The 135570-nt window shown below is 40.3% G+C and overlaps 4 protein-coding genes across 7 annotated transcripts in view; 2 read left to right on the forward strand and 2 right to left on the reverse strand.

Annotated features, from left to right (window-relative positions):
- LOC139748111 (compound eye opsin BCRH1-like) overlaps positions 1 to 2008 on the reverse strand; it is a 4883-nt gene extending 2875 nt beyond the window's left edge. The window contains exons 1-3 of the mRNA XM_071660767.1: positions 1849 to 2008; positions 398 to 608; positions 135 to 288 (exon numbers count right to left, since the gene is read on the reverse strand). Coding sequence (XP_071516868.1) covers positions 135 to 288; positions 398 to 608; positions 1849 to 1886 — 403 coding nt within the window. The 5' untranslated portion in view covers positions 1887 to 2008. The remainder of the gene's footprint in view (positions 1 to 134; positions 289 to 397; positions 609 to 1848) is intronic.
- Positions 2009 to 34114: 32106 nt separating this feature from the next.
- LOC139748114 (compound eye opsin BCRH1-like) lies at positions 34115 to 38181 on the forward strand. The gene is made up of 9 exons (XM_071660781.1): positions 34115 to 34266; positions 34980 to 35190; positions 35300 to 35453; positions 35730 to 35971; positions 36088 to 36246; positions 37123 to 37227; positions 37408 to 37530; positions 37659 to 37769; positions 38007 to 38181. Exons 1-8 carry the CDS (start codon positions 34229 to 34231, stop codon positions 37755 to 37757), a joined length of 1131 nt encoding a protein of 376 aa, XP_071516882.1. The 5' UTR covers positions 34115 to 34228; the 3' UTR covers positions 37758 to 37769; positions 38007 to 38181.
- A 4522-nt stretch (positions 38182 to 42703) lies between these two features.
- On the reverse strand, positions 42704 to 74137 carry LOC139748122 (uncharacterized). Its single transcript, XM_071660792.1, has 2 exons — positions 73105 to 74137; positions 42704 to 46378 (listed from the first exon to the last, which is right to left on the reverse strand). The coding sequence occupies exon 2, from the start codon at positions 46367 to 46369 to the stop codon at positions 45461 to 45463; it is 909 nt and encodes a 302-aa protein (XP_071516893.1). The 5' UTR covers positions 46370 to 46378; positions 73105 to 74137; the 3' UTR covers positions 42704 to 45460.
- Positions 74138 to 78733: 4596 nt separating this feature from the next.
- On the forward strand, positions 78734 to 121578 carry LOC139748128 (protein wntless-like). 4 transcript variants are annotated; one of them, XM_071660804.1, is made up of 10 exons: positions 78734 to 78923; positions 83832 to 84010; positions 84649 to 84730; positions 94363 to 94670; positions 95302 to 95479; positions 104962 to 105089; positions 107451 to 107663; positions 110436 to 110618; positions 113315 to 113471; positions 115571 to 121578. In XM_071660804.1, exons 1-10 carry the CDS (start codon positions 78818 to 78820, stop codon positions 116362 to 116364), a joined length of 2328 nt encoding a protein of 775 aa, XP_071516905.1. In that variant the 5' UTR covers positions 78734 to 78817; the 3' UTR covers positions 116365 to 121578. The 4 variants fall into 4 exon arrangements, with proteins under 4 accessions (XP_071516905.1, XP_071516913.1, XP_071516930.1 ...); XM_071660812.1 differs by lacking the exon at positions 83832 to 84010 and adding an exon at positions 90478 to 90548; XM_071660819.1 differs by lacking the exon at positions 78734 to 78923 and adding an exon at positions 90478 to 90548 and having other exon boundaries at positions 83869 to 84010.
- The last annotated feature ends 13992 nt before the right edge of the window (positions 121579 to 135570 follow it).

The following is a 135570-nucleotide window of genomic DNA, read 5'->3' on the forward strand; positions in this document are numbered from 1 at the left end:
TCCTTAGCCTCAAAAAGTTAGCATTTGTTGACCAAATGAAGCTGCTGATAATTAGAAATAATTACTCTTTCATCAATGTAATATTGATCATTGGAAATTTTAGCGACGTTGGAAAGACACACTCCATCGCTCACCAAGGGCAGCGTACAGCTCGCAGTAGAAGGCGCTGAACATCCATCGTCCTCCGCTGAAGCAGTTGTAAGCGAAAGGAGGGAAGTTGGTGGTCAACATGATGAGGTCGGAGAGCGCCAAGTTCACCACCAGGAGGTTGGCTGGGGTCCTCAGAGCCTGCAGAAGCGTTCCTCAATGAGTATTGTTCCCACCTGACTTAAGATCATCCATATACGACCATCAATATCATGCAGAAGATGGAACAGCGGTGGTGTACGGATCTTACCTTGCTCTTCGTGTACAGGTAGATGACGAGGCCATTACCAACGATGGAGAAGAACCCAAGGAAGATGTAGATGACACCCAGGAGGTAGTGCCACATGGGGTTGACAGGGGGGAAGCTGTACCAGTGCTGGTGGACCATGCTTTTGATGGTGTCTGGTACGAAGTCCACGATGCTGACGCCATCGGGGTAGCCGAAGGATGGTTCGTTTTGGCTGGCGGACGAGAGAAAGACATGTGATGATCATCAGTCGGAGAGTCGATCGATTTTCTGAGCTAACCTATTATCACGTGTGTCAGTAGCACGGAACAAGAAGTCATATATAACATCGTTTCTTAAAGGAATCTGAGCGTGCAACCTCCTCGATATGAATGTTTACATGTATGAGTACGCAAGATGAACGCTGGAAAATGATTGCTTATCTTAACTTCATGAAGGAGGGAAAAAAGGATCAAATTTGGCGGATATAACTCCATACATGACACTTGAGAAATAATTGAAAGTCGTGCTTAATAACGTGAATTGGTTAACATCGCACTGTATGCATCATTTTGACCCGTGCAGGGAGGGAAAGCAGCATCCTTGGTATCCCCTGTGTGTCCTTATTACATGGTTCACACGAGTGTAAATGATCAAGTCTACAGAATATATTTGATGTGATATTTACCCTGAGGGTGCCAAGGTACGACGTTTGGTTGGTGTCCGCCTCGCATTACGAGGTGGTCTGTGACTTCGAAATGGTCACCAGTCATCTCAACGCTGTTTTGAAACGTCCCACACACACTTCGCATCGTAATGTCATTTGAGGCTCGACACTGTAATTCCACTCATGATGTTATCTGTACGAAAGCGAGTTTGTGTGAATCAACATTACGAGCACTGATGAATTGAGACAACCCAACCCCAGCCACCAGCAGCGACCTTGGGTTCCCATACGAGGATGAAAGAAACTGAAGGAACAACCATATACACACTGTCATCACCAAAGGTATTTTTCGCTAAGTGCGCATCCGAGAACATGATTGCTAAATTGCTGTATTTATGTGCACATTCGGAGAATCACCATAGCTATATGATACGTATTGAATACACAGAAAGAATGACATGTTTTAGTTCTTCATGATAGAATCTACATTATCATGAGGTTTGACTTGATATGCCCCAACAGCTTAGCTTAACGATGGACAGATAACTCTCCGCTCAGAAAGGATGGCCTAGAGTTCGGAGCTCACACACGCCCCATTCTGAAGTCGATTCCGACGCAAGTGGTGATCGGAGACGGCACACGGCTGCCTGTACACACACACACACACACACACACACCTATTGTGGTCAGACATCTCGCTACCCACATGAGCTAAGGCGGAAGTTTCCTCCCAGAATTTTGGAGGGGCTTTACCGTATCGCAAAAGATAAAAAGCAGCGAAGACATCTTCGCGAAGGCGTCAACTTACCTGTAGAAAGCCACCTGAGGTCCAGTAACGTTGGCCATAGTGGTGGAGAGGAGGAGGAGGTTGTTGAACACGAGCTAGCCCGACGCTACTTCTGACAACTGAGTTAACAGAGATAGGCTCAAGCTCCTCGGTAAGGTGGCCCGCTGACGCCCGCCCCATATATACCACCCGCCACCCGCTCTACAATATTGGATTAACGGAACAAAGGCGTTGTGGACGGCCACAAGAACTCGAAGTCAACAGTCTTCATGTTATATAATGGTGGCTTGAGAAACAATACAAGAGTTGCACCCGTAATTCTATTAGCTGGTCACCAAATATGTTTTTTTGTTTGCCACGGTGATATATATATATATATATATATATATATATATATATGTTTACCAAATGGCGTCCTAGCTTCGTCTCTTCGATGTATATCAACTGACATATTTTTCTCTTGTCTCCCCTGATGATGTGATTATTACACGAAAGTCCACTTGGGAACTTATCGTGTTTCATTTTCCCCGTGGACTCATAGGAATATATATATATATATATATATATATATATATATATATATATATATATATATATATATATATATCTTTTATACTTGTTCGCCATTTACCGCGGTAGCGCCAGGCCACACCGGCTCACATCTCTAACTGTCATGTGTAAGGCACCGAAACCACAGCCCCCCCCTGTCCACAGCCAGGCCCCACAACCCTGGTTGCTACTGTACTCCGCCTGCTGGAGGTTACACCGCGAGTGAAAAGTCACCGTTGGCGAGGCTGCATCGTTGGAAGTACAGTCCGTGTTGAAGAACTCCTTAACGCTCAGGGCGTCTACATTTCCCCGCTACTTGAAGAAGCGCAGCCGTGGGTGGCAGGAGCCTTTAGAAAGGTCTTGGGGTGGCACCATAGCTCTTTCGTAGAAATTTGCCCAATCATCCACCATTACGATAAGCAGGAACAAGTTCAGTAGACACCAGGTTGCGGATCGACTCCGTTTAGGCTGCTGTACATATCCACTCTAGAGTTTGCCCCTCCTGTTGGTTCTGGACGGACAAGATGGGAGCTCTGTGGTCAGAAATGCTCTCATCCCTATAGCTGTATGACCTCATGAGATCGATGGATATATGGACAACTCCCACTATATGTTATAGATTTGCTGAAGCATTTCGTATAGTTTCATATTTTATTGCAGGTACATGAGAAACATCCGAACATTTTGTCTTCACAAATTGTTCCTTCAGAATGTGATTTGTTTTACAATGCGGTGACAGTTGCCCATTTCCTGGCTCTGCTCTGTGGGATCCTTCCCTGCGCCACATACGTGTTGGCCAGTTTGCCTCGGTGCAATATGGTATGAAGGCGTTTCGTGTGATGTTGATACCCTGAGGCTAATGGAGGTGGCGCCCGCGCGCGCCTCGATTTGCACCCGCATCATTATGGTTAACCAGAGGTATCATGGCATGACACCACCAGCAGGAGCATCCCGGGTTACAGACAGACAGATCTCTTGCCGTGTTGTGAATGAATGTACGCCTCTCTATCGTGGGAAGAATAGCACAGCACCATCGTCCATTGTCTCTTTACAAGAATTCAAAGTTTGCCCCAAAAAGAGATAAAAGAAGGGAGAGGATCGCGCAGTCAGCCAAAACCTACCAATTTGTTGTGATCCCACATGACATATAAACACATTACTGTAAACTCTTAATCCACAGAATCCTGTGGTTGACTTCCAAGAACCGTGTAGAAGTTGAGAGGCTGTGGTCTGTGGTTACCCTAAATATAAAAACGCTTTCTGCACCTCTCGTGTGTCATGTCCGCGTCGGTTGGTAGGGGCACGCTGGCGGAAGAGTGCACGTTGGTCGGGCATAGAAGAATTGAATTCCTTCTCTCTCTCTCTCTCTCTCTCTCTCTCTCTCTCTCTCTCTCTCTCTCTCTCTCTCTCTCTCTCTCTCTCTCTCTCTCTCTCTCTCTCTCTCTCTCTCTCTCCACCGACCATCTTCAGGTATAACTCCGCAGTCGTACCATTTGATTATCAGGAACGGCATCGAATTTCCCCTCGGAGATCTGGTCTTTCCTCCTTGTAACCGGTGGGACAGAACAGCTTTTTTTTACGTCTGAATTTACTCGACGTCGCCTCCGTCTGCCCCTGCTGCTGCTGCAGCAGCAGAGGTCCTCCGCCCCATGCTCTTCACTATTGACCCCCGCCCCTCCCACACCACCACCACCAACCACCATCAGCACAACGACAACAATGCCACCACCGCCCAAGCCACAACCCTTCAACACCCCGCCCTGTCAGCCGCCGTGCCATCCATCGCAAATCACAGGAGAGTTTATGGCCAGAAATGAGCGGGAGCAGCGCCTGACACTCACCCTGAATGGAGCGTAAAAAGAGGGTCTTTGCTTTACACGTATCTTTTTGGCCTGGATTGCCTCCAGCCCTGGCTGGCTCGGGGACACGGGAACTGAAACCGATAGTCCAACTGTGTATATACAGATATCACTTGAATACTTATACATGCATGCGGTGCATACATGCATATGGTGTATACATGCACGCGGTGTATACATGCATACGGAGCCCCATCATCTAATTTGAATCATAAAGATTGTAAAACGTTTACGAGGCTCAAGTGTTAAAAGTCTCTCTCTCTCTCTCTCTCTCTCTCTCTCTCTCTCTCTCTCTCTCTCTCTCTCTCTCTCTCTCTCTCTCTCTCTCTCTCTGTATCTTATCCATTTGTCTCCCCGACTCATCCTCCACAGCATACGTACGCTTAAAGAAGAAGATATTCCCTCGCCGTCCGTTCGTCCATATCCACCTCGGACGCCACGCTCTGCTGCAGCAGCAGGGAGAGTATTCCGGCTAAACTGACCTTAAAATACAGTCCCTTAATCTACTCAAGATTCCTCAACCCAAGAAGACCTTTACGCTCACTTTGCTTACCCATACAACCTTTAGGCTCCAGCGCGCGCGCGTGCGCTTACACCCACACACCCACACACACACACTCGCCTGGTCGGTCCTCCCTCTCTGCCTCACTTGTGGAGCTTCTTAAGGCGTTGTATGTGCCTCTCTCCCTTATACTCGGCTAAGCACATTATTCGTTCTCAAGGAACGACTTCTTTTCTTTCTTTTTTTCTTCCCCCCCAGAAGACGAGGGGGTTGTATACCTGAGGCAGAACTATTATTTTTTTTGGGGATTAAGTGACACTGGATTGGCCGTTAAAGGGAATGTGGAAGGTGGGGGTTGGATGGGTAGTGTCTTGGGGGTTTCAGGGCTGGTTGGCCTGGGTAGTGAGATGGCGTGTTCGCCCAGTGGAATGGAGGTTGGAGATGATGAGGCTAGAATAAGAGTAGAAAGACACACGGTGAACTCCCTGATGGTGAGGAGTTCATCTACCATAGAACAAGACGGGGAGTGCAGGGATTGTACCTGATCGCTTGAGCAGTGATTTATCTCTTGAGCTTTGCCAGAGGAGAGGAGTGACTCACTTAAGTCTGCGTCCTTCCCAACACGGTAGAGAATCGCTTACCAGGTGTTGATCTAGCGAGGAGCCTCCTTGATTTACGACTGGACCCGACCCCCTCCCCGTTGCGAGTGGCTCGTTCATCGGCCTACCCAGAGAAGAAGAGTTCAGTCTTCGGACGAGCCGCTCGGGAGCAGAGGAGTCTCATCATTACCTGCGGTGTAAGTCAACGTGGAGGTATACAGACAATCAAGGGCGAGCTTGCCAGACGGTGGCTACCGGAGGCAGGAAGCGTGTGTGTGTCGTACAGCAAGTTCCTGTCATGAATCTGTCAAAGGGGGGGGGGCCAGGAATCGATCCGTCCTCGCCCGTCTTCCTTGACAAGTGTCTGCAGGACAGACTAGCGGACGGGTGGCAATACTGCATGAGCAGCCTGCAACGCCCAGGGATGGAGCTACAGGGGGGTGGGTTAGTACGGGAGGAGCCTGCAACACCCAGGGATGGAGCTACAGGGGGGGTGGGTTAGTACGGGAGCAGCCTGCAACACCCTGGGATGGAGCTACAGGGGGGTGGGTTAGTACGGGAGCAGCCTGCAACACCCAGGGATGGAGCTACAGGGGGTGGGTTAGTACGGGAGGAGCCTGCAACACCCAGGGATGGAGCTACAGGGGGGTGGGTTAGTACGGGAGCAGCCTGCAACACCCAGGGATGGAGCCACAGGGGGTGGGTTAGTACGGGAGCAGCCTGCAACACCCAGGAATGGAGCCACAGGTATCTAAATCATACCACCGGAGCAAAAAGTATAACTAGAACTGGAGTAGAGAGGCGATAGCTTTCCTCAGTGTTTTAGAGAGAGAGAGAGAGCAGCTCCTGCAGTGGATGTCTTGTTCCGTGTTCCCTTGGCGCTACCAACACTTCGTATCGCAAGCCTGTAGGTCTGAGTGATCGCATATTCTAATGTGTGTATTCTCTCTCTCTCTCTCTCTCTCTCTCTCTCTCTCTCTCTCTCTCTCTCTCTCTCTCTCTCTCTCTCTTTATCTCTCTCTCTCTCTCTCTCTCTCTCTGGGGGAGGCGTTGTGTTGTTGTCGTCCATGCCCTCCGCACCTTGAATTATGCCCCAGCGTCCATGTAATGTAATTAGGTCCGGAACGTAACCAGTAACGTTAATGTGATCCCGGGTTCCGTGATATTCTGGGTTTTCCCGGGGATCAGTTCCGTGATGTCTAGTGCTCGGGAAGAGGAGGAGGTGATAAGGTTCAGAACAGAAGAAGAGTGAAGAGGACAGTGACGTACCGCTCAGTGAGCTCTCGAATGGTGAGGAACTCCAGTTTCATAGGTGATGAGGGTGAAGGCCATGCTGGATGTTATGGACGCACACACACACACACACACACACACATACACACACACACGAGGCCAAAAGTTTGTCCAGGAAGGTGTGGCACGCGCTAGGAAGCCACAGTGACGTAGGGGTGAGAGAGAGAGAGAGAGAGAGAGAGAGAGAGAGAGAGAGAGAGAGAGAGAGAGAGATGTGGGGGGGGGGCAGAACTAACGGAGGTGAAGAGACGCCTTTGGTTTTTGGTGAGATAGAGAGAGAGAGAGAGAGAGAGATGGCTCGAAGCCCAGCAGTTTGTGGTTAGACAGTCCACCACTCCGATAGTGTATAACGCTCAAAGAGAATCAGGACAATACGTTGGGGTACACGAAGGAAACACAGACGATAAGTGAAAGGAACACCACATATTGTTTCACAGACTTTTGATCTGTTTTGATACTGGAGGAGTCAATGAAGTATCATTGTGTTTTTACACCCGAGGTATCATTTTCCACCAGCCAGGGACGGAAGGATATGTGCCTTAGAAAATACTGGATCCAGTGGGTGGGAACTGCTCTTTCTGATTTATCTCACTGATTTACCAGAGTGTGTGGAGATCATGCCTGAACATGCTTGCTGATGGTACCAAAATTGTGAGAGAGGCGAGAAAAAGAGATACGACGATCTATCACAGACAGAGCAGGAAACCATGCAGCGGTGTTCGAACTAACGGTAAATTATATTTCATCGCGGAAAAAGTTTTCAGCAGAGCAGAGGCAGTGTACCACGTCGAAAGCATATTAATATAAATATAATTAATATTAAGTATGTAATAAAGCACTTAATTTTACGAAATGCAGTCTATTGACTCGATATCCTTAATCACCATATAGAATACCACATATTAGAAGATTTTCATGAAAATCTGAACAGGTTGAAAATCTGAGCCAAATATTATCCAAGGATTTTTCTTGATTTTTTTCAAAAAATCAATTTTCCTCAAAATTTCAGCATACATGCTTTTACGTCTGCTGAATAAGAATCTGTGGTCAAAACCTTAAAATTCGTGCAGTTAGTTGAGTGATTAGCATATTAATATAATTATAATTAATCTTAGATATGTAATTAAGCGCTTGATTTTACGAATGCAGCTTTTGACTCGATATCCTTAATCAGTATGTAGAATAACACTTATACGCAGATTTTCATTACAATCTGAACAAGTTGAAAATCTGAGCCAAATATTATCCAATATTACGAATTTTTCTTGATTTTTTTTGAAAAATAGATTTTCCTCAAAATTTCAGCATAGATGCTTTTACGTCTGCTCAATAAGAATCTGTGGTCAAAACCTTAAAATTCGTGCAATTAGTCGAGTAATTGGCATATTGATATAATTACAATTAATATTAAGTATGTAATTAAGCGCTTAATCTTACGAAATGCAGTCTTTTGACTCGATAGCCTTAATCACCATATAGAATACCACATATTCCCAAATTTTCATTAAAATCTGAACAAGTTGAAAATATGATCCAAATATTATCAAAGGCCTTGGATTTTTCTTGATTTTTTTGAAAAAATAGATTTTCCTCAAAATTTCAGCATAGATGCTTTTACGTCTGCTCAACAAGAATCTGTGGTGAAACCCCTAAAATTCGTGCAATTAGTCGAGTGATTAGCATATTAATATGATTATGATTAATATTAAGTATGCAATTAAGCGCTTAATTTTAGAAAATGCAGTCTTTTAACTCGATACCGTTAATCACCATATAGAATACCACATATTCCCAAATTTTCATTAAAATCTGAAAGAGTTTAAAATCTGAGCCAAATATTTTCCAAGGCTAGCCTTGGATTTTTCTTGATTTTTTTGAAAATATAGATTTTCCTCAAATTTTTCGCATAAATGCTTTTACCTCTCCTGAATAAGATCTGTGGTGAAAACCTTAAAGTTCGTGTAATTAGTCCAGAAATTAGCATATTGATATAATTATAATCTTAAGTATGTAATTAAGCGCTTAATTTTACGAAATGCAGTCTTTTTCCTCGATATCCTTAATCACCATATAGAATACCACATATTCCCAAATTTTCATGAAAATCTGAACAAGATGAAAATCTGGATTTTTCTTGATTTTTTTCGAAAATCTAGATTTTTCTTGATTTTTTCGAAAAAAATATTTTCCTTAAATTTCATCGTATATGCTTTTACGTGTGCTGAATAAGAATCTGTGGAGAAAACCTGAAACCGTGCAATTAGTCGAGTGATTAGCATATTAATATAATTATATTTAATACTAAGTATGTAATTAAGCGATTAATTTTACGAAATGTAGTCTTTTTACTCGATATCCTTAATCACCATAGAGAATACCACATATTCCCAAATTTTCACTAAAAGCTGAACAAGTTGAAAATCTGATCCAAATATTATCCAAGGCCTTGGATTTTTCTTGATTTTTTTGAAAAAATAGATTTTCCTCAAAATTTCAGCATAGATGCTTTTACGTCTGATCAATAAGAATCTGTGGTCAAAACCTTAAAATTCGTGCAATTAGTCGAGTGATTGCCATATTAATATAATTATAATTAATCTTAAGTATGTAATTAAGCGCTTAATCTTACGAAATGCAGTCTTTTTACTCGATATCCTTAATCAGCATATAGAATAACACTTATACGCAGATTTTCATTAAAATCTGAACAAGTTGAAAATCTGATCCAAAGATTATCCTAGGCTATAGCCTTGGATTTTTCTTGATTTTTTTGAAAAAATAGATTTTCCTCAAAACTTCAGTGTACATGCTTTTACGTCTGCTCAATAAGAATCTGTTGTCAAAACCTTAAAATTCGTGCAATTAGTCGAGTGATTAGCATATTAATATAATTATAATGAATATTAATGGAGAGAATGAGTGAGGAAAGATTGACCAAGAGGATATATGTGTCGGAGGTGGAGGGAACGAGGAGAAGAGGGAGACCAAATTGGAGGTGGAAAGATGGAGTGAAAAAGATTTTGTGTGATCGGGGCCTGAACATGCAGGAGGGTGAAAGGAGGGCAAGGAATAGAGTGAATTGGAGCGATGTGGTATACCGGGGTTGACGTGCTGTCAGTGGATTGAATCAAGGCATGTGAAGCGTCTGGGGTAAACCATGGAAAGCTGTGTAGGTATGTATATTTGCGTGTGTGGACGTATGCATATACGTGTGTATGGGCGGGTTTGGGCCATTTCTTTCGTCTGTTTCCTTGCGCTACCTCGCAAACGCGGGAGACAGCGACAAAAAAAAGAAAAAAAAATGTAATTAAGCGCTTAATTTTAGGAAATGTAGTATTTTGACTCGATATCCTTAATCACCATATAGAATACCACATATTCCCAAATTTTCATTAACAGCTGAACAAGTTGAAAATCTGATCCAAATATTATCCAAGGCCTTATATTTTTCCTGATTTTTTTGAAAAAATAAATTTTCCTCAAACTTTCAGCATAGATTCTTTTACGTCTGCTCAATAAGAATCTGTGGTCAAAACCTTAAAATTCGTGCAATTAGTCGAGTGATTAGCATATTGATAAAATTATAATTAATATTAAGTATGTAATTAAGCGCTTAATTTTAGGAAATGTAGTCTTTTGACTCAATATCCCTAATCGCCATATAGAATACCACATATTCCCAAATTTTCATTAAAATCTGGACAAGTTGAAAATCTGATCGAAATATTATCCAAGGCCTTGGATTTTTCTTGATTTTTTTTGAAAAAATAGATTTTCCTCAAATTTTCAGCATAGATGCTTTTACGTCTGCTCAATAAGAATCTGTGGTCAAAACCTTAAAATTCGTGCAATTAGTCGAGTGATTAGCATATTGATAAAATTATAATTAATATTAAGTATGTAATTAAGCGCTTAATTTTAGGAAATGTAGTCTTTTCACTCGATATCCTGAATCACCATATAGAATACCACATAATCCCAAATTTTCATTAAAATCTGAACGAGTTGAAAATCTGAGCCAAATATTATCCAAGGATTTTTCTTGATTTTTTTGAAAAAATAGATTTTCCTCAAAAGTTCAGCATAGATGCTTTTACGTCTGCTGAATAAGAATCTGTGGTAAAAACCTTAAAATTCGTGCAATTAGTCGAATGATTACCATATTGATATAATTATAATTAAACTTAAGTATATAAAATCGGATCCAAATATTATCCAAGACTATAACCTAGGATTTTTCTTGATTTTTTTGAAAAAATAGGTTTTCCTCAAAATTTCAGCATAGATGCTTTTACGTCTGCTGAATAAGAATCTTTGGTAAAAACCTTAAAATTCGTGCAATTAGTCGAGTGATTACCATATTAATATAATTGTAATTAAACTTAAGTATGTAATTAATCGCTTAATCTTACGAAATGCAGACTTTTTACTCGATATCCTTAATCAGCATATAGAATAACACTTATAAGGAGATTTTCATTAAAATCTGAACAAGTTGAAAATCTGAGCCAAATTTTTCTTGATTTTTTTGAAAAAATAGATTTTCCTCAAAATTTCAGCATAAATGCTTTTACCTCTCCTGAATACGAATCTGTGGTGAAAAGCTTAAAGTTCGTGTAATTAGTCGAGAAATTAGCATATTAATATAATTATAATTAATACTAAGTATGTAATTAAGCGCTCAATTTTAGGAAATACAGTCTTTTGACTCGATATCCTTAATCACCATATAGAATACCACATATTCCCAAATTTTCATTAGAATCTGAACAAGTTGAAAATCTGAGCCAAATATTATCCAAGGCTATAGCCTGGGATTTTTCTTGATTTTTTTGAAAAAATAGATTTTCCTCAAAATTTCAGCATAGATTCTTTTACGTCTGCTCAATAAGAATTTGTGGTCAAAACCTTAAAATTCGTGCAATTAGTCGAGTGATTAGCATATTGATATGATTATAATTAATATTAAGTAATGTAATTAAGCGCTTAATTTTAGGAAATGTAGTCTTTTTTTTTTTTTTTTTTTTTTTTTTTTTTTTTTTTTTTTTTTTTTTTTTTTTTTTTTTTTTTTTTTTTTTTTTTTTTTTTTTTTTTTTTTTTTTTTTTTTTTTTTTTTTTTTTTTTTTTTTTTTTTTTTTTTTTTTTTTTTTTTTTTTTTTTTTTTTTTTTTTTTTTTTTTTTTTTTTTTTTTTTTTTTTTTTTTTTTTTTTTTTTTTTTTTTTTTTTTTTTTTTTTTTTTTTTTTTTTTTTTTTTTTTTTTTTTTTTTTTTTTTTTTTTTTTTTTTTTTTTTTTTTTTTTTTTTTTTTTTTTTTTTTTTTTTTTTTTTTTTTTTTTTTTTTTTTTTTTTTTTTTTTTTTTTTTTTTTTTTTTTTTTTTTTTTTTTTTTTTTTTTTTTTTTTTTTTTTTTTTTTTTTTTTTTTTTTTTTTTTTTTTTTTTTTTTTTTTTTTTTTTTAAAAAAAAAAAAAAAAAAAAAAAAAAAAAAAAAAAAAAAAAAAAAAAAAAAAAAAAAAAAAAAAAAAAAAAAAAAAAAAAAAAAAAAAAAAAAAAAAAAAAAAAAAAAAAAAAAAAAAAAAAAAAAAAAAAAAAAAAAAAAAAAAAAAAAAAAAAAAAAAAAAAAAAAAAAAAAAAAAAAAAAAAAAAAAAAAAAAAAAAAAAAAAAAAAAAAAAAAAAAAAAAAAAAAAAAAAAAAAAAAAAAAAAAAAAAAAAAAAAAAAAAAAAAAAAAAAAAAAAAAAAAAAAAAAAAAAAAAAAAAAAAAAAAAAAAAAAAAAAAAAAAAAAAAAAAAAAAAAAAAAAAAAAAAAAAAAAAAAAAAAAAAAAAAAAAAAAAAAAAAAAAAAAAAAAAAAAAAAAAAAAAAAAAAAAAAAAAAAAAAAAAAAAAAAAAAAAAAAAAAAAAAAAAAAAAACTGATCCAAATATTATCCAAGGCTAAGCCTTGGATTTTTCTTGATTTTTTTGAAAAAATAGATTTTCCTCAAAATTTCAGCATAGATGCTTTTACGTCTGCTGAATAAGAATCTGTGGTCAAAACCTTAAAATTCGTGCAATTAGTCGAGTGATTAGCATATTAATATAATTATAATTAATACTAAGTATGTAATTAAGCGCTTAATTTTAGGAAATGTAGTCTTTTGACTCGATATCCTTAATCACCATATAGAATACCACATATTCCCAAATTTTCATTAAAATCTGAACAAGTTGAAAATCTGATCCAAATATTATCCAAGGCCTTGGATTTTTCTTGATTTTTTTGAAAAAATAGATTTTCCTCAAAATTTCAGCATAGATGCTTTTACGTCTGCTGAATAAGAATCTGTGGTCAAAACCTTAAAATTCGTGCAATTAGTCGAGTGATTAGCATATTAATATAATTATAATTAATACTTAAGTATGTAATTAAGCGCTTAATTTTACGAAATGTAGTCTTTTGACTCGATATCCTTAATCACCATATAGAATACCACATATTCCCAAATTTTCATTAAAATCTGAACAAGTTGAAAATCTGATCCAAATATTATCCTAGGCCTTGGATTTTTCTTGATTTTTTTGAAAAAATAGATTTTCCTCAAAATTTCAGCATAGATGCTTTTACGTCTGCTGAATAAGAATCTGTGGTCAAAACCTTAAAATTCGTGCAATTAGTCGAGTGATTAGCATATTAATATAATTATAATTAATCTTAAGTATGTAATTAAGCGCTTAATTTTACGAAATGCAGTCTTTTGACTCGATATCCTTAATCACCATATAGAATACCACATATTCCCAAATTTTCATTAAAATCTGAACAAGTTGAAAATCTGAGCCAAATATTATCCAAGGCTATAGCCTTGGATTTTTCTTGATTTTTTTGAAAAAATAGATTTTCCTCAAAATTTCAGCATAGATGCTTTTACGTCTGCTGAATAAGAATCTGTGGTCAAAACCTTAAAATTCGTGCAATTAGTCGAGTGATTAGCATATTAATATAATTATAATTAATATTAAGTATGTAATTAAGCGCTTAATTTTAGGAAATGTAGTCTTTTGACTCGATATCCTTAATCACCATATAGAATACCACATATTCCCAAATTTTCATTAAAATCTGAACAAGTTGAAAATCTGAGCCAAATATTATCCAAGGCTATAGCCTTGGATTTTTCTTGATTTTTTTGAAAAAATAGATTTTCCTCAAAATTTCAGCAGATATGCTTTTACGTCTGCTCAATAAGAATCTGTGGTCAAAACCTTAAAATTCGTGTAATTAGTCGAGTAATTAGCATATCAATATAATTATAATTAATATTAAGTATGTAATTAAGCGCTTAATTTTACGAAATGCAGTCTTTTGACTCGATATCCTTAATCACCATATAGAATACCACATATTCCCAAATTTTCATTAAAATCTGAACAAGTTGAAAATCTGATCCAAATATTATCCAAGGCCTTGGATTTTTCTTGATTTTTTTGAAAAAATAGATTTTCCTCAAAATTTCAGCATAGATGCTTTAACGTCTGCTAAATAAGAATCTGTGGTCAAAACCTTAAAATTCGTGCAATTAGTCGAGTGATTAGCATATTAATATAATTATAATTAATACTAAGTATGTAATTAAGCGCTTAATCTTACGAAAGGCAGTCTTTTGACTCGATATCCTTAATCACCATATAGAATACCACATATTCCCAAATTTTCATTAAAATCTGAACAAGTTAAAAATCTGATCCAAATATTATCCAAGGCTATAGCCTTGGATTTTTCTTGATTTTTTTGAAAAAATAGATTTTCCTCAAACTTTCAGCATAGATGCTTTTACGTCTGCTCAATAAGAATCTGTGGTCAAAACCTTAAAATTCGTGCAATTAGTCGAGTGATTAGCATATTAATATAATTATTAATATTAAGTATGTAATTAAGCGCTTAATTTTAGGAAATGTAGTCTTTTCACTCGATATCCTTAATCACCATATAGAATACCACATATTCCCAAATTTTCATTAAAATCTGAACAAGTTGAAAATCTGAACCAAATATTATCCAAGGCCTTGGATTTTTCTTGATTTTTTTGAAAAAATAGATTTTCCTCAAAATTTCAGCATAGATGCTTTTACGTCTGCTGAATAAGAATCTGTGGTAAAAACCTTAAAATTCGTGCAATTAGTCGAGTGATTACCATAATATAATTATAATTAAACTTAAGTATGTTAATCGCTTAATCTTACGTAATGCAGTCTTTTTACTCGATATCCTTAATCAGCATATAGAATAATACTTATAAGCAGATTTTCATTAAAATCTGAAGAAGTTGAAAATCTGAGCCAAATTTTTCTTGATTTTTTGAAAAAATAGATTTTCCTCAAAATTTCAGCATAGATGCTTTTACGTCTGCTGAATAAGAATCTGTGGTCAAAACCTTAAAATTCGTGCAATTAGTCGAGTGATTAGCATATTAATATAATTGTAATTAAACTTAAGTATGTAATTAATCGCTTAATCTACGAAATGCAGTCTTTTTACTCGATATCCTTAATCAGCATATAGAATAAAACTTGTAAGGAGATTTTTATTAAAATCTGAACAAGTTGAAAATCTGAGCCAAATTGTTCTTGATTTTTTTTGAAAAAATAGATTTACCTCAAAATTTCAGCATAGATGCTTTTACGTCTGCTTAATAAGAATCTGTGGTCAAAACCTTAAAATTCGTGCAATTAGTCGAGTGATTAGCATATTAATATAATTATAATTAATATTAAGTATGTAATTAAGCGCTTAATTTTAGGAAATGTAGTCTTTTGACTCGATATCCTTAATCACCATATAGAATACCACATATTCCCAAATTTTCATTAAAATCTGAACAAGTTGAAAATCTGATCAAAATATTATCCAAGGCCTTGGATTTTTCTTGATTTTTTTGAAAAAATAGATTTTCCTCAAAATTTCAGCATAGATGCTTTTACGTCTGCTCAATAAGAATCTGTGGTCAAAACCTTAAAATTCGTGCAATTAGTCGAGTGATTAGCATATTAATATAATTATAATTAATATTAAGTATGTAATTAAGCGCTTAATTTTAGGAAATGTAGTCTTTTGACTCGATATCCTTAATCACCATATAGAATACCACATATTCCCAAATTTTCATTAAAATCTGACAAGTTGAAAATCTGATCGAAATATTATCCAAGGCCTTGGATTTTTCTTGATTTTTTTGAAAAAATAGATTTTCCTCAAAATTTCAGCATAGATGCTTTTACGTCTGCTCAATAAGAATCTGTGGTCAAAACCTTAAAATTCGTGCAATTAGTCGAGTGATTAGCATATTAATATAATTATAATTAATATTAAGTATGTAATTAAGCGCTTAATTTTAGGAAATGTAGTCTTTTGACTCGATATCCTTAATCACCATAGAGAATACCACATATTCCCAAATTTTCATTAAAATCTGAACAAGTTGAAAATCTGAGCCAAATATTATCCAAGGCTATAGCCTTGGATTTTTCTTGATTTTTTTGAAAAAATAGATTTTCCTCAAAAGTTCAGCATAGATGCTTTTACGTCTGCTGAATAAGAATCTGTGGTCAAAACCTTAAAATTCGTGCAATTAGTCGAGTGATTACCATATTGATATAATTATAAGTAAACTTAAGTATGTAATCGCTTAATCTTACGAAATGCAGTCTTTTTACTCGATATCCTTAATCAGCATATAGAATAACACTTATAAGCAGATTTTCATTAAAATCTGAACAAGTTGAAAATCTGAGCCAAATTTTTCTTGATTTTTTGAAAAAATAGATTATCCTCAAAATTTCAGCATAGATGCTTTAACGTCTGCTGAATAAGAATCTGTGGTCAAAACCTTAAAATTCGTGCAATTAGTCGAGTGATTAGCATATTAATATAATTATAATTAATATTAAGTATGTAATTAAGCGCTTAATCCTACGAAATATTGTCTTTTTACTCGATATTCTTAATCACCATAGTGAATACCACATATTCCCAAATTTTAATTAAAAGCTGAACAAGTTAAAAATCTGATCCAAATATTATCCAAGGCTATAGCCTTGGATTTTTCTTGATTTTTTGAAAAAATAGATTTTCCTCAAAATTTCAGCATAGATACTTTTACGTGTGCTCAATAAGAATCTGTGGTCAAAACCTTAAAATTCGTGTAATTAGTCGAGTGATTAGCATATTCATATAATTATAATTAATATTAAGTATGTAATTAAGCGCTTAATTTTAGGAAATGTAGTCTTTTGACTTGATATCCTTAATCACCATATAGAATACCACATATTCCCAAATTTTCATTAAAATCTGGACAAGTTGAAAATCTGATCGAAATATTATCCAAGGCCTTGGATTTTTCTTGATTTTTTTTGAAAAAATAGATTTTCCTCAAATTTTCAGCATAGATGCTTTTACGTCTGCTCAACAAGAATCTGTGGTCAAAACCTTAAAATTCGTGCAATTAGTCGAGTGATTAGCATATTAATATAATTATAATTAATATTAAGTATGTAATTAAGCGCTTAATTTTAGGAAATGTAGTCTTTTCACTCGATATCCTTAATCACCATATATAATACCTCATAATCCCAAATTTTCATTAAAATCTGAACAAGTTGAAAATCTGAGCCAAATATTATCCAAATATTATCCAAATATTATCCTTGGATTTTTCTTGATTTTTTGAAAAAACAGATTTTCCTCAAAAGTTCAGCATAGATGCTTTTACGTCTGCTGAATAAGAATCTGTGGTAAAAACCTTAAAATTCGTGCAATTAGTCCAGTGATTACCATAATATAATTATAATTAAACTTAAGTATATGTTTAATCGCTTAATCTTACGTAATGCAGTCTTTTTACTCGATATCCTTAATCAGCATATAGAATAATACTTAAAAGCAGATTTTCATTAAAATCTGAAGAAGTTGAAAATCTGAGCCAAATTTTTCTTGATTTTTTTGAAAAAATAGATTTTCCTCAAAATGTCAGCATAGATGCTTTTACGTCTGCTGAATAAGAATCTGTGGTCAAAACCTTAAAATTCGTGCAATTAGTCGAGTGATTACCATATTAATGTAATTATAATTAAACTTAAGTATGTAATTAATCGCTTAATCCTACGAAATGCAGTCTTTTTACTCGATATCCTTAATCAGCATATAGAATAAAACTTGTAAGGAGATTTTCATTAAAATCTGAACAAGTTGAAAATCTGAGCCAAATTGTTCTTGATTTTTTTTGAAAAAATAGATTTTCCTCAAAATTTCAGCATAAATGCTTTTACCTCTCCTGAATACGAATCTGTGGTGAAAACCTTAAAGTTCGTGTAATTAGTCGAGAAATTAGCATATTAATATAATTATAATTAATACTAAGTATGTAATTAAGCGCTCAATTTTAGGAAATGCAGTCTTTTGACTCGATATCCTTAATCACCATATAGAATACCACATATTCCCAAATTTTCATTAAAATCTGAACAAGTTGAAAATCTGAGCCAAATATTATCCAAGGCTATAGCCTTGGATTTTTCTTGATTTTTTTGAAAAAATAGATTTTCCTCAAAATGTCAGCATAGATGGTTTTACGTGTGCTCAATAAGAATCTGTGGTCAAAACCGTAAAATTCTTGCAATTAGTCGAGTGATTAGCATATTAATATAATTATAATTAATATTAGATATGTAATTAAGCGCTTAATTTTAGGAAATGTAGTATTTTGACTCGATATCCTTAATCACCATATAGAATACCACATATTCCCAAATTTTCATTAAAATCTGAACAAGTTGAAAATCTGATCCAAATATTATCCAAGGCCTTGGATTTTTCTTGATTTTTTTGAAAAAATAGATTTTCTTCAAAATTTCAGCATAGATTCTTTTACGTCTGCTCAATAAGAATCTGTGGTCAAAACCTTAAAATTCGTGCAATTAGTCGAGTGATTAGCATATTGATATGATTATAATTAATCTTAAGTATTTAATTAAGCGCTTAATCTTACGAAAGGCAGTCTTTTGACTCGATATCCTTAATCACCATATAGAATACCACATATTCCCAAATTTTCATTAAAATCTGAACAACTTAAAAATCTGATCCAAATATTATCCAAGGCTATAGCCTAGGATTTTTCTTGATTTTTTTGAAAAAATAGGTTTTCCTCAAAATTTCAGCATAGATGCTTTAACGTCTGCTGAATAAGAATCTGTGGTCAAAACCTTAAAATTCGTGCAATTAGTCGAGTGATTAGCATATTAATATAATTATAATTAATACTAAGTATGTAATTAAGCGCTTAATTTTAGGAAATATAGTATTTTGACTCGATATCCTTAATCACCATAGAGAATACCACATATTCCCAAATTTTCATTAAAATCTGAACAAGTTGAAAATCTGAGCCAAATATTATCCAAGGCCTTGGATTTTTCTTGATTTTTTTGAAAAAATAGATTTTCCTCAAACTTTCAGCATAGATTCTTTTACGTCTGCTGAATAAGAATCTGTGGTCAAAACCTTAAAATTCGAGCAATTAGTCGAGTGATTAGCATATTGATAAAATTATAATTAATATTAAGTATGTAATTAAGCGCTTAATTTTAGGAAATGTAGTCTTTTGACTCGATATCCCTAATCGCCATATAGAATACCACATATTCCCAAATTTTCATTAAAATCTGGACAAGTTGAAAATCTGATCGAAATATCCAAGGCCTTGGATTTTTCTTGATTTTTTTTGAAAAAATAGATTTACCTCAAAATTTCAGCATAGATGCTTTTACGTCTGCTTAATAAGAATCTGTGGTCAAAACCTTAAAATTCGTGCAATTAGTCGAGTGATTACCATATTAATATAATTATAATTTATAATAAGTATGTAATTAAGCGCTTACTTTTAGGAAATGTAGTCTTTTGACTCGATATCCTTAATCACCATATAGAATACCACATATTCCCAAATTTTCATTAAAATATGAACACGTTGAAAATCTGATCCAAATATTATCCCAGGCTATAGCCTTGGATTTTTCTTGATTTTTTTGAAAAAATAGATTTTCCTCAAAAGTTCAGCATAGATGCTTTTACGTCTGCTGAATAAGAATCTGTGGTAAAAACCTTAAAATTCGTGCAATTAGTCGAGTGATTACCATATTGATATAATTATAAGTAAACTTAAGTATGTAATCGCTTAATCTTACGAAATGCAGTCTTTTTACTCGATATCCTTAATCAGCATATAGAATAACACTTATAAGCAGATTTTCATTAAAATCTGAACAAGTTGAAAATCTGAGCCAAATTTTTCTTGATTTTTTGAAAAAATAGATTATCCTCAAAATTTCAGCATAGATGCTTTTACGTCTGCTCAATAAGAATGTGGTCAAAACCTTAAAATTCGTGCAATTAGTCGAGTGATTAGCATATTAATATAATTATAATTAATATTAAGTATGTAATTAAGCGCTTAATTTTAGGAAATGTAGTATTTTGACTCGATATCCTTAATCACCATATAGAATACCACATATTCCCAAATTTTCATTAAAAGCTGAACAAGTTGAAAATCTGATCCAAATATCATCCTAGGCCTTGGATTTTTCTTGATTTTTTTGAAAAAATAGAATTTCCTCAAAATTTCAGCATAGATACTTTTACGTCTGCTGAATAAGAATATGTGGTCAAAACCTTAAAATTCGTGCAATTAGTCGAGTGATTAGCATATTAATATAATTATAATTAATACTAAGTATGTAATTAAGCGCTTAATCCTACGAAATATAGTCTTTTTACTCGATATTCTTAATCACCATAGTGAATACCACATATTCCCAAATTTTAATTAAAAGCTGAACAAGTTAAAAATCTGATCCAAATATTATCCAAGGCTATAGCCTTGGATTTTTCTTGATTTTTTGAAAAAATAGATTTTCCTCAAAATTTCAGCATAGATACTTTTACGTGTGCTCAATAAGAATCTGTGGTCAAAACCTTAAAATTCGTGTAATTAGTCGAGTGATTAGCATATTCATATAATTATAATTAATATTAAGTATGTAATTAAGCGCTTAATTTTAGGAAATGTAGTCTTTTGACTTGATATCCTTAATCACCATATAGAATACCACATATTCCCTAATTTTCATTAAAATCTGGACAAGTTGAAAATCTGATCGAAATATTATCCAAGGCCTTGGATTTTTCTTGATTTTTTTGAAAAAATAGATTTTCCTCAAATTTTCAGCATAGATGCTTTTACGTCTGCTCAACAAGAATCTGTGGTCAAAACCTTAAAATTCGTGCAATTAGTCGAGTGATTAGCATATTAATATAATTATAATTAATATTAAGTATGTAATTAAGCGCTTAATTTTAGGAAATGTAGTCTTTTCACTCGATATCCTTAATCACCATATATAATACCTCATAATCCCAAATTTTCATTAAAATCTGAACAAGTTGAAAATCTGAGCCAAATATTATCCAAATATTATCCAAATATTATCCTTGGATTTTTCTTGATTTTTTGAAAAAACAGATTTTCCTCAAAAGTTCAGCATAGATGCTTTTACGTCTGCTGAATAAGAATCTGTGGTAAAAACCTTAAAATTCGTGCAATTAGTCCAGTGATTACCATAATATAATTATAATTAAACTTAAGTATATGTTTAATCGCTTAATCTTACGTAATGCAGTCTTTTTACTCGATATCCTTAATCAGCATATAGAATAATACTTAAAAGCAGATTTTCATTAAAATCTGAAGAAGTTGAAAATCTGAGCCAAATTTTTCTTGATTTTTTTGAAAAAATAGATTTTCCTCAAAATGTCAGCATAGATGCTTTTACGTCTGCTGAATAAGAATCTGTGGTCAAAACCTTAAAATTCGTGCAATTAGTCGAGTGATTACCATATTAATGTAATTATAATTAAACTTAAGTATGTAATTAATCGCTTAATCCTACGAAATGCAGTCTTTTTACTCGATATCCTTAATCAGCATATAGAATAAAACTTGTAAGGAGATTTTCATTAAAATCTGAACAAGTTGAAAATCTGAGCCAAATTGTTCTTGATTTTTTTTGAAAAAATAGATTTTCCTCAAAATTTCAGCATAAATGCTTTTACCTCTCCTGAATACGAATCTGTGGTGAAAACCTTAAAGTTCGTGTAATTAGTCGAGAAATTAGCATATTAATATAATTATAATTAATACTAAGTATGTAATTAAGCGCTCAATTTTAGGAAATGCAGTCTTTTGACTCGATATCCTTAATCACCATATAGAATACCACATATTCCCAAATTTTCATTAAAATCTGAACAAGTTGAAAATCTGAGCCAAATATTATCCAAGGCTATAGCCTTGGATTTTTCTTGATTTTTTTGAAAAAATAGATTTTCCTCAAAATGTCAGCATAGATGGTTTTACGTGTGCTCAATAAGAATCTGTGGTCAAAACCGTAAAATTCTTGCAATTAGTCGAGTGATTAGCATATTAATATAATTATAATTAATATTAGATATGTAATTAAGCGCTTAATTTTAGGAAATGTAGTATTTTGACTCGATATCCTTAATCACCATATAGAATACCACATATTCCCAAATTTTCATTAAAATCTGAACAAGTTGAAAATCTGATCCAAATATTATCCAAGGCCTTGGATTTTTCTTGATTTTTTTGAAAAAATAGATTTTCTTCAAAATTTCAGCATAGATTCTTTTACGTCTGCTCAATAAGAATCTGTGGTCAAAACCTTAAAATTCGTGCAATTAGTCGAGTGATTAGCATATTGATATGATTATAATTAATCTTAAGTATTTAATTAAGCGCTTAATCTTACGAAAGGCAGTCTTTTGACTCGATATCCTTAATCACCATATAGAATACCACATATTCCCAAATTTTCATTAAAATCTGAACAACTTAAAAATCTGATCCAAATATTATCCAAGGCTATAGCCTAGGATTTTTCTTGATTTTTTTGAAAAAATAGGTTTTCCTCAAAATTTCAGCATAGATGCTTTAACGTCTGCTGAATAAGAATCTGTGGTCAAAACCTTAAAATTCGTGCAATTAGTCGAGTGATTAGCATATTAATATAATTATAATTAATACTAAGTATGTAATTAAGCGCTTAATTTTAGGAAATATAGTATTTTGACTCGATATCCTTAATCACCATAGAGAATACCACATATTCCCAAATTTTCATTAAAATCTGAACAAGTTGAAAATCTGAGCCAAATATTATCCAAGGCTATAGCCTTGGATTTTTCTTGATTTTTTTGAAAAAATAGATTTTCCTCAAACTTTCAGCATAGATTCTTTTACGTCTGCTGAATAAGAATCTGTGGTCAAAACCTTAAAATTCGAGCAATTAGTCGAGTGATTAGCATATTGATAAAATTATAATTAATATTAAGTATGTAATTAAGCGCTTAATTTTAGGAAATGTAGTCTTTTGACTCGATATCCCTAATCGCCATATAGAATACCACATATTCCCAAATTTTCATTAAAATCTGGACAAGTTGAAAATCTGATCGAAATATCCAAGGCCTTGGATTTTTCTTGATTTTTTTTGAAAAAATAGATTTACCTCAAAATTTCAGCATAGATGCTTTTACGTCTGCTTAATAAGAATCTGTGGTCAAAACCTTAAAATTCGTGCAATTAGTCGAGTGATTACCATATTAATATAATTATAATTATTAAGTATGTAATTAAGCGCTTACTTTTAGGAAATGTAGTCTTTTGACTCGATATCCTTAATCACCATATAGAATACCACATATTCCCAAATTTTCATTAAAATATGAACACGTTGAAAATCTGATCCAAATATTATCCCAGGCTATAGCCTTGGATTTTTCTTGATTTTTTTGAAAAAATAGATTTTCCTCAAAAGTTCAGCATAGATGCTTTTACGTCTGCTGAATAAGAATCTGTGGTCAAAACCTTAAAATTCGTGCAATTAGTCGAGTGATTACCATATTAATATAATTATAATTAAACTTAAGTATGTAATCGCTTAATCTTACGAAATGCAGTCTTTTTACTCGATATCCTTAATCAGCATATAGAATAACACTTATAAGCAGATTTTCATTAAAATCTGAACAAGTTGAAAATCTGAGCCAAATTGTTCTTGATTTTTTTGAAAAAATAGATTTTCCTCAAAATTTCAGCATAAATGCTTTTACCTCTCCTGAATACGAATCTGTGGTGAAAACCTTAAAGTTCGTGTAATTAGTCGAGAAATTAGCATATTAATATAATTATAATTAATACTAAGTATGTAATTAAGCGCTTAATTTTAGGAAATGCAGTCTTTTGACTCGATATCCTTAATCACCATATAGAATACCACATATTCCCAAATTTTCATTAAAATCTGAACAAGTTGAAAATCTGAGCCAAATATTATCCAGGCTATAGCCTTGGATTTTTCTTGATTTTTTTGAAAAAATAGATTTTCCTCAAAATTTCAGCATAGATGCTTTTACCTCTGCTGAATAAGAATATGTGGTCAAAACCTTAAAATTCGTGCAATTAGTCGAGTGATTAGCATATTAATATAATTATAATTAATACTAAGTATGTAATTAAGCGCTTAATCCTACGAAATATAGTCTTTTTACTCGATATTCTTAATCACCATAGTGAATACCACATATTCCCAAATTTTAATTAAAAGCTGAACAAGTTAAAAATCTGATCCAAATATTATCCAAGGCTATAGCCTTGGATTTTTCTTGATTTTTTGAAAAAATAGATTTTCCTCAAAATTTCAGCATAGATACTTTTACGTGTGCTCAATAAGAATCTGTGGTCAAAACCTTAAAATTCGTGTAATTAGTCGAGTGATTAGCATATTCATATAATTATAATTAATATTAAGTATGTAATTAAGCGCTTAATTTTAGGAAATGTAGTCTTTTGACTCGATATCCTTAATCACCATATAGAATACCACATATTCCCAAATTTTCATTAAAATCTGGACAAGTTGAAAATCTGATCGAAATATTATCCAAGGCCTTGGATTTTTCTTGATTTTTTTGAAAAAATAGATTTTCCTCAAATTTTCAGCATAGATGCTTTTACGTCTGCTCAACAAGAATCTGTGGTCAAAACCTTAAAATTCGTGCAATTAGTCGAGTGATTAGCATATTGATATAATTATAATTAATATTAAGTATGTAATTAAGCGCTTAATTTTAGGAAATGTAGTCTTTTCACTCGATATCCTTAATCACCATATAGAATACCACATAATCCCAAATTTTCATTAAAATCTGAACAAGTTGAAAATCTGAGCCAAATATTATCCAAATATTATCCTTGGATTTTTCTTGATTTTTTTGAAAAAATAGATTTTCCTCAGAATTTCAGCATAGATGCTTTTACGTCTGCTGAATAAGAATCTGTGGTCAAAACCTTAAAATTCGTGCAATTAGTCGAGTGATTAGCATATTATATAATTATAATTATACTAAGTATGTAATTAAGCGCTTAATTTTAGGAAATGTAGTATTTTGACTCGATATCCTTAATCACCATAGAGAATACCACATATTCCCAAATTTTCATTAAAATCTGAACAAGTTGAAAATCTGAGCCAAATATTATCCAAGGCTATAGCCTTGGATTTTTCTTGATTTTTTTGAAAAAATAGATTTTCCTCAAAATTTCAGCATAGATTCTTTTACGTCTGCTGAATAAGAATCTGTGGTCAAAACCTTAAAATTCGTGCAATTAGTCGAGTGATTAGCATATTGATAAAATTATAATTAATATTAAGTATGTAATTAAGCGCTTAATTTTAGGAAATGTAGTCTTTTGACTCGATATCCTAATCGCCATATAGAATACCACATATTCCCAAATTTTCATTAAAATCTGGACAAGTTGAAAATCTGATCGAAATATCCAAGGCCTTGGATTTTTCTTGATTTTTTTGAAAAAATAGATTTTCCTCAAAATTTCAGCATAGATGCTTTTACGTCTGCTGAATAAGAATCTGTGGTCAAAACCTTAAAATTCGTGCAATTAGTCGAGTGATTACCATATTAATATAATTATAATTAATAATAAGTATGTAATTAAGCGCTTACTTTTAGGAAATGAAGTCTTTTGACTCGATATCCTTAATCACCATATAGAATACCACATATTCCCAAATTTTCATTAAAATCTGAACAAGTTGAAAATCTGATCCAAATATTATCCAAGGCTATAGCCTTGGATTTTTCTTGATTTTTTTGAAAAAATAGATTTTCCTCAAAAGTTCAGCATAGATGCTTTTACGTCTGCTGAATAAGAATCTGTGGTAAAAACCTTAAAATTCGTGCAATTAGTCGAGTGATTACCATATTCATATAATTATAATTAAACTTAAGTATGTAATTAATCGCTTAATCTTACGAAATGCAGTCTTTTTACTCGATATCCTTAATCAGCATATAGAATAACACTTATAAGCAGATTTTCATTAAAATCTGAACAAGTTGAAAATCTGAGCCAAATTTTTCTTGATTTTTTTGAAAAAATAGATTTTCCTCAAAATTTCAGCATAAATGCTTTTACCTCTCCTGAATACGAATCTGTGGTGAAAACCTTAAAGTTCGTGTAATTAGTCGAGAATTAGCATATTAATATAATTATAATTAATACTAAGTATGTAATTAAGCGCTCAATTTTAGGAAATGCAGTCTTTTGACTCGATATCCTTAATCACCATATAGAATACCACATATTCCCAAATTTTCATTAAAATCTGAACAAGTTGAAAATCTGAGCCAAATATTATCCAAGGCCTTGGATTTTTCTTGATTTTTTTGAAAAAATAGATTTTCCTCAAAATGTCAGCATAGATGCTTTTACGTCTGCTGAATAAGAATCTGTGGTCAAAACCTTAAAATTCGTGCAATTAGTCGAGTGATTAGCATATTAATATAATTATAATTAATACTAAGTATGTAATTAAGCGCTTAATTTTACGAAATGTAGTCTTTTTACTCGATATTCTTAATCACCATAGAGAATACCACATATTCCCAAATTTTTAATTAAAAGCTGAACAAGTTAAAAATCTGAGCCAAATATTATCCAAGGCCTTGGATTTTTCTTGATTTTTTGAAAAAATAGATTTTCCTCAAAATTTCAGCATAGATACTTTTACGTGTGCTCAATAAGAATCTGTGGTCAAAACCTTAAAATTCGTGCAATTAGTCGAGTGATTAGCATATTGATATAATTATAATTAATATTAAGTATGTAATTAAGCGCTTAATTTTAGGAAATGTAGTCTTTTGACTCGATATCCTTAATCACCATATAGAATACCACATATTCCCAAATTTTCATTAAAATCTGACAAGTTGAAAATCTGATCGAAATATTATCCAAGGCCTTGGATTTTTCTTGATTTTTTTGAAAAAATAGATTTTCCTCAAAATTTCAGCATAGATGCTTTTACGTCTGCTCAATAAGAATCTGTGGTCAAAACCTTAAAATTCGTGCAATTAGTCGAGTGATTAGCATATTATATGATTATAATTAATCTTAAGTATGTAATTAAGCGCTTAATCTTAGAAATGCAGTCTTTTGACTCGATATCCTTAATCACCATATAGAATACCACATATTCCCAAATTTTCATTAAAATCTGAACAACTTAAAAATCTGATCCAAATATTATCCAAGGATTTTTCTTGATTTTTTTGAAAAAATAGGTTTTCCTCAAAATTTCAGCATAGATGCTTTAACGTCTGCTGAATAAGAATCTGTGGTCAAAACCTTAAAATTCGTGCAATTAGTCGAGTGATTAGCATATTAATATAATTATAATACTAAGTATGTAATTAAGCGCTTAATTTTAGGAAATATAGTATTTTGACTCGATATCCTTAATCACCATAGAGAATATCACATATTCCCAAATTTTCATTAAAATCTGAACAAGTTGAAAATCTGAGCCAAATATTATCCAAGGCTATAGCCTTGGATTTTTCTTGATTTTTTTGAAAAAATAGATTTTCCTCAAAATTTCAGCATAAATGCTTTTACCTCTCCTGAATACGAATCTGTGGTGAAAACCTTAAAGTTCGTGTAATTAGTCGAGAAATTAGCATATTAATATAATTATAATTAATACTAAGTATGTAATTAAGCGCTCAATTTTAGGAAATGCAGTCTTTTGACTCGATATCCTTAATCACCATATAGAATACCACATATTCCCAAATTTTCATTAAAATCTGAACAAGTTGAAAATCTGAGCCAAATATTATCCAAGGCTATAGCCTTGGATTTTTCTTGATTTTTTTGAAAAAATAGATTTTCCTCAAAATGTCAGCATAGATGCTTTTACGTCTGCTCAATAAGAATCTGTGGTCAAAACCGTAAAATTCGTGCAATTAGTCGAGTGATTAGCATATTAATATAATTATAATTAATATTAGATATGTAATTAAGCGCTTAATTTTAGGAAATGTAGTCTTTTGACTCGATATCCTTAATCACCATATAGAATACCACATATTCCCAAATTTTCATTAAAATCTGAACAAGTTGAAAATCTTATCCAAATATTATCCTTGGATTTTTCTTGATTTTTTTTTGAAAAAATACATTTTCCTCAAAATTTCAGCATAGATGCTTTTACGTCTGTTCAATAAGAATCTGTGGTCAAAACCTTAAAATTCTTTCAATTAGTCGAGTGATTAGCATATTGATAAAACTATGATTAATATTAAGTATGTAATTAAGCGCTTAGTTTTACGAAATGCAGTCTTTTGACTCGATATCCTTAATCACCATATAGAATACCACATATTCCTAAATTTTCATTAAAATCTAAACAAGTTGAAAATCTGAGCCCAATATTATCCAAGTTGAAAAATCAATTTTTTTTGAAAAAATAGATTCACCTCGAAATTTCAGTATATATGCTTTTACCTCTGCTTAATAAGAATATGTGGTCAAAACCTTAAAGTTCGTGTAATTAGTCCAGAAATTAGCATATTAATATAATTATAATTAATCTTAAGTATGTAATTAAGCGCTTAAATTAACGAAATGCAGTCTTTTGACTCGATATCCTTGAACAGCATATAAATAACGTTTATACGCAGATTTCCATTAAAATCTGAACAAGTTGAAAATCTGTCGCAAATATTATCCAAGCCTTGGATTTTTCTTGATTTTTTTGAAAAAATAGATTTTCCTCAAAATTTCTGCATATATGCTTTTACGTCTGCTGAATAAGAATCAGTGGTCAAAACCTTAAAATTCGTGTAATTTGTCCAAAAGTTAGCATATTAATATAATTATAATTAATCTTAAGTATGGAATTAAGCGCTTAATTTTACGAAATGCAGCCTTTTTACTCGATATTCTTAATCAGCATATAGAATAACACTTATACGCTGATTTTCATTAAAATCTGGACAAGTTGAAAATCTGATCGAAATATTATCCAAGGCCTTGGATTTTTCTTGATTTTTTTGAAAAAATAGATTTTCCTCAAAATTTCAGCATAGATGCTTTTACCTCTGCTGAATAAGAATCTGTGGTCAAAACCTTACAATTCGTGTAATTAGTCGAGTGATTAGGATATTGATATAATTATGATTAATATTAAGTATGTAATTAAGCTCTTAATTCTACGAAATGCAGTCTTTTGAATCGATATCCTTAATCAGCATATAGAATAGCACTGATAACCAGATTTTCATTAAAATATGAATAAAATATGATTTTTTGAAAAAATAGATTTTCCTCAAAATTTCAGCATAGATGCTTTTACGTCTGCTGAATAAGAATCCTTGGTCAAAACCTTAAAATTCGCTTAATTAGTTGAGTGATTAGCATATTAATATAATTATAATTAATATTAAGTATGTAATTAAGCGCTTAATTTTACGAAATACAGTCTTTTGACTCGATATCCTTAATCACCATATAGAGTAGCACTGATAACCAGATTTTCATTAAAATCTGAACAAGTTGAAAATCTGAGGCAAATATTATGCAAGGCCTTGGATTTTTCTTGATTTTTTTGAAAAAATAGATTTTCCTCAAAATTTCAGCATAGATGCTTTTACCTCTGCTGAATAAGAATCTGTGGTCAAAACCTTAAAATTCGTGTAATTACTGAGCTGTTTTCTCGTATCATAAAGTTGGGATGCTATTGCTGCCCGCCCTCACATCACCCGAGTCATAGACCATCACCGCGCCACAGACCATCTCGGTCATCCGCGTTTGCCTTTGTTCAGTCGTGGATCGTGTGCTGTGGTTTACACCCAACCACGGAGCGAGTCCCAGTGGGTTTCAGTATAGTGATAGTAACGACGTGATCTTACTCTCTCTCTCTCTCTCTCTCTCTCTCTCTCTCTCTCAGTAGAGTGCCCATGTCCAGCAAGCCGTCTCATGTGGCAACGTTATGACGACTTTGTTATATGATCATTGATGGGGGTTTTAAAGTGGCACGGAGGTGCTGGAGCAAGAGTGGTTAAGGGAAGAGGAGAGGAACACACACACACACACACACACACATTGATGGGGGTTTTAAAGTGGCACGGAGGTGCTGGAGCCAGAGTGGTTAAGGGAAGAGGAGAGGAACACACACACACACACACATATGCTTAACATCCCCTCCGCCTCCACTTCCTAACCGTGGGGTTCATTCTTGGCCGGGCCTGTGGTGGTGTCCCGTGTGTGTGTAATAACTGGACAGAAGGTTTTACTGGTCACGTGCAGCCATCCCGTTTGATCCCTGGCCATTATATTGGTGTTTGTTGCACTGCTGCATTGTTTAGGTGGGAGGTCTTCAAGACGACCACGGCTGGCCACCTGCGCGCGCGTGCGTGTGTGTGTTTGTGTGTGTGTGTGTGTGTGTGTGTGTGTTCCTCTCCTCTTCCCTTAACCACGCTGGCACCTCCGTGCCACTTTAAAACCCCATCAATGTGTGTGTGTGTGTGTGTGTGTGCGGGTATAATTACCTATTTGTACTGTACAGGGAGGGAGTTTTACTCATTCGTGTGTGTGTTTGTGTATGTGTGAGTTTCTCAGATTTCATATTTAGAGAAGAAAGTTTACTCTCGATTGCACATTTCCGACCGTGAACCAGCTGGTGTTTGAAAATACAGTAGGGGAAAGAGAACCTGAGACAGCCAGTAAGTAAAGTGAACTCTGTGTACGTAACTCTAGAATGGTAAGATGAGCGTCTCTAGAGCAAGCTTCTCTAGAGCAGTATTATTCCAGTTATTATCCTCAGTCCTCATCATCATCTTGGAAGGGACTCGTATTTAGTTTCAGTATTTTACAAGATGCATGATTATCCCCTCGAACGAGGAGTCATAAGGTATGTCACGACTGGACCCCGTCTACATGTAGGTGTAGATGAAGGGAGTTCGAAACGATGATGGTACAGTCGAAGTTCGTCCTCGGCTCGGTCTCGCACCCGGCCAACCAACGAACGGCCTTTGCCATTGCAGAGGTGGTGATGAGCGAGGTTGCAGGAGACGGCCCGGGTACCAAGGTACGTCTGTAAAGATGTTCCTGACGTGCGTGTGTGTGGGTCGGGTGACGACCTCCCCTTACTTGAGTCATCGCTCTCACTTGCTCAGCAAATGGCTCGCTCTCTCTCTCTCTCTCTCTCTCTCTCTCTCTCTCTCTCTCTCTCTCTCTCTCTCTCTCTCTCTCTCTCTCTCTCTCTCTCTCTCTCTCTATCTATCTATCTATCTATTTATCTCTATCTCTTTTCCCATTTCTACGCCCGACACCCCTCCAAGACGCGCTGTTCCGTCCCGCCTCGCTTACCACCCGCCTTCTCCTCTTGTTAAGGCGTCTTTACCACTGCGAGCAGCTCAGCTCTTGTGTGTTTCTGTCACTGGGCTAACGAGGCCTTTTTTTTGTTTTTTCGTCCCCCGTCTGCGCCCACATCGTTTGCATCTTGAGAGTTTGAGCAAGACGCACAACCTTGTTCTCGTGTGTAGTTTTATGATATTTATTAAAGTGTAACAGTATTGCTGACGGGTTGGATTGTGGTGGTATCTGATGCCTGTATCTTTTTCTCTCTCTTTTCCAGGTATGTGGAACACGATCCCAGGCCCCTGCATTAAGGTAAGACCCAGAGGGAGTTGAAGACGGAGACGCAGATTCGGATAGATTTAAAAAAAGGAGTTTAGATTAATCTTGAGTAGAAGGCAGAGTTTGATTGTCTTGTAGCTGTAAATGTAGGGGTGGAGGCCTAAGGATTGAGAAGGGTGAAGGATATGTAGGAGAGAGAGAAAGAGAATATCTGAGGAAAGGGGGGAAAAAAAGGTATTTGAGATTATAAGACACTTTCACAACTTGGAGAAGGATGAGGAGGGAACTGTTATTGAGGGTTTTGGAAAGTAGAAGACACAGGTGCAAGTAAGGTGTGATAGGAAGGTAGAAAACGCAAGGAGGATATTGTAGTAATACGCGAGCTAGGGCAAGGTATCGCAGAATTCACTGGATGAAACTTCGTGTTAGTGGATGGTTGGGCTCACGTCCGACAACTGTGTTCCTCGCTGGTAAGGGTAAGATAGATGTCCAGCGTCGCGAAGGGCGAAGGTGGTAAAGACAAGACTTCGGCTGCGCTGACGCATGAGGGAGACCTGGTGAGGTGAGTGTAGATGACAGGTGTGTGGACGTGGCTGGTGACAGGGTGGGGACGTGTCGAAGTAACCGGAGGTAACTGGTATAACACGGTTGAGGACTTGGCGAGGTGAGGTAAGTGAAGGTGACAGGCGGGAGACGTGGTGAGGTGTGTGGAAGTGACGGTTCAGAGATGTGGTCAGGTGAGCGGAGGCGACAGGTAAGGACGTGGTGAGGTGTCCGGTGGCTTAAGCGTAAGCGTTTGGGGCGACACACCGGCGCGGCGCCGTGCTCTGTGGAGTGTGTGTGTGTGTATGTCATGGGATGTTCTTTGTGGGGCGGTACGCCGCACAGCCAACCCATCTGGTCGTGTCCTCTCAAGGTTTACACTGACAGGTTTTCGCATTCAGTGTCTTAACGCTACGAGAACAGTAGAGGAGGATGAAAGGAAAGACGTGAGCGATGTTCGGGGGGGTTGTGTGAAGCCCCGCCTCAACGCCCTTTGTGTGGCGAGGTCGTCGTCAGTCATTCTGGCGCATCTGTGGCAGGTTTATTTAGCAGTGTTTCTGACCTTGTCTGTTATGGGCCTGAGTTGTACCAAGACAGAGCCCCGCGAGAACCACCTGATCCTGCAGCAGGAGGTGTACTACTTTTGTCTGGTCTTCGTGTCCTGTAGGGGGTTGGCGGCCGTGTCTCTTCCTCACTGGAGGCCCAGCTTTTGGATGTATATATATTTTCGTTCTCTTAACTCATCCAGCTCTTTTGAGGGGCTTCCCTGCAGGGGAATCGAAGGACGACGGCCTTGAACTATCCCGGCGAGATAAAACTTATATGCTCTAGGAAAGGGACACCCTTTGACATCATACCGAACCTGTCACCAGCACGTCATGCCAGAAGGATCATAAGTGTGGCAAAACCAGATGTTGATAACGTCAGAACTGTCTTAAACTACACAGATGTTGAGGTCCTGTGGAAAATAGATTGGCCAGGTCTCTGCCCAGCAGGGAACTTTTGTTTCCCGAACGGTCCTTGCTAAGTTTATCGAGAATAAGATGTTCAGGAACATATACACGACGTACATTGGAAGTAAGCTGGAAAATATGTCGCAGCAGTCTGGCCTCTTCACTTCAGGAGCCAATATAGACCTGTTGGAAAGGATGCAGAGAAAGGCAACAAGAGTGGTTTCCAATGCCGGGTATAGTGAGCTACGAGCAAGGGAGGGAAGCCTAATATCTGCCCACTTTGGTATGAAGAAGGATTAGGGATGACATGATATCTTCATGTAGATTCCCAGAGACCCTTGACGATTTGAACAAAAGAGCAGTCCTCTGAAACTGAAGGAGACTTCAGGAACCCGAGGACACACCAGGAAGTGAGGCAAGAACAGTGTGTAGAGGGACGAGGAAGTTTCTCCTCAGCAGCAGTAGAGCCACGACGGTCACGTGGATCAAGCTATATACAAAGAAGAGTCGATACGAGTACCATTGGAGAATTCGAAACCCAGTGTGATAAAAGTACGAGAATATGACGTGGGACCTCAGAAGTGTAAAGCACTTTCCACACACCTATGCACAGATAGGCAATAGGTTTCTCTATATCATGTGCCGTATGAGAGACTGTGGAGACGGTCTATGACAGTGTGTGACCAACATTCAGGTTCACGTCCATCTGGGAAGGTCTCGGTGTATGTCAGATGCTGCCGACGACGTCAGCGTAAAGCAGAAGGTCTTGGTATTTTGAGAACCTCAACCCCCCACAGCAAACCACACGAAGGCCACCACCTTCTTAACGGTTTAATTTAATTACACCGAGAGCCCCAGTCGTAGAAGGGATATAAGGCTCCAGGTGGAGTCGATCTACGCACTCGAGCAGGCTTCATCCGACTCCTACAGTCTCGCTTTGTTGGAAGTAGCGGACAGAAGCTAGCTTGAGCTCCCACTTGCACCATGGCCAACATGACAGGGCCCCAGGTGGCTTATTACAGGTGAGTGTGATGTGCCGTTGCTCTTCTCACGCTAGTCTGTGCAGGTCTTCATACCATACTAGTCCATCAGTGGTCTGTACACGTCCTCTTGTAGGGACACCACGCAGACCAACATTGGTCTGTCCACCTCCTCTTGTAGGGACATCATACTACTCCATCACTGATCTATACTCACGCATATTGTATATATATATATATATATATATATATATATATATATATATATATATATATATATATATATATATATATATATATATATATATATTGGATAAAATTGGATAACTATATTGTTGATAAGCTTTGTAAACAATTCACCTTCTTGTCCACATAATAAGTTTATGATACGCTCGTTGTCTGTCTTGGACAATCACATGTTTGCCAAATGGCGTCCAAGCTACGTCTCTTCGTTGTATATCATCTGACTGTTATTTCTCTCTTGTATCTCCCCTTATGATGTGATTATTACACGAAAGTGCACTTGGGAACTTATCGTGTTTCATTTTCCCCGTGGACTCATTGGATTATCTTAATCACGCGCAAAATTGTGATCCTTTCCAATATATATATATATATATATATATATATATATATATATATATATATATATATATATATATATATATATATATATATATAAACAGTCATGTATTTAAAGCCCATTGATAGATATAGTCTGGTTTATTTTCCTAACTGCCCGTCTGCTTCCTCAGCCAAAATGAACCCTCCTTCGGCTACCCCGATGGCGTCAGCATCGTGGACTTCGTACCAGAAACCATCAAAAGCATGGTCCACCAGCACTGGTACAGCTTCCCCCCTGTCAACCCCATGTGGCACTACCTCCTGGGTGTCATCTACATCTTCCTCGGGTTCTTCTCCATCGTTGGTAATGGCCTCGTCATCTACCTGTACACGAAGAGCAAGGTAAGATCCGTACACCACCGCTGTTCCATCTTCTGCATGATATTGATGGTCGTATATGGACGATCATAATTCAGGTGGGAACAATACTCATTGAGGAACGCTTCGGCAGGCTCTGAAGACCCCAGCCAACCTCCTGGTAGTGAACTTGGCGCTCTCCGACCTCATCATGTTGACCACCAACTTCCCTCCCTTCGCTTACAACTGCTTCAGCGGAGGACGATGGATGTTCAGCGCCTTCTACTGCGAGCTGTACGCTGCCCTTGGTGAGTGATGGAGGGTGTCTTTCCAACGTCGCTGAAATTTCCAATGATCAATATTACATAGATGAAAGAGTAATTATTTCTAATCATCACCAACTTCATTTGGTCAACAAATGCTAACTCTTTTTGAGGCTAAAGATATGCAGTATCTTTTTATCATCGGAGAGAGATGGTTGAGAGCATAATTATGTAGCAGCCTCGCCTCATCTTAACGCATAATAATTCTCATACTCCAAACATGAAGGCAGGAGAATAATAACCAAATACTGTGGTCACCAGGCGCCGTGACCGGTGTGTGCAGCATCTGGACACTTGGCATGATCTCCTGGGACAGGTACAACATCATCTGCAACGGTTTCAACGGCCCTAAGCTGACCCAGGGTAAGGCAGTAGTTATGTGTCTCTTCTGCTGGTGCATGGCCATCGGCTGGGCTCTCCCACCCTTCTTCGGCTGGGGCAAGTACATCCCCGAGGGCATCCTCGACTCCTGCAGCTACGACTACCTCACACAGGACTTCATGGTAAGAAGAGTCGTCAAAACGTTGTCGCTCATTCAAATGTTTCTCGTTACATTGAAAATCCAGAATGGCGCCCCAGTTGGTACTGTACTAACAGAGCCATTGTCTCCCACGGACAGACCAAGAGCTACAACATGTGCATCATCTTCTTCGACTTCTGCCTGCCCTGCGCCCTCATCGTCTGCTCCTACGTCTTCATCGTGAAGGCCATCTTCGCTCACGAAGCCGCCATGCGCGCCCAGGCCAAGAAGATGAACGTGGCTAACCTCCGCTCCAATGTAAGGTTCTTCTATTCCTCCAGATCTTTCCTTGATTTGGCTATCTGCTTATTCACATACCCTGTCCAGTACGTAGCATGGGAACCCACATAGCAGTAGAGACACACACTGGAACAGCTCACAGAACTCACGAAGGAAAACTAATACGTTCCCAAAGGCCAGGGTAACGATATGTATGCAAATGCGTTTACACAGTACAAAGATACAATGCTGCAGGTGTTGTGTGATAGGAAAAACACATACGAGATGGCAACTTCGCTGAACGTAGAGTAAGAATATATACCTGTGATCATATGATTGTAGTCCATATGTCTTAAGCAGTGTAGGAGAATAGGTGAGGAGTGATGAGATTATGAACGTCATCAAAGCATAACTTGTTGTTGAGAGGAGACAGTATACTGACAGACAGACAGACAGGAGGGGGAAGGAAGGGTAGAATGAATGGCATGTAACCTTATACGGACTTTATAAGGTAGACCGGATCACGGTTCAGTAGATGTGGGAGTTGTATTCCACATTACTTCACACCTGGTCCTCGTAAACGAAGAGCTCCTGTGGAATGGTGCGAAAATTTATAAATTCGAAGAGTATTCTAACTCGGGGGTTAGACACTGTTGACACAAGGGTAGATGTGGGTAATATAGTCAGGCAAAAACGTCAACGCTGTAAGACAGTTCGTTGCAGCAAGAACAGTACTGTAGAGATGACAGGGTTTGACATTTGCTGGAAATGGTTCCGAAATTCAGAAACTAAATAGAAGCGTCGGATTCTTTTTGTGTGTGTGTATGTGTTGGGATGACCCCTGCCACCAGTCTTTAAGACCTCAGCTTACCCGACTGGGAGTTCCCTGATGCCACGTTGCTGCCCCCCCAACAGGAGGCCGAGTCTCAGCGCGCTGAGATCCGTATCGCCAAGACAGCCATCGCCAACGTGTCCCTGTGGCTGGTCTGCTGGACCCCTTACGCTGTCATCACCATCCAGGTTAATGTCAATGAATCTTTTCATTTTTTTTTTTTTGCCCTCAACAGCTAAGATCACAATAGTTTGCAGATACTGCCTTTTACATGGATACAATCAGTTATTTTCTTTTTAGTCGTTCCTTTTGATCTTGTGAATCAGTTGAAAATGTGATGCTAACTGTGCTATGATGGTTGGATGCAGGGAGTGTCTGGTAACTACGAGAACATCACCCCGCTGGTGACCATGTTGCCCGCTCTGCTGGCCAAGTCCGCCTCCTGCTACAACCCCTTCGTCTACGCCATCAGTCACCCCAAGTTCCGTCTGGTAAGACTGGCGAAGATTTCAGTATCTCTTAGATCTAAGATCATGAAATCTTGTCCATACATCCTCTCATGCATTAGTCCCGGAGTTTACGTTTTCGCTAGTTAACTACATTGTCTTGTTGTTTACAGGCCATCACCCAGCACATGCCTTGGTTCTGCGTTCACGAAAATCAACCAAAGTCTGAGGACAACAAATCCAACTCCACCGAAGCCCAAGAGAAAGCCTAAGAAGCCGATTCAGTAAGTATCAACTGAGGAACCTGTCTTGAAGAGTGAATCACCACGTAATGCGTAGTGCACTGATCATCGCAACAGTGAGAAAAATTCGACACATTGTGTCACTGGTACCGTCACTGGTGTATTTGACCTGCAGTCATTGGATGTGTGTATGTGTGTTGTTGATAAGATGACTTGATATACGTTTGGGATGACGCCTCCTGAGCCACGTATGATGACAGCTGGGTTTTCCTCTTGCAGAGTGCGATGCGATAGTGCTGATGGGGAGTCGGTGCTAGGTGCAACCCTTCGAGATCTACGATGCGACGACTCTGTACGACAGTAGCTAGTTCTTACTCCTATTTTCCCCCTCATTGTTTACATGGTGATTTTATATGAGGCCTCATTTTGTTATCATTAAACACCCTGGCAACGATAGCGCGTGTCTTTATCCTTATGTGTCAAGGCTGATCCAGGGACAACAGCAGACGAAAATACCCAAAGGCTTGCTGGGAATTATATTGCTTTCGATTCTATCCAGTAATCCTTTAACTAGTAACAAAACAAATGACGACTATCAGTCCTATTGTGGAACCATTCTTATGATTAAGCAGGAGATTGTATAGCCAGCAGATAAAGGAATGGTAATTCTTTCGTTAATAGATCAATTTATAGAAGAGTATCTGCAGAAAATACATTATTGGAAATCAAGAAGATATCTTGGGGTAATATTCGTGGAAGCTATTGATTCCAGAAAATGTTTGGAGGAAGTATAGGAGTTGGAGAATATTCTCTCCTTTGTCTTGTCATAACGATTGAGATATAATGAATGACCCCTTCCATGGTAGCTGATATTCATGCTGAATATTTCTCTTCAGTGTCCTTCTTAGAAGACTGACAAATACACTAGGAACTTACAAGAAAACAGGAAAGAGCTAACCCCTATCTTTCGTCTATAATAACTGATAAGAATACTGTCATGAACCATTTGTATAGAAGAATCTAATGCTCCAAGGGAGTATGAAATACGCTACATGTTGAAATGTCTCTCTTCAGAAAAAAGAATTGTAGAATTCTTGAAAGTCTTTTTGATATGATGTGGATAGATGGTGTATTCCCAAACCACCCAAGCTATTCTTCAGCTCTGCGAGGATCATACCATTGCTACATGCTAAAACCCATCATATTCCACTGACTGATGGAGATGATGTTTAAGATTGAGCTGGTTCGGTACCTTGAAAGAAATGATCGTATTACTCTCATTCCATTCATCGTTTCCCGTCGATCTTAAATTCTCCGTGAGACTGTTGGAGCTATAAGGCAGTTCCAGCCTCTCCTACCGTGTCCTTCCACCGTATGACTCGTTTCCACCTTTTCTCTAAGGATCGTCATGATGAAAATCCGTCGGGTACGATATTCTCAAGTTATTTCTTGACCTATTCATACGCTCGACAGAAACGCTGAGCTGCCGGGGAGGCGTTGGAAGTCTTTCTTTATTTATTTATTTTCTCCCCAACACGTTGAAAACTGTTATCCTCTCCCTCGTCTCCTGCCGAAGTGAAGCACATTAGGTTCCTGTTCTCCGAGCCTCCAAGGTGTTCTTGTCCTGTGCTTCAATTGCTTCAAGAGAATAGGTACGAGTCAGAACCCTGTGCCATACTACGGTCGACTCTTAGACTGAATAAAGATGCTACAGTGGAAAATTAAACCACCAAGTTTAGATATTTTTTGCCTTCCAAAAGAAATTTAGATTTCCTCGGATGTTTTACCTTTTTCTTTTTCCCAGTTGGACAATGGGCCAGGTGGTAAGAATCAGACTCAACGATGTTGTTGCTAAAATGAAAAAGAATATATACACCAGAATCAACCTTCAACAATGTGTTGATGACTGAGAAAATGGGTTAATGACTGAGAAAATGGGTTAATGACAGAGAAAATGGGTTAATGACAGAAAATGGGTTCATGACAGAAAATGGCTTCGTGACAAAGTGGGTTAATGACAGAAAATGGAAGTCTCAAAGACGTTCGCATTTGACGCGAAGCCTTCCAACATCCGTTGCTCCACACGCCTCGGGCCAGGCTTCGCCACCTTTACAGGCTTTCTCTGCTGACCGAGCGGCGACGACACATGTGTATAACTTAAATCGAAAGGAAAAGTTTTCCGAGCATGGATGGTTAATCCCTATAGCATGTAGACTGTGCCAGTTATATTGTTATCTCGGTAGTCAGAGAATTGAGATATCCTGTAGAGCTTCTGTTGATGATGGATCATCATAAGAAAAATGCATAAGAGAATATATATATATATATATATATATATATATATATATATATATATATATATATATATATATATATATATATATATATATATATTTACACACACACACACACACGGAAGACCCCGCCTTTGTCTTGGTTGTATCATTAGGGAACCTCTGACTCCAAAAGATTATTCTATCATCTCCCTACTACTGATTGAAGCGTAGCCTTGTGAGTATAGGAACACCATAAAACGTGTCCTACGGTTCTGGAACCGTAGACAGATAGATAGAATAGACATTCGACCGTGGGTTAGAGAGAGGGGAAAGGTAAGTGTAGGTTTAAACACATGACAAACCAACTGCCGGAATAAAGAGGGTGTTAACACCTTCACAACGTCTTGGAAACCCCAAGAGTGTGGAAGGTAAGGTATGTTACTATGCTGAACTGACTAGAGAAGTATATTTATATTTTCTTCCTTATTCCTGTACTGTCTTGAAACCATTTCGGTACTTCAGTTACGCCTGTGTGTCGTATGACCTTTATAAGTGATTGATATAACTCTATGTTAATGCCTATGATTTTGTTATATTGTCTCCTAACTTCCCTTAACTTCCCTATTCTTGTAATGGCCGTTGTCTGTTCCTCTTTCTGTACTTCTTAATCAAATAATATCTTAATAAGTTCATCTGTGAAGTAATTGAAATGTAATTATACATTGAAGTTTGACGTCCTCTTAGAGAACAGGCCACCAGTGGTAGAGATCTAGGGGCCTGTGCCGGGGTTGGTCGTGGCAAATATTTGATAAATCAATAGCAAGAACGAAGAGTGTTATGTGAACTTCTGTAGGTTGGGTTGAAAAGCCTATCGACTACCGGGGTTATGCAGTTCTTCAGCGCCAAAGTTGCAACCACCACTCGAGAAAAGAACCTGAATATCCCCGGGTGTTCGAGGTAATTCACAAACTCCCACTGCGTATATGGCCCCCTTTTGTGTCAATATCAGGTGGTGTATTTGGGCTCTTAAGCTTTTGAATTGCTAGGATTAGCAAGGCCGTCAGCATCAAGCTTCATCAACGGTCTAGAATATCTTTCAACACCTTTTGGTGTTATGGTTAGTTCAAAGACCACAAAGACCACAATATCAGTAGTTAATTCGAAGACCACATACACTCTGATGACCTATATTGCCCATGTTAATATTGAGGAGGTTCGTTGGTGGTTTAGACTTTCGGCCTATATGGGACTGCTGGGATCATAAAGGCCATCGCCAAGTTATAAACACCAACCGATTACATCTTAAGCGTCCTCTCTAAGTGTTGCATAATGGTTCTCAAGCCACGTACACTGTCACTGTATACGTATATGGTTCTTTTTGAGACAGTGCAAAGCCTCCGCCTCAGAGAGCCATAAGTCACATAGTGTTTTGGGAGGGTTTCCTTTCTTCATTTACATATTTCCTCTCGGTATTGACATAGGATGATGCATAACGAAGATCAGATTAAAACTTACAGCTCGCTGAAGAGGGTTAGAAAGTATAGCAAAGTTCCGTGTGAATATATTCTTGTTTTATTTGGCGAAATTCGTGTGATTTTTGTTGGAACAAAATGGGAAGAGACTGAAAATGAAACACGTCCAAAATCTGGTATGATTACCGTTTCGGACACCCAGCCAATCTTGTTGGGTCAGGTGTAGTTTAGAGTGAAATTGTTTTTCCGATGGTTTTTGATCCCTTTTGGCCCTCGTTTCTGACACAAACAGTTGGCTGTGCAAAACGGTAACTTTAAATAACCAAGAAATCTTAGCATAGCAGGACTTAATGTCTGCTTACATAGTCTCTTTATATATATGTATGTATATATATATATATATATATATATATATATATATATATATGTATAAAGACTGATATTTTATGTTTCAAAATAAGTAAAAGGTTTAACTAGTCTCCTTGAGGTGTATTTCTTCACTTACATAGGTTCTCTGTAGAGTGTGGTAGGTACATAAAATGGTAAGCCTGACAAAAAGTTTTGATATAGATATATATTTGTGCTTATGTGTACATACATGTATACATATAAAAACTAATATATAGATAGACATATTCTCGTATAAGCCTACATGTACAAAAATGTTTCAATATACGTGCATGAAAAAAATAAATTAAAAATATCGGGCATTAGTTTAAGCAGAAAGAGGCTAGGCTGTGGCGTCAATCCTCGACACTTGGTGTGGGGGGGAACCAGTCATGTGTACATGGTTCTGGAAGGTGAACCTCAGACAGACGCTGGTCAGGCTCTGGACATGATCTCTGGAGGTGACAGGTTCATTTGATATCCCTTGCAGAGGAAATGGGAAAGGTAATTCTTGTCTATCATACCGGTAACATACATATACAATAATGGTTTTCTGTTTATCTAAAGATATAATTCGATTTCCTAAGTATAATACAAAAGTAAACGCGTTTTTAGGGAATAATGATGAATCAAACCCACAATTTCTTTATCAGTTATTCATATTTATACTTTCAACTTTCTGTATTATGAACGTTTATGTAATCAAGACAACGTACATTAAGAAAAACCATACAGGGTAATTATTATTTCCTTCCCTTGCGCCAAGTTGATATTAGACACTATCTTTACCCTCAGAAGATAAGTTGTTTCAGTTACCGAGCATCGTACGAACTTTTGAGGGAAGAAAGAAAATGCTTAATTTCCCCTGAAAAAAAAAAAAAATGAGGGATATCCAACGCGAGGCAGTGGAAATGCACCGCTAACGGACGACTTTGGATTCCGTTCTCGCCAAGAGGGAAGTGCTCCCAAAAATACGTGAGCAGGACTCCATGCCAGTGCTAGCAAAAGCAATAGTCACCCCCATAGTGTTCACACTTATGAATTACCCAGTCGTGGACCAATCAAGCCTCCTGTTGTCTGTCTTTGTCATGTAAAACTCATCCTCACAACCATCGTCACCCCCTCCGCCACCTTCATCTACCACAACCCACAGTGGTCGAGGTGGACCCCACGCCTCATACCTGCCTCGCATTTGGACTCTGTAGAAAAAAAAACTCTTATAATGATAATCCCTTCAGAACGTAGCGAAAGCCTTTGAAGGAGAGTCTCTGTGTGTGTGATTCTTTGCATTTGAATGTGCCCCACTGCTTAACTTTCTCGTTATATGTATATAAATCAGGTATATTGTGCAATAGGACACCTGTATAAATACAAGAACTCGACATCAATCATATGAGAGAAAGGAAACATTGCTGTTAGGTTATGGAAACCTAAGCGGCTGGGATGTGGGTGGATAAGTCAATCTGCTTGAAGACCAAACAATCCGGTTTCGTAGCTCAGTAGGCGTCTTGGAAGGGTGTTGAAGCGTCTGTTACACGTTCCAACAGTTGCTTGCTTAACTCCACAAGGGGAAATGGTTGACCACAGTGTCTTTATGAGCTGTGAAGTTAGCGTTCGAGATACGGACGAAAAGCAGGTTCAGCCTCTTTCCATCAAGGTATCTTTATGCACTGTTGCCTTATTCAAACACCGAAGCACAACACGCAACACACACGGAACACTCAGTCACATCATGTCCTTTATCATGCTTAATCCTAACCGACTTTATGAACTCAAGGTCAGAGGTACACGTTCCTCATATGCGCCGAACTATTTCCGAGTCTGATTCTTATTGATGCTTTATCTTCTGCCTCTTACAGGAAATCACCGTCTTTTTTTCATCTTTGATCTGCTGTACAGTAGCTGGGCGCGTCGAGTGGAGGTCGCCAGGTCTTGCAGTCACGAACTCTCCAGGTAAGACCAGTGAATATACGAGTAGGTAGGTAGAAGGACGGAGCAATGCTCAAGTCTTGGCGGAAGGAAGGGCAGCACCTCACTCCAACCAGGCGAGCGCCCCGTCACTCGCAGCAGAAGAGGCCATCCCCTGAAACAGCAGAAGGACACCACTTCCTCACTTGTAGAAGGACTCCTCCCCACTTACAGCTGGACACCACCTCACCTACGACAGAAGAGAACATCCCAAGTTGAAGCTCCAGGCCGGGCTGCGCAGATGCAGCGCGATGAACAGAGTCCACACTTGTCATGGTCTAAGATTCGCCACTCGCGGAGGGATGGAGATCTGCTCATTCATTCGTCACAGGCTTCGTAACTCCTCACCGCAGTGGGATCGGAGAACTCACCAGCAGGAGAAAGGAAGGGGGGCGCTCCTCCCTCGTCGTAAAACTGCATTTAAGTTCGAAACTCCCGACATGTAAGGTGGTACCCGAGGTCGTCTTGTATGTAAGTGCACCCAGTGGTCCCATGTGATGCCGGGTGGAGGTGTTTACGACTTGATACATGGATACACCCTGCCTGGGACTCCCTTTACAACCCTGCTGTGGAACTCTTAGGACCTTTGAAAGTTCTCATCTTTAAACAAGTAATGCAACAGTCGATATCACGTCTACCGGGTCTGATTTGAAAGAAGTGAGTTCTGACTGGAAAGCATTTTGTAGTTCAGCAGTTCCTCATCGCCTCCCTCTAGTTCATGGCAGATATGATGAGGAAATAATAAAAAAAAAAGTATCGTAAAAATCTTGTGGAACATTTCTATGTTGGACTTGCATGTCGTCTCGAGATGGCCCTGGTGCACCTTGGGCGACGTGTTTGTGTGAACATGACCCTGTTGGCGGTCTCTAGAACTGAGTCGCATTCAGTGCTTTTAAAGATTTGTTCTTACTGGTTGTCGATAAAGAAGGGGGGGGGAAAAAAAGTTCAGCGCAAACATGACTGGATCAAAGAAGGCTTTTGAACTCCTTCCTGGTAGTCTTGAATGCAAGAAACCTTTCGTGAACATAGTTTTTTTTTAGAATATTTCTTCAGATGTTCGTTCATATCCGGCACAACCGTAGGGACGCGAGAGCTGTTTGGGGTGAGAGTCTATCACACGCCCATGTCTGTGATCGCCAGTAATCCTTCATTTCCGTATTGATTTGTGTTTCAATCCCCTTACATCGACCATCACGATCCTATTGTTGATTACCTATGTTTCTTTGTCTTCCATAGATTCTTGGTTCCTTTCTTTATGCCTTACCAAAATGGCAATCTTCCACGGGAGGAATATAGATAAGAAGTTACATGTAGAGTGCAATGTGAACTTAATACTGATAAAAGCTGCATAAGAGCGAAGTCCCCTGATAATGCTGTGTATAGAGTCACCTTTGTTTACATTGTGAGAGGCACAACACTTATTGTTCAGTGGATCCACGAGTCTCGGAAGGCGGTCGTGATTGTGTTAATCCCTTGGGAACACAACACTTACCCCACACCGCATGTACTGCCGTCTGTGCTTTGCATCACCCTGTGGCAACGCGTGAATCGGCCAGAGGCACTGCAAGCGCTTGTGGTGATTGTGGTCTCTGGGGGGGGTGACCAGTAGCACCGCACTGGTACTTGCTCGTCACACGAAGGTCACCTTGTTGACATCGGTGGTCTGCGGCACGGCGTTGAGGGTGTTCAATGCCTGGAGTGCCAGCCTGTTGGCCAGGCTGCCTCGCGAGGTCAGCCAGCGGTCGCGGGCCAGCTTCACGTACTGCTTGTACAGCTTGGTCTCCTCCAGCTCTCGCTGCTCCTGCCGCACGAAGTTGGCCATCATGAACACGATGCCGAAGGAGTAGAAGGCGAGCACCACCACGATGTAGATGACCGCGTCCGTCGACTCCTCCCGGCGTTTTCTCTTGCGCTCCCAGACCCAGTAGCGGTGCAGGAAGCTCTCCAGCGACGCCTCCGTCACGTTGATGCAGCTGTTCGTGCCGTTGCACAGCGAGGGGATGACGAGGAACAGGACGGGCACGCACTCGTCCAGCATCTTCTCCCGCCTCTCAACGGCCACACTCTCCCCTCCTTCCTTCTCGCAGGTCCCCTCGCCCTTCTTCGAGACCTGGCGGTTGTGGGCCCTCATCCACTCCACCAGGCACTGCCACTTGTCCACGTTGGTCACCCCTTGGCTTTCGCGCGACTCGCCACCCTCCGTGCCGTTGGCGGCGGCCGTGTTGAGCGCCTCGGCTGAGCGCAACAACCTGCTCAGCAGGAGCTCGTGCGCTGTCCTCAGGCTGTCGTCCTGGTCCGACAGCCGCCCTAGGCCGTCGTCCCTCTGGTGGGGTGAGGTGTGGCCTCCCTCGCGGGGGTCACTACCATCCCTGGTGTGGTTGTGGTGTTGGCGGCCGCTCGTGGTGGTGGTGGTGGTTGTATTGCCGTTCTTGACGCTGGTGAGTGGGACGAGGGAGGAGGTGAGGAGGCGTGTGGGTCCCCCAGCGGCAGCAGTCAACACACACGCCACCAGCACCAGTCCACCGCCACCGCGCCACATCTCGCCACGCTGGAATAGGGATAAACATTAGAGTCTGGAAAAAAAACATAAAAAAAAAGCACGTTTCCAGTGACCCTCCTGGAAACGTATCTGATGTTCCTCGTCCATGCATGTGTGAAACATACTTGCTAATACGAAGTAAAGAATATTGCTGAATATCATCTAATACGAAGTAAAGAATATTGCTGAATATCATCTAATACGAAGTAAAGAATATTGCTGAATATCATCCAATACGAAGTAAAGAATATTGATGAATATCATCTAATACGAAGTAAAGAATATTGCTGAATATCATCTAATACGAAGTAAAGAATATTGATGAATATCATCTAATACGAAGTAAAGAATATTGCTGAATATCATCTAATACGAAGTAAAGAATATTGATGAATATCATCTAATACGAAGTAAGGAATATTGCTGAATATCATCTAATATGAAGTATAGAATATTGCTGAATATCATTTAATACGAAGTAAAGAATATTGCTGAATATCATCTAATACGAAGTAAAGAATATTGCTGAATATCATCTAATACGAAGTAAAGAATATTGCTGAATATCATCTAATACGAAGTAAAGAATATTGATGAATATCATCTATAACCTAAAAAGCAACGTATTAATGATTCTTATGATACTTGTGCTGAATATTACTTGCCACCATTAAGGCTTGCTCGAGTTTTTGTTGAAAAATGGCCTTACGCTCATTCGACTGTTTATTTGATTTGGATACCCTATCTATACAACAGGTAAACTACAGATATCATATTTTAACAAAACCAAACGATTCCTGAGGCATGTAGAATCCATCAGCTGACTGTAAGAAGGCGTCAATAAATTTGAATGTACGTAACTGAAAAGCTCCAGTCACGGACTATCTCAAGTTCTACATGGAAGCCAACTCTTGATTGGAGAAATGAAAGAAAACGAAAAGAAAGAATAAAAGATTTTTGAGGAAATGGTCAAATTACCTTTGTAAAAGGGGAACAGGTCATGGGAGAGGGAAAGAAACGGGCCATAAGAGCTTATCCTCGAGTTACCAGAGACCACAGAGGAAACTATGCGACATCGCCTTCGTGTGGTCAGGTATTGCATGGCCAAGCTAAGGGCGGAGGCACACAAGCAATCAAGTATCTGGTGTAGGAACTGGGAGAGTTAATGAGGTGAAGTACGTACGCTATACTCACTCCAGATGAGTATGTAAACCTCGGACCGTCCGAGATGTTGGGGGGGTCACTCGTTCACATTGGATTGGTATATTCATGTTACGAGAGACAGATTCGTGGGGGATAGGTTTATTCCAAGGATTCCTAAGGGACTGGATTGTAGATATTGTTGTGGTATAACATCGTAGTTTTAGTCTTCACTGTTGGAACCAAGGAGACATAGATGGACTTTTAAAATCCTCCTCCAACTATCTATCGCCGCTCTCATTCCTCTGCTGTCTCCCAAGTTTTCGACACTCTCCTAACTCTCTTAAAGAACTTAAGATCCCATTTTCTTCTTTCAGGTTGCCAATACGACGACGGTGGCGATGCAGGGGTCTTCTGACGGTGGCGATGCAGGGGTCTACTGACGGTGGTGATGCAGGGTTTACTGATTGTGGAAATGCAGGGTCTAGTGACGGTGGCGATGAAGGGGTCTACTGACGGTGGCGATGCAGGGTCTACTGACGGTGGCGATGCAGGGTCTAGTGACGGTGGCGATGAAGGGGTCTACTGATGGTGGAAATGCAGGGTCTAGTGACGGTGGCGATGAAGGGGTCTACTGACGGTGGCGATGCAGGGATCTACTGACGGTGGCGATGCAGGGATCTACTGACGGTGGCGATGCAGTGGGTCTACTGACGGTGGCGATGCAGGGATCTACTGACGGTGGCGATGCAGTGGGTCTACTGACGGTGGCGATGCAGGGGTCTCCTGACGGTGGCCTTCCGTCTCGTGTGACACAGTGCTGGTCGTCCGTTCTCTTTTGTGTCGTGGTCCTCGACGTCTCCATGGCACTCAGAGGTATGGCATGTTTAACGTTCTGTTTCAGAGTTGATTTTGTGTTCCACTTGAACTTTCTAGAAACTTAAATGGTGTAGGAGTGTATTGAATCACCGAGTGGGTTGGCCCCGACCTATAGCAGCGACTAAATGAATACCAAAGAACGAAGAATTCAGATCATTCATACATCATTTTATTTCCGTGGAACTCGGCGAGTTACACTGTATATGTCTGTATGCATATACGTAGACATTTAGACCCAAAATGCGGTCAGTACAGTAGGGCGAACACACACACACACACACACACACACACACACACACACACACACACCATAAAACGTAAACACAGTAAGGGTCACAGTCGCTCCGGCACTTGCCATGAATAAAAGAAATAAACAAAACAAATAAAGAATTGGGCAATGGTAATTCTACCGTATGTTGTGTGCACCGAACGCTGCCAATATCCAGAGGACATAAATTCCATGACTTTAGAATTATTTCATAATGATGGGATTTTACTTCAGACGTCAAAGTCATGTATTGCGTCGATGTGTTGGTTGGTGTATACGCAATACGCTAGGGCGGGATGGACTGCAGTTGTTCGTAGGTTAATCCTCTGTTTTATGTCCATGTGATGTTAATTCTCTGAAAAGGCTGCACATATGCGTGTGTTTAATGGAAATGGGTGTGTGTGTATATATATATATATATATATATATATATATATATATATATATATATATATATATATATATATATATATATGGAGCGGGGGCTGGAAATCCTCCCCTCTCAATTTTTTTTTAATTTTTTCCAAAAGAACGAACAGAGAAGGGGGCCAGGTGAGGATATTCCCTCAAAGGTCCAGTCCTCTGTTCTTAACGCCACCTTGCTAACGTGGGAAATGGCGAATAGTATGAAAGAAAATATATATATATATATATATATATATATATATATATATATATATATATATATATATATATATATATGTAGGTTTGCGGCAGGGGTGTGTGATGTCTCCATGGTTGTTTAATTTGTTTGTGGATGGGGTTGTTAGGGAGGTAAATGCAAGAGTTTTGGAAAGAGGGGCAAGTATGAAGTCTGTTGGGGATGAGAGAGCTTGGGAAGTGAGTCAGTTGTTGTTCGCTGATGATACAGCGCTGGTGGCTGATTCATGTGAGAAACTGCAGAAGCTGGTGACTGAGTTTGGTAAAGTGTGTAAAAGAAGAAAGTTAAGAGTAAATGTGAATAAGAGCAAGGTTATTAGGTACAGTAGGGTTGAGGGTCAAGTCAATTGGGAGGTAAGTTTGAATGGAGAAAAACTGGAGGAAGTAAAGTGTTTTAGATATCTGGGAGTGGATCTGGCAGCGGATGGAACCATGGAAGCGGAAGTGGATCATAGGGTGGGGGAGGGGGCGAAAATCCTGGGAGCCTTGAAGAATGTGTGGAAGTCGAGAACATTATCTCGGAAAGCAAAAATGGGTATGTTTGAAGGAGTAGTGGTTCCAACAATGTTGTATGGTTGCGAGGCGTGGGCTATGGATAGAGTTGTGCGCAGGAGGATGGATGTGCTGGAAATGAGATGTTTGAGGACAATGTGTGGTGTGAGGTGGTTTGATCGAGTAAGTAACGTAAGGGTAAGAGAGATGTGTGGCAATAAAAAGAGCGTGGTTGAGAGAGCAGAAGAGGGTGTTTTGAAATGGTTCGGGCACATGGAGAGAATGAGTGAGGAAAGATTGACCAAGAGGATATATGTGTCGGAGGTGGAGGGAACGAGGAGAAGTGGGAGACCAAATTGGAGGTGGAAAGATGGAGTGAAAAAGATTTTGTGTGATCGGGGCCTGAACATGCAGGAGGGTGAAAGGAGGGCAAGGAATAGAGTGAATTGGATCGATGTGGTATACCGGGGTTGACGTGCTGTCAGTGGATTGAATCAGGGCATGTGAAGCGTCTGGGGTAAACCATGGAAAGCTGTGTAGGTATGTATATTTGCGTGTGTGGACGTATGTATATACATGTGTATGGGGGTGGGTTGGGCCATTTCTTTCGTCTGTTTCCTTGCGCTACCTCGCAAACGCGGGAGACAGCGACAAAGCAAAAAAAAAAAAAAAAAAATATATATATATATATATATATATATATATATATATATATATATATATATATATATATATATATGTAGGTTTGCGGCAGGGGTGTGTGATGTCTTATATGTGCTGCTGCTGATATAAAGAACAAATCTTAGCGATATACCTATATAAACAGTCTGTGAATATCGGTCCGATTCGCTCTGAAAGGCGTCAGCCGATACGTGAGACGCACAGCGCGATCGGGATCCGTAAAAAAAAAAAAAAAGAAAAACTAAAAAGAAAATGTAAGAAATTGCTCTACGGAGAAATTCCTTCTTCGACGAAGGTGAAGGAGATAACAGAAAACGGAAGGTCAATTAATACGTAGCATAAGAAAGTGTAGTGGTGTATCTTGGGAAGATGCGTATGGCATAAGAAAGTGTAGTGGTGTATCTTGGGAAGCTGCGTATGGCATAAGAAAGTGTAGTGGTATGTCTTGGGAAGATGCGTACAGCATGAGTGGCGGTGGTGAGAGTTCGTCCGCCCACTGCCAACTCTCTCTCTCTCTCAGAGAGTCTTACCAGTCCAACAAACAGAGCAGCTGGGCTAATCCAATGCATAATGGCCCAAAAGGATTTCCCATGAGTTCATCTGCATACGTAGCAGGTGGCTGTTCCCACGAGAGATTTTACCGAGAGTGGAATATCCTCCACATTTATTTTATGATTAGAACTCTCCACATTGATGTGCTCTAGAGCTTTGGTAGGGGAATCTAGAAACCCTAGTGCGTTGTTCTAGAACTCTTGTGTTGGTAATTTTCTGGAACCTCGTCATCATAGACCAGAGCCTTGTTGGTATAGAAGCCAAGAAGAGTTTCATTTCGTAATATATCTTGTATTACAATTTGACTAATAAAAACTTACTTACTTACTTACTTCCAGAGCCTAATGGATGTATTAAAGGTTGGCTGGTGTTATACCCTAGTGTGATATACTAGAGAACTGTTAGTATATCTAGAACCCCGCCATGGTGCACTAGAACTCTACAATGCAGAGATATTAAGGTTTGGTTTTGAACCCTGTTGAGAAGAAATTGGCAGACACCTCCCCAAAGCGATGGTAGACTACCCATTTACGACTAAGCTCTGGTACGGATATCCCCTCGTCCATCTCCAGGGAACTTTGATGGTGTCCAAAATCCCTTCTGAAATAACTACAGTTCCTAGTAACTCGTCAAACAAAATTAGAAGGGAATATACACAGTGTGTGGTACCACTGGAAAGAAAAATATAAATCGTTGAAATTATCTATGGTCATGTAGAGGTATCTGTCAACTCAGTTCGGTATCTATGGTGGCTACAGGCGTTGAAAACCTCCGATTATATACGAAAGAAAAAAATAACTACAGCTCATTTCATTTAGAAATTAGATAAAAGAGATTCTCTTCCCCCCAAAGAAGAAAGGTAGCGTAGTATTAAAAGAGAGTCGATTCCCCTCAGAAAAAAGTTAACGTAGTATCTTCCAAAATCTTGAAATATTAAACAAAATATTGGGAGCGAAGATTATACGATAAGGACCTGATTAAGATATCTAGAACTATTCTAGAATATTTTAAACGTGTAGATTAAAACCCACTTTATCTTCTAATGACGCGGGACTTCTCCTAATATATTTATCTTAGTTTACCATAAACCATCAAGACCTTTTTCTATAATGGCATGTGGTCTAAATAAACATTGGCACGTGTGGAGGAGAAAATTGTACCACATGTGACTATTTGTGTTCTCAGACCGACTCCGAGAGCCAAGAGGTTGTCTCAAGAAACCCCCGCAGCGCACAACCCCGGGATCTCTCAGTGGTTTACCCCAGAGCCCCACAACCCCGGGATCTCTCAGTGGTTTACCCCAGAGCCCCACAACCCCGGGATCTCTCAGTGGTTTACCCCAGCGCCCCACAACCCCGGGATCTCTCAGTGGTTTACCCCAGCGCCCCACAACCCCGGGATCTCTCAGTGGTTTACCTCAGCGCCCCACAACCCCGGGATCTCTCAGTGGTTTACCCCAGAGCCCCACAACCCCGGGATCTCTCAGTGGTTTACCCCAGCGCCCCACAACCCCGGGATCTCTCAGTGGTTTACCCCAGCGCCCCACAACCCCGGGATCTCTCAGTGGTTTACCCCAGAACCCCACAACCCCCGGAGTGGCCAGGTCGGCCGTAATATCAGGGGAAGCGGTGGTGGCATACGAGACCGAACCTCCGGCACTGTTTGTATCAGATTCCCGCAGACTGTCACACTCGATCCTTGTTTAGCCTGGGCACGAGGCTCTTTGGGAGAGAGAGAGAGAGAGAGAGAGAGAGAGAGAGAGAGAGAGAGAGAGAGAGAGAGAGAGAGAGAGAGAGAGAGAACTCTTTCAAATGTACTTCCACTAGACGTTATATAAAAACCATAGCATTACATGTCACACGCGTGGGAAAAATATACATATGTGTCTGCTGAGTGGTGTGACTGTATCATGTATCCATTTGCATGTTTACACACACATCTGTGTGTGTGTACGTGTGCGCAGGCGTGTACAAAAACATTCCCTGGATGAAGGATGCGTGCATACGATTGGCCCAGGAAAGTCTTGGTAGTATTCAAATGACGCCTCCGTTTTTAACCACGTATATTATAATCTCAGGTGTTCTCTGCCTCAGGCTTGGAGAACATAGTTCTGACTCAAGCTTGGAGAACATAACGTTGACTCAGGCCTGAAGAACATAGGCGTTGACTCAAGTCTCGAGAACAAGGCAGACTCAGGCCTGGAGAACAATTTGATGTTAGCAGACATGAACCTGGGTTATGACGCAAGACTCTCTCTCTCTCTCTCTCTCTCTCTCTCTCTCTCTCTCTGGGTGGAGCGGTTCCCCACGGCAAGGTAGGGTCATGGAGGCGTCGTCAATTTCCCTCAGTTCCTGTAAACATCGTCCCTAATTAGTGGCCGCGCCACTCATTTTCCTCGTGTTTAGCAGTACAGTTTGCCTGCTGCTGCCTCCCACCACCTCATTCCTCCTCCCGCTGTTGGCTTAGGTGCCTCAAGTCTTTGTTAGTGTCTGTGGTCTGGGCAGGTCCCTCTGTGTTTGTTAGTGTCTGTGTTCTGGGCAGGTCCCTCTGTGTTTGTTAGTGTCTGTGGTCTGGGCAGGTCCCTCTGTCTCTGTTAGTGTCTGTGGTCTGGGCAGGTCCCTCTGTCTTTGTTAGTGTCTGTGGTCTGGGCAGGTCCCTCAAGTCTTTGTTCGTGTCCGTGGTCTACGAATGTCCCTCTGTCTCTGTTACTGTCTGTGGTCTGGGCAGGTCCCTCTGTCTTTGTTAGTGTCTGTGGTCTGAGCAGGTCCCACTGTCTCTGTTAGTGTCTATGGTCTGCGCAGGTCCCTCTGTCTCTGTTAGTGTCTATGGTCTGCGCAGATTCCTCTGTGTTGACAACCGTAGTCTGGGCTGATGCCTCTATTTTCGATGATGTCTTCAGCCCAGTCAGGTGGGGACCGTGTGGAGGGCGTAGATGGCGAGTGTTGGACAAACGTTGGAAGGTGTGGATGGGTGTGGCCCTAGTCGGTGGGTGTAGGCACGCTCCAGTTACGAGGCTGGGTGGCTGGCTGGCTTCGTGTTAGCCATAATTGTCTCCCTATTCTACCAGCTCTTTTTTCCGTGTCCCTTTCTTACCTTTATCGTGGCTATGAATATTTGTATCCTCTTGCGCTGGTGTGTTGGACTTTTGTGGGCAGCCGTGGTCGATCATATGTCCAGACTGAGTTCTGTATACTCGAGTCTTCCATTTCGTTATGGTTCTGATTCTGGTACTTGCTCTGTGGTTGAGGTGTGTGAGGATGGCTCTGCTCATGTGCCTGGGAGTATGAGCGACAGGGAGGTAGAGGTGTGTGGTGCTGTATTTTCATTCGAATCCATAACAAAGGCGTAACGTTTTAAGTGTTTCTTTTGTTTGATAATGATGTTGGATGTTGGGTGCGTGGGGTGTGTGAATACGGTGTCTTTCTCGAGGTGAAGGAGTGCGTTGTCTCACAGTATCTAGTCATGCGTTTAGTGAGGGGAAAAGAGTTTAATTCAGCACTGCTCACACTGAGCTGTGTACATAAAAGTCTGCATCATAACAAGGCCGTTCTTTCTCTTTGTAGATACACCGAGGAAGGTGCACGATGACTAACCCATCAGGAAGTTGCACGATGACTAACCCATCAGGAAGATCCACGATGACTAACACATCACACAGCTGCCAATAATTCATCAATTTTCGTGGCAGGATATAAATTGCAGGCTGCTGGGGTGATATGCTGTGGGGGAAAATATTACACGATATCATATACTGTAGACACGCAAGGGAAGTTGCCAGACGCTAGATTATATTGCTATCCCCATACACAGTTCCCAGTATTATATCAGTTTTTTGTATATGACGAAAATTGGTGGCTACTGGGACAATTTATTTTCACGAGAAAATGTCACCCAACGAAAAGGATGTTCCGAGAATATGGATGGTATGAAAAGGAAGAATAACAGTGGTAAAAGGTTACACCACTGAACAATGCCATTCCTCCGTTCTCCTGCAATAAGCAGACAAGGGCACGAATCTGCTATTAATGATGATACAGAACATCTCGTGGTGTGTGAGGAAGTTATGTGAAGGACAGTGCAATCTTGTATTTCCTCTCAGTATGGATAGACACAGGACCTTAAGCGAGAGGTTCCTCACAAGCCTGACACCTATGCATTTGGCTCTCGTGGTGTAAAATTGGTTTAGTGTGTTTTTATGTGAGGTACGGGCCTCATGTGGTGCAAGGTGGGGGTTCTAGACGCGAATGATGAAGAGTTATCTGCGTGCCATGTTAAATGCTGGAGGTCGAGATACACACTTTAAGAATTTTTTTTGCGTACTCGTGCTGATGTGTTGTGTACCCTCGAGACTTGTTTGTTTACATTCGAGCCGCGCGCCATCTCTGGGCCGGAGAGTAGAACTGCGACAACACCATAACGACCAAGGGAAACTGTGCCCCTGTTGCTGCAGGGTATATGAACCTTTAACCTCTCTCTATCAGCCGTGCCATTGTGTATCCCATATTCTTTTTATATATTTTTTTTTTCTTTAGAAAAGGATGGAGTCCTGTATGAAGCATTCATTCGTCAGAGATTTTTCTTAATTTTTGTTGTGTCCGACTTTACTCTTGAGTTCTTCATTGTTTTTTCTCTCTATTATTATGACCATTGTTATTCCCAGCAGCCATTTTATGGGTACTTGCAACTTTGAGGTTGCGCTCCACTCGGGAGTAAGGTAAGGTGAGCTCGTTCAGGGAAAGGTCTTCGACCATGATACAGCCTCGTAAGCTCGTTGAAGTAACTTCTCGTTCTTGTTGCTTACTACCTGCAGGCGGAGTCCGGTAACACACAATGTGATGTATATTTTCCTATGAGTCCACGGGGAAATGAAACACGATAAGTTCCCAAGTGCACTTTCGTGTAATGATCATGTCATCAGGGAAGATACAATATAACAGTCAGTTGATATACAACGAAGAGACATAGCTAGGACGCCATTTGGTAAACAAGTGACTTTTTTTTTTTTAATTTTCCAAAAGAAGGAACAGAGAAGGGGGCCAGGTGAGGGTATTCCCTCAAAGGCCCAGTCCTCTGTTCTTAACGCTACCTCGCTATCGCGGGAAATGGCGAATAGTATGAAAAAAAAAAAAAAAAAAAAATATATATATATATATATATATATATATATATATATATATATATGTATATATATATATATATATGTATGTATGTATGTATGTATATGATATAGAAAAAGCTGTTGAATCTTCATTAGCTTTCATGGGATAGAGATTTTCATTTTGAAGGGACGGAAACATTCATCCTGGGTTTGGAAAGGTCACAGGTCAGTCAGTAGCGTTGCTTGCTTACCGCTCCACACACACACAAAGACCAGCCACCAGAGGGCAGGCAACAACACCACAACAGCATCAACAACACTGTAGATGTTTTTCCCCTCCTCCTCCTCCTCCTCCTCTTACTCCTCCCTGCAGACGACCTCGCCCGCCCGGGAGGAGAGGATGACCGTTCGTTCGTCGACAGCAGCACCCACCCCTTCGTCAGGGGGCTCCTCCACCCAGACACTCTTCTCTCTCTCTCTCTCCCCCACACGCTTCGGATATTGAAAATTTGATTTAACCCACATCCTGGATAGGGGAAAAAAAAGAAAAAAGATCCTCTCTCTCTCTCTCTCTCTCTCTCTCTCTCTCTCTCTCTCTCTCTCTCTCTCTCTCTCTCTCTCTCTCTCTCTCTCTCTCTCGTATTGGCTGTTCGTATCGAGAGGCAGCCACACAAGGGGGAGGACGGTGTTGATTCCAGTCCCCGGGTGTTCGCCGCAATTTTTGATAGAGTTCGTTATTCGGTGGCGCGTTCTTTGGCGGAATTCGTAACGTTTGAATTTCCAAGTTTGACGTTTTCAAATCTGATTATTTCCATGATACATTTGCCTGCCTGGATTTTACTCATTTTGTGTTTTACACCACATGTGTTGTAGTTTCTCTCGTGTGGTAGAATGATACTTCTGTTGGAAAAATGTTTACTGTTCTCGATACGTAATTAGACCTCGACCTCTGTATCAGTTCCCATGACCTACCACCAGACACCACCCAGTCTTCCATAAGCTGTTCCAGGTCATTCAGAACCCCGATCAACCTTCCAGAAGCCGTTTTAGTATCATCTACACCAAAGCTAGTCTTTCAAAGCCGTTCCAGAGGTTTTCCAGACCCCAGTTAGCTTTCCACAAGTCGTTAAAGCCTTTCAGATCCCACCAGTCTTCCAGAAGCCCTTCCAGAACATTGCAGAACCCAGACGTAATTCCAGAAGAAGTTTCAGGATCTTCCAGACCACAGCCAGTCTTTCACAAGCCGTTGCAGGAGCTTCCAGGAGCTGTTAGAACCTTTCAGATCCCGATCAGCCTCCAGAAGCCCCTCCAGGACCTTCCACAATCCAGTCATTTCCAGGAGCCGTGCCAGGACCTACAAGACCTCAGATAGCCCTCCAGGAGCCGTTCCAGGACCTTCCAGACCCAATCAGTCATACAGGAGCCCCTTGCAGAGCCTGTATCTCAGTCTTCCAGGAGCCATTTCAAAACCTTCCAAATATCAGCTATTTTCCAGGGTTCTAAGGACCCTCTACACCTCTTGCCTGACCCAAGTCGAGGTCTTCCAGATTCTCAACCAACCTTTCTAGAACTTTTCGGACCCCAGCTAGCTTTCCATAAGCCGCTGGAAGACCATCCAGACCCCAGTCGGCCCTCCAGGGGCCATTTCAGAAATGACCAGACCCGCATCGGTTCAATCACCCTCAACTGATGGGCAGAATTGACCCCAAATGATCAATAAAGCATTCGAGGAATAGTGGGTGAGGGGATCGTCAGGGGCAATGAGGGAGAGTGAGGAATTATGAGGGAGAGTGAGGAATTATGAGGGAGAGTGAGGAATTATGAGGGGTTGGGGGCCATGTGTTGTGATGGAGGACGAGGAGTCTGTGGTGAGGGAGGGGAGAAAGGAAGGAAAGGGGTGTGAGGTAATGCGAAGGAGAATCATGAGAGGTTGGAGGAGACAATGAGGAAGAGAGTTGTGAGGGAGAGTGAGATGTTATTATGAGGTACGAAGGACTGTGTATGCATGTGTGTGTGTGTGTGTGTGTGTGTGTGTGTGTGTGTGTGTGTGTGTGTGTGACGTAAATGAAGATTTTGGCGAGGCTGTATTGTCTTCAGGTACATTTACGTTTTATTTCAAAGGAGTCCATCCTGTATCTCCCCTGATGATGTGATTATTACACGAAAGTGTACTTGGGAACTTAACGCGTGTCATTTCCCCGTGGACTCATAGGATATATATATATATATATATATATATATATATATATATATATATATATATATATATATATATATATATATATATATATATATATATCTTGTGTCTCCCCTGATGATGTGATTATTACACGAAAGTGCACTTGGGAACTTTTTCGTGTTTCATTTTCCCCGTGGACTCATAGGATATATATATATATATAACTATAAAAAACAGTAGTGTGCCGTTTTCTGTTGTCCAACGTTTTAACAGGCTACAGTCGACTGCTGGTGGCATATTCGCTATTAACTATGATATGGAAAAAGATTTATGGTTATAGCCAAAAAAAAAAAAGAAATATTACCTCGCTCGCCACAACATCACTTGCAGTTGCATGAATGCAAATTAGCTCATCACTATGCAAGTGGAGTTTGAAAAAAAAAAATAAATAAAAAATACTCGTACATAATCATGATCAAAAAACGCCATTGGATACCCGAAATGTCTCTATTGACGTGAGAACAATGTTATATTTTGTTAGAGTAACTGACCCCCTCACCACACACACACATCAGTACCGACAGAACAGCACATGTGTGTGTGTGTGTGTGTGTGTGTGTGTGTGTGGGGGGGGGGGGGGAGACGCCATAGCGAGATATGGAGGGAATAATAATATATTGAATATCTCGGTCGTCATAACTGATTTGTTAAGTTTGGTGCATTCACGGGCCCGCCCAGGGTCGAGCGCATAAGTTCGACTCTGGTTACGGCTGCCGGTCCACAGTCTACCCAGCTGTTCATCCACCCGTAAGAGTTGGTCGATAAAGTGAGTATATATATATATATATATATATATATATATATATATATATATATATATATATATATATATATATATATATATATATATATATACAAATTTTGATTAAAAGGGAGGGGATCACTTGTTCCATTTTGTATACAAGCACTGTAGAAATTTTCTTGAACTACAAACACTTACACACATAGACACAACTGAACACCAACTTAATGTAACATATATATATTGTGGCTGTCCTACCGTAAAACTCAACCCATACTCAGTACACATATCACACATTAAGTGGTTAAGAACTTAGGGCGAGAAAGCGCACTGTATGGTTCAAGATGTCTTGCGAAAGAACACGTATGAAATGGCATCATACAGACGACAGATCTCTATGTTGTATAGATTCTTTGGACGATGTTAAATCGTCGTATATATGTATATACTGTATCACACACACTACAAGGTCTCTCTTTATACTTTAGAACGTAAGTGACGGTACAACGCTCTTACGAGTAGGCTTACCTGGGTACTGAAATGACTTTTGACACGTCCCAACACATAACACTCATCAGTTTTCTAGAGACACGCCAGTGTGACAATTAATCCGAAATAAAGATAAATGTAACTGGTTCGTCCTTTATCTATAAATATCATGAAAGTGGATTTGCATCTGACAGATCTAATAGCACCATGAATATTTGATGTATTGTTGTCATTAGTTACAATGAATAGTTTGCTGGCTTCCACGAATCACTTATTATACGTGAATAAACTCGAAGGCCAGTGCAGCGTATGGGAGGGTTAGATTGTGGAGTTGGAATCTCATTTTGTTATATGCCGTTTCGTGTAGGTAACCTGGACTGATAGAGTCTTCGATCTCAATTTCGATCATCATAATAGCCATACCGTACTGACTGACTAGACGATAAAGGCTTTAGTTGACCGAGAGTCGTTCCGTTTCTTATAGATATCAGAGCTTTTGTTCGAGATGATTGTGACACTTGAGGATAATCAGTTGCTCACTGGGTGGGTCATTTCGCGGAGTCGGGGAAGGTAAATCACCGCCATCAGTGTCCATGTCATGGCCGAGTCGCTTTTCCTCCAGCAGACCACTCAGTATTCTTTTCTTTGGTCAAGCGTTGCTGCTCCCGAGACTAAACCTTATTGTTTCAAAGCGTCTCGTCATTATATGTGGCTGCTTGGGTGTTCATTGTGGCAACCTGCTGGCTTGTGAGAGAGAGAGAGAGGCGGTGGCGTTCGAAGCCTCTGTGGTTATCTCCCAGATGGGAGGAAGGACGAGAGACCAACTGATGGATGCAAAGTGACTGGCGGAGATGCTGGCGGAGGAGCTGATCCTTTTCTATCAGATGAGAGAGAGAGAGAGAGAGAGAGAGAGAGAGAGAGAGAGAGAGAGAGAGAGAGAGAGAGACAGAGAGAGAGAGAGACAGAGAGAGAGAGAGACAGAGAGAGAGAGAGAGAGAGAGAGAGAGAGAGAGAGAAAGGACAGCGCGAGGGTGGAAGTAGGAAGCAGACGTTGGAGGGAATAAAGTGGAGGGTGGAAGATGGGGGAAGGAGACACTGGTAGTAGTCTATCGTAGGTTGTGGCCATTCTTGTAGTTGGCTCATGTAGTTGCTTCTGCTGGGACTAGTTTCTCTGATATCATACTATTGCTACTCCGTCTATTTTACTACTTTTCCTAGTGCAGTTACGACCCCTTTTACGACGACTTCTACTTCTACTACTACTGCTGCTGCTGCTCGTACACTTACGACCACTTGTACGACGACTACTACTACTGCTGCTGCTGCTCGTACACTTACGACCACTTGTACGACGACTACTACTACTACTACTGCTGCTGCTTCTCGGCACTACAGCTACTGCTGCTGCTGCTCGTACAGTTACGACACTACTGCTTCTACTGCTGCTGCTCGTACAGTTACGACACTACTGCTACTGCTGCTATCGCTGCTGCTGCTGCAGTTAGACCACAAAGAAATTTCATTTCCAGGCGGCACCTTCCTGCTGGAGGCTCACCACGGGAGGAAAATTAGACAGAAGCCTTCAACTGCAGGTCCTTTGTCGGCGCCCGGCACTAAAGGTCCCCTTTGCTGGAAACCCTGCCAACGACAACTCCTGTACAGGAAACCTAACCTAAACTCAGGAGACTTTTATTGGGTCACTCCTGAAGACCTTTTCCAGAATCCCGTCTCTTCGAGAGCCTCTGGAAACCACACGAAGTTATTATACAGGCGGAGGTAGCGAGTCCTGGAAGCGTCGGACTCTGGCAAGCTCACCCACCAACCATACGGCAAGCTCACCCACCAACCATACGGCAAGCTCACCCACCAACCACACACCAAGCTCACCCACCAACGACGGCAAGCTCACCCACCAACCACACACCAAGCTCACCCACCAACGACGGCAAGCTCACCCACCAACCACACAGCAAGCTCACCCACCAACGACGGCAAGCTCACCCATCAACCACACGGCAAGCTCACCCACCAACCATACGGCAAGCTCACCCACCAACCACACAGCAAGCTCACCCACCAACGACGGCAAGCTCACCCACCAACCATACGGCAAGCTCACCCACCAACCACACAGCAAGCTCACCCACCAACGACGGCAAGCTCACCCACCAACCATACGGCAAGCTCACCCACCAACCACACGGCAAGCTCACCCACCAAACACAAGGCAAGCTCACCAACCACACAGCAAGCTCACCCACCAACCACACAGCAAGCTCACCCACCAACCATACGGCAAGCTCACCCACCAACCACACGGCAAGCTCACCCACCAACGACGGCAAGCTCACCCACCAACCACACGGCAAGCTCACCCACCAACGACGGCAAGCTCACCCACCAACGACGGCAAGCTCACCCACCAACCACACAGCAAGCTCACCCACCAACCACACGGCAAGCTCACCCACCAACGACGGCAAGCTCACCCACCAACCACACGGCAAGCTCACCCACCAACCACACGGCAAGCTCACCCACCAACCATACGGCAAGCTCACCCACCAACCACACGGCAAGCTCACCCACCAACCATACGGCAAGCTCACCCACCAAACACATGGCAAGCTCACCCACCAACCACACGGCAAGCTCACCCACCAACGACGGCAAGCTCACCCACCAACCATACGGCAAGCTCACCCACCAAACACATGGCAAGCTCACCCACCAACCACACGGCAAGCTCACCCACCAAACACATGGCAAGCTCACCCACCAACCATACGGCAAGCTCACCCACCAACCACACGGCAAGCTCACCCACCAACCATACGGCAAGCTCACCCACCAACCAGACGGCAAGCTCACCCACCAACCATACGGCAAGCTCACCCACCAACCACACGGCAAGCTCACCCACCAACCACACGGCAAGCTCACCCACCAACCACACGGCAAGCTCACCCACCAACGACGGCAAGCTCACCCACCAACCATACGGCAAGCTCACCCACCAACCACACGGCAAGCTCACCCACCAACCACACGGCAAGCTCACCCACCAACCACACGGCAATGGGACTCGGAGACCACCACCATTACAGCGCCCACCACGGCAAGCTATCCCATCTACCACGTCAAGCTGGCTCGTCCACCACGTCGGGTTGATCCGACCCCAAGCTAGCCCACCAACCACAGCAAACCCAACCCCACCAACTACGGCGGGGTGACGCACCCACCCACGACAAGCTGACTCGACCAACCAGGGCAAGGAAGGCATCCCGCAGACCACGTCAAGCGAACCTGCTAACGAACCAGGGCAAGCCAACATTATCATAATGGAGCCGTTGACCGCCGACATCGCTTGCTGTGTGACCCCCCCTGCAAAGCCAATATCTCGGTCAGACGAGGGTGTTGGGCACACACACACACACACACACACACACACACACACACACACACACACACACACACACACACACACGTCCTCTGGTGAGCTAACCCACATCTCTCAGTCCACCATCCCATATTAACTGGTTTATAGCCTTTTTTCCCCCCTGATTCCTGTAGGTAGAGAGTGTAGACAGCTTTCGTGCTTGTGTGAGAGGCGTTACAAAGGGCGTGTCGCTCCATCATTTAAGTATACGATAGCACATACTCAGAACTTGATTCATGCTTTCCAAGTGTATAACTTCACTGCCTACGTACATAGTGTACGTACGCAATGCACATGTCTCGATATCATGTGCCCATCTGAACTATGTTTGTATGGATGTGAACACATTTGCCTTAACATATGTACAGACGTAATGACAGACGTCTGTACGTACTGATGCGCAGACGCGTCTGTAACATGACACACCATCACCACACTCCCTCCTCGACCTGTGGTCATTTCCCGGTGGACGTGGCTGGTTTACCTGAGCGCTGCCGGGAGAGAGAGAGAGAGAGAGAGAGAGAGAGAGAGAGAGAGAGAGAGAGAGAGAGAGAGAGAGAGAGAGAGAGAGAGAGAGAGATCCATAAAGGGGTTTCCTTGGTAGAGGAGGGTAAAAGTATACCTTGTGCTGTAGGGGGTATGGTCGACACGCACACACACACACTGTCGAGCCCCCCTCCTCGCCCAAGCCTATGTTGGCGTTCATTAGTGAATTAATCTCCTGCGCTTCGCGTGATCCATTCCTCCTAATTGGTGCTTCCCTGCGCATGCGCGGTAGAGCATGGTGGGCGGATGACATACAAGGAAGAGGTGGTAGATGACTTTGAAGGGTAGATGAATGTAGATGAAAAGGAAATATGACAATGGAAGGGATCAGAGAAGAGTAGGAATACACACACACACACACACACACACACACACACACACACACACACACACACACACAGCAAAGAAGGAAGGGTTGAGAAAACGGGTTGAAAGAAAAAGAAAAGAAAACGAAGGAATTAAGAGAAAGAAAAGGGGACCTTCGTGAAAAAGAGATTATACGAATAAAGGAAGGGATAATGAAGTGTAGAATGTATGGAGTCCAACAGAAATCATAGACGAATGTAAGTTCGGTCACCACCCAGGACCCGTCCATCACAGCACATCATCAACACAGCACCCAGGACCCGTCCATCACAGCAGATCATCAACACAGCACCCAGGACCCGTCCATCACAGCAGATCATCAACACAGCACCCAGGACCCGTCCATCACAGCACATCATCAACACAGCACCCAGGACCCGTCCATCACAGCACATCATCAACACAGCACCCAGGACCCGTCCATCACAGCACATCATCAACACAGCACCCAGGACCCGTCCATCACAGCAGATCATCAACACAGCACCCAGGACCCGTCCATCACAGCACATCATCAACACAGCACCCAGGACCCGTCCATCACAGCAGATCATCAACACAGCACCCAGGACCCGTCCATCACAGCACATCATCAACACAGCACCCAGGACCCGTCCATCACAGCAGATCATCAACACAGCACCCAGGACCCGTCCATAACAGTAGATCATCAACACAGCACCCAGGACCCGTCCATCACAGCAGATCATCAACACAGCACCCAGGACCCGTCCATCACAGCAGATCATCAACACAGCACCCAGGACCCGTCCATCACAGCAGATCATTAACACAGCACCCAGGACCCGTCCATCACAGCAGATCATCAACACAGCACCCAGGACCCGTCCATCACAGACCACGTAAAGTTTAGGAGAAAAAAATAAATTCGAATCATATGGGAGAAGAATTTGTGATGCGAAAGAGAAATTTTACGTAAAGCCAGAGACCTGAAGGTTGCCGGATCAAATTGTGAGGGGGTAAACATTGTCTGTCACCTGCCACCTGGGGTGCACATTAGGATAATGTCTGCTGGGAAATCATTGAATGACATTCAGGTATGTACATGAGGAATTATTCAGCAAGCGGCTCCCACCAGGCCAAAACTAGAGTATGATCTCTCAAAGTTTGGTCACCCCAGTCAAAGATGCACAAAGAGCTAATGGAGGAAGTCCATAGGAAGGTGACAGTGACTGTACCAAGAACTGAGAAGGCTAACTTACAAGGGAGAAGTGAGAGGACTTCAGAATTTAAGCACTGTGGAGGGAAGAAAAGAGTAAGGGGTGACCTGATCATAACCTCTGAAGTCTTTGAACAAGTGTGATGAAGTCAGCAGTGACAGGTCGTCGACAGATGCAAAGACAGAAGAACAAGAGGGCCACAACGTGAAAATGAAGCACGAAAATTGTCAGAAAAATATGTAAAGACGTCATTCCGTAATGCAAGAGAAATGGACGAATAGAGTGAGTGATGAAGTTATGAAAGTGGACAACATGCTGAAGTTCTGATGAAGTTTGACACGAGAGAAAGTTTTTTTAAGGGATGGAGACCCCCCTCCACGAGTAGTTTACAAACCCTCCCGTACAATGTTCAGGTCCTTACAAACCTGGGTTCTCATGACGTCAACCACTGAATCTGCCCGTCACATCTGGTCATCAACACAACACGGAGGGGGTGAAGCCGCGCGTATCCTGAGGGAGAAGAGGAAGAAAGCCGCGCGTATCCTGAGGGAGAGGAGGAAGAAAGCCGCGCGTATCCTGAGGGAGAGGAGGAAGAAAGCCGCGCGTATCCTGAGGGAGAGGAGGAAGAAAGCCGCGCGTATCCTGAGGGAGAGGAGGAAGAAAGCCGCGCGTATCCTGAGGGAGAGGAGGAAGAAAGCCGCGCGTATCCTGAGGGAGAGGAGGAAGAAAGCCGCGCGTATCCTGAGGGAGAGGAGGAAGAAAGCCGCGCGTATCCTGAGGGAGAGGAGGAAGAAAGCCGCGCGTATCCTGAGGGAGAGGAGGAAGAAAGCCGAGCGGATGGTTGAGGGAGGAGGCCTTTGGAGGCCGCACGAGTCTATAGGTCAAAGGTGAGCTGGGGGGAATATTGGTGCCTCTGTATCCTACTGGTGGCGATGGCTTGCTGGGACACGACGCTGGGCTGTGGCTTTGGCTGTGAGAGAAGGACAATGTGGGTTTTCACCCACCTGTGGCTGCTGGCTGTGGAGGAGCGGGTGAGGATGCCCGACGCAGGGGCGTCCTGGCTCTTGAAAAGTGTCGAAGTCTCCATCAGTACATACCAGTTACCCTGTAGTGGATCCCATCCTGTACAGAGGGCCTTTCTGGTTATCATTTTTCGTGTACAATTCCCTTCCGTCATGAGTATAATCTCGGGGTCCACACACCTTCCCCTTCCTCACTCGCTTCTAATTCATGAGTCCTGTGTGTCTTGAATCCACACACACACACACCCTCCTCTCCCTCCTTCCCCGCACGCTCCTCATTCATGAGTCGTGTGTGTTGCCACTCCTCTCCCTTCCCGCCGTCAATTTATGAATCGTTTGATGTCAAATTCAGTTTCAGTTGCCGTCTCTCTCTCTCTCTCTCTCTCTCTCTCTCTCTCTCTCTCTCTCTCTCTCTCTCTCTCTCTCTACTCTCTCTCTCTCTCTCTCCTCTCTGCCCTCGCTCTCGTCTCTCGTCTCTCTGCGTCTCTCTCCGTCCGCGTCTCGCTCTCTCATGTCCTCCCTCTCTCTCTCCTCTCTCGTAAACTCTCTCTCCCTCATCTCTCTCCTCAATCTCTTTCTCACTCTCTGCTCATCTCTCACGTAGCGATAAGCCAAGCCCCACCCGAAGATCACGACGTTCGATCCTTGAGCACGACGGTACGATCCTTAGGTACGACTGGACGATCCTTGAGCACGACGGTACGTTCCCTGAGTACGACGTTACGATCCTTGGGCGTGATGACCTAACCTTTGCCATGACTTTCAAGGGTTAGGTCAAAGGGTCACGTTACCATGCCCCAAGGATCGCCCCGACGTACACAAGGGCTGTACCGTCGTGCCAAAGGATTGTACCATCGTGTTCAAAAGGTGTTCAATATGGAATTCCAATGTCCATCGCGCTGAAGGGGACTACCTTGTAATCTGTCTCTCCCCACGTACCCACCTGAGTCAGCGTACGACCCCCAGGTAGGTGGCAGAAGCGACATATACGTCACTCAGGATGTACACATGTGGCGGTGGTGGATGGTGGTGAAGGAGGTGAGGGGAGTCCTACAGCGGCCGACGAACCAAGAGGGAGTCGTGCCAGTGGGCCGTGAATGTCCGGGTGATGGTGAGGAATGTGCACACCTACTCTCCTTCTCCACCGAGGTGGCGACCCTGAGCTGCTCAATTATGGTGATGAGCTCGGCTGAGGGGTGAGGGCGTCAGGCTGAGGCATTTCAGATGGGAGGAAGAGGAGGAGAATGGATGCTGACGCGTCCTGAGAGGGTGTGGTGTGGTGTGGTGTGGTCGCGTTACGATGCGTTATGAAAAGTGCGACGGTTACGTAACATGAAGACCTCGCCCCACACCCCTGTCACCTCTCAGCCACCAATGATTATTACAGTCTTGCTCTGTTATTATTCATTGTACGTAACGCGTCCTCTTCCTCGAAGAATGATGGACTTGTAATCTCAGATGACTCAAGGAATACGTCGGTCGTGGTATGACAGTTTCTTTTTTCTTCTTTCCTTGTGCACCCAAGTGTTTAAGCTGCCTGTTGCTGGCTGCTGGCAGGTGGGTATAAAGAAGTCGTCACGATGGACTTAATCTAGCGGAAGAGAGGGAGCGCATTTCAGGTCATTAAGGGCGACTTACCCAGAGGAACATCACCATCAAACCGGCTCTATATAACGTTTTTCTCTTTCCCAGAGGAGGTAAACATATCTGAACCGTGTTTTCTTGAGGGCGAATCTGTAGGATACGGTCACTCTAACTTCTCTTGACGTGGCGGGAAAATGTTGTGGTTCTATATTAGAAAGATGGGAACTACTTCATTTCGCGTGGGGCTCGCGGAGGGATTTCCATGATTCGTTGTCGCCGAGACGCGGTTTTTGAGCGAAATAAGCTGACTCCTGCGAAATAAGTGACCTACTCTTACGCGTCAGATATTCTGCGTGATGAAGAGCGAAATACGTGAACGCGCAGCATAGATGACCCACCGTATATTCTCGTTGCGTGCTGAATGAGGACTTCAAATCTTAATGGTGTCGGTACGTTATGACGTATTAATGACAAGTTTACCTGTACCATTCACAGTGTATGACCATTTTGTGCTATTTACGACGCTGACGGTGTTTGATCATAGTGCTGTAGTGATGGGCAATGGCCAGGGCGTAGGCGGGAGAGTGGGACTCGTGTTTGTCTAGGGAGTGTGGTTTCCGATAGGGTGTATGGATGTGCGGTGGATTTGATTCCTTATGCAAAGCAATATGGAATTCCAGTTTTTGATAGAGATTCAGAAACCTCTTTTTTCCTCTCTCTCTCTCTCTCTCTCTCTCTCTCTCTCTCTCTCTCTCTCTCTCTCTCTCTCTCTCTCTCTCTCTCTCTCTCTCTCTCTCTCTCTCTCTCGTCACTTATTTTTCTCTCCTTTTCTCTCATGTCATTTATTTTTTTTTCTCTCCTTTTATCTCATGTCATTTATTTTTTTTCTCTCCTTTTCTCTCGTCATCTTTTTTTTCTCTCCTTTTCTCTCGTCATTTTTTTTTTTTCTCTCCTTTTATCGATAACTGCCACAAGGTCGCTTGCAAGTGCCGATGAATGGAACAAGTAACTGCAGAGGGGGGAAGTCTGTAAGAAATCATCACCAGAGACACTCTTGCGCTCTCTCTTTCTCTCAATCGTCGTCACACTGATCTTCGTCCACCGCGGACGCCCGGGTGATGACAGGAGGAGGAGCTAACCTCCTTAAGGATGTCCAGTGGTTCTTGACATGTTAGGAGCTGGTTGTAGGTGACTGCCGTTATTGATCTGTCCAAGGGCGTGACCCCACGACCCCTCACCACCACCACCACATCAGGAGCACCTTTCATACGGACCTGACTTGTGATGGAGGTAATATAGACGAGGGCGGAGAGGTCATCGTTATATATATATATATATATATATATATATATATATATATATATATATATATCAATTGACTTATATTTCTCTGTCGTGTCTCCCCTGATGATATGATTATTACACGAAAGTGCACTTGGGAACTTATCGTGTTTCATTTTCCCCGTGGACTCATAGGAATATATATATATATATATATATATATATATATATATATATATATATATATATATATATATATATATATATATATATATATATATATGTGTGTGTGTGTGTGTGTGTGTGTGTGTGTGTGTGTGTGTGTGGCTGCAAAAGTATTATACCAGCACTAGCGCCAGCTGTGGTGCTGGGTTATACCCATGCCGTACCCTGTGGACCCCCTGACTCTACGTGGGGTTAGGACGAGGGAAGGATCGGGAAGTTGAACCTGTGTAGAACTCCCTCCTTCTCTACCTGATGTGTAGTTCTTCGAGCGCTGGAGGTCTCTCTACGAGTCGCGAGGGAGTTAGGTAAATTCAAGCCATAAACCATCCATCTCCTCAGACGTGTAAGACTACGTAAACGCACGGGTGTGTCATCAAGCAACTCCTCCTCCCACCTCGAGACACCGATGACGCGCCACAAGTTAGGCACACTCGGACGGGGGGGGTAACTTGGGCTAAGCTTTATGCTAACTTGGGGTGACTTGGGCTCTACGCGAAGTGTGGGATGGCGTCTGGGAGGGTTTACTGGCGACGACGAGTCGGTGGGAGCTGTGTGAGCTGAGGATGTGTTGTTGGCGATGGTGTTGGCAGACCCGGGAGAAGTTACCATGGTGACCGCCAGGTGCAGGGAGGAGGAGGAGGAGGAGGTAGGGGAAAGGCCACCCACTATCCTCCCCCATACTGAGCTACTCCCCTTCTCCCACTTGGCCTCACCTCCCTCCCATACTGAGCTACTCCCCTCCCACACACTCACCCACCTGATCCTCCCCATACTGAGCTGCTGTTGCTCCTCACTCCCCATCCATCTACCCACCTCACTCTCCCTGTACTGAGCTGCTCCCCCTACTCCCTCTCCGTCTTAATTCCCCCATACTGAGTTGCTCCCCGCACTCTCCACTCTCCCCCACCCACCTACATGTCCACCTAACCCCTTATATACTGAGGCTTGGTGTCAGTATGCAACACAGAGAGGTGTCGGACATGACCAAGACACATACAGCAACACAGCAACACTGTATTGGAAACAACACACACACACACACACACACACACACACACACACACACCTAGTAGGCCAAGGGTATATGATAATTAATATAATTCCATACTAAACTGACCGGAAACAGAAGTAAAAAAAAACAGGAATGTTAAGACGCTCCAGAACCGCAGCCACGACCGGGTTCTGAGAAAGACACCCACTGTGGATTTCCCTGAAACATCAACCTCCTGGTGTGAGAAGTCGTCTGTGGTTGATCCGTGACTGAGGCGAGTTTAATGTCGCTCCTGGAGGCATATGATGAGGCTCAAATCATCAGTAAGAACCAACCAACACACACACACATACGGAGGAATCTTTGACAGGTGGTGGTGTACAGGTTTTGTCACAGTTCTGATATTATTAATGATCTCGTGTCAGGATCTCATGTGTTTTCCCCTGCTCTCGCCTCCGCCCTTCGCCAGTCAGAGGAGGCTCACACCCGCAGGAATTGTGGCCAGTTTACTTAGGCAGATGAAGCGCCAAGGGGCAAGACGCCGTGAACTGACTAGGATAAAAAGAAAAATAATGCATTATTGGTTATGTTGAGGTAGGGGTATGGCTGACGTGTATATATCCTGGTGAACTGAGGGCTTGGGATATATCTGACGTGTATATCCTGGTGGTATGATGGTTTAGGGATATATCTGACGTGTATATCCTGGTGGTATGATGGTTTAGGGATATATCTGACGTGTATATCCTGGTGGTATGATGATGGTTTAGGGATATATCTAACGCGTATATCCTGGTGGTATGATGTTGGTTTAGGGATATATCTGACGTGTATATCCTGGTGGTATGATGTTGGTTTAGGGATATATCTGACGTGTATATCCAGGTGGTATGATGGCTTGGGATATATCTGACGTGTATATCCTGGTGGTATGAGGGCTTGGGATATATCTGAGGCATATATCCCGGTGATATGTGGGGCTAGTGATATATCTCGTGTGTGTGTGTATATATATATATACTGTATACTACGTACGTGTATATACTGTATATTACGTACGTGTATATACTGTATATTACGTACGTGTATATACTGTATATTACGTACGTGTATATACTGTATATTACGTACGTCACGGACAGTGAAACGGGGGAGGGGAGGTGCAGGGGATGCATCGTACCCGAGGTCGGGGGTCCAAAAAAAAAAGGGGGGGCGCGGGGGCCCGAGAATTTCCTGGGATCTCAGAAAAAATGCAGAAAATCAACAGAGCGGAGGCTCCATTCCACCCGTCTCTCATGGCATAAAATCGGAGTGGATATAAAAACAGGATCACGAACGGAGAAGGGAAAGTAGATTACTGTAGGACTGGTAGAGTCACTGTACGACTCAGAGTCACTGTAGGACTGTTGGAGTCACTGTAGGACTGGTGGAGTCACCGCAGGGAGACTTAGAGAGAGTCACTGTAGGACTGGTAGAGTCATTGTACGACTCAGAGAGTCACTGTAGGACTGTTGGAGTCACCGCAGGGAGACTTAGAGAGAGTCACTGTATTAAGGGACCTGTTGAAGTCACTACTGTAAGGGGGGGGGGGACTGGTGGAGTCACTGTAGGGGGGACTTGGTTAAGTCACTGTAGGAGGGAGAGGGGACTGGTAAAGTCACTGTAGGGGGACTTTGTGAAGTAACTGTAGGAGGGAGAGGGGACTGGTAGAGTCACGAGTCACTATACGATGACTCAAGGGGCGTCGGGAGCCAAACACGGTCTCCGGGGTCAAGCAAGCAACACCCCACCCCAAACCCCTCACCCAATAATCCCGTTCCGACGCGCCTTTGAAAAAAAGAAATAGGCTGGTGGGTTAGATGGGGGGCGACGACGATGTATTCCTGGGGATGTGCCCATTCTCTCCCCTTTCTATAACCTTTAGAAAAAAACTTACTTTAAAAGAAAAGTAGTCCTTAATTGGGACAAAATAACAAGGTGCTGGTCAAAGCAGAGTTCATGTAACGTGTTACGTAACGGGAGATAAAGACGAAGTGAGGAACCAGGGTTCCCGTTTTCTGTCGGAAATAAGATTGTGTTGGATTAGGGGGGGACTCAAGCCAGAGTCCTTAGAGGGGGTAGCGACACCCCCTTTACCCCTCTTTTACCCCTCTTATCGGACCTCGGGGAACTAGAGTCATTATAGGAAGACTGGCAGAGTCAATGTAGAATTTGTAGAGTCAGCGTAGGAGGACTTGTAGAGTCACTGTAGGAGGATAGGTAAAGTCATTGTAGGAGAACTGATAGAGTCACTGTAGGAGAACTGATAGAGTCAGAGTCACTGTAGGAGAATTGATAGAGTCACCGGAGGGGAAGTGATAGAGTCACTGTAGGAGAATTGATAGAGTCACTGTAGGAGAACTGATAGGGTCACTGTAGGAGAACTGAGAGTCACTGTAGAAGAATTGATAGAGTCACTGTAAGAGAATTGATAGAGTCACTGTAGGAGAACTGATAGAGTCACTGTAGGAGAACTGATAGAGTCACTGTAGGAGAACTGATAGAGTCACTGTAGGAGAACTGATAGAGTCACTGTAGGAGAACTGATAGAGTCACTGTAGGAGAATTGATAGGGTCACCGGACGGGGGAAGTGATAGAGTATCTATAAGAGGACTGGTAGAGTCACCATTTCGGGTGTAACTACTACATTCTTCATAAACAAATTAACCCTTAATGAACCGTTAACATCTGGCTGCAGTATATGCTTACTACAGAGTCGAAATTAGATGGTGATGTCTCAGGTAGATGATGGACAGTCGGGTAGAGTGGCGCAGTGAACGGTGGCCACAGAGTAGAGTAAGGCAGTGAACGGTTACTTACCTCTCGTTGCCTTGGTCCAGATTTTGCCTTTAGGGTGGGCAAGAGCCCCAGGCAGTGTGCTGGATGTGGCAGTAGTCAGGACGACAGAGCATGACGTGCTGTGTTCTTAGCCTTCCTTCACCGTCGCTGCATGCACGTCCCTCCTCATCTCTCTCTCTTGCCTGGTGGCTTCGTTTACACTCCCTCGCCGTCCACCACCCACTCTCGCTCACACTCGCAACTCATTGCTTAAAAACATCTTCACTCAACACGCCCATGGAGGGAAGGAGGGTGGTAGGAGGGTGTGGGAGGACAGAAATCATATCACATTGTGTCCCATGTGTTGTTGTACCGTCGCTCATCTAAATCTTCCCCCCACCTAACTCAACACTGTGTTCCATCAAGGAGGATCTTTTCTCGAATCACTCTCGGCTCCTCGTTCCAGGCACGTCTCTACCGAGGGAACGTAGTCACGTAGGAGCCACTAGCACCATTCACAGTCACGTAGGAGCCACTAGCACCATTCACAGTCACGTAGGAGCCACTAGTACCATTCACAGTCACGTAGGAGCCACTAGCACCATTCACAGTCACGTAGGAGCCACTAGCACCATTCACAGTCACGTAGGAGCCACTAGTACCATTCACAGTCACGTAGGAGCCACTAGCACCATTCACAGTTGCGTAGGAGCCACTAGCACCATTCACAGTTGCGTAGGAGCCACAAGCACTGGTTGATAAACGAAAGGTTTTTTCTTCTCTGACTTGGCCACTTCCCCGAGCATCACCAGTCGTGATTGGATTAGCAAACGAGCTAAGACCACTCGCGTTTCGCTGGAGAGGGGTTGGTCTGTGATAGGCTGGGCTCTCAGTGGGCTGAGTTCCTCTCAGAGGGTGAGCGTGGGAGAGGCGGAGAGCTCCTCTCACAGAGGGAGCGTGAGCGAGTGAGCGCCATCCTGGACGTCACATGAGAGAGGCAAGTTTTCCCCTCACTCGGTCGCCAGGGAGACCGGGTGTGGCAGCCTGTTGCGCCTCCCCCTCGCTCACCACCACTGAGGCGGGGAGAGGGGGGCACCTGCTGCCAGCCTGGATGAACGGGAGGCACCACGCCCTGGGCAGAGAGGGTGCTGCTACCACCGTGGGGTACATCTGTGGTGAGAAGAGTTAGGAGGCACCACGCCCTGGGCAGAGAGGTGCTACCACCGTGGGGTACATCTGTGGTGAGAAGAGTTAGGAGGCACCACGCCCTGGGCAGAGAGGGTGCTGCTACCACCGTGGGGGTACATCTGTGGTGAGAAGAGTTAGGAGGCACCACGCCCTGGGCAGAGAGGGTGCTGCTACCACCGTGGGGGTACATCTGTGGTGAGAAGAGTTAGGAGGCACCACGCCCTGGGCAGAGAGGGTGCTGCTACCACCGTGGGGTACATCTGTGGTGAGAAGAGTTAGGAGGCACCACGCCCTGGGCAGGAGATGCTACCACCGTGGGGTACATCTGTGGTGAGAAGAGTTAGGAGGCACCACGCCCTGGGCAGGAGATGCTGCTACCACCGTGGGATAGGAGGAGGCGGTAAGGCTGGAGAAGGGAATGGTAACACTGTGGAGGAACAGGAGGTGCCACTGGGGTATTCTGAAGCACTTCAGTGGTATGGATGATGGTAGTGCCAGCATGTACGTAGCAGTTGTTAATACCACTGTATGCCGGGTAGATGTGTCACTGAAGTAGGTCTGAAGGTTACACTATAGTGGTGTGGAGCAGGAAGTTGTACCACAGTGGTGTGGAGCAGGAGATTGTACCACAGTGGTGTGGAGCAGGAGATTGTACCACAGTGGAGTGGAGCTAATAATTGTCCCACAGTCGGATGAATATGAACGTACCACTATGGAGTGGAATGATATTCATGACCTGTGCAAATGACCCAACGGATGTAAATCATTCGTGAATACTTGAGAGTGGATGATGACACGACAACTTAACCGGTAACTGTATACAGAACACGATTATAATCATCCCACTTCAGGAGGTGTGAAGATCCTTTGCGAGAAACCCACCGTTGGAGGACGAAAGCAAGGAACCTGACCCCATGGGGAAGTGGAGGAGCCGCCACAGACTTGTGCACATTGAGAGGGAGGAGGAGGAGGAGGGCAGACACGGCGCCGCACCGCACCCTTGACGTTATACTGAGACGATCGGGACCGTCGAAACGGACCAGCTTTGTAAACAGGAACAGATGAATCAGGGAACATAGAAAGGAACGAGCGAGAAGAGATGCGAGGAAATGATTCCCTGATTCAATGATTGGTCGCTGAATGGGTCATGTTACATGGAGAGAATGTGAGCGAAGGGTGTCTTAAAAGAACAAAACAAAAGTTGTGTTAAAGTTGTAAACATTTATGATGCTCATATGAGTCAGGGTTCACATGCCCAAGGGACGACACTGATAATAACTACGAATGAATTAGTACGAGCCCTTTGACGACGTTTACACACAACAGTTCTTAGATGGTTAGAAAAGAGAGTCCAGAACAAGAGGGCACAACTGGAAGTTAGGAGGCTTGGTACGTGTCTACGGATGCACGAGAGGAAGCTCCCATCTCTAGCATCAGTTGTGGACCTATGGAACAAAGGGACGTGAATACGACTAGAGGTCGTGAATTCCCAATTAGATATATGATTATATAAATGATAAGAGGTTTGGTGGGGAGGGGCTTCTTTGGCTGGCTTTTCGAGGGGTAAGCACCCAAATTACGTCGTCCAGACTGAGTTACAATTTTGATGCCAGAGTCACACAATACCCAACATCACACCCTGTTCGCCTTACCACCCCACCCCCTACCTAAACATCGATGTAGGCTATAGAATCATGTTGAACTTAAGGAACTTTAGTAGTCTGGTGAACTATAATGCCTGATATTCTTACATTCATAAAAAAAAGAAAGAATAAAAGATCAAAACCTCAGTCAATACAAGTTCGATGATATTCATTTAACTCGAGTCGATGAGTCGAGGTGTGGCGCCAGCGACGAGGATGTGGCGCTGGTCCTCACCCAGGGAGGAGTGTGGCTCTCCGGGTGTGTCACACCATGGAAGATCTGTCACAGGAAAACATCTGTATGACGTAGGAGTACTTGGAGGAGAGAGTGGGAGGACGACGACGGCCCTGGTGGTGGTGGCGATGGTGGGAACCAGTAGCTTTCTTCCCCAGGTGTTGTCAAAGCCAAACTGTTTACCTCAGGAACACGAGTGGTGGCTGGGGGTCTGCTGGGTGGTGAGGGAAGAAGGGGGAGGGGGGTTGTAATGGAGGCATGGAGGTGCGGGGGAGGAGGGAGAGGGAGAGGCAAGAGGCCATCATCTGGGCCATCTCATAATAACACTTTGGGTTCACTTAACCATCACGTGAGTATCTTAATCAATGATATCTCCGACGGAATATTCTTTTTTTCTTAGCAACAGTGTATTGTCATACACTCAGACATATTTCCTGAAGATGGTTGCTTATTTATGCCATGTTTAGTCGGTCATTGTGGCCGGTTAGTGTGGGAGAAGAAGATCCGGGTGTTTATCCTCCTGGCCAACAAGATTTGATCCGGACGAGGCTGGTGGCGAAGCCCTTCCGGTGAGGGATGGCTCTTCACTATAGGAGTTTACAAGGTAACTCAGATGAAGCAGATCTCAAAATGGGGAAACTTGTATTGCAAAATCTCTTTTTCATATATATATATATATATATATATATATATATATATATATATATATATATATATATATATATGTGTGTGTGTGTGTGTGTGTGATACTTGAGCATATGTAAAGGAGACGATGGTGCTATTCTATCTTTGTTCTGGTTATGTAGGTTTTTCATTTCAATGTATTTGTTCTCCATTTCCTTATCCATGTTTTGAGAACCGTTCAGCATGCGATGCTATATAAGGAACGGAGGACTGTTTTTAGTCTTTAGTATTAGTAGTATTCTGTACTCTATCTAACCTGGTTTTTTTCTCACTCTCTCTTTCGAGATAGAGTTCCATAAGTCTGGTCCCGAAGCTGAAGTGAAAGACTTTGTCTCGCGAGCTTTTCCCGAAGTCAAACGGAGCAAATTTTATATTTCACAACGTCTGTCCCTTTGGGCAGCACTCTTTATGGAGAGCTCTCTTCTGTTGTCATACTTAGCCATGTTTATTGGTTTGTTGATGACTGAGTGGGGTCGTATTCTCAAAATTAAACACTTTTCATCAGTATCCATTTACGAATCTTTATCATGTGGACGCAGGATATATAGCCATTTTCTTAACAGTTCTTTTTTGTCCTTACTCATTTATTGATTATGATGTTCCCAGTGCTTGTGACCGTCAGGTCTTTATGTGGTAAAATGATATAAAGGTATAGTGATAATGCTAAAAGAACGTTCCCTCTCGCCCTGTTGTCGTTCTTTTGAACGTTTATACACAGACCAATCCAGGCTGCAGCTGCATCATAGAAAATGGTTTATTGATTTCTTTTTTCCTATTATTATCATTCTCTGTCTGATTTGGACAGCAATTTTCACCTTTCCTTGATAAAGGATATATGCCCTTTGCAAAATAATGATGAAATTATCTTTTGATTCCGATGCAAACATAAAGGAAAAGAGTTTGGAGGTACAAGTAGTTGAAAAGGGACCCTGTTACGTAAGATTAATTATAGCATTGTCATTAATATTATTATCATTACTACTATTATTGATATAACGAGGTATTCTCAGTTTCTTAGGTTATCCAGGTGTGACTTCAGTGATAGAATTTCATGAATCTCGATGCAAAATTCCGTTAGTATTTGTCATTTCGAAAGATCCAATATGTGTAAATACAGTAAAATGGATTTTTCCAATATTAAAGAATCGCGAATATTACAGAGTAAGGAGTAATGTCATCAAAGATTGTGAAGAAAACCCCTCTAAACTACTTTACATGGTGATTAAGTCTTCATACTTTATCACGTTATTTGAGGCTATTCGAAAAAGAAATATTCAACAGGGTGGTTGATTAACATTGTTTTAATGTGTTGCCAAAACAGTAGTTCGCCAAGGGGGAAAAATGAGTAGAGGTTTCTCTACCTGCCCGTATCTTTGACTAGTTTATCATTCATTTAATCTATTTAGCAAGTCATCTACACACACACACACACACACACACACACACACACACCACGTCCAACGAATTTAGAATTTCCTGTGCTGAACGAATAGGTAATGACACGCACACGCTAACTTATCGATATTCATTTACATCTATTCACTTGCAGAAAAAACTCTTTCACCATGATATTGTCATTTAGTATAGATTCAGACTGACCTAGCCACAGTACATATACGTCGATATATAACATGTTACCAAGTATAACATGAGGATGCGTTGTCTGATTCATCCGCTCTTATTTATCCCCTCTGTGTGTTGATATGTATCCTCAAGTTTGAAATAAAAAAAAGTGCATAGGGTAGATCTGATTGGACACTTAATTTTGGGCAAGGACAGACGGAATATCCGGTAAGTGATTACTAACGTTGAATTGGGCTATAAATTGCATCAGTTTCCCCTTAAATAGCGAAAACGAATGAATATTTTTTTTCTCCCGTTTTCTGTGGTGTAGTGCCAACAGCTGAGGCTGGGGCGAGGACGTAAACAAACCCGAGAGAGAGAGAGAGAGAGCAAAGTAGAATAAAACTGTGGCTCCTTAGAAATATTCTCCGGACAGGTGGATATGCCACAAACTGCAATCAATAATATAAGTATTAGAAATCTGAATATCTTAACGTTTGTGTCGATGATGGTTGTTATTGCAACAGTGACTATCAGTACTCTGGTGGGTGAGTATTGAACCTTTGCTTGTTTGTGGCTTTGTTCATCTCCGGTTTGTTCGTCTTGCCTGGGGTTCCGGCATGCATTCCCTGTGATCTCAACATAAGTTTGATCAGCAAGTTGTTCTCATCTTTCAAGTCGTACACGTCACCCCATTCACAAAGAAATTTTTGTCATGCCATGATTGCTCACACATGCACACACACACATAAACGAACGTAGACATTTGGGCACATTTCTTCATCATGTGTTTTGAATTGATTTCTTATAGCTATTTATGCTTGTGTAATTGTGTAATTACTCTGTGTAATTACCCAGTATTCTGTACAAGGGCGCTTGAACTCCCTTGGGGCTCCATCTTTTGATCTTTATCTATCATATATCTTTTAATGTCTTTAAAGGTTGCTTACATTTGTTATAATGTTGTGCATGTCCTTGAGGAGAGACTGTTCCCCAGTGATGCAGCCTTGCCATAGATAACTTTTCACACATGGTTTAACCTCTAGCACGCAGAGTCCTGTAACTGCTGCTGCCAGAGGTAATAATGGACTGTATTACTTTCATGTTTGTCTTAACATGTGATTTGTTACATATTGATGGAATAATTGTCATGTTCCTCTTATTCCTCCATAAACAAACTGATTTATAGATATGATTTATTAGTCATATTTCCAGTAACATTTTTACAGATACCCTATGTACATTAGCATATATTTGCAAATGTGGCAACATTTATGCACATGCTCACTTCCCTCTTCATTGTGATCGTAGGGCAACTGAGAATTATTTTCCTGTGGAAGTATTTAGCACTCACAGGTTCCCACCTTTCCTACCTCCTACCCTGAATGTTGCTCTGAAATTGTAACAGGAATTCTCAAAGCAAAGATCTTTATTTGTGAATGTTGATCTTATAACAAAGATCTCCGATAAGTTAATGTTAAGGGGTTAAACTTTTTGAGTGTCTCATTGTAATATTTAATTGATTGAAATATAGTGTGCTGTTTGATTCTTACATGCAAGAAAAATATTTCTCATATTCAGTTCTATTGATTTTTCATTCAGAATAGTTAGTTAATTCACCTTTCCATTTTAAGCAGGGCCTTCATCACACATTTGATCATTCAGTGTAAGTCATTTATACAAGAATGTTGGGGACCATTGATTTAAAACAAAATCTTTGATCATTTGTAGACAGTGGAAACAGTTCAGAAGATATTATGCTTGATTTCCCCTTTTGTGTATTGCTGGAAAAGCCTGTCATTTGCTGATAGTTAATGGAAAGGAAATCAAACTTATACTAGAAGGGCTAGATTCCCATACCAGTCTACTCTCCTCCCTGGTCATAATGTATTCTTTGTATTGAAATGAATTTACTTGCTTGGTGAGCTTTTTGTCTTGTCAGTTTCTGTATAAGATTCTTAAGTTTTAGCTCATTACTATTTGTTGTCAGTCCAATCAGAATTGTGAACATTCATTTTCATCTGGATCAATCTTGTAGCGAAAGGAGTTAAGAGATCTTGTACTGTTATTTTCCCTCCTCCATTATTTTTCATATCCTTTTTTTGAATACCCTGATGACTTTCTCATTACCTGAAATCTCATGGGCCTGACATAGCAATCCCATGTTACTTTCATATATATATATATATATATATATATATATATATATATATATATATATATATATATATATATATATTCTTTCTTTTCTTTCATACTATTCGCCATTTCCCACATTAGCCAGGTAGCGTTAAGAACAGAGGACTGGGCCTTAGAGGGAATATCCTCACCTGGCCCCCTTCTCTGTTCCTTCTTTTGGAAAATTAAAAAAAAAAACGAGAGGGGAGGAGTTCCAGCCACCTGCTCCCTCCCCTTTTAGTCGCCTTCTACGACACGCAGGGAATACGTGGGAAGTATTTTTTCTCCCCTATCCCCAGGGATATATATATATATATATATATATATATATATATATATATATATATATATATATATATATATATATATATATTTATTTATTTTATTTATTTTGCTTTGTCGCTGTCTCCTGCATTTGCGAGGTAGCGCATATATATATATATATATATATATATCCCTGGGGATAGGGGAGAAAGAATACTTACCGCGTATTCCCTGCGTGTCGTAGAAGGCGACTAAAAGGGGAGGGAGCAGGGGGCTGGAAATCCTCCCCTCTCGTTTTTTTTTGATTTTCCAAAAGAAGGAACAGAGAATTGGGCCAGGTGAGGGTATTCCCTCAAAGGCCCAGTCCTCTGTTCTTAACGCTACCTCACTAATGCGGGAAATGGCGAATAGTTTGAAAGAAAGAAAAGAAAAAGATATATGTATATATATGGGAGCAGGGGGCTAGAAATCCTTCCCTCCCATTTGTGATTTTCCAAAAGAAAGAATGGAGAGATGGGCCAAGTGAGGATATACCCTCAAAGGCACACTCCTCTGTTCTTAACACTACTTTGCTAATGCAGGATAAGGCAAATATGTATGAAAAAATATATATATATATATATTTATATATATGTGTGTGTGTGTGTGTGTGTATGTATGTATGAGCATTGTGTATCCAGTATCATTGATCTGTGTATCTTGGCAGTTGGTGTAACAGCAGATTCCTCTCGTGGCAACTAACAGCATGTTTTTCTCAACCTCAGCAGTTGCTCATGCAAGCATATAATGTCATACATTCCCATTCCAAGCCAAAGTTCGTGAAATATTACTTTAACAAATATAACTGTGTGATTCTACTCAGAAAGTAATCTAACGTTCCTTTAATGTAGAGATTTCAAGGTCATTAACAAATTCCTTGTAAGTCAGTTCAGAAAGTAATTTAAGTTTCCATTACTTTGTAATTCATTCCTTTACTTCAAAGACTTTAAACTCAGCAACTAATACTTTGTAATTCAATCTGGAAGGTAATCTAAGTTTCATCCACTTTAGAGGCTTTACGTCATGTGTTCTCCTAATTACTTTATTCTGTGCAGTTCTCTGCCGAGAAACCAATGCCTCATACTCTTGCACCTCACCAACATATTATATACTTCCATTTCAGTAACTAATGGTATGAATTACACCAGCAACCATTACAGTATCTGCAAAAAACCTTGTCTGCCTCTCCATACATTTTCAAAGGTGATGTCACACTTACATTTTATTATATTATCTCATCTCCTTCGGCCTTGATTACCACCTGCATACAAATGGGCATGGAATTGGCGAGGTTCCTGAAGTATCATAGGTAAATATTTTAGGTCCATAAGGTCTCAATCTCCTGAATGAGGCAAGGTACTGACAAGGTGTTGCAATAAGCAGCTGCCAGTGCTTAGAAATCTTACATGTACCCATCTTGTGCCAACCATCTTGAAGTACAGTTGGAAGAAATACAGCACCCTGAAGCAAAATTCCCAAAACAAAGTGGCAACCAGGAAGAGTAAAAAAAGAACATCCTTCCCTGAAGTTAGCCTGCACACTGAAGCAGGTTGCTGGTGCTCAAACCGCTAGAAACACTAGGCTCAGTGACCACCAGATGGGTGATTATTTCACCCTGATAACATCATATGCTTGTTCCCACATTAAACCTCATCCATTTATTGCCACTGAAGACATATGGGGTTGGACAGTTTTTTTGTGGACACTGCACAATGTATTCCCTCACTTAAGCCACTAGTGTAATATACAGCTTTACATCAGTGACTTGGACAATGTATTTCTTCACTCCAACTGCTTATGCAACATATTTCTTTACCTTAGCAACTAATGAATATGTATATTTCTTTACCCTAGTGACTAATGCAATTTGTTATTTCACTTCAGCAAATGGAATTGGAATATCAGCCACACCAACAACTGGTACTGTATATTCCTGAAACTAAATGATACAGTCTACGTAATCTTTCACCTAAATGGCTCCTACAGTGAACTTTATCCAAGCAAATTGTATATTCCTGAGTCTTGGCAACAAGTACAGACACTTAAACCATATGCTTCTCAGCTGCATTAACTGATGTCTTACATTCCTCCCTGTAAACAACTAATACCATTCATATCAGAAACTGCTGTTCCTCAATCCTAGCAAATTCATTAGATATTTTTACACTTCATCCCATCACATATTACCACCTCCCCATCGTTTAGCAAGTGATACTACATATGCTTCCAGTCACTACCCTACACTACATCTTCCACTGTATAGCAACAAGAACTACCTAGTACCAAATGCCTATCACTTTACTTTCCAGCACCTTGTTTGCTTACACACTTCACTTCCAGCCTTTTTACTTTTTTCCCGAGATAATAGCACAGACTTAAACACCTAGTATCAAACGCCACAAGCTTCACTGACAGGTACTTCAACACAATGCTGCTCTTACCACATACTCTACCACCCACCACTTTATACCACTGACTTAAGACTTAACAACCAGATTACCTCATACCCACAAGTGAGGACTTACTCCCATCCAATCAATTACTCAGCAGCCAATAACACCCACTGTGCTACACAATACTTAATACCACCTATTTTGCCATTCATCACTGATTACTACTTACTCTCCACTCTGCTGCCATAGCACTCTTTGTCTCATTTAATCAATCTGCATTTAATGCCACCCAGTCTGCTGCCACACAGTACTTGATACCACCCATGAAGCCAGAAAGCACTTAGTATCATCAACTTTGTCCAGCACTGCTTTGCCACTAAAAACTACGTATTGCCCAACATACTACCGAGCACCTATCATCCACTTTGCCACCTAGCACTTGATACTGCCCAACCTGCCACCCAGCATTTAATACCAGCACTTAATACCACCCACTCCTTAATCAAGTAAGTAATACAACCCACTCTCCCTACCTGCACCTCATATTACCCAGTGCCTAATATCACCCACTCCACCACCCAGCACCTTCGCCATGGACGCACACAACAGTGAAGGGGACAAAATGTGTGGCCCAGCACAGCTCACAGCATGAGTGGTTCTGGCCTACAGGTGACCATAAGTGCCACACTGTCCTTGCTGCTGACTCCCTGACCAGGCATCACCATAACATCTCCCTCCACCATATTGTCTTCGCATTCCAGGTATTGTGTCTTTTGTAGGGGTCAGGTTGGATGTATTATGGTTATTTTGTTGACAGAGAGAAAGACATTTATGAATTACAGATTGATTTATGGCCCTTTTGATTTTTTCAGATGTTTTCCATACTCTTACACATGTTTAATTCTTTGCCTTTAAGCAGAACAACCATAAAGACATTTATGAATTACTTATATATTCCTTAAGATAATTCAGCTTCTTTTATGTCCCTATTCTACCTTTCATCCCCTCTCCCATGTCACATCATATCTTTCCCTTAGTCAGTCATCCTTCTCACTTGGCTGGAGAGTACTCTCCGTATGTACATCATCCTTATCTCCTATCTATGTTGTCCCTCTTTCCTTTCTCTCTTGTGCTCTTTCTGTATCTTTGTCAGTCTCTTCTAGTGTCAATGTTGTATTCCTTCTGTGTACTTCCTCTTCCCATCTCCATACCTCTCCTTATCCACATTTTCTTGATCATATATATAAATGAATATAAAATATATGAATATATGAAATGTGACTACTTTAGCAAGCAGAATTTTATTGTGTTGTATTGTGGCATCAGTTCAATGAATAGCAGGTACTTGTTGATGCAGTGATGTGTGTCAATATGGGTAGTGAACCAATGTCTCCCACAGTTCCCCCCAACAAAACATGGTGCATCCCGATGGCAGCAGCGACTGGCAGGGTTGTTGCGGCTTCGTCTGCTACAGGAGGAAGGTTAGTGGTAGCTTTCCTGCAGTTTCATAATTATTAATATTACCTTAAAAGAATGCCTTTATATGCTTATGCTTATTCAGTGAAAGGTATCATTATATAGTGTATACACTCATTGAGAGGAACCAAGGTTTTGGTTTTGGAAATAGTTTTGATAGAAAGTAGGTCAAGGTGAGGTAAGCATTTTCATCTCTTATAGGTGTAGTACAATTGCCATGTATTTTGACACTACTTATTATTTGAAGTTACATAAATGAATACGCTCACACATTGTATATGATATGATCTTTATGATACATATAATTTTTATTGCATGATCTTCATATTTAGTATTTGGAAGATGAGTCATTTGACATATGCTGATGATATAGCTCTGGTGGCAGACTTGAGTAAGAAACAGCAGAAGTTGATGTTTGAGTCTGGGAGCATTAGGAAAGAGAAAGTGAGAGGTGATGTGAGGAACATAAGTTTATCAATTTTAACAAGGGAGAGTGACAGGTCGGTTGGAATATGAGTTTGATTCGAGAGAACCTGGAGGAAGTGGAGTGTTTCAGATACCTTTGGGTGGACATGGTAGTAGATGAAACCATGGGAAGTGAAGCAGGCCATAGGATGGATGAGGGGGCTAATGTCTTGGATGCACTGAGGAGTGAGTAGAAAGAGAGTTCACTGCCCTTGGAAGCGAAGATGGGTATTTTGATGGTATAGTAGTCCTGACTGCATTGTATGGATATGAGGCATGGGCTATAGATAAAAGTGTATGGAAGAGGATGGATATGTTATAAATGAAATGTAGAATGCAGTGTGTGGAGGATTGATAGAGTAAGAAATGATAGGGTAAGAGACAGGTGTTGTAGGGAGAAGAGTATGATCAAGAGAACTGAGTAGGGTGTACTGAAATGCTTTAGAAATAGGGAGAAGTAAAGGCAATCTTGAGAGTGACCAGAATATAGTTACCTTCCCAAACAATCTTCCTCATGTGTTGTTTAGGCAGCAACGTCATTGTGATGTCAATTCCAAGGTCCTACTTGCAGAGCAGCTCTGTAACTTACTGCTGTCAGTGTAGTACTCATCGCTTGTCTGTTTGCGCTGTTTCCCACTTCATGACTATATTTTCCAGAGATTGATTTCACAAGCCATTTGTTCAACCACAGCTACATCCCATCTTGGTTCCTTTACAGTTTTTCTTAGTCTCTGCAGTTATACACTTCTTTTACAATTTTATTTTTAGCAAACAAATTCAGGAATGAATGCGCCTCATCTGGTAGATTATTTACACAGAATAGGAATAGAAGTGGCTCCAGCATTGAGTCCTGGAGTACTCCACCTGATACAACTTACACACATTGAGAAGTATCCCCTAACTTGCATTTTTTGTTTTCTACCAGTTAGGTGGCTGTTCATCCACTTGCTTAGTCCTTCTCTAAGACTAGTCTGGATGTTTAGCTTCATCATCAATCTTAGACATTATCAAATGCCTTCCAGGAAAATCCAGTCCTATTAGCCAGCCTTTTTCTCTAGAATGTTGCTAACTCATCCATAGCAATCCAATAGATTCATCACACAGTAGCTGTTCCTTTTGAAACCCCATTTTCTCATAGATAGTTAATGCCGGTTAAATATTGTTCTAACTTTTCAATTAGCTTCTTTAGTATTATGCAAGTTTTGCTCATTAGAGATACTGGCCAATAATTCAGGGCCACCCCATGTCACTTTTTTTTTAATACTGGCACACCATTGGTTCTTTGCCATTACATTGAAACACTTCCTTCATTAGGGGGGGGATTAAAAATGAATTAACAGTTTGGCTTGTGTTTATGTGCACTTTTTGAGAACAAATGGCTTATTTCTACAAAAGCCGTACAGGGAATGAATAGAAAGTGAAAAATATATCAAATGATGAATCATTATGAAGTCTGTTGGGGATGAGAGAGCTTGGGAAGTGAGTCAATTGTTGTTCGCTGATGATACAGCGCTGGTGGCTGATTCATGTGAGAAACTGCAGAAGCTGGTGACTGAGTTTGGTAAAGTGTGTGGAAGAAGAAAGTTGAGAGTAAATGTGAATAAGAGCAAGGTTATTAGGTACAGTAGGGGTGAGGGTCAAGTCAATTGGGAGGTGAGTTTGAATGGAGAAAAACTGGAGGAAGTGAAGTGTTTTAGATATCTGGGAGTGGATCTGTCAGCGGATGGAACCATGGAAGCGGAAGTGGATCATAGGGTGGGGGAGGGGGCGAAAATTTTGGGAGCCTTGAAAAATGTGTGGAAGTCGAGAACATTATCTCGGAAAGCAAAAATGGGTATGTTTGAGGGAATAGTGGTTCCAACAATGCTGTATGGTTGCGAGGCGTGGGCTATGGATAGAGATGTGCGCAGGAGGATGGATGTGCTGGAAATGAGATGTTTGAGGACAATGTGTGGTGTGAGGTGGTTTGATCGATTAAGTAACGTAAGGGTAAGAGAGATGTGTGGAAATAAAAAGAGCGTGGTCGAGAGAGCAGAAGAGGGTGTTTTGAAATGGTTTGGGCACATGGAGAGAATGAGTGAGGAGAGATTGACCAAGAGGATATATGTGTCGGAGGTGGAGGGAACGAGGAGAAGAGGGAGACCAAATTGGAGGTGGAAAGATGGAGTGAAAAAGATTTTGTGTGATCGGGGCCTGAACATGCAGGAGGGTGAAAGGAGGGCAAGAAATAGAGTGAATTGGAGTCATGTGGTATACAGGGGTTGACGTGCTGTCAGTGGATTGAAGCAAGGCATGTGAAGCGTCTGGGGTAAACCATGGAAAGCTGTGTAGGTATGTATATTTGCGTGTCTGGACGTGTGTATGTACATGTGTATGGGGGGGGGGGGTTGGGCCATTTCTTTCGTCTGTTTCCTTGCGCTACCTCGCAAACGCGGGAGACAGCGACAAAGTATAAAAAAAAAAAAAAAAAAAAAAAAAAAAAAAAAAAAGAATCATTATGAATTAGAAACTTAAGTTCAAAGAATGTATTAGTTATATCGTACTTTCAAACCAAATAATGAGTGTTATGGTGATGAAAATTTTCACAGGAGATAGAATGCTGATAAGAGACAAAATTGAATCCTGCTCTGTTGAAAATGTTTAATGTATACATGAGAATACATTACTGCTGTTTCATATGATCAATTAGACAAGTGGAAATGAGCAAGCTGGAAAGAATACAGAAACTTTTCACAAACCGAATTGATGGTCTAAAGCATATGAACTACCACAAGAGGTTGAAAGATCTTGTACTTTATAGTCTAGAAAGAGGTAGTGAGAGATGCATTGTAATTTATGCATGATAGCAAATAGAAGGCATAAAGAGTAACTTTTTAAATCTGAAAGCATCCCAGTTAAGAAAATACAGGATTTTCAAGTCAGCAATAATTCCTGCAAACACAACAAAGAGATATAAGACCAAAATATAAGTGTTCTAGAAAAAAAGTTGGAAAGATTGTTTAAGGTAAGAAATGAGAAACAATCGTGGAGTAAATACAGAAGCATGAAAAAGCAAACTAGATTCATGTTTGAAATCAGTAATTGATGAACTTCAGATTGACAGTTATGCAAAAGGAATGATGCAGGAGAGAAATAGTATAATTGTACAAGTGGTTAGGGCTATGTGCTTGCCATACCATTATGGCAAAATCTTGTTTTATGCACTAGTAAACAGATAGGTAGGTATTCATTTCTAGCTCTCTTCTAACTGTCAAATTCAGCTTAATTCTGTTTCCAGTATCTCTTCCATTGTGTGACTTTGTGCTCCCTCGCACTGTAATGCAGTCCCTTCTTCACAGTGACTGGAATATGTTTCCCCATGCTTTGATTGTAGATGTTACAAAATCTGATATAACTCTGCCCATGTAAGTAGACTATGGAATTCAGCCTCCTAGTCTTTTCTTTTGAATCAGGGAAAGGAGTAGGGCCTCATAGTTTTCTTGTTTTTTTTACTTAATATTATAATGGATTGACTTTGTATGTACACTCTTCCTTCTTTCTCGTATAGTCCATCTCAGGCACTAGGTGGTTGCTTTTTTTAAGTGGAGGTCCAGGGGTAATGTTTTCAATTTCTAGGCTTTTGAGTTTGAAGAATAAATCTAACTATATTTCTTTATCTGCTCATCTAACTCTGATGACTTTAGAAACATGTTAGCCAAACAAGTTATCCAGCACGTGCTCCTAGAATTTGAATTTCCCTCTGCTCTCATCCTCATGCAGACCTAAGGTGGCCCAGTCTATTTCCTTGCAGTTGAAGTTCCCTGGAGTGATGACCTTGCCACCTCCCAGCATGGCTGCCCTTTCTGCTGTATTTTACATTCATACTGTCTCTTTATTATTTACATGAAATAGTTAATCTGGTTCTTCTGATAATTGTAAGGGATAGGACACCAGTAAGGTTATAATAGTATTCATGTTTCATTGGCCAATGTCCTTTCTAAAATGTAATGGTTAAAAGCTCCCTAATCTGCTATTTGTATATATACCCTAACCTGAACCAGGTACCCATTTCATCGACCAACACCTAGGGGTGGATGAAGAGCAGGGTTGACTGTGGACCAACTGCCACAACCAGGACTCAAACCTATGTGCTTGACCCAGGGCAGCGCGTGATATTTTATGTTTTCATTTACCATCAGTGTTTTGCCTCCCCCTCCTTTCTCTTTTTTTTCTTTGATATGATATGACACCTGGGAAAAGCACGTGTGACAACACCCTTTTTCATCTTAATCTCTAATATGCCTATGATGGCTGGCATACTGGTCGCCTCCTAGTCCTTAAATTCAAGTTCCATTCATTCTTCACTAAACCATTATTATTTGTATACATGATCTTTAGAGTGTACCATAATTTGTTACTTTCTCCAGTATTATTTGCTTTTGATGGGAATCTCTCCCTTTTGTCAAGGTTTTTGCTTTATGTAACTTCTTTCTGAATCCTCCATTGTTCTTCCTTTGTCCTTCCATTGTTTATTTACATCTTGAATTTCTCACTATCATCCAGTTTTAGATCCTACCTTGGTACTTCTTTACTACCTCATCTCATTTAAAATGCTACTTTCAGTGGATACCCTGTCCATTATTTGCATGATATTCCCATCCTTCTTGCCCTTTTTGTTCCAACAGTCATCTTATACAGAATTTCCAGTATATCCATAATTTTCTTTTACTTCATTTATGTCCTGTCCATCCTGCTTTTAATTTGCTCTTCTTGTAGATAAGAATCAATGACAGTACTTCTTTCCTGTTTGCATTTCATTAACTTGCCTTAGCTAGCCTTCAGTATGCTTGAAAGTTTCCCATAGTTCCTGTGGATGCATGTCTTTATAACCTGACTTGTCTTTCAGGCTGTCCATTATCTTGGAGCAATCCCACTGAATGCTCTTATCATCTCTAAGCTCATAAGTGCAGCCTGTATTTTTATTTTTGATATACTCCCTAATATATCCTTAGTTTACTTTCACATCATTCTGGAGCTTTAATGTACCACCCCCCCTTAATGCTGCATTTGGCACCCCTCACACCCTCAGTCTGGGAGTTTCACCTTTCCTAACGGTTGGTTGTCTTTGTTCCTTCACTTGTCTTCCCTCTAGTATCAGTGTTCCTGCTACAAGTGGGAGGTTTTCCATTCTCTCATATCTTCAGCGGTATTTGCTTGTTGCTTTCTTCGTTCACCATGTCCCTTAGTGATTTTACTTCAGCTTTAGTTGCCTCACATCTTCCCTAAGTATTTATATTTCATCCCTCAGGTCTTTTAGAAACTCCTCCCTGAATGACTGGAGAATCCTTGACTGTTGTCCTATGAGATTGGAGAACCAAGGTTGGTAATTTGCTGTACCCATATTTCTGCTCTGTGTGTCGCCTTCTCTGTCACTATCTTGAAGGTATTAACATTTAGTTTTTGGTCCCCTGGACCCTGTTTTCTTTGCAATGTTGAGGTGCTCAGTTTCACAATTAGCAGTGCAACAAGTGTGCTTACATTGCTGATAACTTATTCATTTCCTTATTTCATGTTCTTTTGCCTATTACTTTTGTAGAAACAGCTTGTATGTATTCGCACTGACTGAACTTACAGATGCTTACTCTTACACAGTTTTACAGATTTAGCTGCTATACTCATACCAGTTATTCCCAGTGATTACACAACTTATAACACTATATAATGCAATTAGACCTCTTTAACCCTTTCAGTCTTAAGGCTTATTTATTTTTCATTCCACCAGGCTTTAGGGTTTTTCAAGAAATTAAAAGAAAATCAGATTAACCTTATAGCTTAATTCATTATAATCTTTAAAGACATAAAGTATCAAGGAAAAAACAAACCTTTATAAACAGCTGTAATCCCTTAAACTGTTTTCTTGTCAGAGCAATAGTTTGTGAGCCAGTTTCCACTGTGTGACTGTCATCACTGGGTCCAAAGAAAACTTGATCATCATGATCCTTAGTATCACTACTTTTGTTCAGAACTGCATGTTATTTCTTCCCATGTTGCTACGCATTTATGTTTGTGGCTGCCAGGTGCATAGTATCACATTTGTGGCTGTCAGATGTGTGCTCTGATAAAGGTCCTTTCATGGTGTTTGTAGATTAACTGACAGCTGCTATTAACATATAGTATTCTATATGCCCCTAGGAAGTTAATCAGAATATCCTTATGTGGCAACATGACTTGAGTTTCTTGTGGAGTCTATTCTTGGCCCAGTATGTAAAATCTTCAAATCTCAGGAAATTTATTATAATGACTCTCTGCTCCTGACCCTATGATATACTCCCCTACCCAGCACCAATAGGTTTAAGCCAGAACTTGCCACGGTGATAGTAATCATGTAAAAAAAATAGTGGCAACAAGAAGGGCACCTGCCAGCTCACTCACTTCATGTGATAACTTGTTTTTTATGTGTGGAGAGGGAGTTTCACACACCCGGGTTCCCTTTCTCATAGCTCTCCTTTCTTTCATGTAAAACCTCGACTTTCTTTTTCCTGTACTTATAGTACTTTCTAATTTGATTGTTCTGTGGAAGGGCCCTGTGAGTGTAGAACTCCGTCCATATAATAAGATAATTACAAATAGGTAGTATGTCTATTTATCCACTACTTCAATGAAAGTCCAGTTATCCAACCATATTTGGACGTTCAGCAAGTCAAATAACTAGAAAAGTCAGATAACTGGATGTCTATTAGTATTTTACTATATTAACCTATAAGCAGTGATAATCATTTGCAAATCCCATAAACATGTTTACATATCAGAAAATAAGATTTACAGTTTTCCTTTATGAATTGACAGATTGGCATGCAAAAGTAAAAGAAATTACCGAAAAGTAATGTAAGTACTATTGTGTTGGCCTGGCAGGATGTTGATTAAAGTGGAGGAAGGGTTGTGGCAGACACATCTGATGTCGTGAGATAAGAGGGGAGGACAGTAAAGTTTTGTTTCTTTTTCTTAAACATAGTATCAAACTCTAGTTTTATTTCATACACAGTTACAGCATTGATGGTTTATGCACTAATATATATCCCCAGGACTTCATAACCAGGGGCCCTTGCAACTTAAAAGCTACAATTCAATCAGTAGCAGGTAAAGGTTTAACTCCTTTGGTGTGAGAAATTCTTTGACATCCTGTACTTTGGTGATACAGCCTCATAGAGAGTGACTTTTCACTTGCACCATAGCCACAAGCAGATGGAGTCTGAGAACACCTTAGCACTGATCGTGAATAAAGCGATTGTAATTGAAAATACTACACTGGCCTCTTCACCCTCTCCTGCCTCTATTGCATGAACCTGAGGGAACTTTCATTATAAAACATCATCTTACACTACTGTTGTTCACTCCAGTACTTGCATTTCTTTGCAAATGCAAGTCATTTACATTTCATTTCTTTCATAAGCAAAGGTTTGGCAGCTGAATTGTGGGTGGGAACATGAAGGTCCTTTTGCAGGTGATGTTGAATGGTTCTTTGAGAAACATTTCGTAGATGTTTTGGATGGCTTTTCTAAAGTTCATCAGGCTTACTCTAAAATTTCTCATTTTTTAGAGGGTGTTTGTATTTCTAGAAGTCCTCCCTGGGTGACCAGAGATAGGTATTAGTGGTGGGATGATGATGTCAGGGAGACCATGAGACCTGGCAAGCAGCCACCTGATCATGTGTTCTGAGCACCTGGTGTGCATGGCAATCTTATGTGTACCCACATATTCTTGCCTCCAGGCAAGAATTCAGGCTTTCTCCTCAGAAAGATAAGAGCCAACTATCTTGAAGCACAGATGGAAGAAATACAGTGCTCAGAGGTGAATTTCCTGAAACAAAGTGGTAGCCAGGAGGAGTAAAGAAAGAATATCCTTCCTTAAAGGTAGCTTGAGTACACTGAGCTGGGTTGCTGGTGCTCATACCATTAGAAACACTGGCCTCAGTGACTCAATGTATGTTGATTTCACCCAAGTGTATCATGTGCATGTATTCACTATAAACCTTAATGCTGTATCCCCTTTGAAAATATATTAGGGAGGGACAAGGTTTTTTGAGAACCCTAAAATGTTTCTGTGACTTCACTCAAATCACAAGCAAGGATGAACATTTTTTCTGGCCTGTTAAGGACATTGGTGCTATAATCACCTTTGTTTTCTTTTTCCTTCTCCAATTTGTGGAAAGTTAAGTGTTGAATATCATCTCATTCTTGAAGGCAACTTCTCCAGAGTGTGATAATGTCTTACCACTCTTGCACAAGAAGGCAGTAGGCATGATGACATTCTCCCAGGTCTAGTATGACGATTTCATAAAAAGGGTATATGTCCAGAGCAGATGAAGTTTACTAAGGGAAGTGTACCAAGGAATGACTACATTTACAGGAAGTCCTTGCTATGAATAACAAACACTCTTTATCAGTCTGTGCTATTTTAATTCAAATTCTTGAAGGAAATAACTCTTATTGAAAGATGCATTATTATTAAGCCATTCACTTCCTAACTGAATGCCAGCCCAGTTTTAGTGAAAGAACATCTCTCAAGCCTGCATTGCACTTAATTGAAAACTTGTTCTTGCTATATTCCTGATATCCTTAGATCTTCCAGAAGTATTTTATACCATTAACCATAACATTTCTCATCATAGAAACTCAGCATTATTAGTTTTGATGGCAGTGCTTCATCAAGTGTCAGGATAGTCGCCCATAAGATACTAGAATGAACGGCTGTTCAGCTACTCAGGATGCCCTTTAGTGCCAGATTCTTTCATTATCATATCTCATCCTCCACTAGATAGGGAGCATACAGGGTCTTATTGGAAATACCAAGTCCTTCCAGAAGCTATATCCTCCATCCCCTTCACCTCCAGCCAGATATGTATATTATGCAGTTGAATATCTAGGTATGTCATCTGATTTGCATAGCCCCTTACGATCCTTTTACAAGAGGTTTTGTTATAACTCCAGAGTCATTTGATTTGTTGGCAGATCATAGTGTGTTAAGCATCATTGCAAATTATGCTTGGTGGCTGATTGTAGTTAAGGGAATTTGCAAGAAGTTTCCCATGTTACAATCAGTATATCCCTGTTTGAAATTTGTAAAATAGTGAGCAGACTTTTTATTCATTGTTGTCACCGTATGATAAATGCATGACACACTTTCCACATTGCAGGGCCACAACCAGCTGCTGGTGCTAAACTTAGCCTGATAACTCGCTTAGGTTACACTGATGGTGATGACCCAAACCCCAAGCTAATGGCTGCAAAGATTCAGGACCGACAGATATCATGCCATTTACGAAAAAAGCACAAGTTTGGAGGGTCAACGTATGACTGTTCCCCCATGCCATTGGTTGTCCTGTACAGCCTCTACCATGACCACTACATTATCAACATCAAAGTGGCTGATAGGGAGGGTTCGAATTCAAAAAAATTCAAGATCCACCAGGGATTTGATCACATTGAGGACTTATATGTGTCGGTGAGTTTTACAAAAAGTGTGATGGGCCTAATGCATCTATCTTTTGATATCTCAGTTGCCTGTTCCTTATGGGAACTCCCTCAAGGGGGTGGCCTTGGCAAAAGAGTCTCAATAAATGGTAAATTCCAATGCCACTTCTTAGCCTTTAGACCTAATACCTGATGAAATATCCTTGTTTTAATAGAATGTTATGGGCACACAGATTTGCAGAGTTTTCACAACTTTTAGGTAACAAAAAAATTAATGCCATATACCATCCTGGATATGTATTATTCAGTCTTGTCTTGATTGAGTTTTTATAAGCCAAAGATATGTATACCTCAGGTGTTACAGACAACCATTTTGTGCATTTTTGATAAACCTTGTTTGATTTGAGATGTGTATTAGTGACAAAACAAGTTTTCAGAGAAATTTTTTTTAAAACTATCTTATGAATTAGAGACCTCATGATGCAAGTTGCAGCTATGAGTAGCACTGTTCTGGGTGGGGGCTATGAAGAAAACTAAGTTCCTACAGTTATGTAATGTATTTAGAAGTTGAGCAGTGGCTACCTTGCTGTATAGCAGGAAATAGCTTGTAAGATGTTGGTGTAAGAGTATCTGTAACAAAATGATTCCTTTCACATCTTCAGTTCATCAGCCAGAATGGGCACTACACTAAGTTACTGGTAGCACTCCAGACGATGTTCTTCCCTGCTGTTGCCACCCTCCTGGCCTGGTACATCCGCCTTCTCTGGCAACTGTGCTGGTCCTTCACATACTTCCAGATGATGCTGCTCTTTCTTGCTGTGGCTCTTCTACTCATAAACTGTGAGGACAACTAGCCATAGCCCTCAAGTAAAGGCGTATTAATGAAAACTATAGTTTTAGTTTATATTTTCATTGTTGTAACACCATTAATGCATTTTTATTTTTTCCATAAGCGATCAAGATATATATTTTTAGATCCGTCATCATGAAATTAAAGTTTTTCTCTCTTCTGAATATTTTTGTCATGAGGCCAGACTGCAATTGAAGGAAAAATATATGAAGATCCAGTGACCCCAGTTTTAAGAACACTTGATTTGGCAGTTCTGTGGTGTGGTCAGCCTTCACTCTTTAGGAATGAGGTGGGATCTGGATCATCAGTCTGTCAAAGTATTTAGTTTTATTGAAAAGTAAATAGGATTTGTAAAAATTTTCAGTGTGCATGCAAGGATTTCTTGAGTAGAAGTCATAAAAAGCTAACAAAAGTACTGATGTTGGTTGAGTGCAGGTCAAGGAAGTTGTGATATCTGGGAAGATGTGCCGCTGGTAATTAACATAGTTATGTTTAGCTATGTTGTAGCTTTTCTTGAAGGAGTCGTGAATTTTTCAAGCCTAGTCTAGAAACCCCAGCCATGCCCTGCAGGGTCCATTTTAAATAATGATAATGGAAGAGATGGATTAATAACTGAAGAAGAACAAGCCTTATTTGGCAGCCAGCCATAGACCAGGGAGGTACTACTACCTGCATGTTAGGAGGGGTAGTGATGGCATTGTGCTGGGAAAGCTTTGCAGTGGCTGTCATGTTCCACTCCCTGGCCCTGGTTGTTGTCTTTCCTTTCTGCCTTATATACGTGTCTTTCTGTTATTCAGTCCACAAACACAGGTTCTCTCTCTCTCTCTCTCTCTCTCTCTCTCTCTCTCTCTCTCTCTCTCTCTCTCTCTCTCTCTCTCTCTCTCTCTCTCTCTCCATCTCACAAGAAACACTTGTCAGTACATAACTGACACATTTCCTTATTCTGTATGTCTATATTTCCATAATTTTTATCATACATATAGAAGTGGCTTAAAATGAAATTTCCCTGGTGTTAAGCTGTAATGGTGTCACCAATTTAGGAGGGCTGAATGGTTTCTAGGGACCCATTGACTGCCACCATACAAATAGAATCACCAGACCTTCACTGACGCTGCTCCTAGACCTGGCTCTTTCTCTGTTTACTTCTGGAATATTCACAGTCTCAAATTCAACCTTTTCTCTGTTGGACACCATCTGTCTGTTTACTCACCTGATGTCTTTTGAAACTCACCTTTTCTAGGTTGCTTCTTGTCTTCATTTCCAAGTCTCTACCATATTCTTTAAGTTAGTTCTGATCCTTGCTCACCTATTTCACCTCCATTTAAAAGCCCAAACATTCCATCCTTCTTGGAAGCATGGCTTGGTCTGACCCAACCCCAAGAAAAAAAATAACTAATCCTTGTAATTATTATGCTTATGCTTTCACTTCAGCTGTCTCCATAGTCTTTGAAACTCCTCTTAAATGTAACTTTTGTAAATGCTTAGGGTCTCATTCCCTTCTTTCAGATCACTAGTATTATTGCAGTGCTAGGTCTTTTTGTAATATTGTCTGTGTGACCCACCTCTGGTCATCCTTTGGTAGAGATTTTGTGAATCTTAAGCCATGACCCATAACATCTCCACAGCATTCATTAGGGTGTGGCTCAATCCTTTTCTTACTAAATCTCCACCATTTGTGTTTTGTGCTTCTCTGTTCTCTCATGGAGATATCCTTTCCAATCATACTATTGTGAGTATTGTTAATAGAGTAAATTCCCTTTTTTCTATTTTCAAAAGAAGTGTCTGTTAGGGCTCTGTCCTATTACCTATACACTTCTTTCTTTCCATAAATGATCTTTCTTTAACCTCTAACTCAGTACCTTTTTATGCATGATTCCAGTCCACACTCCTTGACGAACTTTATTTTCCTTTCTCATTCTGACATTTAATATTTTTCTTATTCTAAAGATATTTACTAACTTAAATGAGACCTGTGCAGCATCTCAGAATGGAAAAACAACCTTGTTAAGTTCATCAGTTCAAAAATACAATCTCCACTTGTATGTCTCTCTAAATCCCATTTGTTTCCTACCATCACATTTCAAAACTCTACAAGCAACTGAGCAGGCATAACCATATCATTTCCTCTATACTAGACTCCCCACATACTGAGTATCACAAAATCTGCTACTTAAGAGTTATGGGTGTTGTATCAGCACTACAATTTTCCTTCAACAAGTATTCCACATGTAAAGGGGCCTCATGCACCCCAGGATGGAGGTATACTCACGTGTCTGGGATGGTTCTTCTTCTAGCTTTCTTGTAGCCAGATTGGAATATAAAGCCTTTGGCCTTATTTTTTCTGCTGTCATCTCTCTTCGGCCATTTCTGTCAGACCATCATGATGTTGCTTTCATCTCTGTGTTCTGCTGTTATAATTATTTCCTCCATGGGCTGCTTCATCCCATGGTCTCTGTGTGAAGACCAGTCACACAGTGATTAGCTGTTATGATACCTCCTCCTCTTGTAAAGTGAAGCTGTAGAATTCTCTTCTTTCTTTCATTTTTCCCTCATATTTAACCTTTCTGCTTTCAAGAGTCAGGTCTACAAACACCTGAGGAGTTCAAATTAATTCCTGTTGTATTTTTTTCTTTTTTTGATAAACTTGGTATTTTACCTTATTAATTGAAATGGCCTCAGTTGCTTTTGTGTATACCATATTGACTACTGTGAAAAAAAGGAATACAGTGACATGCCCTGACCTTCATTAAGAGCTAGAAGAAAGAGAGAGTATAGCTGGGTGTGAAGCTTCTCAGTTTAACAAGACATAGTGTTTCACTGCAAAGATAATCAGGGCTAATATCAGCCTTCTGAGATGGAGTGGGCTGCAGACTTGATGACTGTTGTTTATGACTCCAATTACTGCCCTAAGGCCTGTTGATGCTTCAGCTACTTGATGGTGAATTGTTTTGAGAAGGAATACTTAGAGTTGGCTGAAGAGATCAAAATCAGCTTTCAGGAACTTATTTTCTGCACAGAAAGTAAGGACAAATAATTGCAGTTGACAGTAGATCACGGATGGAAAAATGAAGGCATTGCAAGAACATTGGTCGTGCTATGGTGCAGGAATAGCAAGTTGCCTTGATAAGAAGGAATATGAGTCCTTAATTTATAGTGCTGATAAAACCCCCTTGTGGTTAAGAGGAGACATTCAGTTTGGAAGCTCAGAATCCTTTTATCAGTTGCTTACAGTTTGTGACAAGACAATATATCTCCACTTTTTTGGAGTGACATAGTAAGGGTAAAAATTTCCACAACTAAGAAAGACTTCAGAGTAAACAATTCCTTTCTTTATCACATGTATTAGCATCAGAAGAATGCTGTCTTAAGTAGTGTTTCTAATGCAGCAGTGTCCTGGAGAGGTAAAAGTTTGAGAGGTGGGGATTAGTTTTAATTTCAACATCAGACCTCTTGACATGATTTGCTTTGTGAAAGGGTATTTGAGATTTTCGTGATGGGCCCCTGCCATTATGATGAAAGAACTTACCCTTGCCTCTGCTCTTATTGTCCTCAGACTGCTGATTACCTTCAGGTGTCATGTCTTGAAGCTGAGAAAGGTGAGAGGAGGAGGATTGCTGCAGAGGCAAGACTTGGTGGGGTGGAGCAGAGAGATTAAGGCATTTGAGGCTAGGACTACTTTTATATTTGTGCTCCAAGACCCTCTTAACAGAAAAAAGGTAGGGGAGGAGAATTTTAGCACAAAGTAGGTAGTAGGTCATAGTTAGCAACAGCTCATGGAAGTACAACTGTCCTGACTTAGGAGTGCTGAAGTAGTGCCCAGAACCACCTTACACCTTTTATGTCAGGATTGCTGGTCTTTGTTTCATCATAACTAAACTACTGGGCTCGTTTTAATAACTTCTTCCAGTATGTACTGTACAGCTCTTGTTTACTCATACTTCTTTACCCTTTCTTCCTCATTGTAAATATTCAGAGTATATCTGGGTAAAAATAGTCATAATATGGTCCTCAGCACTTGGCATCTTGAGACGTGAAGAATCTTGAGGTTCTGCCCGACTCTACTGCCAACAAGAAGAAGGGCTCAGGTAGTAACATTGTTGGTCTGTCTCATGGCTATATCTCTCTTGGTAGACCTGACTTTTTACCATTCATTTCACTACTCCAGATAATTTATACCAATTGTTCTTCACCTGTTCACTACCTAGCTTTTACTCCTAATATCTTTTTTCTCTTTCATATGTTTCCATAAATTCATTATATATCTCCTACTATAATACACATTTATTTTTCTCTGTCAGAGAAGGAATTTTATTTCTAATATTTCTTTTCTCTTTCATATGTTTCCATAAGCTCATTTTACATCTCCTACTATAATCTGCATTTATTTTTATGTCAGAGAAGGAATTTGAATGTATTTCATCACCATTGCCCATGTTACATGCTTTGTGGACCTTGAACTTCCAAACTCTTATTTCCTTTGGTTCATGATTTCCCTGTTTACTACTGTACCATTGTTTTTCTTTTTACTTCACTTACTGTTTTCTTGACTGTAGAGACTATTAAATTCTTTAACCTGCAATACGGTTTTGATATCCTGTCATCCTCAAGCTGAGAATAACAGGACTTTAATAAGCACCTCAAGGAGTGTGTGTAATTATCTATTGCAAACAATTTCTTTATCAAGTCCATAATAGTGATCCAGATATGTATAATGCATGACCTCGTCTGTGTAAACCATGCTGACTCCCATTTTTCAGTCCCTCTGTATTTTTTTTTTTCATAGTTCCTCGATTTTTTTTTTTTACCTTGCCTGTGGTTTACATACCATACTTATCAGTTTTATTGGCCCATCTTATGTCTTAGATATGAATGTAACAGTTGCTCTCTAATAGAAGAAAACATATGAAGTAGTCTGTCAGGTGTTTTTGCACTATGTTGGATGAGACATTAGGGTTATGTGCTGTATACCGTTATAGTTCTTTCATGAAGCTGCATGTGTTCCCTACTCATCTTACTACTTTTTATGGCCTGTCCTTCATATTGATAGTTTAGGGGTGGGTGTCTTTAATTCTGAACTTTTAAACTTGCATTTAACTCTTCATATCCTTTTCTGTTTTTATAATCCTTCCTTCTAAGTTCTTTAGGCTATTCATTACTTAATTGACAGTTTACCTCTGATGAATTTATGAAGTAGTTTGAACTCTCAGTCTCTTCCACGTTGCTGTTCTTATAATTGTTTTATCTTGTTTTATTGTACTCATTTCTTGCTCTTATATACATCTCAAATGCTGCCTGGCTAAGGTTCTGTGGCATAAGTATCTTCTCCATTGTATATTTCTAAAGTTGTTCAGCTCTGCATATTTCCTCCCTTTATATCCCCTGTGACTGAAGGATTCTGTATCTTTATTTGTTATATCTTCACTAAATGCTTGTTTGGATCTAGCATTTTGTGAAACTTAATACACGCTGTGGTATTACGGCAAAAGTTTTTTATCTCTGATATTTTATGTTGAAATAAGATTGAGAAATGATGGCATGTGTATTCTTATGGCCTTGATATGTTCTGTGACTTGTTAGTTCGTGGAGTTCTAAAGTTATTTGAAAAACTTGTCTGCCCAGGGTTTTGCTTTCCTTGTGCTGATCCCACAGTATTCAGATAATCTCTGAAGTTAAGATCCTCCATTATGAGGAATTTCCTACTACATTTTAGGGTCAGACTTTTTGCCTTCTGTATTATACTAATTTTACCATCAGTATTGTCTTTTAATTCTCATGGTTTGACAAGTATTTTTGGTAGATAGTATACAGCTAATTCAGTTATGTGATTTTGCATTTATTGAAACTTTTCCTATGTGCACCCTTTAAAGACTTCAATGTCTGTTAATGCCATCAAGTATTGTATATTTCAAGAAGAGAGCCAAGCCTCTCACTACTCCTGTCCTTTCTTTCAGTGCTACTGTATTGTGAATTCTTTGGGAATACTATACGCAAATTCACCTTTTTTGATGATCACCTTGACACCTCTTGTATTTGGTATGGTTCCCCCTATGTGATCTCTGATTTCCAGTTCCTTATCATTTGCCACCCATCCAAATGCTTTTATAAACATCATTTTGTTTGGTTCTCCTTTCTTTACCTTTTTTTGCATAATTGTTGTTAATAGTACTATACTGATTTGTTTCTTTTTCCTTCTTTATGATTTTCTAGCTTCTTAGGTCTTTCAAATCTTTCTTTTACTCCCTGTTCATTTGATCATGATTTATGTACTTCATTTATCAGTATTTACCACAGGACCCCTTTTAAAAGGAGTCCTTTTGTTACATTTATAGGATTTCTTGTAGCACCAGGGCTGTGCTACACTCCTTTACAGGGAGAGGAAGGACCCCTTTGAAACAAAAATTTATTTGACAAGATTTTACTCTGTCTTGTCAGCTGACAATGGTACACCCTTGTCAAAGGTGACTTTTCATTTGTGGTGTAACCTCAAGCAGGCTGAGTCTGGTAACATCTTTGATCATGATTTGTAGACCTGTTTGTTTGCCTTATACAGCTGGGCTACTTTCCATTGTTTTGAAAATATAAGTATTTGCTTGCCTCATCACGGTTAGGCTATTATCCTGTTTTGAAAATGACCTTAATATACTTGTCTACATTGAGTATTTTAGTTACCAGTTCTTCTTGATTACTCTGTCCACAATTCACATCTTTCATGTCTGATGCCTCTAGTCTTTCACAAATCCTACTTTCTTTTGTATTCTGTATTTGGTACTTTAGATGAGTTCTTTGCCTGTCCCAAATATCATCAGTGATTGTTACCTTTGTCTCATGGTTTACTACTCTCTTAGTGTTTGTTGATATGAAAGTGATGTTTTACAACTTGAGCTTAACCCTTTCATTGTGTTATGCCACTATGGTAGTGTTATGTACTGTAGTACAATACACCATACCACAATTGTGAGTCTAAACCTTTGCTCCATCTTGTAAATTGATTTGGGACGGGGAGAAAGCATACTTTCCACATATTCCCTGAGTGTCGTGGAAGATGACTAAGAGGGCAGAAGTAGATGGGTGGAAACTGCCCCTATCTTATAGTTCAGTTCCTAAACGATTGAATAGAAGGAGCTGAGTGAAGAGTGCTCATCCTCCTTGAAGGCTCAGGCTGGGGTGTCTGAATGTGTTTGGATGTAACCAAGATGAGAAGAACAGAGATGTAGGTAATATGTTAGAGGAAAGGAATCTGAATGTTGTTCCTCTGAGTGAAACAAAGCCCAAGGATAAGGGCGAAGAATGGTTTGGGAATGTCTTAAGTGGTAAAGGCAGGGGTTAGTGTGAGGGTTAATGCTTTAGAAAGGATAGCACTTTTGCTGTAGGAGGAGTTGTGGCAGTGTGTGAAAAATTGTGAGAAAGTGAGCTCGCTAATGTGCGTAAAAATGAAAGTGGAATGTGAGAGATGGGTGATTAGTGCTTATGCACCTGGCCACGAGAAGGATAGCAAAGAAAGGCAAGTATTTTGCGAGCAGCTGAGCAATTGTGTCAGCAGTTTTGATGTGAGAGAATGCGTATCAGCGATGGGTGATATGAATGCAAAAGTAGGTAATGTGGCAGTTGAGAGTATAACTGGGGGTCATGGGTTATTCAGTGATGTGAACAGAAATGTTGAACAGCTTACAGAGAAAGAGTGCAAGTTAGGCAGAGATGTACAAGAGAAATTGGTGGTAGGTCAAAAGGAAGGTGCAGGAGCTAAGAAGACAAGACAAATGAGAATTGGGATGAGTATGTATCAACAGACTTCATGAAGAATGAGAAAAATTTTGGGTAGAAAGTTAATAGTGTGAGGAAAAACATTAGAACAAATGGGGACATCATTGAAGGGGGCAAATGAGGAATTGGTAACAGGCAGAGATGAGTTAAAGAGGATTGTGAGCCTTTTTTGGATCATAGCACGTAGTTCTTTGTTAGATTCTTTTATAGATATCTCAGTGCTTTGTAAGACCTCCCCATTCTATCATATGGATGTTGAGATTCAAGTTTTTCCCCACTGTGAAAACTAATTTGAACATGTCATTCAGTTCCTCACATATTCTGACATCATCCTCTACAACTCTTCCCTGTGACTCCCTTAGCCTCTGATTAACTGCTTTTTAACTGACAGTATACTCCTGATGAATTTATGGAAACGTTTTGGATTCTCTCCTGCCTTATCCACAGTATTCTTTCAGAGTGTCTTCATTCTTCCTTTCTTATCTTGCAATACTAATTCCTTTTTCTCTTATAGGTTCCAAATGCTGGTTGGGTGTAGTGCTGCCTGTATTGTCATCACAGCTCACTTCAAAGCTCCTTTGCTTTTTTACATCTTTTATTGAACCAATCCTCCCTCTTTCTCAGTCTTCCCTCCTTATTTGAGGCTAGAGGTACCCATGTTCCTTCTCTTTCTCTGTAAATTTCTTATTTCCTCTCTCCATAATTCTTGATTCCTGGCCAGTGAACTCCATTTCCTATTTTGTATTACCGTAAAATTTGTTAAGTTTTGTGTGGTTTCCATGTTTATATCTTCTCTTTAATTCTTCTGTCACCTCTATTTTTTTTTATGTTTTCACTTACTACTTAATCAGATTGAAGTACCACATCATCTTTTTATGCATTTAGTGTATCATGTATGATATTTTCTATATCTATGGTAGTATGTGTGAAGATTAGCTCCTGTAATGATGGCTTATCATTCCCTGTCATCTTAGTGTGTTCACTAACATGCTGATATTGAAAGTTTTCTGTATACATTAAAAAATTGGGTCTCAGTGACTTTGTTACCATGAAAATCAAAATTTCCCCTGTCTGTCTCTTTATAATTGAAATGCCCCATTATCAGTACTCTCATCTCCCAAGAAGTGCATGTTTTACTTCATCATGTTTCATCCTGATTATTCCATTATCATTATCATTGAACATTTTTTCTGAGTTGTTAAGATTCTTTGAAGGATTACTTAATGTCAGCATAAATATGCACTCCTTTTCCACAGTTACTCTTCCCATTATGTGTTGTCTGAATGGGCCATCTTCCGCTGTTTTCTGAAACTTAAGTCTCTCTCTTATTAGGAGGGCCAGTCCTCCTCCCCCTTTGTTCTCTCTTCCCTCCTTGCTATCATGTACCTATCTGAACAGAACAGGTGGGATCTTATCTCTGTAGTAAGCTTTGTTTCCACAAGTCCAACATTATCAGGTGCATTTTCCCTAATGCAGTCCTTAAATTCCAGCTCTGCCATTTACTACTAATCCATCTACATTTGTTTATATTAGTTTTGGTCTGATATTACCGTCACCTTACATTCCTGACCTGTGTGTGTATGTGCATTTAGAGGATGTAGTGTGTAGCATACTCAGAATAAAGGGAAAGGGTTACTCCTTATGAAGACAACATACAGCCAGGTAGTGTCTTTGCAGACTCCAGTGTAATGAAGAAAATGTATGGTGGCAGGTCCTTGGACGTACATCACGTTGCTGGCCAACTGCCCATGGCTTGTCATCCTGCAGGACCTTAGTCATGGATTCTTTTATGGGACCTTCATGACCTTCCTCCACTTTCTGACCTATTTATACCTTGAGGTAAGTGATAACTGGGATAGATGAGATAATTTGTAAAATTATACTAGTAAAAGGGCCTATGGTCTTTTCCTCCTCTCATCTTTCCATCATCCTTTTAACCTTTTTATCTTCAAGAGTCAGCTCTGCAAACACCTGTGAAGTCCTGATTAATTTTTTACATTCTTTTTCTTTAACTTCATTCCTTTCACCCGAGATGGCCTTTGTTTGGGGCATATTTTACCAGTGTCATGTCAGTCTATATAAAAAACTGTACAGTGTTACTACATATATGCATGTGTTCATTGAAAAAAGGGCTGTGTGAGTTCTATTTTTTTTTTATTTTGCTTTGTCACTGTCTCCCACGTTTGCGAGGTAGCGCAAGGAAACAGACGAAAGAAATGGCCCAACCCACCCCCCTACACAATGTATACACACACACGTCCACACACGCAAATATACATACCTATACATCTCAGTGTACACATATATATACATACACATACATATATACCCATGCACACAATTCACACTGTCTGCCCCCATTCACTCCCTTCGCCACCTCGCCACACATGGAATACCATCCCCCTCCCCCCTCATGTGTGCGAGGTAGCACTAGGAAAAGACAACAAAGGCCCCATTCGTTCACACTCAGTCTCTAGCTGTCATGCAATAATGCCCGAAACCACAGCTCCCTTTCCACATCCAGGCCCCACACAACTTTCCATGGTTTATCCCAGACGCTTCACATGCCTTGATTCAATCCACTGACAGCACGTCAACCCCGGTATACCACATCGATCCAATTCACTCTATTCCTTGCCCTCCTTTCACCCTCCTGCATGTTCAGGCCCTGATCACACAAAATCTTTTTCACTCCATCTTTCCACCTCCAATTTGGTCTCCCACTTCTCCTCGTTCCCTCCACCTCCGACACATATATCCTCTTGGTCAATCTTTCCTCACTCATTCTCTCCATGTGCCCAAACCATTTCAAAACACCCTCTTCTGCTCTCTCAACCACGCTCTTTTTATTTCCACACATCTCTCTTACCCTTACATTACTTACTCAATCAAACCACCTCACACCACACATTGTCCTCAAACATCTCATTTCCAGCACATCCATCCTCCTGCGCACAACTCTATCCATAGCCCACGCCACGCAACCATACAACATTGTTGGAACCACTATTCCTTCAAACATACCCATTTTTGCTTTCCGAGATAATGTTCTCGACTTCCACACATTCTTCAAGGCTCCCAGGATTTTCGCCCCCTCCCCCACCCTATGATTCACTTCCGCTTCCATGGTTCCATCCGCTGCCAGATCCACTCCCAGATATCTAAAACACTTTACTTCCTCCAGTTTTTCTCCATTCAAACTTACCTCCCAATTGACTTGACCCTCAACCCTACTGTACCTTGCTCTTATTCACATTTACTCTTAACTTTCTTCTTTCACACACTTTACCAAACTCAGTCACCAGCTTCTGCAGTTTCTCACATGAATCAGCCACCAGCACTGTATCATCAGCGAACAACAACTGACTCACTTCCCAAGCTCTCTCATCCACAACAGACTTCATACTTGCCCCTCTTTCCAAAACTCTTGCATTCACCTCCCTAACAACCCCATCCATAAACAAATTAAACAACCATGGAGACATCACACACCCCTACCGCAAACCTACATTCACTGAGAACAAATCACTTTCCTCTCTTCCTACACGTACACATGCCTTACATCCTCGATAAAAACTTTTCACTGCTTCTAACAACTTGCCTCCCACACCATATATTCTTAATACCTTCCACAGAGCATCTCTATCAACTCTATCATATGCCTTCTCCAGATCCATAAATGAGTTCTATTACTTTTATTAATATGCTTGTATTCTCTCATACATATTTAGAAAAATGTTTTACTAAATAACTTCCACCTGAGAGGTTAGGTATAGTCTTTAAGGACATTAGTGACATCTCATGGTGAAAAGAAACATTACTTGAGATGTTGAGTAATCAAATTTACAATACACTACTTGTAATATACTGTAGTTAATCTTTTACAAACTGCATTCTTCTGTTATTCTTATTTTAAGAATTCTTTTCATAGTATTTCGTTATAATATTTCCATTTTATGAACTTTATAGCAAATGTATGGTAATACATTTTTAGATACATTATGTTGACTCTTAGGTATTCATTGTTGGCGGATTAATGAAAATAATGAACTATTGCCCTGTGAAGTGGTAAGCAAAGTCTTATGTACATTCATATGTGGCCCAACTTAGAAATTTTTATTCCTTGCAAGATATATGTACCCCCTGCTCTTCTTGTGCATGTTAATGAAACATATGGTTTAACTCTTTGCTTGTTTGCAGCCAGTGAAACGCTGTCCAAAAGTTAGAACAGCTATGGTGCAAGTTATTAGTGGTTATACGGCAACCATCTTCCTCATTGATGTCATGGAGCATGCAATCCTTCTCCACAATCCACTGCCTTTCGTCTGGGAGTCCTTGCATCTTGGTCTAGCCACCATCACCGTTTTACTGGTGGTAGCTTACCTTACCTATATCACCATGAGAGTCTACTCGGTCAGTGAAGATAATGGCTTGTACCTGAACTTTCTGAAACTGTCATGTATGGCATGTTGAAAGACACAGATGTGTGTTGTTTAGTATATCTGTATATTTTTCTTATACTAGTGTATAGTTATCCCTAGGGATAGGGGAGAAAGAATACTTCCCATGTATTCCCTGCGTGTCGTAGAAGGTGACTAATAGGGAAGGGAGCGGGAGGCTGGAAATCCTCCCCTCTTGTTTTTAATTTTCCAAAAGAAGGAACAGAGAAGGGGGCCAAGTGAGGATTTCCCTCAAAGGCCCAGTCCTCTGCTCTTAACACTACCTCGCTAATGCGGGAAATGGCAAATAGTACGAAATAAAAGAAAAAAAAACAGTGTATAGTGTGTACAATTTAGACTGTTCTTTGTAAATTTTCTTTTGATTTTTTCACCTTTAGGCTGAATCCTATAAGTATCAAAGATGGTTTTTATTGACAGGAGGCTCAAAACACCATTGTATACCCTGGTTAATAGCTTCACCAATGGGAATATGTTACAGCCACAAGAAGTCGACATGAGCAGTTGCTCATTCTGGCTTCATAAAATCAATGTAATCACAATGATTTGTCACTGAACTCGGGTGGACACAATATTTTAAGCAGTTTTGAAAAATGACCCTTTTTTTCACTTTTTGCCTGTTATATTTTGTTTGTTAGTACAGGATCCATTTAATTATCACTTCACTTCTACTTTCCAGTATGAATCATATGATACATTACAAGCTTACTGTTAATCTGCTAGTTAAATCACGGAAACAGCTACTGGTAATGGATTTTTTCTTTTTCACATAACATTGCAAATCTATCTGTCTCTCTATATCTCTGACACTTGTAACAGTTGGAACTCCCTCAGAGGGGTGGCCATAGCAATAGTCTCTATAACTAAAGAACTCCAGTGCCACTTCTTAGCCTTTAGTGCCTCACCCTTAGCAGGCCACTGACAGAGGACGTCTAGCACTGTTTGCAGAGGCTCCTACCTGATGTTCCTAATGACTGCTTCTACCTAATATTTCTACCTAGTGCTCCTGCCTAAATGTTCCTACCTACTACTTCTGTCTACTGCTACAACCATTTTGCCAAATGGCAGGGCTAGTACATAGTGCTCACCGCAGAAAAATCTGGAGTTACAAAGAATGAGCTGTGTGAGTTAAGTGTTGTCTTGCATTACATATGACAAGGAGACATGGTATGTTTGTGGACAGAATGCCAGTAGTCCATATTTTAGTGAGGCAGAAAGAAGAGACAGCTGCTTGGGTCAGAGGAGTGAAACTTGACAACCACTTGTTACAATGCCATAAGGACTTCCAAGACAAGTAGACTGTCCTGGGTTCCATACAAAGATCCCCAGCTGATCCTTGGAGACCATCATCTTATGATACTGGTGCTATCTCCAAGAGATAATCTCCTCTACTTGAGTCCATGGATTAATCACTAGACCACCACAGAACTCCTTTGACTAGAGTGCACCATGTTTCTTCACGAACTGCTCACAAGACATCAATTTCCATGCACATCTGCTCTTGGGAAGTCAACATGGTCTGCAGAAACCAAAAATGATGCCAAAATACACACTGGTTAAATACAGTGTTCCCCTCCTCTATGACTTTACATTAATTCTTTATAGTTACGGATTTTTGTGATGAATGTACAAAATGTTTATGGACTTGATATAAGCATAACTTTTCTACTTTCAGTTATTTAAGGTTTTATACTTTCTTTGGATTTTTAAAGTGCTTGCCTAATTTTTACAGCAACTGACATTTTCGCAGATCATCCTAGCCCTCCCCACTGTCAGTTTAGGTTTGGTTCTCACAGATTCTATTGACCTTTAGGTGTTTCCCCTATTTCTGCATTTCCCAAATTATCATAGCCCTCCCTGATGTCAGTTAAGTAAGGTTTTTGAACCTTCTTTTGATTTTTAAAAGTGTTTCTTTTTTGCAGAACTCATTATTTTCCCAGATCAGTATAGGCTACTTGAGTATTAGTTAGATAAGGTTTTTTAAAGGATTTTTAAAGATGTTTCCTATTCTCTTATACATTATACCTTCCCAGGTCAGGATAGCCCTTCCTACTATCAGTTTATATAAGTTTTTCAGGAGGGGCAAATTTTTGGTAAGAACCAAAACCCCCAATTATTATAAAATGGATTTCAATCACCCATGTAACAACTTTCTGCTACAACAACAGATTCCCAGAAACATGACCCCACAGTTCTTCAAAGAGTGCCAGTTCAGTGCTTGGACAACTGTATGAATTAGTACCTTGATCTTTTTCCTTATGTATATGAGCTTTTTGTGTGATCTTAACAGCAGCAAAAAGTGGGTGGAGTATGAAAAACTTTCCTTTAGATTTGAACAGTGTGATTACCACAGAGGTATATTCACGTAAGTTTCTGATTCAGGAAGAATGGTGGAGACTGTGTGCCATATATTTAAAAGTAAAATATTGTTATTTGTAAGGCACTTCACAAAATGGAACTATGCTACAAGCTGGAGGTTACCATGGTGAAGAGATGGAAATGATAATTGTTGAGTGCAAATGATTTCTATCCTGTGTGAGGCAGGAATTTTGAAATATTTCCAATGGTATATTACTTGGAGAAATTCCACTTAAGCAGTCTTAATGGTTAGTTGAAATGCAATTTCATATGTGATTTTACAAGACAGAGATCATGATTTAAGATTGATTTTTTTTTTAAAGATAAACATACTTTTAATGATATATGGATGTTGTTATGACCAATACAGGCAGTGGTTGTTGTGAGGAACAGAGGAGTGAGGGAGGATCGTGAAGGGCTGAACAAACCAGCAGTTGATAAGGCATGTGAATTATCAGGAGCACCAGCAGGAGTTAGATGGAGAGAAGCTATGATGTTAGTAGTGTCCTGGCTCTGCATTCTGCTCACCGCTGTAGAGTTTGTCATTAAAAGGGTGAGTCACTGAATTTTTTATGGTGCTTATGCCGATGGTTAGTCTGTGGCTTATATGATGAAAGAAAAGAGAAAGAAAAAAGGAATGAGTGGGGGTATGAGATCATGAAGCAAGCAATATGTAGTATAGACAGGAACACAAAAGAACTGAACTCAAGAAATAGGTGTAAAATTTGATGAGGGTAAAGGGAAAGATTGAAAAGCACTGAGGCAAGGGTAAATGAGACAAAGGCATGGTGAATATGTCGTGATGACAGTTTTATTGTCACAGACACATACCAATGAAATTTAAGAAATTAAGCATTACAGCCATACCAGATTTAAATTTGTAATGGTATTGATTGAGAGGGTGAAGGCATGTACAGAGCACCAGATTGGGGAAGAGCAGTGTGGTTTCAGAAGTGGTAGAGGATGTGTGGATCAGGTGTTTGCTTTGAAGAATGTATGTGAGAAATACTTAGAAAAGCAAATGGATTTGTATGTAGCATTTATGGATCTGGAGAAGGCATATGATAGAGTTGATAGAGATGCTCTGTGGAAGGTATTAAGAATATATGGTGTGGGAGGAAAGTTGTTAGAAGCAGTGAAAAGTTTTTATCGAGGATGTAAGGCATGTGTACGTGTAGGAAGAGAGGAAAGTGATTGGTTCTCAGTGAATGTAGGTTTGCGGCAGGGGTGTGTGATGTCTCCATGGTTGTTTAATTTGTTTATGGATGGGGTTGTTAGGGAGGTAAATGCAAGAGTTTTGGAAAGAGGGGCAAGTATGAAGTCTGTTGGGGATGAGAGAGCTTGGGAAGTGAGTCAGTTGTTGTTCGCTGATGATACAGCGCTGGTGGCTGATTCATGTGAGAAACTGCAGAAGCTGGTGACTGAGTTTGGTAAAGTGTGTGAAAAAAGAAAGTTAAGAGTAAATGTGAATAAGAGCAAGGTTATTAGGTACAGTAGGGTTGAGGGTCAAGTCAATTGGGAGGTAAGTTTGAATGGAGAAAAACTGGAGGAAGTAAAGTGTTTTAGATATCTGGGAGTGGATCTGGCAGCGGATGGAACCATGGAAGCGAAAGTGGATCATAGGGTGGGGGAGGGGGCGAAAATCCTGGGAGCTTTGAAGAATGTGTGGAAGTCAAGAACATTATCTCGGAGAGCAAAAATGGGTATGTTTGAAGGAATAGTGGTTCCAACAATGTTGTATGGTTGCGAGGCATGGGCTATGGATAGAGTTGTTCACAGGAGGATGGATGTGCTGGAAATGAGATGTTTGAGGACAATGTATGGTGTGAGGTGGTTTGATTGAGTAAGTAACGTAAGGGTAAGAGAGATGTGTGGAATTAAAAAGAGCGTGGTTGAGAGAGCAGAAGAGGGTGTTTTGAAATGGTTTGGGCACATGGAGAGAATGAGTGAGGAAAGATTGACCAAGAGGATATATGTGTCGGAGGTGGAGGGAACGAGGAGAAGTGGGAGACCAAATTGGAGGTGGAAAGATGGAGTGAAAAAGATTTTGTGTGATCGGGGCCTGAACATGCAGGAGGGTGAAAGGAGGGCAAGGAATAGAGTGAATTGGATCGATGTGGTATACCGGGGTTGACATGCTGTCAGTGGATTGAATCAAGGCATGTGAAGCGTCTGGGGTAAACCATGGAAAGCTGTGTAGGTATGTATATTTGCGTGTGTGGACGTATGTATATACATGTGTATGGGGGTGGGTTGGGCCATTTCTTTCGTCTGTTTCCTTGCGCTACCTCGCAAACGCGGGAGACAGCGACAAAGCAAAAACAAAAAAAAAACAAAAAATCTATAGATGTGAAAACACAGTTATCTGCTAGTGTACCTACCAGGTTTGATGGGAAGTAGAAATAAGTGAAACAAGAACTTGAAGCAACACACATGCACAAAAATTTCTCTTCCTAAACAAGAATCAGCTATTGAGTAAAGGGTAATAAAAAGAGAATAATAGGGAATAATTGGTCAAACTTCAGTACTTATACCCGGGAACAGATCACTTTGTACAACCCCATGTTTGCCACTCTTTCAAGGAACAAAGCTGACTTACAAGTTCAAATCCAGATAAAACAGACAAAGCTAGACTATAAATTCTTCATTGTGTGCTCAACACTGCAATAGCCTCTGCCTTGAGTCTTTCCTTTGTACCCAATTTGTGCTATGGCTCCTTTTATCATTGCTTACTTTTTATATTAGTTTCATTCCCTCAAAATAATATATTCCTTGAGAAAGTCTGTACAAGTCAGGATTGTTTACCAGTAGTGGGCTATTCTTTTTTTTTCATTTATTTTACAAAAGTAGAGAATGATTAAACTGGAATTAGTTATACTACTACTACTAAGAAAATGATTGTGACAAAGTAATTCACAGATTATTCAGGTACAAATGTAAGAATGAATATGGAAAGAGTTACTTATTGAGGTAAAGAGGAATGGTTGTAGGGGATGAACTATGGTTAAGATGAAAAGACAGACTATTTTGGTAGAGTGGCTCTTACAGTGAAAGATTGCTCATTAATGTAAAAAGATGGCAATAGGAAGTTTGTAAAAAACTGGATTGGTGCTTACCAGGAAAAGATTTGCATGTTGTCTCAGATGAATGAATAAGTTGAACATACTGCAGCATGTAGATATTATTTATAGAATTAGGCAGATGTCTTTTACATTAAATGCTTTCCAACTTTTTTAATCATATTGACAGTTACACGATGGTATGTGGATATGGGAGGATATTTTTGGCAACCTAGAAATTGAAAACACAAGTGGCCTTCTGCTGGGTGTCTACAGTATGTGGAATGTCTTCACATGTGTTGTTCTGGTCGTGTATCCCCCAGTGCCCCCGCCCATTACCCCACAAGGTAAGTATTTCCGAGTGCGCCCCCTCCCATTACTTTACATAGTATCTTCCAGTGGCCCCTACCATCATTCCTTAAGGTGAGAATACCCTAGTGCCCCTACCCATTACTCCACATGTGTGCACACTTCCCAGAATTTTATAGATTAAGGAGACCATAATGACAAATTCTTATGGATATTATAATGGAATTTGTAAGTAATTTTTACTTGATGAATGAGTTGATAGTTCCCTTTTTCTAAATTTAAAATGGCTCTTGCATTATCTGAATTTCTTTTCTGCATTTGTCATTTGATCCTGAATTTAAGTCCTGGATGTTCTGACTGAGAATTACAAAGCTCAAGGGTAAAGGGGAAGAATGGTTTTGAAATGTCTTAGGAGTAAAGCTGGGGGTAGGCGAGAGAACAAGAGTTAAGGAAGGAGTTACCCTACTGCTGAAGCCGGAGTTGTGGGAGTGTGTGAAAGGGCATAAGGAATTGAGGTCCAGAGTGATGTGTGTGAAAATGAAAGTGGATGGCAGGAGATGAGTGATTATATTATTAGTGCTTATGCACTTGACCATGAGAAGAAAGATCATGAGAGGCAAGTGTTTTGGATGCAAATGAGTGAATGTGTCTGCAGTTTTGATGCAAGGGACCAGTTATTAGTGATGGATGATTATAAAAGTGTGTGTGAGTAATGTGGCACTTGATGGTATAATTTAGGGGCATGGGGTATTCAGTAGAATGAATGGACATTGGGAACAGCAAAGTTGTGTGCTAAAAAAAGGACTGGTGATTGGAAATACCTGCTTTAAAAAAAGAGGGACGCACACAAGTATAAGCATGTGAGTAGGAGAGATGGTCAGTGGGCATTATTGGGATTTACATACTAATTGTAAGCATGTAGAAGAGAGTCTTTTGTATGTGAATGTGCTGAGAGGGGCAGCTGGTGGGATGTCTGATCATTACAATGTGGAGGTGAGTGTGAAGATTTGTAGAGGTTTTCAGAAAAGAGGAAACATTTTGGGTGACAAGAGTGTTGAGAGTAGGTAAGCTTGGAAAAGCAACTTGTCTGAGGAAATGCCAGGATAGATTGAGTTTAGAATGGCTAAAGGTGAGAATAGATGTAGCTTTAGAAAGAAGGACAAAAACAAGTATATGTATTTGAGTAGAAGAAATGATCAGCAGGCATTGTTGGATTACATACTAATTGATAGGTATGTATCCCTGGGGATAGGGGAGAAAGAATACTTCCCTCGTATTCCCTGTGTGTCGTAGAAGACGACTAAAAGGGGAGGGAGCGGGGGGGCTGGAAATCCTCCCCTCTCGTTTTTTTTTTTTTTTTTTAATTTTCCAAAAGAAGGAAGAGAGAATTGGGCCAGATGAGGGTATTCCCTCAAAGGCCCAGTCCTCTGTTCTTAACGCTACCTCGCTAATGCAGGAAATGGCGAATAGTTTGAAAGAAAGAAAAAAAAAGTAAAAGATATTTTTTGGATATAAATGTGCTGAGAGGGGCAGCTGGTGGGATGTTTGATCATTACAATTTAGAGGTGAGAGTGAAGATATAAAGAGGTTTTAGGTAAAGAGGAAACATTATGGGTGGTAGGAAAGTGGTGCTGCCAGAGGTCATTTTGCTGCTCTTTTTCTCCCATTATCTGATGAGTGTAAACTGTGTATAGTGCATTAATGTCCCTCCCATCCCTATTTTTTTTCTTAGAGGCCTAGATATTTCATAAACTGAAGGTTGGTGAACTTGAAAATGTAATGCAAAACTCCCTTATTAGATGAACGAAAGGTTCTTAGTAGTTTCTAAATTGAGATAGGCACTCCATTAGTGGCATGATTCCCATGTATTTGCTTGTCCATTAGTCAGTGTGATGAAAATACAGTAGTTTCATGTTTGTTACTGTTCTTGATTGTCAGGTTACAGTAAGGAGTCTCTAATTGAGGCATTTCATGTTTAATCATTTTTTTGCCATTTTTTCTTTTTCACACCAAAATGTTAATGTAGCAATTAAGGTTGTGCAAAGTTATTGAAATTAAAGAGAGAAGAAAATAGGGAGGGTTGAGACATTGCCATATTCTTACCACAACTTTGACTAAGGTTTTCTCCATCAACCAGGTGACACAGACTCTGCTTCTGAGAGGAACCCTCAGCAGCAACCCCAACCACATTCAAGACCACCTTTACGTCGACAGGATGCTATTGATATTGTGAGCGAGGACTCCATAAATGGGGTAGCATCAAGCAATGCTGTCATAAGTGGGGATGCTACAAATGATGGTGCCATTGTAAGACTAGATGTCATAAGTGGTGATGGTGTTGCAAGCAGTGATGATGGTGTGAGTGTGTATTTCATAAGTGGTGATAGTGTCATAAGTGGAGATGTATACATAAACAGTGATGGTGCTGCCAGTGGTAATGCTGCCAATATTGACAATGCTGCTATAAGCAGTGATGTAGCTGTAAGTACAGATGCTGCCAGAGGTGGTGATGCTGTCATAAATAGTGATGCTGCCATTGATAGTGATGCTGCCAATAATAGTAATGCTGTTGTTAATAGTTTTGATGCCATTAGATGTGATGTTGCTATACCTAATAATGCCACAAATGGTGATACTGTCATGAGTGGTGATGTTGCCATTAGTAGTGATACTGTAGTAAGTAGTGATGTTCCTGTGTATGGTGATGCTTCTGTAAGAGGTGATGTGGCCACAAATGATTACATTGCTGTAAGTGGTAGTGTCCATGACGTAAATAGCAGTACTCCTGTTGATGATAATGCTTCTGTAATGGGGGATGCTGCCTTGAGTGTTGATGATGCCGTAATGGATATTGCTATGATTGATGATGATGTAGTGAGTTGTGATGCTGCCATTGGTGATGATGATGGTGTAAATGATAATATGCCATAAGAGATAATGCTGCTTTATGTGGTCCTAATGCCTTTTATTTCATCAGCAGTAATGGTGTGTAAGTGGCAGAAATGTGAATTACATATTAAAGCATTGGGTAAGTAAAAAAGAATTAAGAAATTATCAACTATTTCCTGTTAAGCCAAGCTTTACGTATAAGTCAGACAACACAGCAGTGCCATTTCAACAAGAATAATTATGATCATTTGGACACGAGTTTTGCAAACACTGTTTCCTTACAGTACTTGCCAGTTTTTGAGATATTCTTTAATTTGTAATAAGACCAAATGAATATTGTTTATTTTTTTATGCAGTACTGGTGGTCTGAAATGAAACTTGCATTCAGTGTAGTAAAGTAGGGAAAGAAAATTATTTACATTACTGACTATCAGAAAATTTAATTGACTGTGTTATATATTGCAAATTCATGTATTGATACTGAAAATTAGATTTGATTAGATACAAACATATGTAGGTATTTACCTTGAAAATTCATACTTCTGGTTTTTGTAGTTAGTGATTTATTAAGTTTTTCCTGATTTCTGATTTTTGCACATTGTGATTTATTAAGTTTTCCTGATTTTTCCATAGAAAGACAGTGAGGCTTAAGAAACATGATTTATTAAGAATGTTTTTTGGTGTTATTTAATTATCAGTTTTGAGCATTGATAAATCATATACAGGTAGATCTCCAGTTTGTATATCCAGAAACATCTAAAATTTGAATGCATGTACCTTCAAGATTTATGCCAAATTAGCAGATGAGTTTCTGAAGATTACATCTTTGTTTACCTTGTGCAGCCATAGCCCATGTCACTTTTCATCTGTGTTAGCAGTTGAGGTAGTAGTGCTTCATGCTGTTCTCAGTTATTTCTGTGGTTTTTATTTATTAATATCACCCAACAAGTGTCCAAGTGATAGTGCTGAGTTAAGAAGTGTAAATAAGCATACTGAAACTTTCAGTGAAATATTAAAGAGTTTAGATGATGTTGAGTCGGTACATAAACTAAGGAAACATTAGCTAATGCTACCCATCACCATTAGGGCTTCAAACTGTAGCAGGTGATGCCAAGTTTGTTGTGGAAGTGCATATAAACTAATCTGCAAAAACACACATAGAACATTGACATCTGCAAAAGTGCTAAAGTGAAACAGGAAAAATGAAAAGTAAAGTTATCACAAATATGTTTTAAAGATAGATTACAATCATTACATTACTAGAGTAATGCTGATCCACAATAGTACCAATGAGTATACAAAACCTTCATAGCTCACAGAAAAAAATTTAGTTCCTTCATTAATATTCATAACATAGGAAAATAATAAAAGAACATCATCCTAAAGTTTTACCTACATTTCAAAGCTTCTTGATGGGGAATGACACAAATACAGTACAAAGAAAATTATATAAAAAAAAATAAATGAGACAAGGCTCCTAACATGACCCTAAGAAACAAGGTTCTACACCTGACTGGCCAGTACCTGAAGAACAAGGCCTCTTCCCTGAACTCAAAAGTAATTTCAGGGCAGAGGCCATTTTCCTCAGGTACTGGTGGGGTTGGGTATACAAACTTATTCCTTAGGAATTAGAGGATCAGGTTAGACCCTTGTTCCTCTCTCAGTTATTACCTAAATCTTTGGACTTCATCATTCCCTCTTAAGAAATCTTGAAAAATTAACAAAATCTTAGAAAGATGTTCTTTCATATTTTCCGGTTATGAATATTTCTAAAGTTATTTCATTTCTAAAATGATAACCAGCATAATAGTGACGCCAAGCAATGCCAGAGTAAACTCGACATGAAACAGTCAGGAAAAAGCTAGGTAAAACTGTACAGTCACAACAATAAAGTGTCACACAGAAATGCTAAATTGAACTAAAGGAATACAATGAAATTAATGTCACAAATATAAGGTACATTTTAAAGATAAATAAACTATACATTGCTAAAGTCATTATGCCTCTAAAATGGCAACCACCATCGTAGTGACACTAAGCATTGGTAAGTAAACACACCACAAAACGATCAGTAAGCAGGGTAAAAACTACACAGCCAGAATGACAAAATCTTCCATCAAAGTGCTGAAGTTAACCAGGAAATACAAAAAATTATATTCTCACAAACATATAATATTTTGATGCTGAAATTACAAACTATACATCACTAAAGTCATATATTTCTATAATGACGACCACTTTTGTAATGATGTTATGCACTGCCAAAGTAAACTAACCATGAAATGATTGGCAGACGGCCAAGAAAGAACTGCTTGACAAAACAACAAAATCTTTCATGAAAAACACCTCAGTAAACAACAAGTAAATGCTGTTATAACTACAAGTTAACTTTCTAAAGGTAAAATTACAAATTATACATTCCTCTTCTAGGAAGCATCCCTCATTTTTACTGAGGGAGGCCTGTACATACAGATAACATGTAAAAACTACATTGGATATACGAAAACACCATTGTTACAGTTATGGAATGTTCAGAGCTCATTATGGGCATACAGCAAGATTGGATGTATAATCCAAGAATGTCCATTATTTGAACACTACTACGTTCTAGGGAATCCAAATTGGAGATCTGTCTGTACCATGTTTTGTCTATAAAGATGTTTAGATGGATGAACTTCCCAAAACACAAATTTATGTTGCTCATGGAGTTCTTCTTTACCAGCACTCTTTATTGTCTATAAAACCAGTTGTATGTTGTTTTTCATTGAGAGGTGGAGGTGTTAACGGACTCTGCTCGCTCGTGATTACATTGCAAGTGAAAAGTTACCTTTAGCAAGGCTGTACCATGAGGAACATATTCTCATCACAGAACTTCTCTCTCCAATGGGGACTACATTTCCCTGCTGCTGGAAGTAGTGCAACCTTGAGCTGCAGGAGCCTTTAGAAGAGTCCTAGATAACACTAGGACTCTTTCATAGAAATTGATCTAAAGGGTGTGTGGTCCAGATGTTTGCTTTGTCGAGTTTGTGTTAAACACAGTTTAAGAAATAAATTGTTTGTGGTATTTATGGATCTGAAAAAGTGTATAATACGGTTAATAGAAAGGCCTCGTGAAAGGTGCTACAAATATATGGGGTAAATGAAAAGTTCACTAGTTAGAGATTCTGTTGCCATGGCCACCCCCTTGAGGGAGTTCCAGTTGGGAACAGGCTTCAGAGATATGGATAGATAGAGTGGAAAGTTTCTAAATGCAGTGAGGTATTTTTACCAGGAAAAAAAGACATGTATTTGTGAGCAGGAAGGGAGGAGGGTGAATGGCTCCCATTGAAATTGGGTCTGTATCTTGGATGAGGGGTGTCACAATGGTTGTTTTATCTGTGTTTGGACAGGGTGCTGAGGGAAGTAATGCAAGAATCCTAGAGTGAGGGACACGGTTACAGTATACTAGGAGAAGGGAGTTGAGGATAAATGGAAGGTAAATCATTTGCAGTTTGCAGATGACACAGCCATGTTGACAGACTTCAGAGATAAACTTCTGAAGCTGGTGACAGAGTCAGGTAGTGTTTAAAAGGGAAAAGTTTACCGTAAATTTAAAGTAAGGTAATAAGGTGCAGCATGGTTGGGATGAGGGTTAAGACAGGATTGTTTTATTGCAAGTGTGAATGGGAAGGAAACTGGGTGCTTTCAGTATGTGGGAATGGACATGGTGATGGATGGAACCATGATGACTGAATTGAGTCATATGTTGGGAAAAAATAGTAAGGCTAAGGCCTTTGATGCAGTAAGGAGCAAGTGGAGGGAGAGGTAATTGTTTGTAGGGGCAAAGATAATTTTGTTTAAGGGTACAGTTGTGCCAACAGTACTGAGTAGATGCGAGTCAGGCTTTGAATGCAAAAGATAGTAAGAGGGTGGATGTGTTGAAAGTGAAATATCAGGGGACAATATGTGGTGTGATGCAGGTTGATTGTATATGACTGAATTGTGGAATTCATTGCAGTCTGACTGGGTGGGTTTGCTGAAATTGTTCACACAAATGGAGAGGGCAGTCAGAGTGAGATTGACTTATGTGTGTCAGAAGTTGGGGAAGGGGGAGATTGAGAAGGGTGTAGTGAAGGAGATATTAGGCTGCTAGGGTCTAAACATTCATGAAGATAAGCTTGAATGGGATAGAAGGAAGTGGGCTGATGTTTGTGGGGGGAATGTGTTGTCAGTGGCCTAAAGGTAAACCATAGAAGATTCTGTGGGACTTGGCTGTTGATGGTTGGCCTAGGTTGTGGTATATTATATATGAGAGCTGGAGATTTTACAATTGCAAATGAGGACATTGTTTGTTCCTGATGCTACATCTGTATGGCAGGAGAGGTAGTTAAATTTTAAATGAAAGTTCATTAGATATTTAGTTCTATGAGCGTTTGAATTTTAGTTCAGATGTTGTATGGAAAGGAATACCTGAATAAAAGAATTTCACTGGCCCATATACTTTCCAGCACATTTATGTAATATACTGTTTTTATATTTGTGATCATGTTATAATGTAAAGAGGCATTACAAATTTACCTCTCAATGAATTTTGATTTGACTGCAGGTATGATTAGGATTTTGAACATTTTGATAAGGTACTGAAGTTCATAATGGTAACAATCTTGCACTAATATCTTAATGAATCTTATCATCTACTAGTCTGGAATAATGTATCCCATATATGTACCTTCCATCATTGTACAATCCTTAGTATCAGATTTGGCTCAACTATAGATGTGTTATGAAAATGATTTTGAACTTGTTGTTTGTGTACATTTGTAAAACTCTTTTGACTTTTTTTGACATGATAAACCTTAGCTGATACATTGAAAATCCAGAGTTGCAATATGTTTCTCAAAATTGTAGAAACTCTCAATGTAGATGGTGCATCATCTTTTAAAAGTGAAAAACAAATGAAGGGACACCTAAATTTATTGTTTTTTGTAGTAATGTACAGGTACCGTTCACTTATCTGAACCAGAGAAAATCTAGAATGAGGTTGTAAGGATCAGCATTTAAGATGACGAAGGAACTGGTGAGCTACAGCTACAGCATTATGATATATCATGACACAGTGTATTGCATGCCATTGATTTCTTGAATTCTTCACACTCAGTGGTCAGGGAAATCCAAGATTAGTATATATTGATGTTAGCTTGAGAAAAGAAAACAACAGTGCTTGTAATCCACTCACATTGATATCTTTGGGAATGAACAAACTGATCACAGGCAAAAGCATCTATGATTACCTCCTTTGACACTTATTTTCCCCTCCCATACAGCAATATGAAGCCCCAGATTGGAGAATGCTTGTACAACAGATGAAACGAAGAATGGAAACAGAACAGAGATTCAAAAGGACTGGCAGCTCAGTAAGAAGTGATCGATCTAGCTGACAAAGAGCAGTGGTTGTATAAGGCTATGGATCACACATACAAGATTGACTTATGAATGATCAGTGGAAGGAGACCAGCCTTCAACCTGTGGAAATGCCAGGGTGACATTGACTATAACTCATATAGTGCAAAGGTGTGGATTTTCCAGCATCAGTAAGGAAGTTCCTAACCCCCACTCTTCACTGAAAAGTGGTTTTAGCATTGACTGTGATATGTTGTATGTTTGGTTTTCATGGTAAATGTGTGTACAATGTAAGATATAGGACATTACCAAGCTACATTCACTTTACATGTGAAAATAAGTTTGGTTATGAATTTAACAAGAAAATTTGCCAATAGCCGTTTTCATGGCAGATAGTTTTAAAGAATCGTCAATGAATCACTACAAAACACAGTATCACTTATCCCTCTCCAGAAGTAAACTTATGTCTAAGCTTTTCTTTATCAATTTGTTTTTCATATTCAGTTGGTGGTAAAGGGGCTGTATTCTGGTTTCTCCTTTATTCCGTTCTTTTTTTTCAGCTATTTCAGCCACAATTTTTTCTAGCTTCATCTTTAGTCTAATTTTTTTCCCCTCTATGTATTACCAGTGAAATTCACCAGGGACTTATGGCTTACTTGCCTTCCTTAAAGTTGCAGTCTAATGCCATTTGTTCAAATGTCACCTTCCCTCTTTCCGTTTTATTCACTAATTCTTAAATGTCCTGTCTTATTAATTAAACCTCCTGTGTCTGTAGCTTTTAGTACAGTATAATCTTAATAAGTCAGATATCAGGAACATCCTTGAAATTTAAATAAAATGGCATTAAGTAAACCAGTCACCAAACTTACTACCTAGCATTTCTTTAATTTCACCAACAGATCTTGTCCACTTTCCTTAATCAAGCCTCAGAAATGCTTTATGTCTTTTCCACAACAATCTTGTTTGCCATATATGAAGTAAGCAGAATTTTTGCTTTTTTGAAGCATTATAGCTTCCCTCTTCGTGCCTTTCATGTTGGCCCTCACCATAACTGTCACGTTCCTTTCTCCACTTCACGTGTTGCATTTGTTCCCCTTTAACATCGAAGAAAAATCAAGCAACAGTTGATAAAACGGCTTAGTATCATCTTCATTGAAACTATCCCTTCATTTTTACTCATTTAAGATGTAGGCATTGTGAAACCATCATTTCTAATGTCCCTATTGTGAAAGTAACTTTTATAAGTTTGTACCATATTACTATTGTATTTGTCAATTTTTGACTCCTCTGTTATGTAGACCATACCTCCTTTGTCTGCACCTTGTAGTTCAGTATAATCTTAATGAATCAAAGCTCTAGGTAACTGCCTTGAAATTTGAGTTAGTTGATGAAATAGAATACAGTCTTGCCAAGGATCTTCTTACTTCAAAGAAGTCCTTCCTTCCCCTGCTATGGCCTGTAGTGCAGTCTTGAAGCTATAGGAGCTAATGGATCACAGGGGGCCCAAGGGTCACATACAACAAATATGAAGCACTTCCCACATCATTAACACAATAGCAACACACATACTAAATGTCCTCAGAACACTAATTGACACTAGATATGGACTGGTAAGAGAATCCCTCAACATCCTTACAACAATTCCTCCACTTCACTTTTAACTGTGCTTCATCTACCTGGTCTTCCACCTTTTCAAAGTCAAATACAACAAAGCTTCCAACCACAAAAGTAGTGCACTCAGCACAATCACTAGCTACCTGGCAACTACAAACACCCAGACACTTTCACAGTGAAATAAACATCATCCAAATACAGTCCCACCTCATCATGCTTGGCACTTATCTATGCAATAGCACTCTAGAGCCCCTCCACCCTAAGCACTCCATAACTAATCACCATCTCCCAAGTAAATTTAAGAGGCTTACCCCTAACTCCTACTTTAATAACTTGTACTCACAGATCCCCCAACCTCAACATATAAATTACTAACAGAACACATACACACTGAAATAACCAATCAAGCACTAAACAACTGCCCTCTCAACTCAGTCTTAAAATCTTTGATATATGCCACCTTTCAGAAACCATGATCCCCAGACAAACAATAAGTCACACTTCTGCTTAAGTGATGTCACTATTCACTGCAACACTACAAACATTGATTCAACATATCCCAAGACCCCTCTTGCCCATGATACAACTATCATAAAAAAGACACCAAGCACTTATTACTCTATTGACCTGCATTTCCCACACATAGATACATACATGTGACCTGTAATCCCAACCTTTGGGCATGGTCATCTTTCCGAGTGCTGAAGGTGCTTAATAAGGATAAAAAGGACTTCTGGGGCAGGAAAGTAGGATTTTTTTTTTTTTTTTTTTTTTTTATACTTTGTCGCTGTCTCCCGCGTTTGCGAGGTAGCGCAAGGAAACAAACGAAAGAAATGGCCCAACCCCCCCCATACACATGTACATACACACGTCCACACACGCAAATATACATACCTACACAGCCTTCCATGGTTTACCCCAGACGCTTCACATGCCTTGATTCAATCCACTGACAGCACGTCAACCCCTGTATACCACATCGCTCCAATTCACTCTATTCCTTGCCCTCCTTTCACCCTCCTGCATGTTCAGGCCCCGATCACACAAAATCCTTTTCACTCCATCTTTCCACCTCCAATTTGGTCTCCCTCTTCTCCTCGTTCCCTCCACCTCCGACACATATATCCTCTTGGTCAATCTTTCCTCACTCATTCTCTCCATGTGCCCAAACCATTTCAAAAACACCCTCTTCTGCTCTCTCAACCACGCTCTTTTTATTTCCACACATCTCTCTTACCCTTACGTTACTTACTCGATCAAACCACCTCACACCACACATTGTCCTCAAACATCTCATTTCCAGCACGTCCATCCTCCTGCGCACAACTCTATCCATAGCCCACGCCTCGCAACCATACAACATTGTTGGAACCACTATTCCCTCAAACATACCCATTTTTGCTTTCCGGGATAATGTTCTCGACTTCCACACATTTTTCAAGGCTCCCAAAATTTTCGCCCCCTCCCCCACCCTATGATCCACTTCCGCTTCCATGGTTCCATCCGCTGACAGATCCACTCCCAGATATCTAAAACACTTCACTTCCTCCAGCCTCTCACCATTCAAACTCACCTCCCAATTGACTTGACCCTCAACCCTACTGTACCTAATAACCTTGCTCTTATTAACATTTACTCTTAACTTTCTTCTTCCACACACTTTACCAAACTCCGTCACCAGCTTCTGCAGTTTCTCACATGAATCCGCCACCAGCGCTGTATCATCAGCGAACAACAACTGACTCACTTCCCAAGCTCTCTCATCCCCAACAGACTTCATACTTGCCCCTCTTTCCAAAACTCTTGCATTTACCTCCCTAACAACCCCATCCATAAACAAATTAAACAACCATGGAGACATCACACACCCCTGCCGCAAACCTACATTCACTGAGAACCAATCACTTTCCTCTCTTCCTACACGTACACATGCCTTACATCCTCCATAAAAACTTTTCACTGCTTCTAACAACTTGCCTCCCACACCATATATTCTTAATACCTTCCACAGAGCATCTCTATCAACTCTATCATATGCCTTCTCCAGATCCATAAATGCTACATACAAATCCATTTGCTTTTCTAAGTATTTCTCACATACATTCTTCAAAGCAAACACCTGATCCACACATCCTCTACCACTTCTGAAACCACACTGCTCTTCCCCAATCTGATGCTCTGTACATGCCTTCACCCTCTCAATCAATACCCTCCCATATAATTTACCAGGAATACTCAACAAACTTATACCTCTGTAATTTGAGCACTCACTCTTATCCCCTTTGCCTTTGTACAACGGCACTATGCAAGCATTCCGCCAATCCTCAGGCACCTCACCATGAGTCATACATACATTAAATAACCTTACCAACCAGTCAACAATACAGTCACCCCCTTTTTTAATAAATTCCACTGCAATACCATCCAAACCTGCTGCCTTGCCGGCTTTCATCTTCCGCAAAGCTTTTACTACCTCTTCTCTGTTTACCAAATCATTTTCCCTAACCCTCTCACTTTGCACACCACCTCGACCCAAACACCCTATATCTGCCACTCTGTCATCAGACACATTCAACAAACCTTCAAAATACTCATTCCATCTCCTTCTCACATCACCACTACTTGTTATCACCTCCCCATTTACGCCCTTTACTGAAGTTCCCATTTGCTCCCTTGTCTTACGCACCCTATTTACCTCCTTCCAGAACATCTTTTTATTCTCCCTAAAATTTACTGATAGTCTCTCACCCCAACTCTCATTTGCCCTTTTTTTCACCTCTTGCACCTTTCTCTTGACCTCCTGTCTCTTTCTTTTATACTTCTCCCACTCAATTGCATTTTTTCCCTGCAAAAATCGTCCAAATGCCTCTCTCTTCTCTTTCACTAATACTCTTACTTCTTCATCCCACCACTCACTACCCTTTCTAAACAGCCCACCTCCCACTCTTCTCATGCCACAAGCATCTTTTGCGCAATCCATCACTGATTCCCTAAATACATCCCATTTCACTACAGAGAAGAGGTAGTGAAAGCTTTGCGGAAGATGAAAGCCGGCAAGGCAGCAGGTTTGGATGGTATTGCAGTGGAATTTATTAAAAAAGGGGGTGACTGTATTGTTGACTGGTTGGTAAGGTTATTTAATGTATGTATGACTCATAGTGAGGTGCCTGAGGATTGGCGGAATGCGTGCATAGTGCCATTGTACAAAGGCAAAGGGGATAAGAGTGAGTGCTCAAATTACAGAGGTATAAGTTTGTTGAGTATTCCTGGTAAATTATATGGGAGGGTATTGATTGAGAGGGTGAAGGCATGTACAGAGCATCAGATTGGGGAAGAGCAGTGTGGTTTCAGAAGTGGTAGAGGATGTGTGGATCAGGTGTTTGTTTTGAAGAATGTATGTGAGAAATACTTAGAAAAGCAAATGGATTTGTATGTAGCATTTATGGATCTGGAGAAGGCATATGATAGAGTTGATAGAGATGCTCTGTGGAAGGTATTAAGAATATATGGTGTGGGAGGAAAGTTGTTAGAAGCAGTGAAAAGTTTTTATCGAGGATGTAAGGCATGTGTACGTGTAGGAAGAGAGGAAAGTGATTGGTTCTCAGTGAATGTAGGTTTGCGGCAGGGGTGTGTGATGTCTCCATGGTTGTTTAATTTGTTTATGGATGGGGTTGTTAGGGAGGTAAATGCAAGAGTTTTGGAAAGAGGGGCAAGTATGAAGTCTGTTGGGGATGAGAGAGCTTGGGAAGTGAGTCAGTTGTTGTTCGCTGATGATACAGCGCTGGTGGCTGATTCATGTGAGAAACTGCAGAAGCTGGTGACTGAGTTTGGTAAAGTGTGTGGAAGAAGAAAGTTAAGAGTAAATGTGAATAAGAGCAAGGTTATTAGGTACAGTAGGGTTGAGGGTCAAGTCAATTGGGAGGTGAGTTTGAATGGAGAAAAACTGGAGGAAGTGAAGTGTTTTAGATATCTGGGAGTGGATCTGGCAGCGGATGGAACCATGGAAGCGGAAGTGGATCATAGGGTGGGGGAGGGGGCGAAGATTCTGGGGGCCTTGAAGAATGTGTGGAAGTCGAGAACATTATCTCGGAAAGCAAAAATGGGTATGTTTGAAGGAATAGTGGTTCCAACAATGTTGTATGATTGCGAGGCGTGGGCTATGGATAGAGTTGTGCGCAGGAGGATGGATGTGCTGGAAATGAGATGTTTGAGGACAATGTGTGGTGTGAGGTGGTTTGATCGAGTGAGTAACGTAAGGGTAAGAGAGATGTGTGGAAATAAAAAGAGCGTGGTTGAGAGAGCAGAAGAGGGTGTTTTGAAGTGGTTTGGGCACATGGAGAGGATGAGTGAGGAAAGATTGACCAAGAGGATATATGTGTCGGAGGTGGAGGGAGCAAGGAGAAGAGGGAGACCAAATTGGAGGTGGCAAGATGGAGTGAAGAAGATTTTGTGTGATCGGGGCCTGAACATGCAGGAGGGTGAAAGGAGGGCAAGGAATAGAGTGAATTGGAGCGATGTGGTATACCGGGGTTGACGTGCTGTCAGTGGATTGAATCAAGGCATGTGAAGCGTCTGGGGTAAACCATGGAATGCTGTGTAGGTATGTATATTTGCGTGTGTGGACGTATGTATATACATGTGTATGGGGGTGGGTTGGGCCATTTCTTTCGTCTGTTTCCTTGCGCTACCTCGCAAACGCGGGAGACAGCGATAAAAAAAAAAATATATATATATATATATATATATATATATATATATATATATATATATATATATATATATATATATATATATATATATATATTATTTTTTTTTGCTGTCTCCCGCGTTTGCGAGGTAGCACAAGGAAACAGACGAAAGAAATGGCCCAACCCACCCCCATACACATGTATATACATACGTCCACACACGCAAATATACATACCAACACAGCTTTCCATGGTTTACCCCAGACGCTTCACATGCCCTGATTCAATCCACTGACAGCACGTCAACCCGGGTATACCACATCGATCCAATTCACTCTATTCCTTGCCCTCCTTTCACCCTCCTGCATGTTCAGGCCCCAATCACACAAAATCTTTTTCACTCCATCTTTCCACCTCCAATTTGGTCTCCCACTTCTCCTCGTTCCCTCCACCTCCGACACATATATCTTCTTGGTCAATCTTTCCTCACTCATTCGCTCCATGTGCCCAAACCATTTCAAAACACCCTCTTCTGCTCTCTCAACCACGCTCTTTTTATTTCCACACATCTCTCTTACCCTTACGTTACTTACTTGATCAAACCCCCTCACACCACACATTGTCCTCAAACACCTCATTTCCAGCACATCCATCCTCCTGCGCACAACTCTATCCATAGCCCACGCCTCGCAACCATACAACATTGTTGGAACCACTATTCCTTCAAACATACCCATTTTTGCTTTCCGAGATAATGTTCTCGACTTCCACACATTCTTCAAGGCTCCCAGGATTTTCGCCCCCTCCCCCACCCTATGATCCACTTCCGCTTCCATGGTTCCATCCGCTGCCAGATCCACTCCCAGATATCTAAAACACTTTACTTCCTCCAGTTTTTCTCCATTCAAACTTACCTCCCAATTGACTTGACCCTCAACCCTAATGTACCTAATTACCTCGCTCTTATTCACATTTACTCTTAACTTTCTTCTTTCACACACTTTACCAAACTCAGTCACCAGCTTCTGCAGTTTCCCACATGAATCAGCCACCAGCGCTGTATCATCAGCGAACAACAACTGACTCACTTCCCAAGCTCTCTCATCCCCAACAGTCTTCATCCTTGCCCCTCTTTCCAAAACTCTTGCATTTACCTCCCTAACAACCCCATCCATAAACAAATTAAACAACCATGGAGACATCACACATCCCTGCCGCAAACCTACATTCACTGAGAACCAATCACTTTCCTCTCTTCCTACACGTATACATGCCTTACATCCTCGATAAAAACTTTTCACTGCTTCTAACAACTTGCCTCCCACACCATATATTCTTAATACCTTCCACAGAGCATCTCTATCTACTCTATCATATGCCTTCTCCAGATCCATATATGCTACATACAAATCCATTTGCTTTTCTAAGTATTTCTCACATACATTCTTCAAAGCAAACACCTGATCCACACATCCTCTTCCACTTCTGAAACCACACTGCTCTTCCCCAATCTGATGCTCTGTACATGCCTTCACCCTTCAATCAATACCCTCCCATATAATTTACCAGGAATACTCAACAAACTTATACCTCTGTAATTTGAGCACTCACTCTTATCCCCTTTGCCTTTGTACAATGGCACTATGCACGCATTCCGCCAATCCTCAGGCACCTCACCATGAGTCATACATACATTAAATAACCTTACCAACCAGTCAACAATACAGTCACCCCCTTTTTTAATAAATTCCACTGCAATACCATCCAAACCTGCTGCCTTGCCGGCTTTCATCTTCCGCAAAGCTTTTACTACCTCTTCTCTGTTTACCAAATCATTTTCCCCTAACCCTCTCACTTTGCACACCACCTCGACCCAAACACCCTATATCTGCCACTCTGTCATCAGACACATTCAACAACCTTCAAAATACTCATTCCATCTCCTTCTCACATCACCACTACTTGTTATCACCTCCCCATTTACGCCCTTTACTGAAGTTCCCATTTGCTCCCTTGTCTTACGCACCCTATTTACCTCCTTCCAGAACATCTTTTTATTCTCCCTAAAATTTACTGATAGTCTCTCACCCCAACTCTCATTTGCCCTTTTTTCACCTCTTGCACCTTTCTCTTGACCTCCTGTCTCTTTCTTTTATACTTCTCCCACTCAATTGCATTTTTTCCCTGCAAAATCGTCCAAATGCCTCTCTCTTCTCTTTCACTAATACTCTTACTTTCATCCCACCACTCACTACCCTTTCTAAACAGCCCACTCCCACTCTTCTCATGCCACAAGCATCTTTGCGCAATCCATCACTGATTCCCTAAATACATCCCATTTCACTACAGAGAAGAGGTAGTGAAAGCTTTGCGGAAGATGAAAGCCGCAAGGCAGCAGGTTTGGATGGTATTGCAGTGGAATTTATTAAAAAAGGGGTGACTGTATTGTTGACTGGTTGGTAAGGTTATTTAATGTATGTATGACTCATAGTGAGGTGCCTGAGGATTGGCGGAATGCGTGCATAGTGCCATTGTACAAAGGCAAAGGGGATAAGAGTGAGTGCTCAAATTACAGAGGTATAAGTTTGTTGAGTATTCCTGGTAAATTATATGGGAGGGTATTGATTGAGAGGGTGAAGGCATGTACAGAGCATCAGATTGGGGAAGAGCAGTGTGGTTTCAGAAGTGGTAGAGGATGTGTGGATCAGGTGTTTGTTTTGAAGAATGTATGTGAGAAATACTTAGAAAAGCAAATGGATTTGTATGTAGCATTTATGGATCTGGAGAAGGCATATGATAGAGTTGATAGAGATGCTCTGTGGAAGGTATTAAGAATATATGGTGTGGGAGGAAAGTTGTTAGAAGCAGTGAAAAGTTTTTATCGAGGATGTAAGGCATGTGTACGTGTAGGAAGAGAGGAAAGTGATTGGTTCTCAGTGAATGTAGGTTTGCGGCAGGGGTGTGTGATGTCTCCATGGTTGTTTAATTTGTTTATGGATGGGGTTGTTAGGGAGGTAAATGCAAGAGTTTTGGAAAGAGGGGCAAGTATGAAGTCTGTTGGGGATGAGAGAGCTTGGGAAGTGAGTCAGTTGTTGTTCGCTGATGATACAGCGCTGGTGGCTGATTCATGTGAGAAACTGCAGAAGCTGGTGACTGAGTTTGGTAAAGTGTGTGAAAGAAGAAAGTTAAGTGTAAATGTGAATAAGAGCAAGGTTATTAGGTACAGTAGGGTTGAGGGTCAAGTCAATTGGGAGGTGAGTTTGAATGGAGAAAAACTGGAGGAAGTGAAGTGTTTTAGATATCTGGGAGTGGATCTGGCAGCGGATGGAACCATGGAAGCGGAAGTGGATCATAGGGTGCGGGAGGGGGCGAAGATTCTGGGGGCCTTGAAGAATGTGTGGAAGTCGAGAACATTATCTCGGAAAGCAAAAATGGGTATGTTTGAAGGAATAGTGGTTCCAACAATGTTGTATGATTGCGAGGCGTGGGCTATGGATAGAGTTGTGCGCAGGAGGATGGATGTGCTGGAAATGAGATGTTTGAGGACAATGTGTGGTGTGAGGTGGTTTGATCGAGTGAGTAACGTAAGGGTAAGAGAGATATGTGGAAATAAAAAGAGCGTGGTTGAGAGAGCAGAAGAGGGTGTTTTGAAGTGGTTTGGGCACATGGAGAGGATGAGTGAGGAAAGATTGACCAAGAGGATATATGTGTCGGAGGTGGAGGGAGCAAGGAGAAGAGGGAGACCAAATTGGAGGTGGAAAGATGGAGTGAAGAAGATTTTGTGTGATTGGGGCCTGAACATGCAGGAGGGTGAAAGGAGGGCAAGGAATAGAGTGAATTGGAGCGATGTGGTATACCGGGGTTGACGTGCTGTCAGTGGATTGAATCAAGGCATGTGAAGCGTCTGGGGTAAACCATGGAATGCTGTGTAGGTATGTATATTTGCGTGTGTGGACGTATGTATATACATGTGTATGGGGGTGGGTTGGGCCATTTCTTTCGTCTGTTTCCTTGCGCTACCTCGCAAACGCGGGAGACAGCGATAAAAAAAAATATATATATATATATATATATATATATATATATATATATATATATATATATATATATTTTTTTTTATATATATATAAAAATATATATATATATATATATATATATATATATATATATATATATATATATATATATATATATATTTTTTTTGCTGTCTCCCGCGTTTGCGAGGTAGCACAAGGAAACAGACGAAAGAAATGGCCCAACCCACCCCCATACACATGTATATACATACGTCCACACACGCAAATATACATACCAACACAGCTTTCCATGGTTTACCCCAGACGCTTCACATGCCCTGATTCAATCCACTGACAGCACGTCAACCCGGGTATACCACATCGATCCAATTCACTCTATTCCTTGCCCTCCTTTCACCCTCCTGCATGTTCAGGCCCCAATCACACAAAATCTTTTTCACTCCATCTTTCCACCTCCAATTTGGTCTCCCACTTCTCCTCGTTCCCTCCACCTCCGACACATATATCTTCTTGGTCAATCTTTCCTCACTCATTCTCTCCATGTGCCCAAACCATTTCAAAACACCCTCTTCTGCTCTCTCAACCACGCTCTTTTTATTTCCACACATCTCTCTTACCCTTACGTTACTTACTTGATCAAACCCCCTCACACCACACATTGTCCTCAAACACCTCATTTCCAGCACATCCATCCTCCTGCGCACAACTCTATCCATAGCCCACGCCTCGCAACCATACAACATTGTTGGAACCACTATTCCTTCAAACATACCCATTTTTGCTTTCCGAGATAATGTTCTCGACTTCCACACATTCTTCAAGGCTCCCAGGATTTTCGCCCCCTCCCCCACCCTATGATCCACTTCCGCTTCCATGGTTCCATCCGCTGCCAGATCCACTCCCAGATATCTAAAACACTTTACTTCCTCCAGTTTTTCTCCATTCAAACTTACCTCCCAATTGACTTGACCCTCAACCCTAATGTACCTAATTACCTCGCTCTTATTCACATTTACTCTTAACTTTCTTCTTTCACACACTTTACCAAACTCAGTCACCAGCTTCTGCAGTTTCCCACATGAATCAGCCACCAGCGCTGTATCATCAGCGAACAACAACTGACTCACTTCCCAAGCTCTCTCATCCCCAACAGTCTTCATCCTTGCCCCTCTTTCCAAAACTCTTGCATTTACCTCCCTAACAACCCCATCCATAAACAAATTAAACAACCATGGAGACATCACACATCCCTGCCGCAAACCTACATTCACTGAGAACCAATCACTTTCCTCTCTTCCTACACGTATACATGCCTTACATCCTCGATAAAAACTTTTCACTGCTTCTAACAACTTGCCTCCCACACCATATATTCTTAATACCTTCCACAGAGCATCTCTATCTACTCTATCATATGCCTTCTCCAGATCCATATATGCTACATACAAATCCATTTGCTTTTCTAAGTATTTCTCACATACATTCTTCAAAGCAAACACCTGATCCACACATCCTCTTCCACTTCTGAAACCACACTGCTCTTCCCCAATCTGATGCTCTGTACATGCTTTCACCCTGTCAATCAATACCCTCCCATATAATTTACCAGGAATACTCAACAAACTTATACCTCTGTAATTTGAGCACTCACTCTTATCCCCTTTGCCTTTGTACAATGGCACTATGCACGCATTCCGCCAATCCTCAGGGACCTCACCATGAGTCATACATACATTAAATAACCTTACCAACCAGTCAATAATACAGTATATATATATATATATATATATATATATATATATACTGTATATATATATATATATATATATATATATATATATACAGTATATATATATATATACAGTATATATATATATATATATATATATATATATATATATATATATATATATATATATATATATATATATATATATATGCTTGATAAATGCTTGATGTCTTCATTTTGGTAATTGTACTGTGGTCAAGAAGGGTCTTGGGATGTGTTGAAATGGTGTTTGTGGGTAATTATAAGAATTAGCAATGTTGAGAATATAGAGATACATAATTGTAGGAATTAGTGATGTTCAGAATATAGAGAGGAATGTGTGACTTGTATGTTTGGTGTGTGTAGCTTCTGGTAAATGCATGTCTAGTTGGTTGGACTTTAAGATTGAGTTGGGAGGGTGGGTGTTTAGTGCTTGTTAGATTATATCAGTGTGTATGTGTTTTGTCAGTGTTACATTTGTGGGGGGAGTCTGTGAGTAACTGTTTCTGAAGAGGGAGGCAGGGTGCACTTTTTATTTCTACTTGGTGTTTGGTGGATAGTTTTGGAGTGATTTGGGTGGGAGGGGCCTAGTGCTGTTACATAGTATTAGGTGCAGAGCATGTTGAGGTGGGCTGATCTTTGATTGTTGATGGTTGCTTAGCAGCTAGTGATTGTTCTGTGTGCACAATTTTCTGTGGTTTGCAGCTTTGTTAGATTTGCTTTAGAGAAGATGTAAGACCAGGCAGGTGAAGCATATTATAAAATGGAGCAGATGAATTATTTGCGGAGGAAGTTGTGATACTTTTTCTTGTCCAAATCTGGTACCAGTAAGTGTTCAGAGGGCATTTTCTGATATGTTGTGTTGCTTTTGTGTTGATGTTATTGGCGTAAGGGAATGTTGTGTGTGTTGTATATGATGCCTAGAATAGTTGGTAATTTGCTCACTGGGAATTATTATCCAGTCATGGTGACTGGAGGGTGTTAACTACATTCTTTTTTGTCTTAGGCTAAAATTGATTGCAAACTTTTGTTGGGATACAGAAATTCTTTTCTGGGTGAGCCAGTGTTCCAGTTGTGCAATGTAGAGTCAAATGTTTATTGTTGCTACCGTGGTATCAGGGTGTTGTGATGTGATTGTGAGATCATCTGCATATGTATTTGCTTATAATTACCCCAAGACCAATTTCTAAGAGTCCTGGTACTACTTAGTACCTTTATAAAGGCTCTTGCAGCCCAAGGCTGCATCACTTCCAAAAGCAGGGAAATGCAGATTCCTTTGGAGTGAAAAGTCTTTGATGAGACAGTACTCCCAATTAAACAGCCTTATCAAAGGTGACTTTTCACTAGCAGTGTAACCTTGAACAGGCAGAGGCTGTTAACAGAATATCAACTGCATATATATATATATATATATATATATATATATTTTTTTTTTTTTTTTTTTTTTTTTTTTTTTTTTTGCTTTGTCGCTTTCTCCCGCGTTTGCGAGGTAGCGCAAGGAAACAGACGAAAGAAATGGCCCAACCCACCCCCACACACAATGTACATACATACACGTCCACACACGCAAATATACACACCTATACATCTCAATGTACACACACACATACACACACAGACACATACATATACACCCATGCACACAATTCACACTGTCTGCCTTTATACATTCCCATCGCCACCTCGCCACACATGGAATACCATCCCCCTCCCCCCTCATGTGTGCGAGGTAGCACTAGGAAAAGACAACACAGGCCCCATT

This window comes from Panulirus ornatus, chromosome 5 (genome assembly GCF_036320965.1).
Source record: "Panulirus ornatus isolate Po-2019 chromosome 5, ASM3632096v1, whole genome shotgun sequence".
Taxonomy (NCBI): Eukaryota; Metazoa; Arthropoda; class Malacostraca; order Decapoda; family Palinuridae; genus Panulirus; species Panulirus ornatus.

Bases quoted from the DNA above. Each gene is read 5' to 3' on its own strand.
- LOC139748114 (XM_071660781.1), top strand. From the start codon at position 34,229: ATGGCCAACATGACAGGGCCCCAGGTGGCTTATTACAG. The intron at 35,972-36,087 runs GTAAGAAGAGTC...TCCCACGGACAG, and splicing joins ACCTCACACAGGACTTCATG to ACCAAGAGCTACAACATGTG. The intron at 37,228-37,407 runs GTTAATGTCAAT...GGTTGGATGCAG, and splicing joins ACGCTGTCATCACCATCCAG to GGAGTGTCTGGTAACTACGA.
- LOC139748122 (XM_071660792.1), bottom strand. From the start codon at position 46,369: ATGTGGCGCGGTGGCGGTGGACTGGTGCTGGTGGCGTGTGTGTTGACT.
- LOC139748128 (XM_071660804.1), top strand. From the start codon at position 78,818: ATGCCACAAACTGCAATCAATAATATAAGTATTAGAAATCTGAATATC. The intron at 84,011-84,648 runs GTATTGTGTCTT...TGTCTCCCACAG, and splicing joins ATATTGTCTTCGCATTCCAG to TTCCCCCCAACAAAACATGG. The intron at 95,480-104,961 runs GTGAGGACAACT...GTATGGTGGCAG, and splicing joins GGCTCTTCTACTCATAAACT to GTCCTTGGACGTACATCACG.